Source organism: Cupressus sempervirens, chromosome 2, assembly GCF_028749045.1.
Source record: "Cupressus sempervirens isolate cs-2001-9-10 chromosome 2, ASM2874904v1, whole genome shotgun sequence".
In the NCBI taxonomy this organism is placed as follows: domain Eukaryota; kingdom Viridiplantae; phylum Streptophyta; class Pinopsida; order Cupressales; family Cupressaceae; genus Cupressus; species Cupressus sempervirens.
In genome coordinates, this window is record NC_143119.1 from 282,274,723 (window position 1) to 282,418,901 (window position 144,179).

The window sequence follows — 144,179 nt, forward strand, 5'->3', positions numbered from 1 at the left end:
GCTTGCACTAATGTCGAAAGGACACATCTTCATGTCTAGATCCAAAAACCACCCACCCAATGAGCAGCTTGTTGGTACTATATTCACAAATTAATTCTTGGTTTATAACTAATTCGTTTAGTGAAGTAAAAAATCAAAACATACAATATATGGAAGTATGTAATTGACCCACCACTACCTATTTCTTTATCTTCTTCTAATTCTATTTTTCAGCACACATCACAAAATAGGTAAATGGCTATCTAATTTTTTCAAAAAGACTAATTGCTTACAAGGAAGATTACTATAACTTGCCTCTGTTTTTGATAAAATTTAGTTAAAAATCTAAATCAATTTATATACTTTAAACTCTAACCTATTATTCAGATCTGTATGAGGAGGAACATACTTCGAAACTTTGGAACAAAATAATCAAATGACTATCATCTTTATTTTGGATTATTTGAACGATTTATAAAGAAGGAAAGATAAATTTCTAGTTTGAACTCTAAAATAAATAATAAATAAATAAATCCTGTGATCCAAACAAAAAACCAGTCCCCGATATTTTGCACTGCCTTACCAACACTGGTATTGTTGTTGCTACTACTTTGGTTGGATTGTATCTTTTTGTCTTCTTTTGATACCGATTGTTCCATTGGAAATTATGTGTAGAACTCTTATGGAGGAGTTGCCTGGTGGACTCCAAGCACTTCCCATGTTGGAAATACTCAAGTTGAGAATATGCAAAAATTTAATCAATCTTTCACTAGGATTTAGCAAGCTCAACTGTTTGGAACAACTGTACATCGACAGCTTGCCTTTGTTGATTCTCCCCAAAGGATTCGGTAATTTGAAAAGATTATGGAGCTTCTGGATATGGAATGGATTCAAATTAGAAACATTGTTGGATGACATAAAAAATTTGGTCACATTGAGAACACTGCATCTAGGCCTATCTCCCATTTTGGATGGGACAGCTATGGAGAGAATAGTGAAGTTGTGAAATTGTTCTTACATATCTATACATTTGAGTGCTAAATTGATTAAACGGTGGAAATAGATGCAAAACAAGGAAGAGTATCATATATTGGTTGAAACCACAAGAGACGATGATTCCTTTATGGTACAAATTACGTTCCTTGCTACTTCTCTATTTATCTCTTTCATGCAATGAATCATCGTGTAGAGGTTCAATTTTAGTGCTGAATTTTCCATTACTATCTACCCTATCAAGATGATCATGGTTTAATAATAGAGGGATAATGAATTGGCACTACAATAAATTTTTCACTCATCCATTATTATTTTTTATTTTTTATTTTTTATTAAATTCAAACTATCACATACTTGTTAAATTTATCGAAAAATGCTAATTGTTTACATTGATGAATGCTTCCACTATAGGAAGCCTCTCTGCTTAACTAGCTTATATATATATATATATATATATATATATATATATATATATATATATATATATATATATATATATATATATATATAAAGCTAGTAGCACTCACGATGCAAGAATGAAAGTCATTATTGTTATTAATCTATAAGAATAAATTATTATTATTAAATATATAATATTTTATGATACATTATAGATTTTATATGTTCACTTCGAAAATATGCTTAATGCAATAGGTTCACTTTGATTTTTATTTTCTTTAAATCACCACATATATAATAATTGATAGGATCAAAGTAGATATTTTTACTAAAGTAGTTAGAATTAATCTTTGGATGAAATTATACTTTTCATTTTCATTAGTGTTAACATAAGTTTTCTCCTTAAACCTAGATTATTATTTGCAATAGAGCAAAGGTTGTAGTGGGACTTCTTTAAGGAAATCAGGAGTTAGAGAGTTATTAAGGCTTCAACTTTCATAATAAATAGATTATTTATCAATCATTAAATTACAGTCTTAACAACTCTCTCATGTTTATTTATCTCTCATCCTTTGTACACACTATCTACCTCACGCCTAACCCCCCACCCTTCTCTCTCTCTCTCTCTCTCTCTCTCTCTCTCTCTCTCTCTCTCTCTCTCTCTCTCTCTCTCTCTCTCTCTCTCTCTCTCTCCTCCTCTATTTTGGGAATAAATTATCCTCTTTCTATATTTACCTCTATCTCTCCCCACTCCCCCTTCTACCTTTCTTCCATCTCCCTTCCCCTCTAACCATTTCTTCCCGCTAAATACTGCATATATCTTTACATCATGTCTCTTACTCTCTCTCTCTCACATCTCTCTTTCCCAAACATATACATACATATATTTACCCCCATAATTACTCTCTTACCCTCTCTCCCCACCCTCCTCTCAAAATATCTTCTCGTATTTAACTACCCTCCTCTCAAAATATCTTCTCCTATTTAACCCCCCTCCCCTCCCGACACGTATCACTATAATCCTCTCTTCCTTCCTTCATTACCATATCCATCTATCCTATGCCCTAATTATTATATGTATCCCATCTATCCCCTATTCCCTCTCCTATTCCCTCTTTCTCTTATATCCCTCCCCCTCTCAAAATTTATTCCTCCTGATTACCATATAGCCATAGCACATGTCTCACCCACCCTCTGCACCCTTTTCTCTCTCTTTCTCCCTCATATATCTCACATGAACTGATTACTCTATTATAAATTCTCTCTCTCTCTCTCTCTCTCTCTCTCTCTCTCTCTCTCTCTCTCTCTCTCTCTCTCTCTCTCTCTCTCTCTCTCACACACACACACACACACACACACACACACACCTGGCTCCCTATTTATTATCTATATCTACCTCCTGTGTCACAATATCTCTTGCTCAAATGTGTCATTATCTCTCACAATCTCTCTCTCTATGTTGACCTCATGTCTCCTATGGTATATCACCTCCCTCTCTCTCACTTATGTCCCATTGAGTTGCTATCGCCTACTCTCCTTATCTCATGTATCTTTATGTTTCACTTTCTTTCTCTCTACCTCATCTCTATCCTTCTCCCTTTCTCTCATATGCATCTAGCTCTCACTATATCCTCTCCCTAACTACTATATATATATATATATATATATATATATATAGCCCGTGTCTCAAAACCTCTTTCTCTTATCTCTCTTTATCTCTTCCTCCTAATCATAATTACATTCTTCCACTCTATCATCTCTCTCCTCTCACCAAGTGTTACCCTCTCTCTATGTCCCCCCCTCCCTCCCTCCCCACCCTCTCTCTTCCTCCCTCCCTTCGCCTAGACCCAAATACATCCATTTGATTCCCTAAGTACTCTCTTTCTCTCAAACTCATCTCTCTCTCCCACCATGTTGTCTCTTTCTACCTCATCTCTTCCCCTCTTTTATCTGTCTCTTTTATCCAATGCCTTCTTAACATTTCATCCCTTAATTACTATTTATCTCTACAATATCTCTTGCACATGTCTCTCACCATATTTCCCCCTATCTCACTCTCATGTCTACCTTGTGCCTCTCATGCCTTCACACCCCCTCTATCATGACCCCTCTTATTTTTACTATCTTCTAACTTTGTTTCATGCATATCTCTCTCTCTCTCTCTCTCTCTCTCTCACACACACACACACACACACACACACACACACACACACACACACACACACACACACACACACACACACACCTCTTTTGAAATTCATCTATATACTTATGTTTAAAATGAATGTATAAGATTGATTTTATTTGTATAGAACACTTTATCGTAACATTCTTTTAACTTTAATTGTATACATTTACCTTCATTAATTTAATATTTTCCCAAATTTATAAATTTTAATCTTATTTTAAAATTTGTTATAATATCTACATCTTGTTCAAAATTTTAAAATCTATTGTAATTTCATTATTTTTTCATAGTCTAAACTTTATTATTTAATTTGTTTATCAAAATTTAGTTATACTAACCATGTTTAAGTTTATACTATTAGAAATTAATTATTTATTTAATTACCTTGTTTTTACACCAACATTTTAGGTTATATAATCACAATATCTAATATTTGTCACTGTAAAATGTATATTAAATTATTTTTGTGTTTATTTAAAATGAATGTTTTTAAAATTGATATCAATTGAATTTGGTTTGATATCATATATCAAAGTTGTTTAATTTTTAAAGTAAAGATGTTGAACCAAAAGAAACCATACAATTTAGGAATTCTAATTCCTTTTAGATACTCCTATTAAGTACATAGAAAATCATATGCAACTTTTCTTCATATTTATACCGTAAACTTCTTTTTGTAGTTAGATACAAATTTTTGAGCATAAGAACAAATGAAGCCATGATCAAACAATGAAATAAGAATAAACCTAAAAACAAAGAAAGAAAATAAATTAATTTATTCAATCTTTGGGTTGGTGCCACTACAGGATTCAGTTACTTCATTTTTCAACATAGGTTCACTCACTCCTCCTTGATACATTTTGGTAATAATTGGACTGGAGAGGCTCTATGGTTCCTTTAATTTGTCTTCAAGTTCATCCATCTCTACAAGTTGGTTGCTGTCAAGTCACTTAGTCACATTTTCTTGAAATTCATCCATGTTCAATTCAAAAAAGCTTGCCCTGCTAATTGTAGAATAGAAATCAATGTCTTCAGAAAGTAAATTGATTCTAGTTGTCCTCTATGCAATTGGGGAAAGCATCTACTTCGCTCGATCACAAGCCATTTTCTCCTTTAAATAGGACTTCAATCATCGGCTTCTAGCTAGGGCCTGCACTAATGTCAAAAATGACACATCTTGATGCCTAGATCAAAAAACCACCCACCCAATGAGCAACTTGTTGGTACTGTATTCACAAATTAGTTCTTGGTTTATAACTGATTCGTTTAGTAAAGAAAAAAATCAAAACATACAATATATGGAAGTATGTAACTAATCCACCACTACCTATTTCTTTATCTTCTTTTAATTCTATTTTTCAGCACACATCACAAAATAGGTAAATGGCTATCTAGTTTTTTCAAAAAGACTAATTGTTTACAAGGAAGATTGCTATCACTTGCCTCTCTTTTTGGTAAAATTTAGTTAAAAATATAAATCAATTTATATACTTTAAACTCTAATATGTGATTCAAATCCATATGAGGAGGAACATACTTCGAAACTTTGGAACAAAATAATCAAATGACTATCATCTTTATTTTGGATTATTTCAACAATTTATAAAGAAGGAAAGATAAATTGCTAATTTGAACTCTAAAATAAATAATAAATAAATAAATCCTGTGATCCAAACAACAAACCAGTCCCCAATATTTTGCATTGGCTTACCAACACTAGAATTTTTGTTGCTACTACTTTGGTTGGATTGTATCTTTTTGTCTTCTTTTGATACCGATTGTTCCATTGGAAATTATGTCGAGAACTCTTATGGAGGAGTTTCCTGGTGGACTCCAAGCACTTCCCATGTTGGAAATACTCAAGTTGAGAATATGGAGAAATTTAATCAATCTTTCGCTAGGATTCAACAAGCTCAATTGTTTGGAACAACTGTACATCGACGGCTTGCCTTTGTTGAGTCTCCCCAAAGGATTCAACAATCTGAAAAGATTATGGAGCTTCTGGATATGGAATGGATTCAAATTGGAAACATTGTTGGATAATATAGAAAATTTGGTCACATTGAGAACACTGCATCTAGGCCTATCTCCCATTTTGGACAGGACAGCTATGGAGAGAATAGTGAAGTTGTGAAATTGTTCTTACATATCTATACATTTGAGTCCTAAAATGATTAAATGGTGGAAAGAGAGGCAAAACAAGGAATAGTATCCCATATTGGTTGAAACCACAAGATATGATGATTCCTTTATGGTACAAATTACGTTCATTGCTACTTCTCTATTTATCTCTTTCATGCAATGAATCATCGTGTAAAGGTTCAGTTTTAGTGCTGAATTTGCCATTACTATCTTCCCTATCAAGATGATCGTGGTTTAATATGAGAGAGATAATGAATTGGCACTATAATCAATTTGTCACTAATCCATTATTGTTTTTTATTTTTTAGTTTTAATTAAATTTAAATTGTCACATACTTGTTAAATTTATTGAAAAATGCTACTTGTTTACATTGATGAATGCTTCCACTATAGGAAGCCTCTCAGCTTAACTAGCTTATATATATAAGCCATGAGATATCCTTCTCGAGGTGCCTATTGCACTAGGGTAATTTATGAAAATAGGCATCTCGAGAAGGATATCTCTTGGATTATTTTGTATATATATATATATATATATATATATATATATATATATATATATGTATATATATATATATATATATATGTATATATATATATATATATATATATATGTGTATATATATATATATATATATACATATATATATATATATATATATATATATATATGTATGTATAGATATATATATATGTATGTATAGATATATATATATATACATATATATATACATATATATATACATATATACATATATACATATATATATATATATACATATATATATATACATATATACACATATACATATATACATATATATATATATATACATATATATACATATATACATACATATATACATATATATACATATATACATACATATATACATATATACACACATATATATACATATATACATACATATATACATATATATATATATATGTATATATGTATATATATATGTATATATGTATGTATATGTATATATATAGGTATATATGTATATGTAGATATATATGTATATATGTATATGTATATATATATATGTATATATGTATATGTATATATGTATATGTATATATATATAGGTATATATGTATATGTAGATATATATGTATATATGTATATGTATATATAAATGTATATATGTATATGCATATATATATATATAGACATATATATACATAACACACACACACACACACACACACACACACACACACACACACACACATATAGCTAGTAGCACTCACGATGGAAGAATGAAAGACATTATTGTTATTAATCTATAAGAATAAATTATTATTATTAAATATATTATATTTTATGATACATTATAGATTTTATATGTTCAGTTCGAAAATATGCTTAATGCAATAGGTTCACTTTGATTTTTATTTTCTTTAAATCACCACATATATAATAATTGATAGGATCAAAGTATACATTTTTACTAAAGTAGTTAGAATTAATCTTTGGATGAAATTATAATTTTCATTTTCATTAGTGTTAACATAAGTTTTATTCATAAACCTAGATTATTATTTGCAATAGAGCAAAGGTTGTGGTGGGACTTCTTTAAGGAAATCAGGAGTTAGAGAGTTATTAAGGCTTCAACTTTTATAATAAATAGATTTTTTTATTAATCATTAAATTATAGTGTTAACAACTCTCTCATGTTTATTTATCTCTCATCCTTTGTACACATTGTGTACCTCACGCCTAACCTCCAACCCTTCTCTCTCTCTCTCTCTCTCTCTCTCTCTCTCTCTCTCTCTCTCTCTCTCTCTCCTCTATTTTGGGAATACATTATCCTCTTTCTATATTTACCTCTATCTCTCCCCACTCCCACTTCTACATTTCTTCCATCTCCCTTCCCCTCTAGCCATTTCTTCCCGCTAAATACTTCATATATATTTACATAATGTCTCTTACTCTCTCTCTCTCTCACATCTCTCTTTCCCAAACATATACATACATATATTTACCCTCATAATTACTCTCTTACCCTCTATCCCCACCCTCCTCTCAACATATCTTCTCCTATTTAACCCCCCTCCCCTCCCAACACATATCACTATAATCCTCTCTTCCTTCCTTCATTACCATCTCCATCTATCCTATGCCCTAATTATTATATTTATCCCATCTATCCCCTATTCCCTCTCCTATTCCCTCTTTCTCTGATATCCCTCCCCCTCTCAACATTTATTCCTCCTGATTACCATATAGCCCTAACACATGTCTCATCCACACTCTGCTCCCTTTTCTCTCTCGTTCTCCCTCATATATCTCACATGAACTAATTACTCTATTATAAACTTTCTCTCTCTCTCTCTCTCTCTCTCTCTCTCTCTCTCTCTCACACACACACACACACACACACACACACACACACACACACACACACCTGGCTCCCTATTTACCATCTATATCTACCTCATGTGTCACAATATCTCTTGCTCAAATGTGTCATTATCTCTCACAATCTCTCTCTCTCTCTATGTTGACCTCATGTCTCCTATGGTATATCCCCTCCCTCTCTCTCACTTATGTCCCATTGAGTTGCTATCACCTACTCTCCTTGTCTCATGTATCTTTATGTTTCACTTTCTTTCTCTCTGCATCATCTCTCTCCTTCTTCCTTTCTCTCATATACACCCAGCTCTCACTATATCATCTCCCTAACTACTATATATATATATCTCAAAACCTCTTTCTCTTATCTCTCTTTATCTCTTCCTCCTAATCACTAATTACGTCCTTCCACTCTATCATCTCTCTCCTCTCACCAAGTGTTACCCTGTCTCTATGTCCCCCACTCCCTTTCTGCCCCCCCACCCTCCCTCTCTCTTCCTCCCTCCCTTCCCCTATACCCAAATACATCCATGTGATTCCCGAAGTACTCTCTTTCTCTCAAACTCATCTCTCTCTCCCACCATGTTGTCTCTTTCTACCTCATCTCTTCCCGTCTTTTATCTTTCTCTTTTTTCCCATGCCTTCTTAACATTTCATCCCCTAATTACTATTTATCTCTACATCATGTCTTTACCCTCTCCCTCTTATCTCCCTCTCTCTTTCTCTCTAATTGCACTCTTTAAGTCTCTCTCCCCTCGCTCCTCTCACAATATTATCCCCCTAACCTTTTCACCCTCTATATATACCTCATGTCTCTCACCATAGTTATCATCCATCCCTTATAGCCCATCCCTTTCTCCTATTTCAACCTCTGCTTACCATATCCTCTCCTTTATTACCATTTATCTTTACATCATCTCCCTCCCTTCTTGCCCCCTTAATCTCTTTAAGTCTCTCCTCTCCCTCCTCTCACAACCTATTCCCCCTATTTACCTTCTATATCTACCCCATATCTTTCACTCATGTATTTTTATCTCTCACAATATCTCTTGCACATGTCTCTCACCATATTTCCCCCTATCTCACTCTCATGTCTACCTTGTGCCTCTCATGCCTTCACACCCCCTCTATCATGACCCCTCTTATTTTTACTATCTTCTAACTTTGTTTCATGCATCTCTCTCTCTCTCTCTCTCTCTCTCTCACACACACACACACACACACACACACACACACACACACACACCTTTTGAAATTCATCTATATACTTATGTTTAAAATGAATGTATAAGATTGATTTTATTTGTATAGAACACTTTCTCGTAACATTCTTTTAACTTTAATTGTATACATTTACCTTCATTAATTTAATATTTTCCCAAATTTATAAATTTTAATCTTATTTTAAAATTTGTTATAATATCTACCATCTTGTTCAAAATTTTAAAATCTATTGTAATTTCATTTTTTTTTATAGTTTAAACTTTATTATTTAATTTCTTTATCAAAATTTAGTTATACTAACCATCTTTAAGTTTATACTATTAGAAATCAATTCTTTATTTAATTACCTTATTTTTACACCAACATTTTAGGTTATATAATCACAATATCTAATATTTGTCACTGTAAAATTTATATTAAATTATTTTTGTGTTTATTTAAAATGAATGTTTTTAAAATTGATATCAATTGAACTTGGTTTGATATTATATATCAAAGTTGTTTAATTTTTAAAGTAAAGATGTTGAACCCAAAGAAACCATACAATTTAGGAATTCTAATTCCTTTTAGATACTCCTATTAAGTGCATAGAAAATCATATGCAACTTTTCTTCATATTTATACTGTAAACTTCTTTTAGTTGTTGGATACAAAATTTTGAGCATAAGAACAAATGAAGCCATGAGCAGAAAATGAAATAAGAATAAACCTAAAATTAGAGAAAGAAAATAAATTGATTTATTCAATCTTTGGGCTGGTGCCACTGCAGGATTCAGTCAGTTCATTTTTTCAGCATAGGCTCACTCCCTCCTCCTTGATACATTTTAGTAATAATTGGACTGGAGAGTCTCTACAGTTCCTTTAGTTTGTCTTCAAATTCATCCAACTCTGCAAGTTGGTTGTTGTCGAGCCACTCAGTCACATTTTCTTGAAATTCATCCATGTTCAATTCAAAAAAGCATGCCTTTCTAATCGTAGAATAGAAATCAATGCCTTCATAAAGAAAATCAATTCTAGTTGTCCTCTGTATAGTTGAGGAATGCATCTACTTCGCTCAGTCACAAGCCATTTTCTCCTCTATAGCAAGCTACTTATTCTCTCCTTTAAACATGAATTGGATCATTGGCTTCTTGCCAGTGCCTGCATTGATGTCGAAAGGACACATCTTCATGTCTGGATCATGAGCAGCTTGTTGGTACTGTATTCACAAATTAATTCTTGGTTTATAACTGATTTGTTTGATGAAGAAAAAAATCAAAACATACAATATATAGAAGTATGTAACTGATCCACCACTGCCTATTTCTTTATCTTCTTTTAATTCTATTTTTCATTGGACATCACAAGATAGGTAAATGGCTATCTAACTTTTTCAAAAAGACTAATTGTTTACAAGGAAGATTTCTATCACTTGCCTCTCTTTTTGATAAAATTCAGTTAAAAATCTAAATCAATTTATATGCTTTAAACTCTAACCTATGATTTAGATCCGTATGAGGAGGAACATACTTCGAAAATAATCAAATGACTATCATCTTTATTTTGATTCATTTGAACGATTTATAAAGAAGGAAAGATAAATTGCTAGTTTGAACTCTAAAATAAATAATAAATAAATAAATCTTCTGACCCAAACAATAAACTAGGCCCCAATATTTTGCATTGCCTTACCAACATCAGAATTGTTGTTGCTACTACTTCAGTTGGATTGTATCTTTTTGTCTTCTTTTGATACCGATTGTTCTATTGGAAATTATGTCCAAAACTCTTCTGGAGGAGTTGCCTAGTGGACTCCAAGCACTTCCCATGTTTGAAATACTCAAGTTGAGAATATGCAGAAATTTAATCAATCTTTCACCGGGATTCAGCGAGCTCAACTGTCTAGAACAACTGTACATTGACGGCTTGCCTTTGCCGAGTCTCCCCAAAGGATTCAACAAGTTGAAAAGGTTATGGAGCTTGTGGATATGGAATGCATTCAAATTGGGAACATTGCCGGATGATATAGAAAATTTGGTCACATTGAGAACACTATGTTTGGGCCTATGTCCCATTTTGGATAGGACAACTATGGAGAGAATAGTAAAGTTGTGAAATTGTTCTTACATATCTATACATTTGAGTGCTAAATTGATTAAATGGTGGAAAGAGACGTAGAACAAGGAAGAGTATCCTATATTGGTTGAAACCACAAGAGATGATGCTTCCTTTATTGTACAAATTACATTCCTTGCTACTTCTCTATTTACCTCTTTCGTGCAATGAATCGTCATGTAAAGGTTCATTTTTAGAACTAAATTTGCTATTATTGTGTGCTGTATCAAGACGATCATGGTTTAATATGAAAGGGATAATGAGCTAGTACCGCAATCAATTTGGCACTCATCTATTATTATTTTTTATTATTTATTATTTATTAAATTCAATCTATCACATACCTGTCAAATTTATCAAAAAATGCTAATTGTTTACATTGATGAATGTTTCCAATGTAGGAAGCCTCTCAGCTTAAATTTTTTTTAAAATGAAATAAAAATAAAAAATTAGTGTTGAAAGTTGAAATGGATTGTAATGACATGAGGTAGATAATAAAATTCATTGGGGTCAATTTATAAAAATTATTTCGAGAGAACCTATATAACTTATTTAAGAATCAACATATAAATATAACTAGTAGTTACATGCTTTATGCTTGCAACAATAAACCAATAGGTGCTCAATAATAAAATTATTTTTTAAATATAATCTTAGGTGAACAAATTATATTATTAATAATTTTTAATGTAAATAACATAATATTTACTAATTTTAAATAGACTAATAAATATTATTAATTTAAATTCTATGTATCAAATATTAACAAAATTGATTTGAAAAAACCCATCAAAAAATCTATTATGAAAAATTAATAAGAGAAGTTTAAAAAATAATATGAAAAAATAACGATGTCTTTAACAAATATTTTATTAACTAAATGAATTATAGCAACTGAAAAACAATATTTAAAGAAAAAATAACTAATATAAAAATAAATTAAAATAATCTAAAAACTAAAATCTAAATCAATATAAAATTAATAGTATCTTTATAAAAAAAAAGGGGAATAGCTCTGCTCTGCTTATGAATTAAAATGTCGAACTTCCTCAAACTCGTGAAAAACTCAGGAAAGAATTTCTTGCAAAAGAGATGGAAAAAGAATTCAGGCGCTCAAGGGAATAACTGGAAGAGATCCCCTCTAGCTAATGGTAAAAAGTGGCACCATAAGAACCCCCAAAACATACAAGATGATAGATTTATAGTTGAAATGGAAAATAGGTTTGAGGTTTTTAATCATCTCACAGGAGGGCCTTGTAGTTGTCAACAGGAAAGAGGGCTTCAATGGAAAAAGAAAGAAAACATCTGCATGGATCCCATTTCAAAAATTCCTTCCGCATACACAGAGGTATCTAAAATCCCTAATCTTCATTCTTTTTTCACCATCAAACATTTAGATAATCAGCTTTGAGTCTTCAGCTTAACAAAATATGAGCACCCAAAGCTTCATAAATACCATTTAATTTCATTGGTTCAGTCACATCCGGCAACACCTCAGTTGGGAGGGTTTTCATCTAATTTAGACCTTCCATCATATTATATCCCTCCACATCACTGAAACACAAACAAGTCCCCTCCATCAAACCCTAATCCACCTGCTGGCGCGACCCTGCATAAAACTATGGATAAGCCATCCATTATTTTGATTAAAGAAGTTGAAGACACCTGGAATGAATGTCTTAAGGGAGGAATTTTTGCAATATGGAATGGCCTTCAGAGAGACTTCCCTCCATTATTCGATTGGTTGGAGGAAAACTTCAAGGACTAGGTAAGTATTTTCCACTTTTTGTATAGAACTCTATATTTACAATGTTTAGAAGAATCTGTTTAAAAAGAGTTTCTTTCATTCTCTGAATGTTCTTTGAATGGTCATTACATTGAATTCATAGAATGGTCACAAAATTTTAATATGGAAAAGGTAGAACGTATGATGCCTTCCTAGTTTATTTCGCCATCTCTCCCTCCAGAGCTATGTCAAGTAGATATTATTAAATCTATAGGATCTGCGGTCGATGAAGTCATAGGTATTGATGCATCCTTTTATTGTTGTAATAGTGTTAAGATGCTAATCATTGTCAATTTTAATCATCCATTAGAATTTAAGAAGGAATTTATCACTAATAAGGCTTCATATGATATCAACTTTCAAACATATAAAGGGAAGATAGTTGACATATTAAAATTTGATGAATTACATAAAATTAGACCCAAAATCCTCCCCATCACTTCTGATTTTAGAAGTAAGTTCCTTTGGACAAGAATAATGAAGAACAAAAGAATTTGGGACCACAAAGGAAAAAATTCTCCAACAAAATATCAGAGAGATCATGCAGTTCAAAATGAGCCATTGTATACTAAAGATACAGAAGAGTGCTTATCAGGAAAAAGAAGGCTTAAATCAGTAATAGTAACTAAATCCAAAGACAAAATAGAGATGGGTTTGGATGGAATGTTCCCAAAAAAATAGAAAGGAAAAAAGAAAAAGGAAGCAGAGAAAATTGGTAAGGACACAAGTAGAATTGAAAATGAAAAATTTGGCTGTTTACAGAAGCAACAAATAATCAGTGACCAAGTATTTGACATTTTAGAGAAGATTGATACACTAATTATAAAGGACACAAACAAGGATATAAAGCAAGAGGAATCTTTATATGTTGTCCAAATAGAACTCGAAGATGAAAGCAAAGGAACGGGTATTGAAAGAAAGGGGAACCATTCAGAAATAGATATCACAGAGGGTCCTTTAATACATGAGAATCTAAATGAGAGAGCAAGGAATGTCAAGGTTGTTTCCCCCCCTAATAAGGATCAAAAAAGGGATTTGAATCAAACCAATGAATTATTAAGCCAAATAAGAAAGGCAAATAAAGGAGTAGAGGAATCAGGAGAGTCACAAATCAGGGCTTCAACAATGTCAAAGATTCATGATATAGGTGAGGTAGAAAATGCTCTTCTTTTTTCCTCACCTAAGGCTAGGGTGGAGGAAACTGCTCCTAGGATAGAAAAATAGGTTTTTCAATAGCAGGCACTAGGTATAAATACTAAGGCAGAGTTATCTACTCCTAGAAAAAAAGGATCCAGAGGAGCCTCTAAATTTTGGTAGACACCTGATAAGCATATCTCTTCACCTTTTACTCTAGTGGTTAACCAGCCAGATATGCAGGATAAGGATAGAAATTTAGAAGGTTATATTGTTAAAGATGTTCAGAATTTTCTAAACAAGGAACTAAATTCCCCTCTAGAGGAGGGAGTGTTAGATGTAGATGATAAGGATCTAGATCAGCTACCTAAGGAACTAATCTAGGTCTTCAGTTTGAATAATATAAATAACAACACTGTCTCTCAGAAAGAGAAGTTGATACAAAGAATCATCAAATTGGAGGGGGAAGATTATATAGTTGAGGATCTCAAAAGGGATATATCAAAGATTGAGATGGAGGACATTTTAATGGATCGGTACGAGAAGGATGGGACCAACCCAAAAGAAAATTAGGAAAAGAACATGATAAGCAATGGTAATATGGTAGAACTCAACCATGAGGGTTTGGATAAAGATGACATTGGAAGTAAGATCTGCAATGAACTAGAAAATGAGGAGTTTGGAAAAATAGAGGATATTATGTCTCCTTCAGCATATAGCCTGATGGAATATCAACAAGAGCTCAATTTACATATGAACTAGGAAGGACTGAATTCTCCAATTTATGGCAAGTTAAAATGAAAAAGAGGTAGGAAATCATTAGAGGAGTTACAAGAGACTGAAGGACTTTGCAAGGAATAGAGAAAAATTGATGAGCTTCTTAATATGGGGATGGGCAAGTGCCTTCCCTAGGCACCATGAGGATTACTACATGGAATGCTAGGGGCCTAAATGCCCCTAGTAAAAAAAGGTTAATCAAACAATATCTAAAGAATTTTAACTCAGAAGTAATTTTAATACAAGAAACAAAATTAAACAAGTTAGAAGGTACCAAATTAAATAAGATGCTAGGTATATGGGATTCAATTTTTCTAGAGGCAATAGGTGCATTTGGTAGCTTAGGTATTATTTGGAATTCAAAGAAAGTAGATTTGCAGTACCTAGTGAATAGTAGTAATTGGATGAGTGTTAATAAATAGAGTTTAAAATCTAACATGAATTTTTTTCTAATTAATGTGTATGGTCTGAATAGTCTCATTGGGAAAAAAGGTGTGTGGGATGAATTAAGTTCAGTTTTACTTAATTATAAAGAAAGTCTTATTATTATGGGTGGTGATTTTAATACCATTTTAATCTTGGATGAAAAAGTAGGAGGTACACAACATCTTACAACCTCATCTCTAGAATTTAAAGCATGGAATGATAAACTTAGTTTGATAGATATCCCATTAAGTAATGGATCATATACCTGGAATACTAAAAGAAAGGATAATGCTTATATTGCGGAAAAGATAGATAGATTTTTTATAGTAGGTAACTCTACAGACTATAATAAAAACTTCCAGTCCTCCATCCTGCCTTATGCAGGATCAGATCATTTTCCGATGTGTGTTGAGCTCTATGAACCATCTAAACCTCCCAGAAACCCATTCAAATGTGAAAAGATGTGGTGTCAAGATCTAAAATTTCTTGAACTCATCAAGATGTGGTGGACTCAAGCAAGCTTTGAAGGATCTAAAATGTTTATTTTAATATCTAAGCTCAAATTGCTAAAAGAAAACATTCGAAGGTGGAATAGAGAGCACTTTAATAATATTTTCAAAGAAAAGATGGAGACTGAAGAAAAACTAAAGAATCTAAATCAGGATATTATAAGATATGGCATGAATTATGAGAGTTACCATTTAGAAAAAGATCTTCTTGTGAAACAATAAGATATCCTTTCAAAAGAGGAAACTTTTTGAGGAAAAATCTAGGGATAAATGGTTGGATGAGGGAGACCGTAACAAAAAAATATTTCATAACTCAACCATTTATAATAGATCCCTAAATAAAATTACTAGCATCACTAATCCTCTAGGTTTGCACACATAGAACCAGCAAGAATTAGCAAATACGTTAGTCTCCCATTTTAAAAGTTTACTTAACAATTACGAAGCATCAAATAGGGAGGCATGGTCTAGAATGCTTAAATTTATCCCAAAACTAATTACACCTGAAGATAACAAAAATCTAAATAATCCAGAAACTTTGGAGGAGGTTTGGACTGCAATTTTTAATATGAATCCTGTCAAATCACCAAGGCCTGATGGTTTTTAGGCCTTTTTGTTCCAAAAGTGTTGGGATATTTTGGGAGACGACCTATGGAAAGCTATTGAAGTGTCAACAAATGGAGGATCATTGTTGGTAGAAATCAACTACTCCTTTATTACCTTGATTCCTAGAAAGGATGGGCCAGAACACCCTGGTGATTTTTTCCCTATAGCCTTATGCAATACAATTTAAAAAATGTTCTCAAAAGTTTTGGCCAACAGGCTCAAGGGTCTTTTGCCAAAGTTGATTTTCGAAGAATAGACAAGTTTTGTTCTAGGGAGATCTATTTTGTATGGTATTCTTACAATTCAAGAAACCATCCATTCGGCATCTAAAGAAAAGCTACATGTATGTTTATGAAGTTAGATATACAGAAGGCTTACGACATGGTTGAGTGGCATTTTCTTTGCAAGGTCTTAGAAGCTCTCGATTTTTCTCATCAATGGATTAATCTAATCTTCAAGTTTATTTCCACTCCTAAGATTTATGTTCTTATCAATGGGACACCTGAAGGATTTTTCAAAATTTCTAGGGGCATCAGCAAGGAGATCCATTGTCTCCTTCTCTCTTCATTCTAATGACTGAAGCTTTTGGTAGAAAAATTTCAAATGCATATTTGAAATGAAAGATCTTGGGAATTACTATAACTAGAAATCTTCCTAACATAACCCACCAATAGTATGCAGATGGTACTATTTTACCTGTCAAGAGCTCTGTTCAAAAAACTTTGGGTTTTAAAAATATTTTTCAGTCCTAAATGGATGCTTCAGGACAGAAGGTGAACAAGGAAAAGTCTGAGATATTCTTCCTGAACACCAATTCGGATATGGAAAACCTGATTTGCAAGATTATGGGTTTTAAAAAGGGACTTTTACCATGAAAGTATTTGGGTATTTCCTTGGAAAAGGGCTAAAAATATAGCAAAGTTTGGTTGGACATGATTGAGAAGGTGGATAAGAAAATTGAAAGTTGGAAAGATAAATGGCTCTCTAAGGCTGGTAAAATTACTAAGATTAGATCGGTCCTTTCAGCCATTCCAATCTTTCCTATGGCTTGTCTACCCCTTTCTAATTGGATGTCCATGAAATTTGAATCCAAACTCAAAAATTTTTTATGGAAAGATAAAGAAGATGATAAAAATTAGCCCTTATTAAATGGGATAATTTATGCAAATCCAAAGAATTTGGGGGTTTAAAGATTAAGAAGCCACAATGGTAAAATGAGGCTTTGGGAGTAAAACTTATTTGGAGGTTATACAAGGAATATGATCACAAATGGGCCAAGATCATATATAATAAATATCTTGACTCAATAGATCCTGAGTCACTTTTCAGAATGAAAAGGCTACCTAAAGGATCAGAGTGCTAGAATTTTATGTCTAAGTGTCAAAAACTGATTAGTAAATTTTTGACATGGGATGTGGGTTCGGGTGATAAAGCCCTATTTTGGGAAGATTCCTGGGATGGGCACCCTTCGATCCCATCCTCCCCTAGTAATGAAAATCTTAAACTGAGATTGCCATCTTTATTGAGTAGTAAGGTAAGGGACTATAAAATCAAGGAGGTCTCAGATGGGATCCTACAATGGAGGTGGCATTCACTGGATGAGATAGGTTTAGATCTTGACTCAGTAAAGGCCTTTGAGAAGATTATTTCCAATAAAAATATCAAACAATTTGAAAGGCCAAACAATCTTATCTGGGCTGGATCTAAGGATGGTATATATAGTGTGAAACAAGGGTATTACGCTATTATCCATTCCCAGAGCTGGAATATTGTCAAGCTACCACTAAATTTATGTTGTGACGCAACCTATCTTCCAAAGGCTGGTTTCTTTTTGTGGCTAGCTTTATAAAATAGAGTCTTGACCATTGATAGATTAATGAAATTTGGCATTATAGGCCCTTTTTGGTGTGTTCTATGTAAACAAAGTAGTGAAGATGTTGATCACCTATTCCTCAATTGTCCATTTGCACTTAATTGCTGGGAATGACTTAGGTCTCAACTTGCTTGAGCCACCCCTTTTTAGAACTCCCTCAAGGGGCTTCTTCATTCATGGCCTACAAACTCAGTCTGAGGGGTCTATAACAAGCTTTGGAATATCTGCCCCTCCATAATGGTATGGGGGTTGTGGAAGGAGAGAAATTGTCATATTTTTTGGGAAAAGGAAATGAATGTGGATAGGTTTTTACTAAAACTAGAAGCTTCCATTGTGGAGGTGTTAAATGCCCATCCTAGGAAATCTATTAAAGAAGAAGGTTCATTCTCTATTTGGGATGGACTTATGAAAAAGAACTAGTCCAATCTTATCAATTCACCCCTGGTATACTTGTCAAGCAATAAGTAGGCAAGGGTTAATTGTAAGTGGGCCCCTCCTTCACAAGGATGGCATAAACTCAATTTTGATGGCGCGGCAAGAGGAAATCCAAGAGTGGCTAGAATTGGATGCATAGTAAACGATGAGTGTGACAAGTGGATATCAAATCTATCATTGCCCCTACCCCCTTCCTCTAATAACTTGACCGAATTAGAAGCATTAAGGAAAGGCTTACAAATTTTCTCTAAACTTGGTTTATCTAGGATAATCATCGAAGGCGATTCTCAAATTGTCTTTAATGCAATTAGGAATCAAAATACTCCTAATTGGGTCTTGAACTCAAAGCTTCAAGAAGTTCTCATGCTATTGGATAATTTTGAGGAAATACAAATTGGTCATATATTCTGAGAAGGTAATAAAAAAGCAGATGGGCTAGCAAACAAAGGGCTGATGGAGAATCAATATTGATTTATAATAATCAACAACCTATTTAGGTATATCTTTACAATTACCTAATATTACCAGAATTTGTTTTGGAAGATAAAATAGACATATAAGTATAAATAAGTGCAATAGGCCATATCTTTAGTCTTAAACTTATTTACATTACCATCGGATTTCTTTCTTCTTTTAATCGGGCTTACCTAGTTTATCTGGATGGTCTACAATTCATCATTATATTCTAGCTAAGATGATGTATACTTGTCCTCCTAGTTTTTTAGATTAACTTTCTATCATTTGAAGGTCTTGGCAGGATACCATTATCTAAGATAGCATTTAGAGTATTCCTAACATTATGAAGTTCCACTATGATGAGTAAGTGCAACTATGCATGTGAGGTGTCAACAATAGCTGTCATGATCGTCTGAGATCACTGCCAAGTTTAGGCATTCATTGCAACTTAAAGGCAACACTAACCAGGGTTGGAGTATGATGTGAAACAATTGGAGAATGGTTTTTGAAGTCTTTGCAAGGTCTTTTGTACAATAGCCTTTAGGATTTCCTTCCACTGTGTAGCCTATTTTCAGCATCGATGGAGACAAATATCCATGTTTATCATACGACTGAGAATAGAACCATGGCCTTTTTAGGGAAGGTCAAACTTGAGAGATGGAGTTGCCTCCTTAGATTTGTAGATGACATGACTCACTTTTCTATTAGTAGATCCATAGGTGAAGAATTTTTTGATTACAAGGTTACTTGGAGGACCAACAGCACCATAATTGGTTCATTCATAGGTGTTATGGTAAGGGCAAAAATTGGACGAGAAGATATAATAAGGCTGTGTTTCGACATATTCAACCCTATTTGGAGGAAAGGGCTTGAAAAGGTAGTTTATAGCATCGACGAAAAATTTAGAATCCCATTACCCAAGAAGTATATGGGCCTTCCTCTGGGTGTGGCTAATTTAGAGACGGCTCCCCATCAGCAATCCCTCATTGTCAAGGAAAGTCTGGCCTTTTATAAGGAATGGCCGAGCATTGGAAGCCAGTATCAACTTCCTCTTCCATTGGCGGAAGATCATTATGGATGATAATAAGGAGTGGGTCATTAATTATCTCAATATGTTCAATGCATATTTGCAATCGAGTGTGGCTTTTGATGACCTCAATGTCCTAGATTTCTGCACCCTCAATTTGGAAAAGATGAGTAGAGCCAAGGTAAATTCTGAATTACCTCCTAATTTCATCATGAATGATTCAAATGATGTCCCTGAGGTGACAATGGTAACCTAGAAAAAGTAGGATATGGTTCGGGTTGGCAATTTTTGTAACCAGTAATAGGGTTTGGACGATATGTATTTTGATGTATAGGACTGTAAGTAGTAGGATTCTAGGTTTTGCAATAGCCCCATGGAATAGCAAAGTATAGGGAGTTCTGAGGAAATTTTGAATACTATAATTTCAAGACTCCTATATACTCAATATTTTGTCCTTATTATATATGTACTATTTGGTGCTTTATGGGGTTTCTAATGTCAGGATATATGTTTATCTGGTAGAATATTTAGATTAATATGTTTTCAAAGAATGAGATTTTTATGAATAACAATGTCTTGCTTATGATTTGATGGGATATCTTGTGTATTAAAACATAAATTCTTGTGTTCTGATGGATTCTTATATGTACGACCTCCTAGCTTATTTTGCCACTATTTTACTAGTTTGTCAAGATTTGAACTCGGGATATTTATAGTTAACATGTTCTAGGGTTAGATACAGAGTGCCTTAATCTATTTTTATGAATTTGAACCACGAAATCAGGGGCTAAATGTAGTAGGAATTACTTTTCTCCAAAAGATGGCTGTTGGATATGATTTACTACAGAGGATTTTGTTATAATGGAATGGATTCATCCTCAGTAGTCAGAATTCGAACATGGACGAAATTATTTAGGACTTGATGTGATTCAGTTTATTATTGTATATTAATTTTGATGCTTTGTGTTAGAATAGATGTTCGGGTTTCATTTTTTCCCAGGCATATGGTTCTATCAGGGCTAAGTTTTCTCCTGGTTTAGTATCATGGTGATTTTAGGATGTTGCTTTTCTCATATAATTAGATTTATTTAGGTAGTACTACATGCTATGTGGCACTGAATTAGATATGACACCAAGTGGTATGATATATTGGTAAGATAAAATATGCCATAGGTTCTCTATTATGTTTAATTGTGGTTTGCTTCCTTATAGATGAGGCAATGAGATTGTCATATCAATTTAGTGATTTTTTTTTCATGTTTAAATTCTAACAAAGGATTATCTAACCTAGTTAATGATTTAAGATGTATTGGAGATAGTTTCTTTTAGACAGGTATATTTGTGCAAATCAGGAGTCGACATAAGCTTCCTAGACTAAAAGTTGGCGAGAGATTTGTATTAAGATAGATTTTTTACTCATGGGAATGCCCATGTACATTTTTGTAATTATTATAAGGATGGGGGTATGCCCCTTTGAATATGTTATAATATAGGATGAAGGTCTCGAGCAAGACTGGAGGTTTTCTTCTCCGTTCTTTCCTACCAGTGCCTGTTTGAACGGAGTAACGCTATGTAACTTTAATCTTTGATTTAATAAAATGATTCAAGGCCTTGGCCATTTATCGATATAAAAAAAAATCTAAATCAATTTGAAAAATCAAAAGTTAAATAAATAGAAATCACAACATGAGCTAATGTAGATCACAACTAAATATTTTTTAAATAAATAGGAAAAGAAAAACAATACTTAAGAATTGAGATTGAAAATATAATCTTAAGTGAACAAATTATATTATTAATAATTTTTTATTTAAATAACATAATATTTAGTAAAATATTTTAAATAGATTAATAAATATTATTTATTTAAATTCAATTTATCAAATATTAAAAAATAATCATTTAAAAAAATCTCATCAAAAAATCTATTATGAAAAATTAATAAGAGAAATACAAAAAAATTATATGAAAAATTAGCAATGCCTCTAACATGAGTAAATAAATTATAGAAACTAAAAAATAATATTTAAATAAAAAATTAAACTATTATAAAAAATAGTTTAAAAAGTAAATTCCAAATAAATTTTTAAAATCATAAGTTAAATCAATAGATATCACAACATGAGCTAATTAGAGATCACAAGTAATTATTATTTTTAAATAAATAGAAAGAGAAAAAATATAGTTAAAAGTGGAGATAACAAATAATAAATATCAAAACAAGAGTTAAAAGTGGAGTGAGATATAAAAAAAAAATATGGCCAATAAATAATTAATGGGAAGGATTTACAATTTTCTAGCCAAACTGACAAATTTTCTAGCCAACTCACAACTTTTTCAAGCAATTGACAACTTTTCTATCAAAAATTCAATTTCCGGGAACAAAGTTCCCACAAATAGTCTATTGGCTAAAAAATATGAAGTCTATGTGTAAATATAAGAAAAGAGTCAACAAAAAATTATTTATTTATTAAAAATCATTTTAAGATACTTATTTTTATAATGTTTTTATAGTACTACCTTGAGAAATATATCTTCATAGATGCATGTGCACATACACACACACACACACACACACACACACACACACACATACAAATGTGTGTCCATATATATGGTAGTAGCATGTACAATTGTAGCACTTAAGAGATTAATTGAGCTATATGGGCAAGAAAATTATCAAATACAACCCTAACTATAATGTCAATCCATATTATGAAATTCTAACCCTAACCTTGACCCAAGATATGTCATAAAAATTAAACCCCAACTGAACCCCAACTCCAATAAAATCTGAACCCCAATTGAATCACAACTCTAATCTAACCTAAATCTTAACCATTATTGAATCATAAGTCTAATCCTAGGCTTATTGAACCTTAACCCTAAATCCAAGTTTTATCTCAAAATTATAGCCCTACATAAACTATAACCCTACTTGATTTGTAGTTCCATATCCTCAGCTCTAATCAATGCCCTATCCCAACCTACAATTAACCATAACTTGACCCTATCCCAAATCCTAAATAAACATAAAGCTTTCTCTAACCCTACTTGAAACCTAATTATATTGTAACCCTAAAATTAAATGTACTTAAATTGTAGTAATATTAGAATTGATACCTTAGTTCATCTAATATACTAATTTAATGCTTCTTGAAGAGTCATCACATATATAAAATAATAAAAAAGTTTATATGTTAAAATTATTTAGGAATAAACATAAACCAGAAATATAAATATTAATGTGTATACTAAAACTAAATTAATGGATAGGCAATATCCTATAGCACAATGGTAAATTGTGAGCCTCTTATTTGGGAGGTCTTGGGTTTGGGTTTACTTGACCTTAATAAATTATAATAATAATTAATGGCAATGCATAATAATAATTAAAAATTGGCTTTGACTTCTAACACTATAAAGTAAGAGAATGTCTAATTAAATCTATGCATGAACATAGATTATCTAAATACAAAAGTAAACCTTCTTTTGATAAATTGTCCCTTCTCTATTAATTAAATATTAAAGTTACGTATTTACTAGAAAAAGGGTCAAAGGATACAAGATCACCCTATGAGAAAAATACAATAGAGCTAGAAAGCATACAACTATTCATAAAAAAGAACATATAAACTTCCCTTGGGTGGCTAAAGCAATGCCAACCAAGGGAGGTGAATCTTGATGGTCATGTAAACCCCATACATCAACAAGTTTGGAAGGTGGCTCAAGAGCAGCCCACCCATCATCAAAAGGAGAAATTTTTTATTTTTCTTCCTCTCCCTCCACCTAGGAGAAGAAATCACTAGATCTAGCTAGGGGAATGATCATTTAGGCTATTAGATTTAGTAATAGGCCAACTTGAGGCAACAAGAGCAGTAGGAGGAGCAACCAAAACCCCACCTACTAAGGCATAATGGTGGAAGTGGGCATCTCAACCACCACTAGGAGAGTGGGAGGGAGCTTAGGAATGTGACATCTACCAAGGGTTGGCTGAGGAACCATGACCCTAGTGGTGAGTGAGGTGGACTTCGATCTGCCAAAGTAGAATTTGACGACACCTAGGTGATCGTACAAGGCACATTACCCCAATGATTGATGAAATCCTACAGGTGGGCCACCTCAAGAGCTACATTGTTGGCTTGTATGTGAATATGAATCATCACATTATTACATATGCAAGATTTAGTGTACATAGAAACATTTATATCATGAAAGTTGTGATTAAATAAAACCACATTCTTATCCTTCCAAAGAGTGAAAAGAATCTCCATCCTGAAAGCATGCCAAATCTGTGTATACTTGAAAGTGATTCTAGGGGAATCACCCAATAGAGCCATATGCCAAGAAAAGGGTTCGGACCTAAAAGGCTTGAAAAAGTCATGTATCTAGAGTCAATATTGTTAAGCTCTACAACAAAACCAAAATATATCTTGGAAAGTTTTTCTTTGCCCATAAAAATGATAATGAGGGTCAGGAACACCCAAATGCTTCAGACAAGGACCCAAAGGCAATCCCTAGAAGAGGACACACTAGGAAAAGTGTGCAATATTCATCTCAATGATGGCATTCTAGATTGTATTAAACATGTATCTCCAATTTTCCTGAGAAGACTAGAGGTGTCAATGCTTGTTGAGTGTTGATATCTCTGAGTCTTGTTGTCTATTAGTGTCAAACACTTAGTCATATATAAGGCAGAGCTAGATGGTCATCACTGTGACTGAGCTACTCTACATAGGTTGAGTCATGTAAAGACTTGTAAATAATCTTGTATATGCCAAGCTCTATAGGAGTTGAGCAAGCCTTTGGTCATTGAGTATTTTTAGTACAAGCCAAGCCTAGTGAATATTGACTAGACATAGCACATAGATACCAAGTTATATAGAAGGTATCAAATATTGTTAAGGCCGAGCAATATAAAAAAGAATAGTTATGACCAAACCTCAAAATCAATGAGTGTCAAGTATCTTAGAGAGAGCATAATTTTCTGGAATAATGTAAACTTTGAGGTAAACCATTTTAAGTTGACATGGACACGATATTTAATGATCATAGAATTTATTATAAAGGTTGTTACGTGTTTTGGCATGGATCACCAATCCCTATGAGGAATGAATGAACAATTAGATAAAGAGGCAAAAAGGGAAGCATCTAGAAGAATCTATATATGTCTTTAAATAGGCAGATCCAAACCCTATTTTCATATGGTGAAGAGTGCTATCACAGAAGAAATTGTGAAGTGTATGAAGGAAGGGAAAAAGTTAAGTTTTGGATATTGCATGTGAAAATTGTGAAGAATAGAGGTTAGTGACCTAATGAAGCATTGAAGGACTGAGAAAAGCTATATAAAATTGGAGATGAGATTAGAGATTGAAAGGCAGGGATTCGTAATCATCAATTATAGTGTAATTGAAAGATCAGGTACTAAGACAATTCTAACAGATTGAATCAAGACAAATCTCTTAACATAGTGGTTTAATAGACCTTTATAAATCTCCTAATAGAGTCATTACTTCATTGTAAGTGTAAAATCCTTTGATAGGGTAAGACCTAATAGTCTTAAATGTCTTCAACAGGGCATACCCCTTATAGGGTATATCATCAGAAGTCATCAAAATTGTAACTCTAATAGGTTAACTTTGTTATTGCAGTAATGAAGATTTATGGGTGTCATCCCCACCCCAATTATACCTTCACCTTGTAGGGTTTCTAGGTAACCAAATATTTGTGTTATGTGTTTACATTTCATGGATGTGATTGATGATTATATCTACTTATCACAACAATTGATTTTAAAAGTTATATTATTCATAAACTAGATATGAGAACATCAATATAGTGAATGTAGTAAAGTTGTTTAGAAGGATAAAAGTTTTATAGATCCTAATTCACCCACCCCCCCTCAGTATCCTAGTTTCCTAATTAAACTTTGAATGGTTGAGAGACTCAACCATAGGTAGGTGAGGTACCAACCAAAAGTATCCCATCTTTGACTTGTAATTGACAAGAGGGACACACAGCTACCACTTCTAGTCCTTCCACCAAGGCTTGGGAGGCTGATACTTAGCTTGTGAAGCATATGAGAAGGTAAAGAAGAGACTAGTAAATCAAGAGTCTAATGATCTAGACGAGTTAGAAAAAATTGGACCTACATATCCTCCCATGATCTAAGAGTAATTATAACTTTGGAAAAGAGATCTTTGAGAGTCCTGGTGCCATGTTTGAAAAGACCCAACACACTCGCACCCCTTATCTTAGCAAGAGGAATGCCTTGAATGGAAAAAAATGGTGACCACCAAAGATTGTGTTGATTTATGGAAAGCGCATCTCTTTAGAACCATCCCCAACCCAACGAAGCCAAGGCTTGATAACCTCTCATGCTCTCCAGATGCTCTTGATAAGAAAAGAGCCCTAGATTTGCACAGGTTCTGAAGTGATAAGAAGGGTTTGAAATATAATCTCATTCCATGGAGGTTTGTTGATTGGGAAACTAGAGGAAATGCAATGTTTGAAAAGACACAACGCACTGGTACCACTTATCTTGGCAAGAGGAACACCTAACAAATAAAGATTGTGTTGATTTTTGAAAAGTCCATCTTTGTTCAACCATCTCCTACTCAACGAAGCCAAGGGTTGACAACTTCACATTCTCTCCAGATGCTCTTGATAAAAAAGAGCCTTGGATTGTACAGGTTCTAAAGTGATAAGAAGGGTTTGAAATCCAATCAATGATTTATTTTAGTGGCGAATCTTCACCAATTGGCTATTTTGTCTCTTTGTGAAATCAAAAATTGGTGAATAAAACCTACATATGGGGTCAACTATGTTGCTGAGATATTAAATAATTTGGTTCCAAATGCCAAGCTAATCGCTCATTAGTTTACACATAATTGGTCCCAAATCCTAGTGCAATTGCCAATGTAATCTACATTTAGAGCACAATTATTTTACAATTTTCACCAGACTTTCCCTAATGTATTCTTATTGGACTATGTTATTTCACCCTTAAAATAAAAAATATTTTCCCTCGCGTTGAGCATCACCAACCATTTTACTGACGTGTGTCTCCAACTTCCCCTATTTAGCCAACTAGTTTATGCTTTAGTCTTTAGGACACGTGTCCTAATTTCGAGAACATTTAGACTTTATGGTATGTCATTTAAAATTAGGCCCAAAATAGAGATGAAGCCATTGATCTATATTACATCGATGGTCCAAATTAATTCCTTTCACCATAAAAATGACATCATTTAAAGTGATGACAACCAAGTTGGCAACAAAAAAGGACACATTTTTAATTGAATCTTAATGGATTGGCATACTAAAAGTACACTATATAGTGTACACTTGGCATTTGGACCATGGACCACTTGTGACTCTATAAATTCACCAAAAAATTAAATAATATCGCTTTGGAAACTGACATATATTAGCCAACTATATTAATATTTTGTATTATATGAAATAATTAATTTACATCTTACATTACGAAAATGTTTATAACCAACAAAAAAATCCATCTACATTTATTTGCATAGCAAAAAAACTAAAATTAATTTTCCATAGTTATTATTAAATATTGATATGGAAAGGAAAATTTCTCCAATAGAAAATAATTTTCTCCCTTATCTCAAATGAAAAAATTGCCCTAAATTAGAAATTTTTCCTGCATATTTAATGTTAAATTTGCCATCATTTTACATATTTTTCTCGAGAGGGGTTTCTTATAGTTATCCCTAAATCTAATCCCCTTCCGTGCAAGTCTTTTGACTAAGAAACTAAAGGAAGTGCAATGTATGAGAAGAATTTTCTAGGCTTCATCTTTAGTGAGGGCTCGAATAACCCATTTATCACATAAAGTTATACCATGTTTGTGCATAGAAATGAGGCCAAGGCCTCCAGAATCCTTGGGTAACCAACAATACTCCAAAGAAAATTTATGAAATCCATGATGCTTAGAACTTGGAGCCTAGATGTAATCTCTAAGAAGCTTCTCAAGCTTTAAATAAGAGGCCTTGGAAGGGTCCCAATAGGAAGAACAGTAAACATGGGTAGTGTATGCAAGAAATGTGGGCCTTTGTATTCACACACACTTCAAGATGATCTTTATATGAAGAATCATTCTGGAATGAACATTGGATTGTTCATTAGAAACAACTCGACAAGTTGATCTATTGCCTCCTAACTAGAATGATTATGCTATTTCTCTCAGACCGAGAAGTTAGCAACTAGGCATCTAGAATGAAGGATTTGTAAAGCTAAATGATGTGCAAGATTAATCTAGATGAAATGCAATATTAATCTAGAAATAAAGGAAGCATTTTAATCTAAATGGATGCATTTAAACTAAAATGAGATCACTATGCAAGACTAAAAAATCTTATGGGTGTAAATGGTTGAGTGAGTATTCTAGCATAAGTTTGATGCAAATCAATTGTTAGCCTCTAAAATGAGGAATTGAGGGCTTCTTAAATAGAATCCAAGAACTTGATCAATGGTTGAGATCATATTGAATGAATGATTGAGATTTGAAGAAGATTCAGTTAGAATGAAAAGTTTCCTTATGAAAAGGAAGTTAACTAATTTGCTTTTGAGTGGAATGAGGAGTTAATTGATTTAATTCCTTTTCTAATTTTAGTCCACTCAGAGTTTCCATTTCTGAACTAAAGAGAAGATTTGGAGAATATATTTGATTTAAGAAAATAGACTATGAACTCATAAAAGGATATTCTTAATTAATTGAATAATTAAATTCAATAATTAAAATGAGGATATATCTTATTAAATCAAATACATTTAATTCCTTAATATTTATTTTAGGAAAAGGGGTAGATTTAATTTAACAAAAGTGCTAGGACTCATATCTAAATTAAATTGATTAATATGTTTACCTTTGCTAATTCAATTGGACTTAGGAATTAAATAGAGTATGTAATTAATGTAGGTTAGGGATTTTTTGCATTTGACACTTAGGTCAATTAGAGATTGTTGAAATTAGAATTGCCTAGTACAATAGGACTTTGAGTAAGATTGATAGACCGAAATTGGTTTAGCATGGAAATGTGCCAATTTTGGGGTATTACATTTTCCCCTCTTTGAATAAATGTGTGAGCAGTGCATTGATTCAAAGAAATTAGAAGTATGAAGTATAGATCAAGAAGAGAGATTGGCTCTAAAATTGATAATAAAGAGACCAATTGATAAGCTTTTTAAGGTTATCTCTAGAACAAATCTTAGCCTTAGAGAATCCAGATAGAACACCTAGATACCAAAATTGATAAGCTTTTTAAAGTTATCTCCAAAATGAAGCTTAACTTTAGGGAATCTAGATAGAACACCTAGATATAGAAATTGATAAAACAAAGATTGTCAAACTTCATAGAATTGTTCTCAAAATGAGACTCAATTCTCAAGAGTTAGGATTAGAATGTCCCAATACCTATCCATTAGAAGATGACAAGATTAATTATGATTCATAGAATTATCCCTAGAACAAGGCTTAATCCTTAGGAGCCAAGGTTGGAGTTTCCTGATACCTGTCCATTTAATAGTGATTGGAAGAAAGAGCTTATAATTTTCCTCAGAATGTGGCTTAATTCTCAAAAAAAGTTAGGATTATCTCTAGAAAAAAGCTTAATCCTTAGCAAGAATTTGAAATTATCTCCAGAATGTAGCTTTATCGCCCAGAGTCCAAATACAACACCTGTATACTAGTCCATGAAAGAGATAACAAGACCTATCATGAGTCATAGAATCATCCCTAGAATGAGGATTGATCCTTAGGAGTTGGGGTTAGAATGTCCCAATACCTATCCATCGAACTCTGACAAGATTGTTATAAGATTGATCAGTTGATCAAAAGATGAGATAGATGACATAGATGCTAGATAGGGGGGAAAAAAATGCCCCGAGTGATGAGATGCTATAAGTGATGAGGACATAAGATTTAGATTGAGTTGAAGCAAGTTTTGAAAGGTTCAATGATGTAATCATCCTGCCCCCTTTCAGAGTGAAATCGAAAGATGACACAAAAAGAGTGATGTAGAGCAATAGATCCCAAGATACTAAAGAAATATGAGATTTAGAAGAATGTAGAACAGAATAGAAGAGTTTGAAGAAAATTTGGAGTTAACTCGGAGTGATTTTGAGGTCCAAAGGACCAAGTTTGACCAAAGCTGACTTTTTCTTGAAATTTTGGAAAATTTGAAGAAAATGTGATTTTAAAAAGATTCCAAGATTCACATAGTATCAGAAAAAAATGGACTGTAGAAGCATTCGATCACGTCAATCCCAAAAAATTTAAATGTGATTTTGAGCTGTTAAAGTGTGTTAGATTTTGAAATTGTTCCCAAAGATGGATTCAAAGTAGCCAAATTAGCTATGGGGATGATTTTTACGCCAAATAGAGCACTTTGAAAAATTAGGTCAAAACCTATATAAGGGCCCAAAGGGTCATTTTCAAGTCATTTGTGCTTTTGTTTTTTGTGAAGAAGAGAGATCTAAGGAGAAAGATGGTGGTTCCCATGCGTATGCATCGATTTGAGCACTCTAGGTGACATAGCTGGCCGGTGGACTATGGACCTCTAGTGAGTCATCAATAAGGCCACTTTGCATTGAATTTTTTATGCATTTTGAGTCTATTTTAGCATGTTTTTAGGGTTTTTTAGAGGTCACAACATCGGTTCTTGCTAACGATTTAGTTCTCTACTCGGCTCCAAATCGCCTTTCGCACAAAGAAGTACCATCCTAGTACTTCTTCACCTCACATGCTGGGTTTCTTCATGTAGAAGAGACCCACTTCTCACACAAGAAACCCTAAACTAGGTTGTTTGTGCATTGAGTATTTTGGCCTTTATCGTGCGAGAAATTTTTTCCTCCCATGAAAAGTTTCAAGCTTGCACAAGAAGATGAAATATCACATGAAAATCTAGTGTAATTTGAAAAATTAAATGTTTGAAATTTGATTTGTCATTGATATTCTATACTTTCATTCATCGTTTTCGCTTGTTTGAGACTAATCATTTGCATGTTGTTTTCATGTATGCAGTTTAGCTTTCCTAATGTTGATTTTAGATCGCATTATCTACCTTATAGACCCTTGATTCAACAATTGGATGATGCTGACATGGCACACATTGATGCCCTCGGTTTGTCATATCTTTGTTTGATTCATGCATTGCTGATGAGTCACGACCTATTGACAACACTGTTTGAGCATTTCCATTCAAAGAGGAACACCTTCTATTTGCCCTAGGGAGAGATGCCTATCACCCCAAAGGACATCTACAAGGTACTACAAATCCCATTCCACAGGCTGTGAGTAGTATACGACAGTGCCATTGACAGGCATAGTAGCATTGCAGGCCATATTCCAAGAGGACCTCATCATGGGCAAAGCTATCACATGGGATGAGCTAGTGCATACATATGGTCCCACTCATAGATTGGCAGTAGTATTGGGTATATTAATTAGCTACTTTATGATGCCTAACAGAGGCCAACACGAAACTTGAGTGAGGATGGGGTAGAATGCTACAATAGATGTTGGATGAGCCAGTATGATATGGATGGGGTCAGTGCATGCGTGCCCATATGTTTCATGAGATTCACAAGATCATTTATCATGAGAGGAAGAGCATGACCACAAGGGTCTATGTTCTTTAGGTGTGGGCATGGGAGCATTTTCCCATCACAAGACCCATTTTTGTTGATGAGAGATAGTCTCTAGAGCCATACATATGTAGATATAGAGAACAATTGACCCAAATAGCTCTAGGAAAGACTAAGCAGTGGAGAAGTTGGATAGATGACCTAGTAGCAGTGGTGTGGAGACCATGGAGAGAGACAAAGGCATGGGATGATGCACCTGCAAAGCTAGGATATATGTTTACATCTCAACCATTGATCGGTTGCTCTATGTAGGTTATTGAGAGATTCCTACTAACTCATGTCTGGTTATAGTATGGTCAACCACAAGACATTTCATAAGAGTAATATTCATATGCATGATTTTCCATAAATCTAGATCATGGGTGGTTGGTCAGGTTAGACTAGGGTCACTCGATGATTGATGTGCATACCATAGTGGTGACATAGTGGGATTATATGCTAGTTGTAGTAGATGAAGGGATGATGCCAGCATATCAGGCACACTTTGTGAGTCATCCTTTCCCTCAATTCATAGACCCAGTAGGGATTATTGTATCCATATAGCCAATGTAAGCACCACAACCATCACTATAGCAGCCACAATAGGAGAGTGAGATAGAGGACACGACAGGTGCCTATTCCTCCTCACCAGATGGGGTTGGATCTGGATGCTGGTGGAAGTGGGATATGACATAGATGTCCTCATGGTGAGATGGGATCCTTAGGAGCGATCAAAGGAGACACACAAAGGCCTCGCACAGAGGAGAAGCTAGCCAAATAGGGAAAGTAGGAGATTAGCAATGAGGAGATGTAGGATCAACCTACTCCTGAGCCACGGGGCAAAGATATCCTGGCATAGACCTAGGATGCCCTTAGGAGATCCAAAGAGAAAGTTTGGACTATATAGTGATAGCTAGGAGAGATGACAATAAAACTTTCTATGAGGGATACCCAAATATCAGAGTGAGATCAAGAGATCTACAGATTATGAGAGTAGCTGGAGTGAGAGATTTGCATATCAAAGCAGAAGTGGGATGAGATTCAGTTGTAGTAAGCAAGGGTGGCATACTATTATGCTGTGTATGTTGCAGTGGTGTCATCTGAGGCAGAACAAGTGCCACGATTGTCATAGTATGCAAGAGAGTTGGGAGATGCATAGCCTCTGACTAGACTAGAGGTGCCTCCTCCTCCTCTACCTAGGGGTGAGGGAGAGGAACAGAGCTAGCTCACTTTTCTTCTAATTTTTTTCTAGCTATGTATCAATTGGTGTGCCAGCATCATTTTATATCATATTGAGATCAACAGTGCTCGAGTAGCATTCAGTTTTGCAATGATGTATAGAGTTGATTTCACACACACACACATATGAGATTTTTTATTTGAATATCTTCACATGTGTCATCTTTCTTTCTTTATAGTTTGTCATACATGAGATGTTAATGCTATGAATATGAATGCAAATTTGATATGATATATAAATGTAGTGTAGATGAGATGAATCATGAAAGTATGTATGTGAAACACAAAATGTGAATGAACTAGCATCTCATGTAGTGTCCCCTTTTGTTGATAGTGATATGTATCTCGTGAAGATTGATAAGATGAACCAAAGAACCAAATGCTTGTGCAATCATGAAGAAACGTGATACTTTAAAGAAACCAACAATCCCTTATCACAAAGGATGCAAGTAAATCAATGATCAAACCATGTGCTTATGCTAGATGCAACCCTAAGTCTGGTTACCAAGCTTAAAAAATTATCATCACTGAGTGTTTAGCCAATCCCAAATGTCGTACAATTCCTACTAATATTGCAATCATGGGAATACGAATAGGACATATGTTCTAGTTTTTTTGGGATTAAATGTAAGCATTCAAGGCACACGAAGCCAAAATGACCAGAACATTTGTCACTTTTAATGTAGCAAGCTAACATAAGCATCAAAGCATAAACGCTAGGATGACTAGAATATTTCTTGCATGCAAACACACTAGACACACGAGAGATCCTTCTTATGCTAAGTAATTAGTAAGTATTCTATCCATAATGACTTGCATTCGTAACCTGAGATAGAAGTGTGCTAAGTATACTCGCAGTGACCCATATGTTCACTTAGTAGGACAAGTATCAGTATTTACTATAGCATAGAGAATTCACTCAAACAAGAAAGGAAAAAGAACCAAACAAGTATCAATATTTACTATATCATAGAGAATTCACTCAAACAAGAAAGGAAAAAGAACCAACCTCAATGAAGAGTCCATATAAAATGAGTCGAGGTACACATGGCCATCCAACACGAGATAAAGGCTCTTATAGTGGACACCCATTTTATATGGACACTTTAGATCATTGGAACCAGATCAACAAACAGAAAGCAAAGAAAAGATCATGTCCCCAATTCTCACTACTCTAGTCAAAAGAGACATCATTGAGTGGCTCAAAGAGACATAATAAAGAGAAATAAATTTAACAAAAAATGAAAAGCTCAGCCTATCCCAAACAAGTTCAACATTTTTAGTTCAATTTTTTTGTTATAGGATTGATGTCAAGTGTTAATGTGTAGAACATATATGAAAGAAATCTCTTCAATAAGGTAACGACAATAGACAAACGCAATTAGAACAATTGGTGACTGAAGTCAAAGAGGAATCTTTAGTAAGAAGATCCTTAGTAGGAAAATGAGCGACATTAGACAGATGCAATTGGAATAATTGGTGACTGATGTGAGAGAGATTATCTATGAGAGGAATCTATGGAGTGACACTAGCAATAGTAGGAAGACGCAACTAGAAAAACTGGTGACTACTGTGAGAGAGATTGTCTATGAGATGAATCTCTAGAGTGACACTAGTGGTAGTAGGTAGATGTAGTTAGAAAAATTGGCGATTGACACGAGAGAGATTGTCTATGGAAGGAATATTTGGAGTGACACTAGGGACAGTAGGTAGACATAGTTAGAATAACTAGTGACTGACACGAGAGAGATCTTCTACAAGACCATAAGTTTTGCCCCTGATTTATGACAAGATTCAATCCATGGATGCATGAGCAAAAGTGACAGAGTAAAGTAGGAAAGCAATTGTACAATGAGCCAAAAGATGCATTGTGAGATGTGGCATTTGAAACAAGATGCACCTATTTACCAAGTTTTCACCTTTTTGGTGGAGATTCTTTTTTTTCTACCATGATGCTTGTTTGCCAGGTTTTCATCAATGGCACTTTTTTGTTTTTTGATTTTTAAATTTTGCAAATTTTTAAATTTTTTTTGAATTTTTGAATTTTTTTGGTATTACCAAGGATCCTATTGCTAGGTTTTCACCAAGGTAAGGAATTTTTTAGGGGATTTAAGTATATACAGAGAGCTTTTGGAATTAGATCAACTGTAGAATCGCTTCAGATGGAGAGTGTTGATGGGCTCCTTGAGTGCCTCTCCCTCAGCTATAGAAAGTTGGTAAGCACCAGATCCAAACACTGCAGTAACTATATATGGACCAAACCAGTTGGGTTTGAACTTCCTTTTTTGTACCTGTTCTTTCTGATTCTTAAGGTTTTCTCTCAAAATGAGATCACCTAGTTGGAAGTCGCATGGTTTAACTTTCTTATTGTAGCTTCTAGACATATGCTACTAATAGGCTCAAAGATGATCGCACGCCACTTGTCAAAATTCATCTAACAATTCCAGTTCTTGAACTTGAGATATTCTATAGTCATCATCAGTAATGAGGCCGCCCTTCATGGAGATTCTCAAAGTAGGAATCTCAACCTCAAATGGAATCATAGCATCAGCTCCATATACCAAAGCAAAGGGTGTTTTTCCCATTGGAGTTCTAATACTAGTTTTGTAAGCCCATAAGATTGAATTAATCTAAAGGTGCCAGTCCCTTCTAGATTTGTAAACTGTGTGATGCAAGATGTTAGGGATTGTCTTGTTGGATGCCTTTGCTTGACCATTACCCTGGGGGTAGTAAATAAATGACCAATGTTTTGTGATTCTAAACTTTTTGTACAACTCCTTGAGATCCTTGTTTTTAAACTATCCTGCATTGTCAGTAATGATAGAGGAAGGTACATCATACCTGCATATGATGTAATTCATAATAGAAAGAGCTATAGATTTTCCATTTGCTATAGAGAGAGGGACTACCTCTACCCACTTACTGAAGTAGTTTGTAGCTATAATGATGAAATTGTCCATTTGACGAAGATGGGTGAATCTGACCCACAAGATCAAAGGCCCATTATTGGAATGGCCACAACATGATAGATGGAATTAGCTCCTTGGCTGGAGCATAAATTAGATTTCCAGGGAGCTGGCATTGTTTGTAGGACTTGGTGCATTTTATTACCTCTTGCTCCATATTCAACCAATAGTAACTAACTCTAATAAGTTTATGAGCTAGTGTCAAGCTGTTAGAGTGAGATTCACAAATGCCCTCAGGTACATTGATTAATGTGTATTTGGACTCATCAAGTTCTAGAAACCTAAGGAGTATTCTACCAAGACCTCTCCTAAACAAGTTGTCAACAATAATAACATATTGTGAAGTATTAAGGATAAGGTGACATTTTTCATTCTGGGTTAGATTGTCCGAAATTGTTTAGTCATGTAAGTAAGAATATATATGATGGTAGTGGGATGAGTTGTGTCCTACAATAGAAAAGATCATTTGAGATTCAAGGGAACTATAGGCTGGATAGAGTAATGTTTCCATTAGGAACTCGTGTTGAAGATCATTCTCTACGAGTTGTAACATGGAAGCAAGAGTAGCCATGGCATCAGCCGCTTTGTTATCTGCCCGAGGGACTTGTTAAAAGGTGATATGAGAAAAGTATTTCTTCAGGTCATCCACCATCTGTTTATAAGGGATCAATTTATCATCCTTCATCTGATCCACATCATTGACCTGGTTGATTATGAGCTATGAATCACCAAAGATATTTAATTCATCCACTCTCCATTCAACTACAATCTTCATGCCATTAATTAGAGCTTCATATTCTGCAATGTTATTTGTACAAGGAAACAAAATCTTGTACGCCTTAGTCAATGAATACCTTTGTGGTGTTATGAACAAGAGTCGAACACCAAATCCCTGTTGTGTGAAGGAACCATCAAAGAACATCACCCAAGTTTGGTGTGTTAGCATGAGAATCGATTCATCGTAAACGTCAATGTTTAGCAAAAGAAGACTCTGCATTGGTGCTTTTGCTAATTGATTGGCAATTGCTTGTCCTTTGATAGCCTTTATCTCAACATATTGAATGTCAAATTCGCTTAGTATCATGACCCACTTAGCTAACCTTCGAGCTACCTTGTTGAGTAAGTATTTTCGTGGATCAATTTTAGCAACCAGTCGTGTAGTATGAGCGAGCATGTAGTGTCTCAACTTTTGTGAAGCAAAGACAACTACCAAGCGAGCCTTCTCAATGATACTACCATTCATTTAATAAGAAATCAGCATGTGACTCAAATAGTATAGATCTCTTTCCTTGTTATCATTGTCTTCTTGAGCTAGCAAGATACCAAGGGATGACTATGTTGTTGAGATGTACAAAATGAGAGGTTTCCTGTAGATAGGAGGCATTAGAGTTGATGGATTAGTAAGGTATTTCTTTATCTGTGTTGAACTTTGATCACAATCTTGGCTCCAATTATATTTCACACCTTTATGTAGTAAAAGGTTGTGACCTATCTGCCAATTGAGAAATGAATCTACGAATGGATTGAAGGCTTCCTTGTAAGCCCCTCATCTGATTGATATTATAGGGTGGAGGCATGCCCATGATTGCTTGAACTTTCTCTAGATCGATCTCAATTCCTTTTGCTGACACAATGTAACCAAGTAATTTCCTAGATGTTACAACAAATGCACATTTCTTGGGGTTGAGTCTCAGACTAAATTTCTCTATATGATCCAGGATAAGTCCCAAATCTTGAAGTTGAGTGTTGCATTTTGTGCTCTTAACCAAAGTATCATCGACATAGTCTTCCATTGTCTTATGCATCATATCATGGAAAATTGTAGTAACTTGCCTCTAGTAAGTGGTAGCAACATTTTTTCGACCAAATGACATCACATTCCAACAGAAGGTTCCCCATGCACAAGTAAAAGTAGTCTTTTCCTGATCTTCAGTGCAATTTTGATCTGATTATAACTAGAAAAATCATTTATAAGTGAGTACATTTCATATCTTGCTGTCATATCCACTATCATATCAATGTTGGGGAGTGGAAAATCATCCTTTGAACATGCTAAGTTAAGATCTCAAAAATATGTACAAACTTTGATAGATTTGTCATATTTAGAGACTGGAATGATGTTTGATATCCATTCAACGTAATCAATAGCACAGATGAAACCAACTTTCAGAAGCTTTTTTTAGTTCAACTTTAACAAGTAATGCAACATGAGGATGCATTTTCTAGAGTTTTTGTTTGATTCATTTAACTCTTTGTGTAATAGATAAATGATGCATTATGAGATCAGGATCTAAGCCTGGCATATCTGAGTATGTCCATGCAAAATTTGTTACTTAAGAAAAAACCAATTTATAAAGGAAAATGCATGCCTTCATTTTTTAATTACATATTCTAAAATTGCTTTTATATAGATTTATAAATTATTAATAAAAATTAAATTCTCAAAATCTCCATTTAACAATTCTAAAATTATATGTAATTTAAACTTTTCAAGATAAATAATAATTGTTAGATACATTATTAGGTCAATAAGATAAAATCTTATTTAAAGTTTTTCATAATTAGTCATCAACTATTATTTTACTTATTGTATAATTGCATTATTAAAGAAATTTTGAACTCAGAAACCATAAACAATATAAAAGATTTGAAAATTCAAATAATAACTTCTAAAAAAAGTTGACCTTCTAGTTCATTTCTACCAATGATTTATACCATCTTAAAATGATGTTTATTAATTATTCTATGTTCGCCTATTATCAAAGAGAATCTATATATATAGATCTGTATCTAATATGACTCAGATTCAATTAATCTTTAATGTAATACATTGCATAGATTAAAGAAATTCATATCAAATTCTTTATTTTACCATTACTTTAATATGATTGATATTTTCTCATATATACCATTATTACCCAAAAGATGATGTTTAGTCTCATATTCAATTCACTTAAAAAACCGGCCTTTTTTCCCGGTTTATCCGTACAACTTATACACAAAAGACAACAATGTTTAGTCAGATTCAGTTTATGATGTGAAAATACAATGTATGAATAGGTTAAATAAACATGGTGTTAATCAGAATCTAGATGACACTCGATTTTACTCAAGGGCTGAGGACTCCTCCCCAAGTCAAAATGAACGCCGACGACTAGCGAAATATATTACATCTTGACAGTTAAAAAGAGACTTGTACCTTTGACCAGCTGTACGTATCACTTATCATTCTTTTCATATTTGACGTCTCGAGTACGGCCTTTATCTCTCGTTTGATACATAGCTTTAACTCGTGACAATTTTAAGGCCGCGTTTTGTAGTAAGACTTTTATGTTGATACAAATTCTTTACATAATTAAATGTTTATTTTGGTTGAGTGTTTTCAATATAATATTATAATATATTGTCAAAGTCGTAAATTGATGTATTGTGTTGTTTTATAATTGACTTTTATTATTTATATTATTTCTATTTATAGTTGTTTTTAAATATTTATAATTTTTTAATATTATAATTGATTTAAATATTTATAATATATAAGGGTTGGGGTATGCATGGCAGTCACCAATTGAATAATATAACACATGCACCCAAGGTATACATGTTCTAGAACTTTATGAAAATATCTCACAAATAGAAGAAAAATAAAAAAGAATAAGAACAACCTCAACCTCTCTCATCACTTAGTAATATTTTTTATTAATATAAATGAACATGGAAAAGATAAATCAATGAGAGATAAGATTCATCAACCAATTGAGATAAAAACCATTTTGATCTCATTGTCAAATTTGATAATTTGATTAATGATGACAAAGTCTATTTTTATGAATGAAGCACCTTAGATAAGAAAATTATTTTCCAATTTTGAGTATATCATAACTAGTGTGGGGAAGTTGCACTCATCTTGGATGGAGTTGCTTCACTTTATGCCTCAATAGGAGGAGGAAGGAGAATGATAGAAGATAGAAGGAGGAAAAGGAAGTTCATGATAAGAAAAGTTAGGGAATGCAATGCAAGGGAAATTCCAAGGGAGGTGTCACCTCCAACTCTAGGTAGGAAAGAGAGTAAGGTGGTTATGATATAGGAAGTATCATGATTAAGGAGAACAAGGAGGAAATGATAGAATGGTGGGATCACCATGTGTAATCTCCTTCCTAGTAGTGTTTTAGCTACTCATTTTCGGTAATAGAGCATATGTCCTCTAGGTGCATCCTATGTATGTCTGTGTTTAATGTATGTGTCCATGTTAATGTATGAAGGGGTTGTATGTTGTGTTTCGGGCTACATTATATGGGTGGGCTATGAAAACCAAGGCATTTGGGCCTTCCCTTTTGTAAATATAACTTTTTCCTTAATCAATACAATATATCAATTAGCAAAATAGATAAAAATTACTATCACTATAATAATGATATTCTATTCCACACAAAGTCCTAAAATACAATGGGAAATTACGAGCCTCTCATATGGGGGGTTTTGTGTTTGAGTCTACTTGAGCTTAACACTTAATAATAATTAATTTCAACACATAATAATAATTAACTCAAGCCTTATTTGCTTATTGATAAAAAGTAAATAATGATATCATATTCCTTTATTCATTCACTTATAGATTTAACCTATTAGTCCCTACTATTAAGACATGAGAGTATAGTTTTCGATCTATAGCATTTTGAAGCATTAGTTTTTTGCTTGACAACTATGTTCCCTATAGTAATCTTATCTAAAACTATAGTGTTGGAAGAAATTAAGAATTAATCTGACATCATATTTGTAATTTTTTTATTGGATGGTATTATTTTCTTTGGTAGTCCTTTTCTATTTTTAGTGGATATATTAAAAAAAATGGGGCATGAGGATTATTTTCTATGGATGTATCCCTAAGTGTGGACATGTCTTCTATATGTAGAGAGAGGATTGTGTCATCATTTAGAGCAGCTACAACATGGTAACTGACATAGAGTTGAGTTATATAAAGGATTTAAAAATTGAGATTTTTTTTAATGCCCCGCCCAGAGATCCTTGGAACAAGGATTCAATCCAAGCCAAGATACTTGTTTTTACAAGTAGGAATGCACATAACAACATCATATAGGGATCACAAAGATTGCAAAGGAATACTTCACCACAATCTCGGCAACCAACGAAACTCCAAACACCACTAACAAACTAACGCATGCAAATAGAGACCAACAACAACCATGCACATGATAAGGGCTCAAAGAAATGGCCACTCGTCAACAAAACACCAAGCTAGGGTAAAATGTAGAATCTTGAAATTTGGCTAAGTCTAAAATCCTAAAGCCTTGAAATTTGGGTAAGTCTAAATTTTTGAAGCCCTAAAATTTCTTAGAATCTTTATCTTATCTCAGAGAGGTCTGAAACCTATCTCAAAATATTTGTCACATATATTACAATATATCTTAAGTATAAGGAAAATGATATATTATAAACCCCTTAGAAAGACTGTTTTGAACTGGAAAGGTGTGAAATCTAATAAGGTGTCCAAAACCAACTTTGAAAACTTCCTCGGCCAAGCCTAATTGCTCCTTGTTTCTCACGTGAGGAAGTGCACTGGTCTCTAATCTCATGCAAGGAAGTGTACAATCTCACACAAGGAAGCACCAAGAACTATGTGAACCTTCACATTCTCACATAAGGAAGTACTAAGAACCACATGAAGACATGCAAGGAGCCATGCAAACCTTCACATTCTCACACAAAAAGTACAATTTCACGTGAAGAAACACATCAACAAGCCAAAACACTTAAGGAAAATAACTTAGGAAATGAATTTTGTCCACACCAAGGAGTACCGGATCCACATAAATTGAGGAATGAACACTCAAGTGCATAAGCATCAAGAAAGAAGAACATTTATCCATCTAAACCATAGTAGTAAAGAACATACTGAAAGCAACATCATAGTGAACAGAAGTAACATTGCAATGTATAGAAATAACATCGCAATAACTGAACAACCAAACTAAGTATGCGGTTCCTCCCAACCATCAATAGCATTATAAGACCATCATGGATCTTAGTCGTCCCCCATGCACAACATCCCAAACTACCAATCAAATTGTCAGTACTACTGTAATAGGGACGTCACTACTAAAACATGCTACAATATAAGCATAAGAAAATCTAACATGCTAGTAGTAAAGCATAAGATAATCCTACAAGTAGACAACATCACCTATCCCTTGCTAATCATCATAATAAGGAAATGTGTCAAATAAACTAACATCATCTAAACATGATATACAAGCATTCCAATGAAAGCATAAATCACAAGGAAGCATACTCTAGAACCCAAAGTACCAAGTGAAAACATCTAGCAACGGTCACATTAGGATAATGACCATCTCTATACACCGGTCCCTAGCAGTGGTGTAGGTAGCTATTCCTCCCAACCACGTGGCACCCATAGGTCCACACCCATCATGCTAATGGAGATAATGATCCAATCACAAACACACAAAAATAACATCCATGGCTAACACTCATGCCAAACAGTATGATGGTTGTAACCAAGAACCTAAGGCAATGCAAGGAGTACAGGTCCTGGTTAGACACTCAGTAGGCTACTAAGTAGGGGCTGACATCATGGAGAGTCACTTGGCATCGACAAGCCCAAGCTAGCATTGGTAGCATCAACTTTCTAATGGAAGGCGCACAATTTTAGGCAACATCAACTTCCCAACGGAAGGTGCACAATTCCTCTTTTTAATTATCTTAAGTTTTATTACCAAACACACATTATATTTAGTTATCACTTATATAAAACTTCCTCTGCCAACCGAGAAATAGTCACTAGGTTGCGAGATAGAAGCCCCTCCATATGCTACCCTACCCCACCCATGCTCATCCTATGACAAGTGCTCGTGGACATGCATACTCCCATCCCAACCCTAATGATCATAACTTTTGAAAGTACCACAAAAGATTGAGCCTCGCAAGTCACTTGACAAATGTACGCGCACATACTCGTGTGTGGTGCACCACCATCACGAAGATCATAAGGATTGGATGAGAACAGAAAAAAAAATATCACTCAATTGAAAAACAACTCAGGATGATGGATTCTACATGAATTCCAAAGCCAATAAAACCATACATCATGAAATCACTCAACCGGCCTCAATTCGGGAGTACAGATTCTACACAAATCCCACAAATGCAACAAGACCAAACATCATGAACTCACTCAACCCACCTCAATCTGAGATCATGGATTTTACATGAATCCTATTGTCCACGAAACAATAACAAGGTCCAAAAGAAACCAAAACAATAGGTACAAAATCACTCAACCGAATACAAAGTTGGAAGTATGGATGCGACATGCATCCCAATGCAAACACAAAAGTGCAACAAAGGTCTAACTGACATCCAAACTGATAATCTCAATCCACGACCCAACTCATGCCAAGAAAACTCAAGAAAATAGGGTAGCACACAAAACGAGGTAAAAACCCCAAATTTTGAAAAATTTATGAAATTAAAATCCATTTGGCCTTTGGGTACAAAAACCCTAAAAATCCAAAAATAATTAAGTTTGAACACTGTATGCAAAAATGACTAGCATAATGATGCAAAAACCCAAACCCTCATCCCAAAAAATAGGGTCATGCTCATACCCGACCAACTGAGTAGAACCAGCAAATAAAAACGGAGGGGAACACTAGTTCTCAACCTCCAGCCAAACGGCTACCAAAAATAAAAGCATAAACGAAGCATAAATAATAAAATGGGAGAGCCCTACCTTGCAACCAAAAGGGCAAAATGGAAATCTGAGCCATAAAATAAAAGTCCCGCAGAAGTGGTCGAAAATCATGACAATCCAAGATCTCTCCGAGTTGGATCCAATGAGCCCAACCTCATGATGATCCCAAGCTTGTAGCTCCCACAATGAACAAAACAATAAATCCTCATGAAGAGGATTTTGGGTTTTACTCTCAAACTTTCTAATTCAAAAGTGAGAAGTGAAGAATTAAATTCCTTTTTGGATACTTATTCACTTTCTGAGTGAATAATCAATTAGGGCAATTAACCAACCAACCTAGTTAAACTCTGAATCGACCCAAATGAAAATAGGCTATTCTTAGTAATAGGAATTCATCTATGTCAAAGCTGCTAGAAAATAAAATAAATCAATTAAAAAGCCCGAAAACCCAAAAACACAAAAATTTCCTTAACAACTTTTGCGACAATGCGAAACTCTAATTGCACAGACACACTTACTAGTCTAATCACATAATGCAAATGAATTCAGATTTAATAATCACCGAAAGGATTAATTAAACAATTAAAAATAAGGATATGTCGACCATACAAGGGTGACATCGGTAAAATATGAATGGTTGAATCACTAACTCCATGTGCCACTGTCAGGGATATAAATCTTGCACACTAAACAACATGATCAAGTGCAATTGCATATAATAACATAGCAGAAGAAATAAATGCATTAAATGACTAATTTAACCATTTATATGATTATACTAAAATAATCTATTTACATCACATTCACATAAAGCATAACAATGTAGGAATGAAGTAAATACTCATAACATTAAATCCATTACATAACATAATCAAGGATATGTCCAAATACTAGATAACTAGATATCATTATAAAACACAATGTCATCTCAAATATAAAACATAACATAAGTAACAAATACCTCTCGGATCCAAAACATAACAAGGTAAATATCCTCAACACAAAAGTAGAGAATCCAACATGGACAATCCATTTCTAATTATTTAAGCATTTAATAAGGTAGTTTAAACAACATGAAATGGAACTTAAAACACATAACTAAACACAATCATAAACATGACTAACCACTGCTACAGGAGCCTAGTCCAATGTAGCACAATAATAGTACATAGTGCAATCTCTACACACATCTCAGGGTAATCACATAATAACACCATGGTACCACATCAATCTTGTTAACCACTGACACAAACATCAGTGAACCATAAATCACATCATAATCTCAGAAATCAGCCAAAGCATAATCAAAGCAACATATACATAACATAAATCTAATCACCTCAACAGTGTAGACCACTCATGGTCACAATCATGATCCCTTCTGAAGGAGAGATCAACAAGGTTGCATCAATCGAGATGACTTACAAAAGTCAAATGGGAGAGGCACTACATTTTTTTGTACTTATGCTGGGTGGCATGAACTAGGGTTTCCAAAAAGATATATTTTATGTGTAGCTACATTCAGCTCCATGTGATTATATCTGGTAAGAAATTCTATTTTCTATTCAAGTGTATACAATTTCTTTTTCTATGAGAGTTGTGATATTTATACATAGCATTAAATTGTATGGTCGAATTTGGAGCCTAGAATGGGACAAAATGAGAGAAAATAGGAACAATGTTTGTGAGATGTTTGGTAAGTTAAACAATCCTTAAAAATTAATGCTTAGTGCTGGGGTTAGTGGTCATATTTACTTTATATTTCATTTCCATTCCAAAGAATTCATGTTTTTGGGGTTTAAATGATGTCGTTGAAATCTTTTAATAATTTTTTCTATGGAAAGAATGAGGACAATGCGATGAAACTAGTTAATGGTATTAAAAATCAAATATTTTACTTTAAAAAATGTTCTCATCTATTTTGTCGTGATTTTCTTCCATCTATTGTAGTTGTGGTTGTGGAATGATGGAATATTGTTGGATTTTTTAGACTGTGGAAGCCTATTATAAGAGAAAAATGTAAAAATACTTTCAAGCTTCACATTTTCCACTGCCATTATACATGTTTGTCAAAAAGGGCTTGCCCCACTTGCCACTTTATGGTTCTATAATGAAAATTAGTGCAACATGATACAATTTCAATAGAACATACACACATACAAAAGATAAAGAACAATCAGTTATTGAGATGATCATCCATGATTTGGCTTGCAAATATTCTAGAATACAAATTTGAGGTAATTTTGTTGTTAGGTTGGTTGATTTCTCTTTTATTTTAGAGTTTTCTTTTATCTTTTGACATCTTTCTCTTATCCTTTTCTATAAATGGCCCCTACTACCACATGTTATTCCCCAACTTTACATAGTATGAAAACCACCTCTGCTATTACAACTTGATTCTTAGCAACTTCCTCTACCTCTTGCTTAGGCACCTTCCCTTATTCTGAATTATATTGTCCACTTTTAAACTCGGGAAGAAAAACCTTTCTAATCTTATTTTATTTAGAAACATCATAACATTATGTTATCATGTGACAAACTTTCCAAGTTATGATGTCATCTTGACCAAACTAGGGGTAGGGGTTTGAGATCACCAACTTGTAGCAAGAATGTTGGATAAGCATCATTTTCTTTTTTCCTTTTAAAATGGTCATTGATAACAATCCAAAAGAAAGAAGGGGTTATGATACAAGTCCTCTAAAGGTTCTAATAAATTCTCTAAGTTCAAAATACATGTTATTCTTAAAAGTTCCAATCAAATACTATTTTCCTTATGTACTGTTTCAATGAACATCACTTTCATTATTTCTACAAGATTGTTTCTTTTCTATTTTAATGTACATATGTATGTATTTTATGCTAACACGTTGACATAATATCACAATATTCAATATAGAGCGCATTATAACTCTAATTATTTTCCATTAATTTATAGTTGTTATCTTGTCCAATAGTTGCAAATAATGAGCTCATTGTTGAGGCTAAGCCTTCCAGGGGTACTAAAGTGTTTCTAGTAGATTACTTAAACCTTGATGCCAAAGTACCCTAACTAGACATCAAGCCTAGCATGTAGGTCAATATAATAAAAAATGAATTGCCTTTCTCATAGAAACAATCACTATGGTTTCGTACAACAACATTGATATGATGGAAGGTCAAGTTGGATTTTTTTTTAAAAGTATGAAAATGAAAAAAGTTTTCAACAACAATTGTGGTCATGGTTGTATGATTTTATTGATTTGAAAGCTAAATGATTTTTTTATTTCTTAAAACAAAAAGTAAATGGTAGAAGTTATTTAACTAAATTGATGGAATGTTATCAGATTTCTTTGAAAAAATTGAAAAAATTGAGGTTATTCTATATAGACTATGCATAACCCTGTTGCTGATTTGAAAAATGGAAAAGTATTTGTGGCCTTGTAACAATGATGTTACAATGAGGTGTGGGATTTTCTTTGACCCTGCTCATTTTGAAATTCAAAATATGAGATTTGTTTGAGGCCCTATTTCTAATTTTGAAAGCTAGAATACAAAATGTTGGTTGACATTGTTGATTTTCAAAGATTGAATGAGGGAATAAAATTACTAAGTAACATACATTTAGAAGTTGATTATTCATTCTTGAGGTGTTGTAAATAAATTCTTTTAACTAAAAATTCTAATTAAATGCCTAGTATCCTTTACTTGGCAGAGAAAATTGGCACTCGATTAAATAATTTCCCATTTATTTGGTATTCTCTTTTTCAATTAGAAACATAATATTTTTGCAACTCATTAAAGAGAATTAGAGAGGCTCTACTCTACAGTGCAATGTATGATACATATTTATATTTGCATCTTCTAAGAGCACAATCATTATGTAATAGATTATTTTTAGATGTTGAATCTTACATCAAAATTTAGTGATTCATAAATTTTGTAATGCATCTTATCTAAAAAATATAAGCTTCAAAATTCAAGGATATAAAGATGAGTACAAAAAAAATTCATTTCCCTCTAAAATCTTTGTCCCCAATTTTCTCTAGGAGTATATAGCAGAGATGAGTAACTTGGAGTGCCATGAAACCTATGTATGTATATATTTTATGCTTAAGTGCCAATAAAGTAGGACATTTTTTTTACTACAATGGTTTAAGTCATGTGGTTATTGTAAAAATACATTGAGGTCAGTATTGTCAATAGTTGATTAATAAGTATGCCTACTCATTCCTTTTGAAATCTTATGTTAAATAAAAATATATTTGAAATGGTTTTATATCATTGCATTTATCTAAAGGAAAGTTGAAATAGATATTTTTATAGATAAGTTGGTTACTGTAGAAAGCTATAGCTCACTTTTTCTTGAAAATATTAGAGAAGTACTAAGAAAAAGAGCCAAACTTTTTCTTCTTCAGATTAAAATACTATGACTTAAATATTTTTCTATGATTTTATCAGCCAAAGGTATAGGCTCCCTCATCATAATTTGATGTCATTATGTCATTCAATTGGGGTGCATATCGTTTAAGAATAGACCCCCTCATTTGGAGATTATGCTCATAAGCTCCAATGCCTTTCTTATTAATTCTCTACTACTCTCACATACTCCAATTAGTGAAACTTGATTATTTGAAATAATTTAATTGAGTCGAATTCAATTTACAAGTAATTTTATTTATTTAATCTATGCATGAGTATGGTGAAGTTCTCTGTAATTACTATTGAGGTTTCCTTTGTAATATTCATTAAACATCTCACAATTTATGGTTTATAATTGAAAATAAGTCGTTGCTCTATTTCTATTAAAAAAATAATAGTTCTTTTTATATGTGTGCCTGTACACACATATAGATATATATGTTTCCTTTGTAATATTAATTAAACATCTCATTGTTTATGTTTTAGAAATGACAATAAGATGTCATTGTATCTATATTAAAAAAAAAAAAACTCTTTATATGTGTGTGTCTATACAAACTCACACACACACACACACACACACACACACACACACACACACACACACACACACACACACACACAATTAACTAACATTCAACATTTTATATCATTTACATTTTGTTTATTTTATAACATTATAATATTGTACTCTAGGTTGTAGTTCATATTTTTTCATATCTTATTATTAAACAGATATATTAAGGTAGTGGTATTAAATATTACAATATATAATATTTTTTATTAAATTAGATTTTGGTAGACTTACTAGTTTATTTAATTTAAGTTTGACGAGCCTATTTGAAAAAAAAAATACTATCATGCAGACACAAACAACTATGGTGCACATTTACTACAAAAGATAATACATCTACAAGCTTGACATAACTTTGTTAAAATTATTTATTTCAGTTTCATAATATGAATGGTTTTAAAATATATGTTGACTCCCATTTTCATAGATACACCCCTTCAGTCATTAATTTGAAATTTCATTTCTATTCAAAAAGTGAAATACTTTATTCACCAACTCAATTCTATAACTGCTAACCTTTATACTATTTTCCTTATTGTTCCAATCTTGTCAATTATTTATATCCCATCTTTTCTTCTCTCCAGTGGGCATGGATATGAAATATAATTTATTAGATCTAGATATTGCTTATGTCTACTTTCTTTATTGCAGAAAACATTGATTCTGCATCATAACTGTTTTGCTAGATTATCATAGAATGTTTACTTTGCATGTAACACTTCATAAAATTTAGAGAAATTGTTAGCCATTTTTGCCCCCCCACCAAAATCTGAATTTTCAGGGTGACAAACATGACCAACGGACAAATTTGACTATTCAAATTTATTTGCCATGCAAATTTGAAAGGGATATGTCAAAACCTTGGTTATACCTTTTCTCTTATATCCCTTGATCTTAAATATTTTGATATTTGCATGCTATATCCTTGTGAAAATTCAAGTTATGGTGTTGCGCTCATTCCTCTTTTCACTCCATCACTCCAAGTTAGGGCTTAACTATCGATATGGCTACGAGCACATGAAATAGTTATCTCAATAGTTAGCCCAACTTTGCAAGTGGTTAAAGGCTTAAGGATACAAAGGTTGCAATCAAACCACATAAGTCAATTTCAATGTTTTTCATAAGATCACAAGGAGTTAAGCTTAACTTGGAGTCAAGGTGGCAATGTTGTGAATCACTTTTTGTGCATGGTTGCGAGTTTAAATGTTAAACTCTAGTCCTAGGTTGCAAGTTTGTAAAGTGGTCAAGAGCATCTGCAATTGATCTTCCCTAGTTATTAGATTTGGTTAGATGGAGGGATGGCATATGCATGCTTTCTAAAAATGCTCAAGCTTTAACTAAAGCAAGAATACGAATGTACAATGTGTGTCATGGTGGGCCAGGTTAAGGGTTTCCTTTTTGCATTGTCGCAAGGGTCAAGAAATTTTCATTGAGTGAGGAAAAATTATTGCAATTGATAATCTACATTGAAATGGGCCTCTAAGTTCAAGTGGATATATTGCCAAGGTCAAGGGCATCAGTGCAGTTTTCATGATTGATGTTAGATCTTATCAGTTCAATGACCATCATATTTGTGCTTTCTAAAGTTGTAGGATGTTTAGTCAATGTGGGAATACAAGCTCATGACATTTGTCCTAGTGGACCCCATGCATGAGCTTCCTTCATCACATCTTTGTTGGTGGTTAAGGACAACTTGAGGTTAGGGTGGCGATGGTGCAAATACCTTGTTCTCTCATTTATAGGGGGTAGTTGATCATGAGTTAATAAATATGTTGTGATGTTGTGGAATGGCCTCAAATAGTCAGGTATGATAGTCTTCCCAAAGTTGTAGGTGTCCAAGCTGCAGTTCATTTTTTAGTCACAATCATGCAAAGAAAGCATATGTAGTAAAGATAGCATTGATTGAAAGGTCACAAGAATTTCACGCCAACCAAAATGTAAGCTATAAAGGATGTGACATGGTTAAGGATGTAGGTTTTGCATCATTGTAGGGACAAGAAATGTTAGACCCATAATTGCGGCAATGTTGTGAGAGGGTAAATTTCATGTATGCACAAGGTCATAATAGTCAAAGGGTTGAAATGATAAAAGGTTGTGAAGTAGTGATTGACATAAAACATGAAGGTTTCATAGTTTTGCAAGGACAAGAAATTAATAGATAAGATGAGTCATGAAGCTGCGAACTAAGGTAGTTGGTAGGGTGCAAAACACTTCAAGGGAATTGGGCCATGTGGCAAGTTAAATGATTGACTTTAGTTGAAAAACCTAATTTGGCTGATCTGGCACATCAAAATACTATTTGATGCATTTCTTTAATGGAAAACTATTTCCATGATCATCTGCAACTACTTCTAATGATCTCCATGCCTATTTTATATAAAGGACATTCTATCACCACCTTGAGTTATCCTTTCACTCAACCATGCAGTTATGACCATTGTTTTCTATCATTCAGAACCAAATTTGTCCATAAAAAGATCAAATCTTCTAGTATGGGGATGTGCATCCAATCATGATCTCTTCTACTCAATAGTTATTTCTCCTCCATAATCTCAACTCTACCTAGTTAGAGTTTGAGCTCAATCTAGTTTCTCAGTTATGCTTGAACTATCAAAGAAAGTTTTATAAACCCTCCAAGGGTCAGTCTTTTCTCTAATTCTATAGCATTATATTCTATGCTCTACCACTTTAATTTCCTTTTTCCTATGAATGAATACCTTCTCTATTGTACCTCATTCTCCCTTTAATATAAGTGCAAAACCTTCTTGCCTTCATTAATGTGTTGCCTCTATTCTTCCACTGCATGACTATATCTATTTGGCTATGAATGATATAGAGTGAAGCTCCTTCATCATAGCATCTCATTTGGTTCATGATTTGCATGTGACTGTTGAATTAAAGAAAAGCCTAAATCAATATATTTTGAGATTGTATTGGTGAATAGTGCATTATTAGGTAGAGGTAAGGTTGAACAAACTATTTTGGCATATCACCACTCTTAGATTAGAATAGGTAGTTTTATTTCATGCACTCCTTCTCCCTTTTTCTCTCAAGAAATAGTTAGGTGCACCCTAATAGCAAGGAATTTGAACTTCTCTAGAGACTCCATCTCTACTTGCAAAGTCCCACACTTTCAAGATTGTTTCCATGTTACGTGAGGTTTCCTTTAGGTGAAAACTTTGGGTGCAGATTTTTGTGTCAACAATTTTTGACATGCCCGGTGGGACAAATATTAAAGCATTTCTTAAGTCTACTAGCTCACTAGTGTCAAAAAAAAGAACTTCAAATTCATGTTGGGAAGATAATGCTACTCTTAGCATTTTAGCCTTCAAGAGGCTCACATTCAAGCACTTGGAAACTCTACTCCATCTCTACATCTTGGTTTTTAGACCATAACTATTGTGATTCATGCCCAAAGCTCAAATAAGGGTAGCTTCTAGAGCTACTTTTCAATTTACTAAACTTTCATTTTCAAATCCTAGAAGAAGAAGATCATCTATTCATTTGAATGGATCACTTTTTTGCATGGCCCAACCTAGAACATATGCTTTTGCCACCTTTAATGGTGGAAGTCCCCTCATTCTAGCCCAAAGACCTTATATCCCAATACATACTCTTAAAAGTCTACCGGATTTTAAAAGTGAAACCTCCATTTCTCCCTTAGAACACATTTAAGAAATTTCAAATATCTATAATATCCATGGTATTATAGAAGATGATATTGTTGTTAGATTGTTAGCTTCATTTCTAAAGAGAAAATCCTTACAATGGTATAGGGGATTACCTCATAATTCAATCACTAATTGGTATGAGTTAGGTGAAAGGTTGTGTAAGCATTTTGAAGATAAAAGTGATCACCTATCACTCTTGGAGTAGCTAACTACCATTAAAAGGGAACCCCATGAATATATGACAGACATTAATTATAGATTTCAGAAGACATGGGATAGAATACCTACTATAGTGAAGCCTACTCTTGGAAATGTCTTCTTACATTACCTTAGGGATTTTAATAGTGATATTGCTACCACAGTGCAAACAATGGGAGGGGACACTTTGTCAGTTGCATATGAAATTTCTATAAGGGAAAATAATATCTTGATTCAAGGAGGGAAATTAGCTCAAAGGCCTCCAATGCCTTTCTTTTCTGATATTCCCAATCACCAACCTATAGAAACCCCTCTTCCTACCACATCTACATGCCAAGCTTTGGACATAACTCCAATAGCCTCTACATCCTCAAATGAGATGGGAGAATTGAAGAGCATGATGTTGATTTTAATGTAAAGTATGGATAGGAAGTTCCAAGATCAAAGCTTAAAAGAAAAGACTATTAAGCAAGCTATTGGTCAGTAGCAATTGTTAATCTAGACCCTAGGAAACGAGGTGACAACCCTCAAAGGAAAAAAATCCCAAATTGTTAGGTCACCTTAGCCTTGCAATCAAATAAGCCAACACATCAAGGGCAGGCTCCATGGACCCAAAACAAATCTTTCAATGGTGTGCCCTATGCAATCCCAAGTCAGTCACAGGTGATTGTTCATCAGAATAACCTCACTCAAGAACAACAAGGATGCACATATGCTATCAATCCAATGATCAAGGTATATTTTCTCATACCTCAACTGTACAAGAGGAACGAACAACTTTAGGACAACAGTATGATGCAAGTCATTCCAATGTTGGATACCAAGATCAAACTCAAGGAGGTTCTTCTTATGCCATCTTTGGTAGGGAGGATTTTGGTGGTAGAGGTAAGAAGAATAATAGTGATGCAAATATACATGTCATGGATTTAGGGGTACCAAATAGGGCAGCTACACCAGCTCAAAATCAGAGTAAAGGACATAGTTGCAAGAATGGGGAGGAGTCTAAGGCTACTCCTATATCAACAAAGGGTGGATCTTCAAATTCAGCCATCCATGGACAAACATAAAAGCAAGAATGTCAAAGTAAGAAAATGAAGCCTCCTCACTTTTATATCTCTTTAATCATAGGAAATAAAATATTTCATAATTGCATGATAGACTCCAGTGCCAGTACCTCAGTTATGCCTAAGAGGATTGTTGATCAACTAGGCATAAACTATGAGCCTATGACTAATGGGATTACTTAGTTGGATCAAAGTTCTTATAGAATAGTTGGATTATTTAAAGATTTAGAAGTGACCCTACATGCATGTCCTGGCTACACTATGTTGTAGGATATAACTAATATAGATCTCCCTACCCACTCTAAAATTTTCTTATTGTAGTGCCTACCCCTAGATCGCATTTCTGTTATCATTGTCAAATTCTTTTAGGTTGATTTTATTCATTGATTAGTTTAGAGATATTGGATTTACAATATTATGATATTATTTCATGTTTTGGATTACATATATACTTGTTGATTTCATTTCACATGACGTTAATGATGTCTTAATGATTCCTAGTTAGTAAATGTGGTTTCTTTCATAAAAATGTTAACATGATGTCTTTAATGATGATTATGTTGTATTGATAGAGATGCATTATTATATGTATGCATTTGATGTTAGACTTGTGATTTTTACGATACTTACCCCATACTTGCATGTGTATGGTGTGCGTGTTTATTTTATCTTTCTGTCTGACGTGTTTGATGTGGTTAGGGGAGGGAGTCGTAGTCACCTGCTAGTAGGGATCTACATGATGAACCACTCCCCGCCATTGTCTGTTTAGTTTAGATATATTATAGACATGTACATGCTCATCTTTTATGTAGGATGCAGGTACCGGGCATCGACTTCCCTGAATTGCCAGGATGACCGTGCCCTATTACAAATACTCAAATGGTGAGAATGGGAAGATAATGATCAGGTCCAATCCTAGCCATAGCCTAAAATACTTGTCCTTCAAGGAGGACTTGTAACAGATTGTCTACCCTTTTTAAACCCGTGAGTATTTTTGTGCGTATGTTGTTTTGTGAGTCTTTGATGAATTTTCTGTTAATTAAGCCTAATTAAAAGATTAAATTAATGATTTAATTTATTGGAAAATTATTATCACATTTTAATGTTTAATTAATTGAGAAATTAATTAAATATAAAGAATTGAATTTGAAGATAAAAGTTATCAGATTAAATTTAGAATGTGATGATATTTATTTAATTTAATAATAACATATTTAGAGTTCATTTTTAAATAAATGCTAAATATTGTTGTTATTTAAGTTAATAAATATTTATCAAATTAAACGTTCAAAAATGAATTAAGAAGTTAAAAGATATTTAATTATGAAAAAAGATTTAAGTTCGCATGAATGAGATTTAAATATAGAAAATTAATTAAAAGATAAAAAATGTGAACTTAATAAGGATATTTTATAGTGCGCATGAGATTTTAAAAGTTAATAAATTAATTTTAAGCAAAGTCAAGTGGAATTTAAATAAAGTAATTTAATAATTCACTTAAAGTGCATGAAAGGAATAATAAAAGAATATTTTAATTAAAAAGGAAATTAATTGTGCATGAAAGAATTAATTAAATAAAATTATTCTAATTTAGAAGTGGTGGTGATAGAAACCCTAAAAGGTAATTAGATTCTGTATTAGAGGGTTATCGGTCATTATTGGAGACACAAGTTTTCAGACACAGGTTTTAGGGAACACACTTTTGGAAAAAGAACAAAGAAGTCTTTGGAAGTTTTGAAGGGTTTGGGATTAGCAAGGGTTTCACTAGATTGTTAGTATCAGATCAAGGTAGGGTTTGTGAACCATTGTAGAAATACTTCTGGATCTCTGTCTTCTTCGTGCTTGTTGAAAATTGTTTCTCAAATTTTGTTGTCTGAATCTTGCCATCCTTCATTCTGGATCTTTTGCTATTCGATTTCATCTGTGAATCCTGGATTGAAACAATTATTTAGAAAACCTTGTTTCTACAATTGAAAGAAATTAGTATTAAATCAAGATTTGGGTTTGAATTAAAATTGGAAGCTAGAAATTTAATTTGGGGAGGAATTGAGATTTAAAAAGAAGGTTTTGGAATTAGAAAATTTGCATGATTAAACTTAGTTTCCATATCAGGTTAATAATGTAAAGACTCTATATATAAATTGTGAAATTTTTTGAAATGAATATAATGAATTTTAAATAAAAATTATTTAATTATAAAACAATTCTTATCTTTCATATATAATAATTTTAAATTTGTTTTAATAAAATTCGTATTAAATTTTAAATGAAATAAAAATTAAATTAAATTAACATTTAAACTTACCCCAACTTACATCTTACCTGGCAGTCTGTATGCTGTACTGCGTACTGTGATTTCGCAGTACTTGCGATTAGGCGGCGTACTTTAATACAACCGAATGGCTTGAAAAGCCTGCGGCAACCTTTTTAAGGTTCACCGCACGGCTAAATGAAGCCATCGACTTTATTGTATTAACTGCATGGTATTATAATTTTCAGTGTTATTAAATTTTATTTATATTAAATTGTTAAATTATTAAATTTATATTATATTAATCATAAATTATTAAATGTTAACTATATTAAGTTTAAATTATTAAATTTAAATCATATTAAAGATTGTGAGTTATTAAATTTAAATTATTAAGTTTGGATTATATTGAATTTAAATTATTATTGTTAATAAAATTATTGATAAATCTTATTAACATTAAAAAATTAAATAATTAATTAATGATAGTAATATAATTACTATTCTAACTGAATGCGAGTTTGTTAAATAATGGAAATTATTTAAGAAGATATGAATTGATTTTATTATTATTAATGACATTGATTTTAATAAGATCGCAATTATTTCTTGTATCGGTTATTTCTTTATGGTCTTGAGACATTGTACTTGTAATTCAAACTAATTAATTTAAAATTATTAAATGTGACTCAACGTAAAGGAACCTTTGAGGAATTGAAACTATATCTGTAATTGATTATGTGTGTATGTTCATATTGCTTCCGCATTATTGTTATCTTGATATTGTTTAAACTTAAAAAAAAAAAAATAGTTCAGTAAACATTGTAACATGTTAGGTTTATTTCTCTTGGGTTCTCGAGCAGGGTGTTACATATTGTATCAGAGCAGAGTTTCAACATTGGGAACTTTGGGCATTATGTGCGTCATCACTTGAGCAATTAGTAAACTTGCAACTTATTTAAATGTCAAACTTATATTGACATCAAACTTGAAACCAAACTATTGAACAACAAACTTTGAAATGAGACAGATTCTAAAACATGGAACTAGAAAACTTATAAAACTTTTCGAATTATTGCTTTATGTCAGTTAGTTATGACCCTATGGTTATGATGGATTCTTAGATTTCGTTGTTGTGTTTGGGTGTTGTAGGAGAGATGACTTTCGGTTGTAGATCCATTGCTAGGGGTCGTAACTCAGGACGTGGTAGAAGTCGTGGGAGAGTTAGTCACCATATTCCTTCCTTGGTCCATTCAGGGGACCCTATTCAGGAAGAGGCTAGAGAGGATGATAGTGTTAAGCAAGATGCTGAGACAGAAGGACCGGTTACTAGAGACTTGGTCAAGGAGATCCTAGCACGTCTACCATTGCAAGATAGAGCTCATAATTTAGAGCATGGAGATAGAGATAGGTCCATGAGTCCTAGAGGGAGGAGGCTAGAGAGAATAAGGCAGTCTAGCCAGTCCATCCAGATGAAGGACCTATTATGGGTCAAGATCAAACCTTTTAATGGAGAAGGTACTGGATATGATGCTGAGAATTGGTTGATTGCACTAGATAGATGTTTTTCCATGCAAGACTTTGACTCCAATGTCAAAGCAAGATATGCCATCACCCATTTAGAGCACTTTGCAGTGATTTGGTGGAATATGGAGGAGAAGAAAATTGGGATAAATATGCAAACTGTTACATGGGAGTTGTTCCTTGAACACTTCCATGAGCGATTTCTATCAGAGCAGTGGCAACTTCAGAGGGCAGATGAGTTTCATGACTTGAGACAGGGTACCAAGACTGTGGTGGAGTATGAGCGTAAGTTCTTTGAGCTTATGTCTTATGCAGGAGTTAGTGATAGCTCACCATTGATGGTCCAACATTTCATTAGAGGACTTAATGTTAACATCATTGGGGGTGTTAAGGTTTTTCAACCTAAAACCCTTAAGGATGCTATATTGCGAGCTACTTTGGTTGAGATGAGTGTGACTTTGGGTCAAGGTGGCCTACCAGGTGTTCAGGCTAGAGGGTCACTTTACTCAGGAGCATTGAGGGATAACTAGTCTCAAGGGGCTAGAAGTTCTAGAAATTCTCCTAACTTCTCTAAAGGTAATCAGCAGAAGTCGGGGAGGAAGTTCTTCCATGGTAACAGTGGTGGTTCACAGTCAGGGAACTATCGCAACTGGAAGCGTAGTATGTGCAACAGGTTGGATCAAGTTCCTCAGGCTCTCAGCAAGGATGCTAGTGTTGGTAGTTTTGATTAGTCGCGTGCACCTGGAGCTCAGGGAGGCTTTAGTGGAGATTGCTACTTTTGTGGACAATATGGTCATAGAGCGACCAATTGCCTCGATCATGGACCTTAGTTTTGTGTTGATTCATGTTTCTTTGTAATGGGCTTCCAGGAGAAAGCCTAATTCTAGGGGGGGTGGATGTAGTGCCTGCCCCTAGATCGCATTTCTGTTATCATTGTCAAATTCTTTTAGGTTGATTTTATGCATTGATTAGTTTAGAGATATTGGATTTACAATATTATGATATTATTTCATGTTTTGGATTACATATATACTTGTTGATTTCATGGTTAATGATGTCTTAATGATTCCTAATTAGTAAATGTGGTTTCTTTCATAAAAATGTTAACATGATGTCTTTAATGATGATTATGTTGTATTGATAGAGATGCATTATTATATGTCCGCATTTGATGTTAGACTTGTGATTTTTACGATACTTACCCCATACTTGCATGTGTATGGTGTGCGTGTTTATTTTATCTTTCTGTCTGACGTGTTTGATGTGGTTAGGGGAGGGAGTCATAGTCACCTGCTAGTCAGGATCTACACGATGAACCATTCCCCGCCATTGTCTGTTTAGTTTAGATATATTATATACATGTACATGCTCATCTTTTATGCAGGATGTAGGTACCGGGCATCGACTTCCCTGAATTGCCAGGATGAGCGTGCCCTATTACAAATACTCAAATGGTGAAAATGGGAAGATAATGATCAGGTCCAATCCTAGCCATAGCCTAAAATACTTGTCCTGCAAGGAGGACTTGTAACAGACTGTCTACCCTTTTTAAACCCGTGAGTATTTTTGTGCGTATGTTGTTTTGTGAGTCTTTGATGAATTTTCTATTAATTAAGTCTAATTAAAAGATTAAATTAATGATTTAATTTATTGGAAAATTATTATCACATTTTAATATTTAATTAATTGAGAAATTAATTAAATATAAAGAATTGACTTTGAAGATAAAAGTTATAAGATATTTTATAGTGCGCATGAGATTTTAAAAGTTAATAAATTAATTTTAAGCAAAGTCAAGTGGAATTTAAATGTGAACTTAATAAGGATATTTTATAGTGTGCATGAGATTTTAAAAGTTGATAAATTAATTTTAAGCAAAGTCAAGTGGAATTTAAATAAAGTAATTTAATAATTCACTTAAAGTGCATGAAAGGAATAATAAAAGAATATTTTAATTAAAAAGTAAATTAATTGTGCATGAAAGAATTAATTAAATAAAATTATTCTAATTTAGAAGTGGTGGTGATAGAAACCCTAAAAGGTAATTAGATTCTATATTAGAGGGTTATCGGTCATTATTGGAGACACAAGTTTTCAGACACAGGTTTCAGGGAACACACTTTTGGAAAAGGAACAAAGAAGTCTTTGAAAGTTTTTAAGGGTTTGGGATTAGCAAGGGTTTCACCAGATTGTTAGCATCAGATCAAGGTAGGGTTTGTGAACCATTGTAGAAATACTTCTAGATCCTTGTCTTCTTCGTGCTTGTTGAAAATTGTTTCTCAAATTTTGTTGTCTAAATCTTGCCATCATTCGTTCTGGATCTTTTGCTATTCGATTTCATCTGTGAATCCCAGATTGAAACGACTATTTAGAAAACCTTGTTTCTACAATTGAAAGAAATTAGTATTAAATCAAGATTTGGGTTTGAATTAAAATTGGAAGCTAGAAATTTAATCTAGGGAGGAATTGAGATTTAAAAAGAAGGTTTTGGAATTAGAAAATTTGCATGATTAAACTTAGTTTCCATATCAGGTTAATAATGTAAAGACTATATATATAAATTGTGAAATTTGTTGAAATGAATATAATGAATTTTAAATAAAAATTATATAATTATAAAACAATTCTTATCTTTCATATATAATAATTTTAAATTTGTTTTAATAAAATTCGTATTAAATTTTAAATGAAATAAAAATTAAATTAAATTAACATTTAAACTTACCCCAACTTACCTCTTACCTGGTAGTCTATACACTGTACTGTGTACTGCGATTTTGTAGTACTTGCGATTAGGCGGTGTAGTTTAATACAGCCGCATGGCTTGAAAAGCCAGTGGCAACCTTTTTAAGGTTCACCGCACGGCTAAATGAAGCCATCGACTTTATTGTATTAAGTGCATGGTATTATAATTTTCATTGTTATTAAATTTTATTTATATTAAATTGTTAAATTATTAAATTTATATTATATTAATCATAAATTATTAAATGTTAACTATATTAAGTTTAAATTATTAAATTTAAATCATATTAAAGATTGTGAGTTATTAAATTTAAATTATTAAGTTTGGATTATATTGAATTTAAATTATTATTGTTAATAAAATTATTGATAAATCTTATTAACATTAAATAATTAAATAATCAATTAATGATAGTAATATAATTACTATTCTAACTGAATGTGAGTTTGTTAAATAATGGAAATTATTTAAGAAGATATGAATTGATTTTATTATTATTAATGACATTGATTTTAATAAAATCGCAATTATTTTATTCAAATATCAATAGGTATTGCCTTAATAATGTTAAATTTTTTTATTGAGATTGATTTAAATCGATTAGGGGTAGTTCTATACTTTATAAATGATTGGGTTAAGTTATAAGGGCGATACTGAGAATCTCATAACTTGAAACATACGTTGAACTAAAACTATAACCTTACATTTAACTCAACTAAATGTTTCCAAATCAACCCAACTATGAAACTATGGTGTTGCTTGTACTATTTATGCCTTTGGATTTTGGAGTCGATTATGTGTTGACCAGTCTAGGATGTACACGGGAGGTCTTGTGAGATTTCTTTGATACTATTTTATGTGGCTGGAGGTTATGATGTGTTTTGTGATTCATATTGGAGATTAAATTTATGGGGTTTATCTTGTGGAGAAATTATGTGTGCTTGGATGGGAGAACCATCTTGTTGTCTGGTTGCCTGTTAAGGAACCGAGTTTGATCTTTATGAGTGTTGTGGTATGGGACACAACTATGGATTTTTGTGCTTAGGAGAGGTTGTCTAGGTACATGACTTTGGGAGTGGCTTGCATAGGGGTCCGGGACCCAAAGTGGTCAGTGCCAGGTTAACCTAATGCAAGTTATGTAATAAGTGATAATCTAGTAATTAAAACTTGTGGGGGGGGAAAACACACTAAAAAGATAAGTTAGATATTTTTGATCTACCCATGCCTTGAGTCCTTGTATAGACTAAGGATGGGAATGAGATGAGTGCCTTGTCTTCTTGAGAGGGCTTTCTAGTTTCCATATGTGTGATGTTGAGGGTCCAGGGTTCAGAGTAACTAGTCTAGGGTAACTAAATTCTTGGGGGTCCAGGGTCTATTAAGAGATCAGTCCAGGGTAACTCAAGCACCCATGTGATGACACTCCCTAGTACGTAGCCTGAGTCTCCTCTGTAGATTATGTGTACCTCTGGTGGTGTATCTATTATCGATGTGTTATGGTGGTTATTACTTTCATTGATGATGATTGGTGATTCTTGGATGATGTACTTTTGACATATGATTCTTGACTTGAGGTAGATATCTTTCGTTGACTTTATCTTATGATCTTGGTATTTATTTATACTTGGTTCGTGTATGATGTTTGGTTATGTGGTGTTGGTATTGGTTTGAGTGTTCTATTCTTTCTGGATTATTTTATCTTCTTGAGTAGCATGTGTTACCTTTGAGGTAGTTTTGGCTATTAGGGTTACCTTGCCTAGGAAAGTTTTATGTTTGATTAGCCGTATGTGGATCGTTCATTATCTTCCCTGCACGGTGGGAGTGGAAGCCTGACTAGGTAACCACGCGGTTGGGAGGTAGTGCCTTCTTACCATTTGGGTCCCCCTTTACATTGCTAGCTGTTGGATGTTTGTTGCAAAAGATGTACCTTTATCATTCTTATTTCTTATCTCAGAGACTTCTTTTCAGATGATGTATATATGTTATCATGTATTCTGATGTATTGTATCTATTTTCACATACCCTGCGACATGTGCAGTGGATTTTATTAATTGGATGTGCTTTCATTGTATTAGTTATACTTATGCATTTGCTTATGTGATCTTGTATCGGTTATTTCTTTATGGTCTTGAGACATTGTACTCGTAATTTAAACTAATTAATTTAAAATTATTAAATGTGACTCAACGTAAAGGAACCTTTGAGGAATTGAAACTATATCTGTAATTGATTATGTGTGTATGTTCATATTGCTTCCGCATTATTGTTATCTTGATGTTGTTTAAACTTAAAAAAAAAAAAATAGTTCAGTAAACATTGTAACATGTTAGGTTTATTTCTCTTGGGTTCTCGAGCGGGGTGTTACACTTATCTAGGGATTTCATTGCTAAGATTAATGGTGGGTGTATTTCTACTGATTGGTCCCAAAAAAATTTAGAGTTGGAAATGGCACAAAGACCTTCATCATGGTAGAGTCATTCAATACTAACCATGGTTAGCCTTACATGGTTGACCCTACAGACATGAATTATACTCTCTTTGATAGGGAGGAAGATCACTTGAATCCATCAAGGCACATGGATCAAACTAAGCCAAGGGTTTGTGTTATCCATGAACAAGATGGTGTCATTCCAAATCTGATCCAAGCTGAAAATGAAGAGGTCCTATCTAAGTCAACACCGGCTAAATTCTTTGAGCAACAAGAACAAAAAAAGTAATTGAAGGAAGTATGGTTCTCTCAAGGATTTGATGATGCTAGTTTTGTCTTCAAGGACATATAGGATAATTTAATTCATCATGGTAAAAGCTATGATCAAAAGGGTGAGCCGCCTTTTATATCAGGTCCCTATGGAGTGTGGTATTGCAACCAACTACATGATGATAAGGAGATGATGCTTGAACATGTCAAGCATTCAAAAGTAAAAAAGATACAAAGTTACTTCAAAAGGATAGTTAGTGGCTTTGTTTGACTTATTTTCTCTATAAATTTCTATATTGTTGAAAATATAAGAGTAACTCAGAGGGGAGAGGTGAATTAGTTACTACAAAAATAAATCCCAAATCCATTATAAGTCAATGTAAATCAAAACTGAACTCTATTGTAACTCAATAAACACATAAGAGAAATGTTGCAACTCAATAAATGCTAAACATGAAAGCCTTAAGATATTATTAGTGATTGATGTTACTTAGTTGCAAACACATAAATGAAATAGTATGAACACAAATGACACCAAGATTTTAATGTGGAAATCCAATTTGGGAAAAGCCACCAATTGAAACTAGTTACTAATTTTCACTCTTCTGAAGTGAGCCTTGCTAGGAGCCAATCCTGTTAAAGGTTAAAAAACATACTATTAGGTGTGACCCTATTAGAAGATTTAATCACCCTATTAGGAGTGGCCTTGTTAGAGGTCTTTAGATAGTTCAATAGAAATGTGACCTTGTTAGAGATTTAGAAATAGCTATTAAGTCAACTCTATTAAGAGATTTAGATCACTACTACAATGGTTAGAGAGTAACAATGAGATGACCTAATTTCTGATGTAGCTAAATTGCTAATTATAGATCTCAATTCTAGCTTGTGTACTTTATCCTTCTTGATCAAATGTATCTTTGCATCTCAAAAAGGATATTTTTCTTATCCTTCTAATTCACTTCCTCTAAGCCTCATCAAATCTTTAATTATGTTCCATACATTTAATCCTCAACTTGACCTTATATTTATATTTTACACATGGTCAAGTCACCTTGAATATAACTTAGAATAATTAATATTCATCTTCTCAGCTAGCTAGAACCAACAAACAAAACTATTTAACTTAATATGCCAAAGAAAGAAAATCCTTTGTTAGTCAACCCTACTCGATAGATACTAACTCAAAGTAATTTTTTTGTGTTAACAAAGTGAACTCAGTTAACATTACATATTCACAAAGTTCATTTGGTAATTGAGTGAGCTTGGTTAACACTGATTCCATCCACCATTTCCTTTCACACTCAACTTTTGTAAACTTTCATTTGATGACAAAGTGAACTCAGTAGACACTGTCTTCTGAACTAGGAAAACTTTGGAATGCTTGGAAGACATAGGAAACTATCTTCAATGCCTGAGTGAGCTCAAAAAACATTGACTAGCAATGATATGACATTTTGTGTAATATCAAAGACAATACACAATTAATCAATTGTTTCCAATGATCTCCCTCTTTGGCATTGATGGCAACACAACATGTCATAATGCAATGAAATTTTAGAGAAAGAATAAAGTAATGAACATATCCTTAGTTTCATTATGATTCTCATCCATGAGGACTCAACTCCCTCTATTAGTGTGAAATCTCTCTGCCTTCGTTATCTTTTTCTGATAGCAAGCCTCTACCTTTGATATTAGACCAAGTTCATTTTCCTTCTTTGACATTTCTTTCTCTTTATAAAATTTCTATGAGATATGACATTAAACTTCTCCCTCTTTGACATCTCATGCCAAATGCAACATTCAACGAAAATCAATGTACCTCATGTACTAATTCATTTGCAATATGCCCTTATGGATGCTACATCAACTAACTGATTTTCAACATGCTCTGGTTGATGGATCACTAAAATTTATTTAGTGAGCTTTAGAGAGGGGAATGACCCCTAACTTACCTCTTAGGTATAGAAATGAATCCTTAGGTAATGGCTTAGTAAATATGTCTACAATTTTTTCTTTTTCACATATTCTAGTTTTACCTCTTTATCTTGTACTAATTCTCTCAAAAAATGATATTTTATAGAAATGTGTTTTTTTTTGGTATTCATCATTGGATTCTTTGATATATTAATTACATTGGTGTTATCACAGTATATAATCACTGGATCCTTGATCTCTATCTTCATAATTGGCAACAATTGTTTGAACGAAAAAATATTAGAAAAATTAATTGTTGCTGCCACATATTCTACCTCTACTGTGGATAGAGAAATACAATTTTGTTTCTTTCTTGTCCAAGGCACTAGTCTTTTACCAAGAAAGAATTCTCCACTATTGGTGCTCTTTTTTTTATCAACACTTCCTACCCAATCAACATCTATGAATGCTTTCAAATCCAAATTGCCTCCTTTTTTGTACCATAAACCATAGTCTTCAATACCTTTAAGATATCTCATGATTCTTTTGATTTCCATCATGTGATTTTCTTTGAAATTTTTTGAGAATCTTGTCACATACCAACTGCTAATGCAATATTAGGCCTTGTATGTACTACATACTGCAAGTTTTCAATCATTGATCTGTATATGGTCTGATCTACCACCTTGGAATCATCATTTTTTGTAAGCTTATGTCTAGTAGACATAGGAGTTCCAACTAGTCTTGAGTCTTCTATTTCAAATTTTTTTAGTATCTCCTTGATATATTTAGATTGAGTAATGTAGATACCATCTTTCCTTTGTTGGATCTATATTCCAACAAAGAATTTTATGATCTCTCCAAACATAGACATCTCAAATTATTTACTCATTTTTTCCAAAAATGCCTTGCAAAAGTCAACATTTTTTATAAATAAAGTGTCATCCACGAATATTTTTGCCAGCACAATCTTCTTTTCTGGTCCTTCTTTGATATACAAACTGATGTTATTGTTTGTTCGTTGAAACCAAATCTTTATCAAATAGTTATGAAGTCTTTCATACCAAGCTCTGGGAACTTTCTTGAGACCATATAATACTTTGTGCAATTTTTAGACCATATCTCTTTTGTTGGGATCTACAAAACATTTAGGTTGTTCTATGTAGGGTTCCTCATCAAGAATTCCATTCAAGAATGCAAATTTCACATCCATTTTAATAAACCTTAAATCCTCTTTGAGTAGCATATGCTAGTAAAGTCATAACACCTCCTAATCTTGCAATAAGAGAAAAAGTTTCACCATAATCAATACCTTCTTGAGAATACCCTTTACATACTGGGTAAGTGCACCAAGTTGTGGTGCCAAAAAGATGACACCTTTTTTTCTCATTCTAGTTTTACAAAGTGTGCACGTGCTATAGTGCATATGCACTATAGTGCACACACACTATGGCTTGGGTGTGCCAAGCCATAGCGTGTACGTGCTATAGTGCATATGTATTAAAGAGCGTGCACACTTTTCAAAAAAAAATTTAGAAAGCGCGTACGTGCTATTTAAAAGTAAATTTAAAAGGCTTTAAATAGCACACATGCACTATAGGGCACACACGCTATTTAAAGTTTTACATTCTACCAAGCCTAATGTTTGGCTTTGCCTTGGGGATCCAACCCAAAGCTTTGGAGTCTATAAACTAGTCTGAGATGTGTTTTGCTGCAAACATACAAAAAATGATTGATTTTTCTTGTGTGCTCTCCTTCCAGTTTACTCATGGTTGAGCATCGATAAAATCAGGTTACATGACATTGTAGGTCTCTGTGTTAGCTACACAACTATATAATTTATTTTTTATTTGAACTATTTCAAGCCTTTCATCTATAATTTCTTTTGAATGTATGTCCATTTTTTGTCAAAAACCAACATGTACTAATTGGGCTATAGATTTTAGCTCATTCATCAAACTTTGCAAAAACTTAGTTTTTTAGAAACTAGATTCCATTCTACACACTTTGAAAAAATGAAGTTTTGATTTTAGATTAGTTTTCAATCATTTCTAGGGGGAGCACACAAATATTTCACATTTTTGGGATGTGTCTGATTCAAAAATTTATTAAAAAAAAGTACACATTATAAAATTACCCAAAAAATTTGGGATAAACTACATAGTGTTAGGTAACTTTTGACTGGAGTGATTAAATATTTTCAAAAAAAAAGTTAAAATTTTAGGGGGGCCACACTTTGTACTATGTTATGTTTTTCTAGAATAAATAGTACCACTTTTGTGGCCCCCTTTTTTGAGGACCTAAAACTAAACCATTTTGAAAAAAAATTAGTAGTTTAGAAACTAGATTCAGAGGACTATGACTTTTGTTTTTGTCATATCTTAAAATTTTGAGCATAACTATCTTCAAATTCTTGTTGAAGTCTAGAAATTGGTGATTTCAGGAAAAAGGTGTCCACTTATACCCCCCTTTTGGCACCACAACTTGGTGCACTTACCCTACTAACCTTTCTTTATCTCTAGAAACTTCTCCATCTCCATTTAGCTTATTTTCAAATACCTACTTTGTGCTAGTTACATTTTTATCCTTAGGTCTAGGAACAAGAGTCCAAGTTTTTTTCTTCTCTATTTTTTCTATTTCCTCATTCATTTCTTTGATCCAACTTTCATTATCCAAAGCATCTTTAACATTTTTAGGTTCAAATTCAGTAAGAAAATATGTACCTTTCAATTTGTTTCTTGTTATTGCTCCATTTGACTTGTCTTTAATGATCTAATTAGGTGCATGATGCCTTTTGACATATCTTGCTAACAAAGGTACTTTGGATTTGGAGTTTGTTTCACTAACTACTTCATGATCTTCTTTATTAAGCTTAGGTCCCACTGTCTATGACTCGGGCCTATCAAACTTGGTAGCTTTTGATTGCGACTTAGGTCCTTCAAACTATGACTTAGGTTGCACTGATTGGAACTCGGTAGCTTTTGGGAATTTTAGGGACTTCATAGGTGAGGCCTCTTGACTTCTAGATAGATTTGGCAAAGTATCAGATTCATAGTAATCAGATTCATAGTAAACAAATCTTGTGTAATTTACAAGTTCTTTGTTACTCTCTTCTTCACTCTTTTTTGCAAACTCATCAATTCTCACATGTGCACTTTCTATGATTTTATAAGTAGACATATTCAAACATTTGTATGCTTTACTTCTACAATAGTATTCTAGGAATATCCCTTCATCACCTTTTACATCAAATTTACCTTTCTTGGATTTTTTCAAGATATAACATTTGCTACCAAATACTTTCAAGTAACTTACACTAGGTTTGTAGCCATACCATAGTTGACAAGGAGTTTCATTTGAGTCTTTCTTCAAATGTACTCTATTCAAGGCATGCACTACAATACTGAATGCAATATTTGATTGCAACATTCTTTTCTATCATTAATGTTCTTGCACAATCCGTGATGGATCTGTTCCTTCTTTTAGCTATACCATTCTGCTGAGGGGTACCAGGGGTTAATACCTATCTCTTAATTCCTTTTTCAATGCATAGTTCATTGAACTCATTGGAAATGAATTCACCACCTCTGTCTGATCTTAAATATTTCAGCTTATTTCTAGTTTATTTTTCTACTCTTGCCAAATATCACTTAAATTTTTTAAAAGCTTCGGATATTTCTTTTAGATACATTATAGTCATCATTTTAGAATAATCATCAACAAAAAGAATGAAAAACTTATCACCATTGTAACTCTCTATTCCATTAGGTCCACATAAGTTTGTATGTATAAGCTCTAAGACTTCTTCAAAATGATAGGTTTTTCTTTTGAAACTAGTTTTTCTCATCTTACTAATTTGACAATTTTTGCATAGACCAATATCAGGTTTTCTCAAGCTAGGAATACCTCTTACTCTTCTATTTTTGCTTATCTTGACCATATTATCAAACTTTACATGACATAATCTTTTGTGCCATAACCATCTTTCTTCTACTTGAGCAATAAACATGAACTTTCACTGAGATCTAGATAGAATAGATTACCTTTTGTTTGTTTGCCAGATCCAACCAGATTTCCTTTACCATCCAATAGTTTGGCTTTCCCATTCATGAAATCTACATTTAATCCAATATTATTCAATTGTGCCACACTTAGTTCATTTGTTAATGAGATACACCCTTTTCCCTTTATGCAACAAGGTTCATTGTTTCCAAATCTAACATTACCGCCATCATAATGTTCTATGTGTTCAAACTTTGTTTTGTCTCTAGTCATATGATGTGAGCAACTACTATCAACAATCCATGTATCATTTTTTTAACATGAGAGATAAGTGTCATTTTATTTCCTTCATCATCAGATTCATCTTTTACAACAATATATACTATTTTATCTTCACTGTTATCAGAATCTTTAGCCATAAAACAAAATTTCTTACCTTTGCCCTTGTAGTCCTTATAGTTTTTTAATTCCTTCTTGCCTTTGAGCTTTTTTTGTTTTGTTTTTTCATACTTGTCTTCTCTTTTTGGGCACCTTGTAGCAATGTGACCAACTTCTTCACAAGAAAAATAGATTAGAGGAATTGTACCTTTGTACTTTCCTCTCCCTTTGGAATATTTCCTAGCAAGTAGGGCTTCAACAAATTCAAGATCACTGTGTGAAATTTCTTCTTCTTCTTCACTTTTTGATTGATTGGGTTTTGATTTCTTACCCTTTTTCTTGAGTAAAAGCTTAGCTTCAAATGTAGACTCAATACCTTTGTAACTAGGGACATAGTTATCATAGTTATCCAACTCAAAAGTTGTCAATCTTCCAACTAGAGCATCCAAAGTTATATTGTTATTTGGATCACATCTCATTTCTTGAATAGAAGACACCCTAATTGCATAGATAGGAAGAAGGGTTCTAAGTACCTTGCTTACAACTATTATTTCATCAATGTTTCCTTCAGATGCTTTGATTGTGCTCACACTTTCTTTAATTCACTCAACATATTTTACAATGTTTTCATTGTCTCTCATCTTCATGTGATCAAATTGTGCTCTAAGACTTTCTGTGTTAGCTCTTCTTACATTATCATCTCCTCCATAGATGGATTTTAGTTTGATCCACATATCATAAGTTGTAGTTGAACTTTTGACTTCATCAAATTCAACATAATTAAGAGTAGAAGCAATATCTATCATCATGATGTTATGATTTTTCTTTTCAGAAATATCTTCAACTGATAATATTCCAAGGTAAAAGCACAACCCCCTATCACCCTTTTACAAAGAAAATGACTAACAAAAGTATACTTGTTCACCTTCAATGACATAAAACTAGTATTATTATTTAGAATTTGAAAATGAAGTAAACTAATGAAATGTGTAGAAATGGATGAAGTTTATGATTATAATTTTTAATAATTATTTGGAATAAGAAATGATATATTTTCCTATTTTTTAATGATAACCTTTTAGTTATTGAAAAATGTTAGAAATCAGAGGTCTAGTTCCTACCACAAAACTACATGGAAATAAACTTATTTCCCTTTGATATCATATTATGTTATAGATAACATATGTAGCTAGAAAAATCAAAAATAAAAATTAGTTTTAGACCTATATTTTCTCTTTTATAATGATTCAAAATTCAACTTATTTAAATTGATAGTTTTCATCTCCCACCACATTTTCCAAAATAATTCTATTCCAACGAAAAGAAAACCTATAGCTTCTAAAAGAAGACTCTCTCCTCTAGAGTGTCATGTATAATTTTTAATTTTTATTGATTTGGTTTAATAATTTTTTCTTTCTCAAAATTGACATATTCTTGAGTGTTAAAATACGTACTTGTAAATTTTTTTAATTACAAAATACTATATCTAATTAAAACACTATGAGCTCTATATGCTAATATTCTTGATTTTGAGCTCTATAGAATGATGTTTAAATGTTATTAAAAAAAATCATAAAAAAAGTAAGAGTTCTTGAAATGTCAGTTTTCTGAAATAATTGTATTTCTTTAGTAATTAGATATTAACAAGTATAAAACATGCTAATAGACATTTCCAATTGGAAAAGTGTCAGACCATATATAACTTAGCTAGAATAAATTTATCAAGATCATATGTTTGAACAAATTGAATTTTATATAGAAATATATAAATTTAATTGTTCTGATAAGTAGCCTAAAAGGTGACACAACTTTGTACTTTCACCCTCCAATAGGAGTCTTGTATTCACTATGAAGATATTTACAACCTGAATTATTGATAGTTTCCAAATGTAACCTCATAAGTCCTTGCCATGGTGCAAAGTTGTCTTGGTTCAACTTGGGAATCTCTCTTCTGTAAGACATCCTGATCTTTTAGCTTGGGTCCTTAAAACATTCTCTACAAGCACCAAAAGCTTTGATACCAATTGTTGGGAATATAAGAAGAGTAAATGAGAGGGGAGGGGTGAATCAGTTACCAAAAAAATAAATCCTAGATCCCTTAGATGTCAATATAAATCAAAACTGAACTCTGTTGTAACTCAATAAACACACAGGAAAAATGATGTAATTTGGTAATCATTGAAATAGCTTAGTAAATGCTTAACATGAAAACCTTAAGATATTATCTGTATTTGATGTTACTTAGTTGCAAACACATAAAAGAAATATCATGAACACAATTGACACCAATATTTTAATGTGGAAACTCAATTTGAGAAAAACAACCAAACTAGTTATTAATTTTCACTCTTCTAAAGTGAGCCCTGTTAGGAGCCAACCCTATTAAAGGATACAAAATACACTGTTAGGTGTGACCCTATTAGAGGATTTAATCACCCTGTTAGGAGTGGCCTTGTTAGAGGTCTTTAGATAATTCAATACAAATGTGACCTTGTTAGAGGATTTAAAAATAACTATTAAGCCAACTCTATTAAGAGATTTAAATCACTACTACAATAGTTAGAGAGTACCAATGAGAAGACCTAATTTTTGTTATAACTAAATTGTTGATTATAGATCTCAATTCTAGCTTGTGTACTTGATCCTTCCTGATTGAATGTGTCTTTGCATCTTGACAAGGATATTCTACTTATTCTTCTAATTCACTTCCTCTAAGTATCATCAAATCTTCAATTATGTTCCATACATTCAATCCTCTACTTGTCATTATATTTATATTTTACACATTGTCAAGTCAGCTTGAATATAACTTAGAATAATTAATATTCATCTTCTTAGTTGGCTAGAACCAACAAAAAAACTATTTAACTCAATATGCCAAAGCAAGAAAATCCGTTATTAGCTTACCATGCTTAGTAGATACTAACTCAAAGTGATTTTCCTGTATTAACCAAGTGAACTCGGTTAACACTACATATTCACAAAGTTCCTTTGGAAATAAAGTGAACTTGGTTAACACTAGTTTCATCCAAAATTTCATTCATTAACTGAGTGAGCTTGGTTAACACTCAACTTCTATAGGGTAAAAACACAGATCCGTGTCACCGTTTGTGATACAAAAACTTGTTTTGGTCAAATCTCACTTCTCTATCAAAACTCAATTTTTTTCAAAAACTAAAAATATTCTTTTATAGATCTCAGATTCAATATCATCATTATATAAATTTTTGAGTGTTTTGATTAGTTATAATATGTTATAATCTCAAAATATTATAAGTCAATATTTTAACATTTTAGAAGATGCTCTCTCAAAAAATGAAAAAAATTAGTAAATCATATCAAAAAAATAAAAGAATTATATTTATCACTAGAGGAGAGAATCCTCTTCATGAATATGTAATTTTTTTTCAAGAAGGTATAGATTTGATAGAGAAGTTTTGACGGGAGGAAAAAACTGTTGGATCTTGACAAGGTCGAACTTGAGTACTTATAACAAAGAAAATATACATCAAAAATAATTATTTCTTTTTTTGTTCACTAGCTATACATGTCATCTATAAAATATTTTCAAATTAGAACAAAAAATGATGATTTGCACATACTTGTTTGATGGGAACTACATTCTATATTTTTTACAGTTAAAAAAGGGACTTCAAAATAAAATAAAATGAATAAATTCTCAGTCAAAAAAATTATAAAAATTATAGGCATAAAATTCATACAATTCTACACATTTCATCAGTTTACATCATCTTCATATTTTAAACACAAATACCATTTTTTTTGTCATTAATGTTGAACTGTCACATTCTGATATCACGTTTCTTTATATAAGGTGACACAAGTTTGTGCTTTTACCCTATAAAATTTCATTTGATGACTGAGTGAACTTAGTAGACATTGCCTTCTGAACTAGGCAAACTTTAGAATGCTCAACAGACATAGGAAACTATCTCTAATGCTTGAGTGAGCTCAACATACACTGACTAGGAATGATATGACATTTTGTGTAACATCAAAGATAATGCACAATTAATAAATTGTTTCCAACATGTACATATTAGAGTAGTTTTCCTATTTTTCAAGAAGTGCTCAAGCAAAGGCTATTTCTTGATGAAAGAGAAGGGTTTTTTGAAGTTTTGCTAGATACAAATGTTATAGTTTCTGGTTTTCACAGAGCAGTTCCATTTTTTTGTGACTCCATAGCCCAAAGGATTGCTCAAGGCCACTAATCTCATGCTTAGTAGGTAAGCATCCCCTTTGAGTTGTCAAAATTGTTAGCCATTTTTGGCCCCTGCCAAAATTTGAATTTTCAGGGTGATAGACATGGCCAATGATCAAATTTGACTATTCAAATTTATTTTCCATGCAAATTTGAAAGGGATATGTCAAAACTTTAGTTATACATTTTATGTAATATCCCTTGGTCTTAAATCTTTTCATATTTTCATACTATATCCTTGTGAAAATTCAAGTTGTGATGTTATGCTCATTCCTATTTTCACTCTATCACTCCAAGTTAGGCCTTAACTATCGAGATGGCTAAGAGCACATGAAAAAATTATCTCAATAGTTAGCACAACTTCATAGGTAGTTAAAGGCTTAAGGATATGAAGGTTGCGAGGTTTTGATCAAACCATAACAATCAATTTCAATGTTTTTCACAAGATCACAAGGAGTTAAGCTTAACTCTGAGTCGGGGTGGCGATGTCATGAATTGCTTTGTGCACATTGTCGTGGGGTTAAATGCTAAACTCTAGACCCAAGTTGTGAGGCTACAAAGTGGTGAAGAGCATATGTAATTAATCTTCTCTAGCTGTCAGATCTGGTTATATTGATGGCTGGCATATGCACACTTTCTAAAACTGCTCAAGCTTTAACTAAAGCGGGAATACGAGTGCGAGACACATGTCATGGTGGACTAGGTTATGAGGGTTTCCTTTTCACATCATTGCAAGGGTTAAGAATATTTCATCGAATGAGGAAAAATTATTTCAATCAATACTCTCCATCAAAATGGGCCTCTAAGTTCAAGTGGCAATGTTGTGAAGGTCAAGGGTATCAGTGTAGTTTTCATGATCGTCAGATCTTATCAAATCAACGATTTTCGTATTCATGCTTTCTAAAGTTGCAAGATATTTAGTCAATGCAAGAATAAGACCTCATGACATATGTCTTAGTGGACCCCATTCACAACCTTCCTTCATCACATCTCGCTGGTGGTTAAGGCTAACCAGAGGTTAGGGTGGCGATGGTGCGAATGCCTTGTTTGCTTGTTTATAGGGGGTAGTTGATGGGTTAAGAAATATGCTTTGATGTTGTGAAATGGCCTCAAACAGTTAGGTATGACAGTCTTCACTAGATTCTAGGTGTCCAAGATATGGTTCATTTTTTTGTCATGATCATGCAAAGGAAGCATACGTAGTAAAGATATCATCAATCACAAGGTCATAGGTATTTCATGCCAACTAGAATGTAAGCTAAGGATGTGATACAATTAAAGATGTAGGTTTCATATCATTACAAGGACAAGAAATGTTAGACCCATAATTGTGGCAATGGTACGAGGGTAAATTCCATGTATGTGCAAGGTCACAATAGTCAAAATTGTTGAAATGATAAAAGGTTGTGAAGTAGCAATTGTGTATAAAACATGAAGGTTTCATATTTTTGTGAGGACAAGTAGTTAATAGATAAAATGAGTCACGGAGCTACGAACTAAGGCAGTTGGCAGGGTGGAAAAACACTTCGAGGGCATTAGGCCACGTGGTAGGTTAGATGATTGACTTTAGTTGATAAATCTAATTTGGTTGATTTGGCACGTCAAGAATACTATATGATGTAGTTCTTTAATGGAAAACTAATTCCTTGATCATCTATAACTACTTTTGATGATCTCCATGCCTATTTGATGTAAATGACATTCTATCTCTATCTTGAGTTATCTTTTCACTCAACCATACAATTATGGTCATTGTTTTCTGTCATTTAGAACTAGATTTGTACGTAAAAGATCAAATATTCCAATATGGGGATGTGCATTTGATCATGATCTCTTCTTCTTAGTAGCTATTGGTCCTCTATAATCTCAACTCTACCTGGTTAGAGTTTGAACTCAATGTAGTTTATCAGTTATGCTTGAACTATAAAAGCAAGTTTTGTAAACCCTCCAAGGGTCAGTCTTTTCTCTGATTCTATAACATTGTATTCTATGCTCTGCTACTATAATTTCCTTTTGCCTGTGAATGAATACCTTCACTAATATACCTCATTCTCCCACTAATATATGTGCGAAACCTTCTTGCCTTCGTAAATGTACTGCCTCTATTCTTCCATTTGTATGACTCTATCTATTTGGCCTTGAATGATATAGAGTGAAGTTCCTTATTTGTAGCATCTCATTTGGTTCCTAAACTGCATGGGATTGTTAAATTAAAGAAAAGGTTGAATCAGTGAATTTTGAGATTGTATTGGTGAATAGTGCATTGTTAGGCAAAGATAAGGCTAAACAGACTATTTTGGTATATCACCCCTCTTAGATTAGAATAGATAGTTTTCTTTCATGCATTTCTTCTCCCTTTTCCTCTCAAGAAATAGTTAGGTGCACCATGATAGTAAGGAAGCCAATATTCTCCAAAGACTCAATCTCTAATTGCAAAGTCCCATAGTTTTGAGATTGTTTCCATGTTACACGAGGTTTCCTTTAAGTAAAAACTTTAGGCAAGAGTGCAGACTTTCATGTCAACAAGAACCTTTTTGTTCATAAGTTTTTTCAGAAAAACTACGAAGCCTTCTTATTTTTAGCTTATGTTGTTGACTTATTTACTCTCGAAAGAAGCATTATTTTAGATCAGACCTATCACACCACCCAAGAAAATTGAGACAAAGGAAAATTTGAGTCCAAAACTTGGAGTATGATGGTAAGATGTGAGGACAATAAATCTTATGGAACCAGTGGATAGAAAGGCAAGAACTACAAGTGCATTGGCTAAATGTATGGGGAAACTATTGGGATTACATTTTCTTGAAGATATTTCCATGAAGATTCATCTAAGTTTTCTAGTCAAACTCATTGATCCATGTTTCTTGGGTAGTGCTTCACAATAACCCATCTCTCATGAGAATGACTCATACACTCAATGCTCATTGCATCTAGTTGATGCTCATATAGGTGAATCTTTTTACATCCTTAAAAGGTTCCTTATTCTAATGCCACTACAAATCAAACACACTTAACTATGGAGGTTCTTTCAAATTTAAGCCTACTTAGATTGCTACCTAATTTACAAAGCCCTCAACAATTATTATACCTTATGATCTATTCATTGTGGATCTCCTTTACCTCATTTATTAAAAAGTTGGTTATATTTCTCCAACAAGTCATATTGTAATATTACTAATAAAATAAGATGGTATAGTTTTATAAATTAGACATACTGACCCATATTTCTCGATGACTTTTTTCAAAAAAGTTCTTCATAAAAATAACATATACCCTCACATTAATATTCCCACTAACTCCACTTTAATATTAAAATCACCTTTAAGCTAGTCATGCCCTGCTTCACCATGTGTCTTTTTGTGTGCGCAATGTACTTAGGCCCCGTTTGGTTACGGGAATACCGGGCGCAGAATAGGGTTTTCAGCGCCAAAATCGGGTTATGGAAGAAAATGGTGGCGTTTGGTTCATCAAACGCATAACCCGGTTTCGGGTTTCGTCTGCCAATTTCGCTCAAAAATTGGAAGAAATTTCTTCCAAGAAATAGGTGGAAGTTGAAATGAAAACCAGGTTTTGGGTTTTTATGAATGCGTTTGAATAAATCGTCGGGTCCGCCGAATCCGCCTTAGGTTTTTGGAAGAACAAATTGGGTTTTTTGGAAGACGACGGTTGTATTGTTTTCGTGCTCTGTTGTGCGAAGGCGAGGGTTTTTGGTTTGTTGCATTTGTTGGGCTTGTGGGTTTTCTGTGGTCGTGGTTTGCGAGGGTTTCTGGTTTGTGGGTTTTCTGTGGCCGTGGTTTCCTGTGGCCATGGCGTGTGGCTGTGGCATTTTCTGTGATTTCTCTTCTCCACTTTGAACAGCGGCGGCGGTAAACGGTTCTCCTCTCACACCCACCTTTGCATACTGGATTTTTTTAAGTTTTTTTGGTTCATTCAAATGTAACTGTTTGTTTCAAATCTGTTTTTAAAATAGTCAATATGTGCTCACTAATAAATTCGAGTATAGTGCTGTGAGAGATCAATACCAGTGAAATGAAAAATTAAACTTTGTAACAATTTCTGGGTGTTTGTTTTAAATCTGTTTAGCAAAATAGTCAATATATGTGGTAACTGTTTGTTTCAAATCTGTTTTTAAAATAGTCAATATGTGCTCACTAATAAATTCGAGTATAGTGCTGTGAGAGATCAATACCAGTGAAATGAAAAATTAAACTTTGTAACAATTTCTGGGTGTTTGTTTTAAATCTGTTTAGCAAAATAGTCAATATGTGCTCACTAATAAATTCCACTATAGTGCTGTGAGAGATCAATACCAGTGAAATGAACAACCAAACTTTGTAACAATTTCTTGCCAGTAATGAGTTCTAGTATGTTGTTGTGAGAGATGAATGAAATACCATTAAATAGAGCCAAGTCATAAACTTGTGCTCACTAATAAATTCCAGTATAGTGCTGTGAGAGATCAATACCAGTGAAATGAATAACTAAACTTTCTAACTGTTTCTTGCCAGTAATGAGTTCTAGTATACTGCTGTGAGAGATGAATGCAATACCATTAAATAGAGTCAAGTCATAAACTATGTATGAATCAACTATGTATAGATCAATGTCAATCATGGCTTTTATCTATACATAATCAATATGTGCTCAATATGTGCTTAATAATGAATTCTAGTGTGTGCTCATGTGATTACCTGTATATATCATAGTGCCAATCAAGCAAAACATGGCAATCATGGCTTTTATCTATACATAGTTGACCTATACGTAGTTTATCATGGTTCAAATCTGTTTAGCAAAACAGTCCAATATATGCTGTAACAGTTTGTTTAGAATCTATTTGACAAAATAGTCAATATATGCTCACTAATGACTTTCAGTATAGTGTTGTGAGAGATCAATACCAGTGAAATGAACAACTAAACTTTGTAACAGTTTCTTGCCAGTAATGAGTTCTAGTGTACTGCTGTGAGAGATGAATGCAATACCATTAAATAGAGCTAAATCATAAACTATGTATAGATCAATGGCAATCATGGCTTTTATCTATACATAATCAATATGTGCTCAATATGTGCTCAATAATGAATTCCAGTATGTGATCATGTGATTACCTGTATATATTATAGTGCCAATCATAATAGCAAAACATGGCAATCATGCTTTTATCTATACATAGTTGACCTATACATAGTTTATCATGGTTCAAATCTATTTAGCAAAATAGTCCAATGAGTTCCAGTATAGTGATGTGAGAGATCAATGCAATACCATTAATCAAAGTGAATCATGCCAATGAAATGAACAACTAAACTATGGATATATCAAGTATGTATTGATCCATGCAAAATCATTCAACATACTTATGACGTCATAAACTATGTATAGATAAAAGCCATGATTTCAAACTATGTATAGATCAATGCAGAAAGAAACTCTATTCCTATTGCCAACTATGTTACTTTTCATCTTCTAAAAGACAAGCCTTAATTTCAGCGGACCCGACGATTTATTAAAACACATTCATAAAAGCCCAAATTCAAGTTATAGTTTGTACATGTGTATGTGTACATACATACATGTGTGTGTATGTACGTACACACATACATACTTGTGTGTGTACGTACATGCATGCATACATACATGTGTGTGTCTACCTACATGCATGCATACATGTGTGTGTGTGTGTGTACGTACATACATGCATACATACATACATACATTCATGTGTGTGTGTGTACATACACACATACATACATGTGTGTGTACATACGTACATGCATACATACATGTGTGTGTGTGTACGTACATACATGCATACATACATGTGTGTGCACATACATATATACATACATGTGTGTATACATATAGACAAATGGAATCAATATTATGCTTTCATTGGTATAGATAGATTACATGGAGTATAATGACACATTGTAATTTGTTCTTTATGGGCTTATGATCCTCGGTAGTTGGTACTCCTTGTTGTATTTGAATAAATAATTGACTTCTTAATGCAATGAGGCTAGCAAATAATCATGTTGTATCTCGATAGGTGATAGTTGATATTTCATAACTGATAGTGTTTAAATTGTCCACATTTCAGGTCACTAATGGATCCTATGGAGAGTATAGAGGTCCAAGGAAGCATAGTTAGGAAGACCACATACACCCGCATTCTCACAATTCTTTTTGCTTTTGTTGGCATAGCCAAAGTACTGGTAGCCCGAGAAGGTAGTCAAATGGGTAAACGAATAAGAAAAGGAAATTTCTTTTGTAGAGACATTATTCATTCGAATGAGGTGGATTGTCATGATCAGATTCGGATGAGTAGGGCAGCCTTCTTTTCTCTAGCTCGTATTCTGAGGCTGAAAGGAAGCTTGAGAGATACGATCCACTTGAAGTTAGAGGAACAACTAGTGATGTTCCTCCACACCCTTGGGCACAATCTAAGGAACCGCAAGATTGCCCATAACTTTGGGCACTCAGGAGAGACAGTCAGTCGGTACTTCCACAAGGTTTTGATGGCTATCTTAGCCCTTCACAGAGATTACTTCATACCACCTAGTCCAGGCACTCCTCCTGAAATTAGTGGGAAGGATCATTTTGAACCATTCTTCAAGGTAAATCACACATTATTACAAGTTTATTGTCTAGAATGTTGTCCTTATCTTATTATTACTTGAGCATACATTTGATCAGTGTATCATATCCCACAGGATTGCATTGGAGCCATCGACGGTACCCATATTCCAGTGCGAGTTGATGTCGACATACAGGGTAAATATCGTGATAGAAAAGGGAACCTATCGCAAAATGTTATGGGTGTCTGCTCCTTTGATTGTAAGTTTCAGTATTGCCTTGCTGGTTGGGAAGGCTCTGCTGCAGATAGCCGTGTTCTAGCCTCAGCTCTATCCAGATCAGATCCACTTGTAGTTCCCCCTGGTAAGCCAAATCACATTTTAATATACTCAAGGTTATGCTAAATGGTTCAAGTATTGACAATATACTTTCTTTATATAGGAAAATATTATCTCGTGGATGTTGGATATCCAAATGCACCTGGATTTCTCGCTCCTTATCGGTGTACACGCTACCACTTGAAAGAGTGGTCAAGAGAAAACCCAATAAACTCTGCACATGAGTTGTTCAACCATCGACACTCCTCTCTTAGAAATGTAGTAGAACGTACATTTGGTATTCTAAAGCAGCATTTTCCAATCTTAAGACATGCAACATCTTATGATATCATGACACAATCCTATATTGTTTTAGCATGTTGCATACTTCACAATTTCATTACGATGGAGGATGGCCTTCCATCGGAAGAAGCTATTGAAGAGGAAGATGATCGTGATGATAGAGGTGCCACTACTTGAGACATATGGGTTGTCTCAGGAGGATAGAAATGAGTGGGCCCAATTTCGAGAAGATATAGCAAATAGGATGTGGGAAGATTATAGATCTCGAGAATAAATGATTTATTAGAAGGCAATGTGCTTTATATGATTAAATTGATGTATGCATATACAATGATGGTGTTTGATTTCGTTATTCTGATATCAGTCTTTGCTACATTCTAATTAAATAAAAAGAACATTAACTTTCAATTTCACACTTACATTATGTACAAAAATTGTTGATCATATCTGCAATACACAATTCAACTTGAAATATAGATTACATTGATTTAAATGCAAGAAAGCACAATTATTATACATCTTTAAATTGAGAAAGTACAATAACATGCTTCATAATGGGGCTCATGACTATTTACTTGCCATTGATATCACCATTTTGTCTTACTGGTAGTTTTTTTTATGTTGATGTGTTATCATCAATTATTGCTTAAAATGTGTATCATCTTCAGTTAAATTCTTTCAAGTTTATTAAATGTTAGCCTCATTGCATTAGGATGTATTAAAAAATGATATTTAAAGTTTATCATCTTCAATTTTAAATGAAATACAGCAAGGAGTACCATATGATGAAGATCATAAGCCCACTAGTAAGAAGAGAACAACGAATTCGTTGAAAATCCTATTTTTCTGATGTTACTGCTTGCTGCATTCTATTTAAATTTAAAGAGCAATAACTTTCAATTTCAGTCGTATGATTACTTTAAATCGTAATACGTTTACCTATTCAATATGTTAGCCTTGTTCCATTATGACGTATTACAAATTGATAGTTAAAGATTTTCTATGTCAAATTTAAATGAAATACAGGAAGGAGTACACAATGGCATATACCGAGCTCATGATGAGCATGGATGGATCTGATCATGTGAAACAGATGTGTTCTCCCATTACTTTGAGTGATATAGATGGATCCCTCGCTGTGAGCAAAAAATCTTCTTCTTCAAAGAAGAAAATGTGGACAAAATCGATGGAACGCAAGTTTTTAGACTTGCTCCTTGAACAAGTCCATCTCGGACGGAAAGGTGAAGGTGGGTTTAAAAAAGAGGCATGGACTGCGATAGAGAGGACATTCAATTCAGCGATGAACTCGAATCTGTCATGAGATCATTTTAAGAATAAGCTAAAAACATGGAAAGTAGGATATAAAGTAATGAAGGACTTGAAAAATACAAGTGGGTTAGCTTGGAATGAAGAAACTCAAACTGTGGATGCTGAGGATTCAGTGTGGGATGACCTTTTGAAGGTAGGATCATCTTTGTACTCTTTTCATTGAAGAAATTTTTCCTTCTTATTTTAATAATGAAAAACTTACAACCTAATCCATCTATTAATGCTTATATGTAGAGGAGAGAATTCAAAAATGCAAAAATGTATAAGAGGTCACCTTTCCAATATTTCAATGAGTTGGCTGTAATTGTTGGTAATGACATTGCTGAAGGGTTCGCATCTACAACACCCCTTGATGCTGAAGAAGGGCACCCTATGAACGATGCATTTAATGTGCTTGATGAGGATGATACCAATTGTGGTACACCTCTTGACAGCCAACCAGATATTGATGAAGAGTTATATCATTCCAATCAGTCGAGTGCAAGTGCTAGAGGGACTCCTCCACCATCATCATCAAGGAGGGGAAAGAGGAAGAAGACATCTTTGGCTGCATCATTGGATGTGATATGCGAAACTATGAAGGAACTGAAAGATGGCCTCATTAAGCCTCAGATTGTAAAAGTGGATAAATCTGAAGATGATAATATTTTGACTGCTGCATATATTGCTCTCAAAGCTGTCCCTGAACTGAGTCGACCAATTTTCGTGAAAGCACATGATACCTTCATGCTTCAACGTGAAAGAGCCAAAGGGTTCTTGATGATGGATGAGGTGGAGAGAGTGGAGTGGATTGCAATGACATTTGGTACCATTTAGCTATTTCAGCTACTGATTGGATTGCAATGACTTATGCTGCATGATTACTCTATTCAATGGTTTTGCATTAGTCTCTAATAGCACTAAACTAAAACTATATTAATCTCACATCACTGTATTGGAACTCATTATTGAGCACATTTTGACTATTTAATTAGTGATCTCTCACAGCACTATACTGGAAGTCATTAGTGAGCATATATTTACTATTTTGTTAAACAGATTCTAAACAAATTGTTACAGCATGTATTGGACTGTTTTGCTAAACAGATTTGAACCATGATAAATTATGTATAGATAAAACCCATGATTGTCATTGATCTTCCATGTATCCATACATAGTTTATGTGTTGGCTGTGTTTAATGGTATTGCATTGATTTGTACATAGTTTATGACGTCATAAGTATGTTGAATGATTTTGCATGGATCTATACATACTTGATATATCCATAGTTTAGTTGTTCATTTCATTGGCATGATTCACTTTGATTAATGGTATTGCATTGATCTCTCATAGCACTATACTGAAAGTCATTAGTGAGCATATATTTACTATTTTGTTAAACAAATTCTAAACAAACTGTTACAGCATGTATTGGACTGTTTTGCTAAATAGATTTGAACCATGATAAATTATGTATATGTCAACTATGTATAGATAAAAGCCATGATTGTCATTGATCTTCCATGTATCCATACATAGTTTATGAGTTGGCTGTGTTTAATGGTATTGCATTGATTTGTACATAGTTTATGACGTCATAAGTATGTTGAGTGATTTTGCATGGATCTATACATACTTGATATATCCATAGTTTAGTTGTTCATTTCATTGGCATGATTCACTTTGATTAATGGTATTGCATTGATCTCTCACAATACTATACTGGGAGTCATTAGTGAGCATATATTTACTATTTTGTTAAATAGATTCTAAACAAACTGTTACAACATGTATTGGATTGTTTTGCTAAACAAATTTGAACCATGATAAACTATGTATATGTCAACTATGTATAGATAAAAGCCATGATTGCCATTGATCTTCCATGTATCCATACATAGTTTATGAGTTGACTGCGTTTAATGGTATTGCATTGATCTGTACATAGTTTATGACATCATAAGTATGTTGAATGATTTTACATGGATCTATACATACTTGATATATCCATAGTTTAGTTGTTCATTTCATTGGCATGATTCACTTTGATTAATGGTATTGCATTGATCTCTCACAACACTATACTGGAAGTCATTAGTGAGCATATATTTACTATTTTGTTAAACAGATTCTAAACAAACTGTTACAGCATATATTGGACTATTTTGCTAAACAGATTTGAACCATGATAAACTATGTATAGGTCAACTATGTATAGATAAAAGCATAATTGCCATGTTTTGCTATTATGATTGGCATTATGATATATACAAGTAATCACGTGAGCACATACTGGAATTCATTATTGAGTACATATTGACTATTTTGCTAAACAGATTTGACACAAACAGCCAGACACTGTTACAAAGTTTAATTGTTCATTTCACTGGTATTGATCTCTCATAGCACCATACTAGAATTTATTAGTGAGCACATATTGACTATTTTGCTAAATAGATTTGAAACAAATAGTTACCACATCTATTGACTATGTTAAGCAAATAGCAGATAGAAATAGAACTATGATAAACTATGTATAGGTCAGCTATGTATAGATAAAAGCTAGTGATATACTTGTAAATTTCATTATTGAGCACATATTGAGCACATATTGATTATGTCTAGATAAAAGCCATGATTGCCATTGATCTATACATAGCTTATGAATTGGCTCTATTTATATGGTATTGCATTCATCTCTCACAGCACTATACTAGAACTCATTACTGGCAAGAAACTGTTACAAAGTTTAGTTGTCCATTTCAGTGGTATTGATCTGTCACAGCACTATATTGGAATTCATTAGTGAGCACATATTGACTATTTTGCTAAACAGATTTGAAACAAACAATATGTATGTACACACATGTATGTATGTACGTACATATGTATGTATTATGTGCATATGTATGTACACACATGTATGTATACATACTTGATCTATGCATTGCATTGATCTCTCACAGCACTATACTGGAACTCATTACTGAGCACATTTTTACTATTTTGCTAAGCATGTATGTATGTTTATGCGTATGTATGTATGTACACACATGTATGTACGTATGCATGTATGTATGTGCATATGTATGTACACACATGTATGTACGTATGTATACAAACTTGATCTATGCATAGTTTAGTCATCCATTTTATTGACATGATTGGCATTGGTCAATATGCAGGATAGTTGTTCATTTCATTGGCATTCGCACGATTGGCATGTGAAGTCATTCCAGATGGTTAATTGGCTTTGTGTAATGGTATTGCATTGATCTGTCACAACACTATATTGAAAATCATTACTGAGCACTTTTTTTCTATTTTGCTAAGCATGTATGTATGTATGTGCGTATGTATGTATGTAGGTGCGTATGTATGTACACATGTATGTACATGTGTATGTATGTATGTATGTATGTGCGTATATATGTATGTCTGTGCATATGTATGTTCACGCATGTATGTACGTATGTATACATACTTGATATATGCATAGTTTAGTCATTCATTTCATTGACATGATTGGCATTGGTCAGTACATAGTTTAGTTGTTCATTTCATTGGCATTCACACGATTGGCATGTGAAATAATTCCAGAGGGTTAGTTGGCTTTGTTTAATGGTATTGCATTGATCTCTCACAACACGTAGTTTATGATCTCGTAAACGTTTGGTATAGTTGTTCATTGCATTGTTAATTAGAGTTATATTTGAACCATACATACGTGGAATACACAAGGAGTGGCAAATGATGAATGCTCAATTGTAGAACTTGAAAGCATATAGAAATGTGATTTGCTAGATGATTGTATAGTTCATGATTCTGTCCTATGTTATATCTATAGTCCTAATTTTCTTGCATATGTTTTTATTTTTTTGTCTTTTTGTCCCTATTTGATTTCCTATGTATGTTTTCGTTGACAAGATTATCAAAAGTATTGAGGATTTTTGGTAGATGATTGTACAGTCATGATTATGTCCCATGTTATATGTATATTCTTAATTTGCTTGGATATTTTTTAAATTTCTTATTTTTTTTTCCACAGTTTGGTTTCCTATGTACGTGCTTCTTGACAAGATTGTCAACGGTATTGATAAAGTGTCTTTCTCTTGTATTTTTTTATTGCTCTTGATTTGCTAATATTGCAAGACCACACATGCTGATAAAAAATGAGCTATCGGATGATTGTTTACTGTGTTTGTAAACGATCAATATTTCTGATGCCACTCCTTGGTGTATTCCATTAAAAAAATAATCAAGTTTTAATTTTTCAATCATGTTTAGTTCATATATGTAGGATTGACCATCTAACAACACAAACAGTAATGGGAAGATTGAGCAGCATGAGAGGGTTGCCGTCAAATGTGGGGCATAAGGGCATACATCGTGGATTTCTCAGTGTTTTCGTATGTAATGGTGTGTCATTGAATGTGGGGCATAAAGGCATACATCATGGATTTCTCAATGTTTTCGTGTTTAACGGTGTATTTTCACACCACCATCAAATCATGGATATTGTTCTATCAAGTTAGCAAGTTTTCATATTGTAGTAATTATGTGAAATTCATTATTAGAATTTCATGATGTTAAAATATGATTTATATGATTAATGATTTTCATGATCTTTTTTTTTAAATTGCATGTAAAATCTATGTTGCCAAAATTCCACATTTTTTAAGAGCAATTTTTAACAAAGCATCATTTTTCTTGTTAAAGTTCTCATCAAATGTTTAATGTATGTGAATGTAAAATGGTATATTTTTTCCTATATAATATTTCACGTAAAATTTAGTTGCATATTTTGTTGAATAATTAACTAACTTAATAAATTTATTAAAAGGGAGAGATACATAGAGGGGCAGAGAGTGCGGGATAAGAAGGGGGGACGGAGGGACAGAGGGAGAGAGTGAGAGAGAGAGAGAGGAGCTTGTGTGTTCCTGCATCTGTAGAAAGGTGTCTGTTGATGTGTGTTTTATGACTCACCAAACAGTAGAATGAAATACTGAAATATCTTATCCTCTCTTGAATATATATCTGTCTATGACCTCATCAAGATCTTCAAATGTCTCCTCCCCAATTGAAAGTATTTTCCAAGTCGAAGATAGCTAGCAAAATCCTTTTGGTCTTTTCCTCCCTCCACAATATCCTTGTGTGCATAAACTCCATTGAAAATGTTCAGTGTTAGAATCAAGTGAGTAGGCCCTTTCAAGCATGGACGGATAATACTCTCCCCTGGCTCTTTATCTGTTAGGAACTTAATGGTTTCATTCTCTTGTTCACTTCGTGAAATGGAATCCTCTTCCGCAAAATATGGATCCTTAACCTCCTTATCCTTATCCTATGCACCCTGATAGTTATCATTCTTTAGTGAACTCTCTTTGCAAGTTAACTCAACTAGGTACTTCACTTTTGTCATAGTTTTCACCCAACAGGTAAGGATGCTGCCTTCTGCAATTTTTTCTAAAGGATCTATATCTAGATCATCAGAAAGCTCCTCTTTCAATATTATTCATGTCAAGCTTGATTCCAGATCACAAATTATACGATGATTTTGGACTCTGCGGGGACAATTTTTTCCATTAACAGGGTCTCTTCATTTTCTCCAGTCAGCAGATAAAATTCCTCATCCTGGGATGGCTCTTTATATGGCGATCTCAAATCCTGAAATCCATGTAACAATTCACTCTTTATGTCAGCAAGGGTTTCCTGCTTTTTATTGGATGTCCATTGCTCCACACTTCTAGCATATTCATCAATATCAAGGGCATTTAACAGATCAGGATATTTTTGACATGCTCAACAACCATTTCTTGTGTTTCCTCATCCATATCATCTATATCATGTCCAGCTTCTTCACAATATATGTCCTTAGCCATTTTCTTGGCAAATTCATATGACTTTGGATGAATTCTAGTATCATCCAATGGATCCATAACATGGTTTTCGAATGCTGCTTGTCCATTCCCTCTAACCCATAAAAAAACCAATAGCATTTATAAAGACAAGTGGCTTCATAGCCTCTACAGTTGGTTGTTGTAACTATTACCTGCTCAACAGCTTCATACTTTTCATCTGGAGTAAGGAAATGTTCCAGTGAATGAAGCTTCAATGATAATATTTCTTTGCCAAGACTATATAATGTTGCAACCATGGCCAATGGATTCTGAAGATACCGACCAAGAGCCACAACACGCCTCACAATCCCTCTCTGTGTCAGCAACTAGTCTTAAGAGATGCGAGAATTCTCATATAGTGTAGGCAATAATTCATCTGCATAAACAACATTTATTGTGTCCAATCGTTCTGCCAAATCACGTGGATGAACACAAACATAGGGAGGGATAGAGAGAGGACACAAACACACATATTTAGCGGCTAAGTCACAAGGTTCAAGTTTCAATTCGAGTTCGACAATTATGAAGTTCGGATGAACTTGACAATAAATTCAATTCGACGATAAATTTGTCTTACACAATTTTTCAAAAATATATAATATATATGATCACAATTTCCAACAATGGGACAAAAAATAACTTCGTACAAATGATTGCATGTATGATTATTTTTAACTTTTCTTTGCTAATAAATAGAATTAAAATAAAAAATAATAATCATTTTATTTATTATTGACTAACAAAATAAAACTGTGAATATTCAAGAATAAATAATAATAATAATGTAGTCTAATTATAAATAAATTAAATCATAAATATTAATACTTTACTCATTCTAATCCTTGTGTTTCACTAATTAAATAAGATTAAAAAAATTTACATCAAATTCCAATTCCAATTAGAAAATGAACAACCAAACGCAACAAAAAGATATTCCTAGTCATATTCTGTTCCAATTCCAATTTCTAAATTGGCAACCAAACGCAGAATATGGATTTGAAAATTCATCTTCCGTGTCAACCAAACGGTCCAACTATCTTCCTAAAATACATAACCAGGTTTTCGAAAACCTGGTTAATAACCTGGTTATGAGGAAAATTCATCTTCCCCAACCAAACGGAGCCTTATTGCTCATGTGTGTGCATTTTCCTGAATACTGCATTAAAAAGAAGGGTCCAAAGCCCACTGTATTCTTCAAAATTCAGTGTGGGCAATTATACAGGGCGTGTGTGAGAGAGATACAGAGTCAGAAGAACAAGTTCGCTAGGGATGGATTGAAAATATATAATGAACGAACTTTAACGAATTTGTGTCGGAGGCGGTGACTTTACTAAACATTTTAGCGCGAGAGGAATTAAGGAGTTGCAATGACAAGAGGAAACGCCTTTGAAAGGTGAGTCATGCGAGAGTGGAGAAGCAGGCCAAAGGCATTTGAAACGTGCATGTGTCTTAAACATCCGAATCTGAATGCAAATAAAATAATAGGTTAATATGTCATCATTTATTGTTTGAATTTAAAACCACGAACATTTCTGTAAAAAGCTATATACGTTATGTTTGTCCAAATCCAAATAACCAACCAATCCGTGTTTTGACACAACATACATAGTCAATAATGTGCAGAATTCTACTTATCCATGATTCATACATTTAATTGTTACCCAACAAAAATAAAATTCTATGAAACGAACCCAACTCAACCAACTCCTGCAATGTCCACAAAAATGAGTTGCCACCTCACGCGATGGACAAGTTCTGATTTTATAGTCAAAGAGATGAATAATGTACTACGTCTCCCTTATTTGAAATGAGCACTAAACAATATTTTAAAAGAACAATGTAATTTTCAAAATAGGTGATAACTTCTGGCCTTAGAGTGAGGAGAAAAAGAGAGCGTGCTAGCGACGGATTCAGAATTCAAGAGTAATATTTTGGAATGCTGTCATGTCTTAGAGCGTTGAAATTACATAACGTTGAAGCGAGCGAGGAATCACGGTAGACTGAGAAAGTGAGCTACAATCACACTGAGAAAAGCCTTTTAAATGTGAATCATGCTGGGATGAAGCAGGCCTACGGCATTTAAAATTTGAATGTGTTCAAGAAAACCTATTGTAACTAATAATATTTTAATTTTGATCGTTTATTGTTTGAATTCAAAATATTTTTAAAAACATCAAAGCTGGTAGAATGCATATCAAAAGTCACACCTCAATTAATCTAATTTACATTGGAGCATTTTTTTTATGAGTAAAAGGTAGTTGCCAAATTTTATTATTTTATAAAATATTTACATTGTTTTGTGCCGTTCAAATGGCGTGTATTAGGGGAAAATAATAGGAAGGAGCTAAAGTCCTCATACAAAGGGAAGAAGTGGTGGAGCCTCCTATACATGGTTGAAAGGGCCTACCATATGTTTACATTGGCCAATAAGATGGCAGGGGTGGCATTCCACCCTTTACATTTGTCTCTATGTGAGAGCTTTGGGTAGGCATACCTACCCTTACAACAAGGAGAGAAACAAGGAAGGGAGCTAAAAAAGCAATAACAAATGATGAATGAATGAGATATGAATATTTCAACAATGAGGCCATACTTCAAGAATCCACAGTCCTACATTTGCAAAAAAAATAGAGAATCCAGGCATGCTACAATGAGAGGTGGAGGGTTAAATAGTTCCACCTTGCTCACGCACAAAAAAATACACTCCTAGCAATAAAAACAATCCTTGAGAAAATGTTACTAATAACTTAGATCCAGAATAATTTAGCATTGAGAGGATATAGAGTTGGAGGATATCCATTTTGGCTTTGCAATTCTAACAATTCACATGAACTCTGCATTTGAGTGAAGGCTTACTTCCCAAGTTAGGAAAAAGAGGTTGACTCTATTGCTTCAAGATGAGTATTACCAACCAACAAGACTTCTACCCACACTTGATAAGAAACCATAACACTAAAATATGGAAACCCCAAAGTGGAGATTATAGATTGCCCAAGTTGCTAACTAGAATAACAAAACCACGAAGATCTAGGGCTAGAGAGTCTAGATCAAAACTATTAAAAACCTTGCTTGGGCTCCAACCCAAGATATTACAAGACAACATAGTGAAGGCAACTCTTTCCGGGCCTTCTACGTTAAAATGTCACTGCTGTCCTTTAAGATAGCACAATTTAATAATTTGACAGACCATATAGAATCGAATGTGAAATAAAATTTGCAGAAAAAGCCAAAGTGGGTCATCCCCATTTTCCCAACATATAATATGGCCAAAAACATGAGGAAACCCCAAACTGAGAGGCAAGATACAAGCCTCCCACATTACCATTTACAATAATGATGTTATGAACCACACTAATCATGATAACTTTTGATGGTCAAACATCATACCCAAAGAAGACTAACATATACATATAAAAATAAATGGAAGGGGAGGGAGAAGGGAATGTTGAGGAGAAGTAGGGGGATGGGGTCCACATTTTCTCAAAGATTACAATAGCTACAAAATCATAAAACTGAAATAATACACTAAAGGTGATGCCAAACACCCATAACATCATTCTACATAAGTTACATTCAAAGAAAATGCAAATAATAATATCATGGAGCTGATTATTTTATCCATAAGTTATAATTTCATAGAATACAAAGGTGCTTCCAAGCTAAATCAAAGTTGTAAACCACAGGAAATTTTAGGGTGGAGCAAGGTAGATGAGGTCAATCACACCACCCACATGGAGAAATAGATTAATAGAAAACCATTTTCTTGAAAATAACCAACAAGATGAAAAATATAACAATATTTATCTCCAAAACTCCTCCTTAAGACAATCAAGTAATTGTCGCCCATCAATATCATAAAGCCCAAAAACTGGTATAGAAACCCATAACCAGAAATCCATAACCATATATTAACATCATTCAGAGGTTAAAGTTCAAGTATTTTTAAAAAATTAAAGAAGTTAGGAATTATCCACAAATTTAAAATATTTTGAAAGTGAGCCTAGGGATAGTAAGCCATTACTCAAGTTATACTAACAAGTTCCTATTAATCCTCATCCAAGAAAGAGTTAACCTCATAGTCAATGTCATTGATACGACCAACTATGAGAAACTTGTCAAGGCCTAGCCACTCTAGAGTGTCATGGATATGCATGACGCTTAAAATAAACTACTGGTTTATCCTTATATACAAGACCAACATGATGAATTCTTCCATATCCTTAATGATGAGAACTAGCTAAACTTCAATAATCCTATTTCCCACACCAAAATCAGAACATCTTAGGACACATAGGTTTGCATCAATGTTGTTCAAGATATGATTGAGCTTCACAACTAGGTGTAGCTTGAATAGGTTGCGACAAAGGTCAAGCATAGATATTTTGTCTCCTTAACATGGAGAATGGTGACCACAAACATTAAAACTTTCTTGCAATCAACTTTGTCATGTCCTCCAATTGTGACAAGTCCCTTCCAACAATTTTCCTCACCGCTCAAATCATCAAATTGTGGGTTGAATTCATCATCAACCCTAATCTTCTATCCAAAATGTGACCCCAAAATTGTAGAACATGCTTGCCAGATTTCATCTTGATAATAGTATCCATGGTATAAAAAAATTTGGAAATGAACTATCCATCTATGGTTAAATAGAGAAAGTCACCCATAAAATGTGTAAATTTCAAATCAACTTGAAGAACAAAGTATAGAGGAGAGGTAGGTTTTACTAATAATGACAGTAATATGCACACTTTAGCTAACAAAATAATTGGAAAATTTAGTTTATCAATTCTCAAAATCTAACCAAGCAACTAAAATCAATAGGTCATGATTAGGGGGGAAAATTGTGGGTTATTGGTTAAAGTATTGATAAGAGGAAATAAGGAACTATGGCCAAAATGGAAAAGACCTAACCAAGGGGACTTAGCTAACTAAAAACTATCAATGTGAGGGAAGAAATAATTAAATACTATAAGGGATAAAGGGAATGTGGGATCCATCCACCCCTAGATTAACTAAGGAATCTACTAAATAATTTTCCTCCCTATATATGTGAGAAATTTTATAAAAGAAAATTGATCAAGGAGAGTGTTGGCTCTATGAAATTGGGAATTAAGTGACAAGTTGGGGGTAGATTTATTCTTAAGGATATTTAGATAATTTTGGAATCCACCTCAATAATGAGATTATGAATTTTTAATTGTTTGCATGTCTTTAGATTTTCAACCAAATCCTCTAAATCTACCACATTATTAGTAGTGAGATTAGTGGGCCTAGCAATACAACCACCTAGAAAAATTACCACAAACTTCATCACTCCAATAATGAGTGATAAAATATAAACCTTCTTGACCTAGGTTGCCTCTTGGAGCACCATTGAAAATTAGTTTATACCATTGCTGGGGAGAGAGGGACCATAGACACTCATTTTGATTCTTCCTAGAGGTGACTCTACCCAGTCCATAACAAATAGAGATAATCAATCCAAACTAATCTTTCTTCATTAGAGAATCACAATCAATGAAATAGATTTTATAATGAGTAGTTTCACTTAATCTATTGTTGATTTTTTTCTACTATATTGGCTTCAATTTTGTTGCAAAGGGAGGAAAGGTTCATTTCAGAATATTGAAATATTCTATGATTGTATTCCTTCCATACTTCCCACATAAGGATAGTTGGGGCTGATCTCTAGAGGGATTTATATGTGGTATTTCTATACTTTGAGGGCCAAAGTTTCAAATGGTCCATCGAGGTGTTGGGGAAAGTAGATAGTAAGTGTAGCTTGTTATTGAGCCATTTCTAAGGCTGATGTGAAAATGGGCACTGAAGAAGAAAATAATTCACCAATTTCTCTTGAATCATTCAAAAAACCCCATATGGATGGACCTGCAAAAACTAATATCCTAAACCAATCTATAGTTTAGATTCTACCCTGTGTAGCTACTTGTTAGAACATGTCAACTTTAGGAAGGCAAGATTTGTCCTAACACATGTATAGGAGAAGTTTAGTGGGGTTTGACTGCATTTGAGATGAAACAACCTTACAACTTTCTTTGACACTATATTTTCCATATTTTTCCCAAACCCACACTACGGATTTTTCTTTTATCTTATGAAAAATCTAGCACTCCTTCATGATTGATTCTAGGAGAACTTTATCTTCATTCGGAAGGGGGGGTTGGCTAAAGAGATTTCCAGTTCTAATCCATGACTTATTCACTATTAGGATAGGTGATGTAGTTTCTTAGGGAGGTTCCTTGAGTTGTTGATAGGAAAATTGATAATGTTGGCGGGAATAGTGATTTGAGAGGGAGATAAGCTCCCAAAGAATCCTCCCAAAAAGGGCACAATTGTCATTGCCAATATCCTAAAAGAGGTGTTTCCTAATAAGTTGTCTCTTGTCTAACATAAAATTTCATAATCTAGATACTTCGGAAGGGTACTTTGTTCTAAAAATACTTAAAGGGTCATCTAGATTTAGATATTTATGGTAAATTATCTTAACCCATTTCCTATTTTCTTCTTTGAAAAGCCTCCAAACCAACTTAGCACCAAAGGCCTTGCTTTGTCACAAAAGATTTTTAACTCCAAGTCCTCTAGATATTTGAAGGGTTTACAAATATTTCCCATTTTATAAGGTCAATATTTTTTTTTTGAGACAATCCTTAACAAAAGAAGGTTTTGAGTTTCCTTTCCAATTCATATTTTTCTTTAGATGTCATTGGGAGACATGACATCTTATATGAAGGAAAAGCATAAAGCACTAATTTAAGTATAGTTTGACACCCTACATTTGATAGCTATCTTGATTTTCAACTGTCCAATTTATTGTCAAGAATCAAGATGATTTGGGTCCAAGAGTTACTAGATCTAGTTACCTTATCTAGGAGCATGCCCAAATATTTACAAGGGAAGGTTCCTTTCTTGATACCTAGAATATTTCAAATCATGTGATCCATCCTTTGATCTGAATTGATAAAGATTTGTTAGCATTAATCAATTTCTCTAAAGCATGCATATATTGATCAAAAATCAATTTAATGGATCTTTCTTAGGTGACAGAGCATTATGTTGGCATAACAGTGTTATCAACAGACTACTGGTAGGTGAAATTTGAGACACCATCTAATACCTTGATACCTTGGATGCAACCTAGATCCTAAGAGGCTATGGTTAGTCTCCCAAAGTCTTCTGCCATAATTAAAAATGGAAAAGGGGAGATAGGGTTACTTATTCTATGGCCTCTAGATATATCAAAGAATCCTTTTAGAGCACCATTGATGAGGATAGACATTTTGGGAGAGGAGATACAATTGAAAATAAGATGGATCCATTGTTTGGAGAAAATAAAATCATTTATACTTTTTCAAAGAAATCTCCAATGAAATCTTTCATTAGCTTTCTAGATATCAATCTCGATAAACATACATGGCATTTTATCTTATTGGATTGAGTGGATGGGTTCCTTAATGATGATGATCCCATCCAAAATGGATCTTCTAGGAATGAAACAAGTTTTCTCTTTAGGGATGATGAGAGAGAGAGAGAAGAACCTTGAGTCCACTAGCTAAATATTTGATTAGTATCTTATAGATTACATATTAAATAATACAATTGGTCTAAACTCACCCAACTACATGGAATCACTCTTTTTTGGAATGGAGATAAGGTAGGTATGGTTAATTTCTCTAAGAATGTTACCTGAATTTCTAGACCCTTATATTTCTTTCCATAACTCATCTCTCATAAAATGCCAACATTTCCTCAAGAATTTATTCTGAAAGCCTTCAAAACCAAGGGACTTGTCTAGGTACATTTGAACAAGGGTTATTTTGATTTCATCTTTGGACCATTTTTTATCCTTGGTAATTAGCTTGTGAATGCTAGCTAGAAGAGATGGATTTTTGAAAACAATTGGTTAATTGTGTATAATTGTCTTTGATGTTACACAAAATGTCATATCTTTACCAATTAGTGTATGTCAAGCTCACTTGGGCAATGAAGACATTTTCATGTATTTTTTGAGCATTCTAGTGTTTGCCAAGTTTATAAGACATTGTCTACTGAGTTCACTCTAGTGTTGAAGAGAAGTTCATAGAAGTTGAGTGTTAATCGAGTTCACTTGGGTAACAAAGAAAAGTTGTATGGAACCAATGTTAATTGAGCTCACTTAGTTACCAAAGTAAGTTAGTGAAGATGTAGAATTAATTGAGTTCACCTGGTTAACACAAAAAAATCTTTTTAGTGTTAGCGTCTACCAAGTAGGGTTGACTAACAAAGGATTTTCTTATCTTGGTAATATTGAATTTAATCGATTTGGTCATTGGATTAAGCCAACTGAGGAGATGAATATTAATTATTCTAAGTTGTATTCAAGTTGACTTGGCAATGCATAAGGTATACATATAAGGTCAAGTTGAGGATTGAATGAGTTTAAAAAGTGTATGGAAGAATATAAGATACTTAGAGGAAGCGAATTAGAAGGATAAGAAGAATATCCTTGAGGAGCTACAAGATACATTTGATTAGGAAGGATCAAGTATTCAAGCTAGAATTGAGATCTAAAATGAGCAATATAGTTGCATTAGAAATCAGATCATCTCATTGTTACTCTCTAACCATTGTAGTAGTGATTTAAATCTTTTAATGGAGTTGTATTAACAACTATTTGTAAATCCTCTAACAAGGTGGGATTTCTTGACTGAAGTGTCTAAAGACCTCAAACAAGGCCATTCCTAACAAGTTGATTAAATCCTCTAATAGGGTCACACCTAATAGTGTGTTTTGTAACCTTTAGTAGGGTTTACTCCTAAAAGGGCTCACTTCAAAAGAGTGAAAAATAGTAACTAGTTGCAATTGGTGGCTTTTCCCAAATTGGGTTTCCACATTAAATTTTGGTGTCACTTGTGTTCATGCTATTTCTTTCATGTGTATGTAACTAAGTTAATTAAGGTTAATTAGAGATAATATCTTAAGATTTTCATGTTAATAATTTTCCAAGTTATAGTTGTTATTTCAGTGGCTACCGAGTTACAACATATTATTGGTATTAACTAAGTGCTTCTGTGTTTACCGAGCTACAATATTTTTGTAGAGTTTACAAAAATACTGTGTTTACATCTAAGAGATCTAGGATTTATTTTAGTGGTAATTGATTCATCCCTCCCCTCTTATTTATTTAGCTTATATTTCCAACAAATAGTATCAGAGCTTTTGGTGCTTGTAGAAAAGGTTTCAAGGACCTAAGCTAAAGATCAGGATGTCTTATAGAAGAGAGATTCCCAATTTGAATAGAGATAAATTTGAGGCATGTCAAGAATGTATGAAGTTGCACTTAGAAACCATAAATGATTCAAGTTATTTTGGAAATGCTTTCAAGGTTCCTACTGGAACATTGACTATGGAGGAGATAGTTGAAAATAAAAATCATAACATTATGATGATTTCCATTGTATTAGCTCTTGACTGTGTTGAATTTGATGAGGTTAAAGGATGTGCTACTGCTCATGACATGTGGATCAAACTGAAGGATATCTATGGAGGTGATTATAATGTGAAAAGAGCTAAAGAAGAAATCTTGAGAGGTTAGTTTGATTAGATGAAGATGAGACAAGATGAAAATATTACAAAACATGTTGAGAGAATCAAAGCTAGTGTTAGTGTAATCAAATCCTCTAGAGGGAAAATTGAAGATGTAATAGTGGTAAGCAAGGTAATTAGAACCCTTCTTCCTAGCTATGTAATTCAAGTGTCTTCTATTCAAGATATGAGATGTGATCCAAATAACAAGATAAGTTTGGATGCTCTAGTTGGAAGATTGATTACATTTGAGCTAGATAAATATGATAATTATACTCCTAGTTCTAGAAGTATTGAGTCAACATTTGAAGCAAAGTTGTCACTTAAGAAGGAAGCTAAAAATTCTAGAGGAAAATAATCTAAAAGTGAAGAGGAAGATAGTTCTGACAGTGATTTTGAAGCCGTTGAAGCATTGCTTGCAAGAAGGTATCGCAAAGGAAAAGGAAAGTATAAAGGTAAAATTCCTTTAATCTATTTTCCTTGTAAAGAAGTTGGGTACATTGTTGCAAGGTGTCCAAATCGACAAGACAAAGATAAAAAGAAGCACAACAAGTAAAAAGGCAAGAAGGATTTCAAGAACTTCAAGGACTACAAAGACAAAGGTAAGAAGTCTTGTTTTATGGCTAAGGATTCAGATAGTAGCAATGATGATGAAATGGTCTTATATTATTTTAGAAGATGAATCTAATGATGAAGAAGATAAAATGGCACTTATCTCTCATGTTCAAAAAAATGATACATGGATTATTGATATTGGTTGCTCACATTGTTAGTTTGTGGTGATTGATTAGGGAAGTATTGTACATACTTCATAATTCTTTGGGATGACATGTAATTATTAATTATAATCCTAAAGTGATAAAAATAATTCTATAAAAGGGCTTAGAGTTAGGGGTTTTTCATAAGGTGTGATGCAAAAATTGCTTCTTTTAGTAGTATTGAGTTGTGAAAGATTACAGATTGTAATCATTGTATCATAATTATATTGGACTTTCTGTTTAGTGGACATAGCCTAGAGTTTGGGTGAACCACGTTAAATCTTGGTGTCTTGTATTCTCTTCTATGTGATCTATTATTTTCTGATATTGTTTATATTTTCATGTAATTGTTATTTCTGTCTATGGTTAAATCCTAACAAGAGATATTAGAGCCGGGTTTTTTTTCCAGTTATCCTCTATAAGAAAGTCTCACGATTGAGCAAGAGTCTCACAATTGAGTGGGAGCAATGGAAGACAAGGGTAACCTAAGGGTTGATAAGTTTAATGGGTAGAACATTCAATTATGGAAGATGCAAATGGAAGACTATCTTTATCAAAAGGATTTATGGAAGCCGTTGGAAGGAAAAACCACGAATCAAGGATCAATGACAAATGACAACTGGGATCTTTTAGATAGAAAGGCACTTGGAAGCATTCAATTTTGTTTGGAACCATTGGTAGTATTTAATATTACAAAAGAGAAGATGACAAAAGAGTTGATGGAAACCCTAGTAAAATTGTATGAAAAACCTTCTGCTTCAAACGAGATATTTCTCATGAGGCATTTATTTAATATGAAGATGGCAAAAGATGGATCTATTGTAGATCATTTAAATGATTTTAATACTATTACTAGTCAATTATCTTCTATGGGTATTAATTTTGATGAAGAAATTAGGACTCTCTTGATTTTTTGTTATTTCCTTGAAAGTTGGAATGGCTTGGTAATGGTTGTGAGTAATTTTGTTTTTGGATCTAATAGCCTCAAATATTATGATGTGATTGGTGTTACTTTGAGTGTGGAAACTCATAGGAAAACTTCAAGTGGATCTACATTAGGAAGTTCTTTGAATGCATACATCAGAAGTAGAATGACTAAGAGAGGAAGTAATTCTAGAAATCACGGAAAATCAAGAGGAAAGTTAAAGGGGAAGAGGTCTCAATCCATAGGATCGAAAGATTGTTGGTATTATGGGAAACTAGGACATAAGAAGAAAGATTATTGGACTTGAAAGAATAATGAAGGAGATAAACTAGGAGGAAACAAGGAGGAAAATGTGGTAAGTAACAAATTTGAAGAGGATTCTTTGCTTCTATCTATAGAAAGTGTTGATGATTCATGGGTTTTAGATTCTGGTACTTCATTTCATGCTACATCTCATAGAGATTATTTCATTGATTATGTTCAAGGGGATTATGGGCATATTTATTTGGGGGATAATGAACCCTATTAGATTTTTGGAAAGAGAAAAGTTAAGATTAAGTTGCAGAATAGGAATCATTGGCTACTACATGAGGTAAGACATGTCCAAGGCTGAGTAGGAATTTAATTTTAGTAGGAAAACTTGGTTATGAGGGTTGTGTAGTTACTTTAAGTGATAAATATTGGAAGGTTTTAAAAGGTTCCCTTGTAGTAGCAGAAGGTGTGAAGGTAGGCACCTTATATCTTTGTAAAGTTTATTGTTCCTTCTACTTTGATTATTTTAGAGAAAAATGAGGGTTAAGGAATAGTTGCTACAATTGAGTGGGGAGAATAAATTATTGTTGTAGATTATGATACAACACTATGGCACATCAAACTTGGGTCCATGAGTATGAAAGGTATGAAAGTACTTAATTCAAAGAAAGTTTTATTAAGTCTGAAATATGTTAATGTGGACTTTTGTGAAAGTTGTGTTGTCACTTAGGTTTGCACCCTTGTCCAAGGCCTATGCGCGAGGACAACCTAGTGAAACATGGAAACAACCTCCAAGCTGTGGGACTTGAACTACGAGGTTGAGTCTTCGGAGAAGGCCGGCTTCCTCTTACTGTCAGGGCGCACCTATCTATTCTCAGAAGGGAAAGGGAGAAAGAGAGCGTCAAAGCAAATCTACCTAGTCTGATCTAAGGCAGTGATGCACCAAAACAGAGTGTTCAGACTCATTCCTGCCCATATATATGCTACAAAACCAGAATAACATACAAAATTCATACACATCTAGACTTATATCGATCAGTAATCACATACAGATCAGAAGAAACCAACCGAATGACACTAGGAAAAGGAGATTTCACTTATGTATTATTCGATAGACCAAAGATAGATACAGTATGCAGATCGTTGATCTCAACAATACACCAATGGGAGGCAAAGTGATTGCACATTCACACTAATGGCTGAAAGAGATGATACAGGCTATTACATGGCTCAGAGATAAAGGGGTTTTACACTGCAAGTCTGCAAGCAGTAACAGAGGAAATCAGGAAGAATCGACCTTCAGAACAGATCACAAAACTGCCTTTATAGATCAGGCACAACTGAAGATTTCTGCGTTACATTCACTTCTTACCTACTGGCATTAACTTCCTGTCTTGAGAATCCAATCGGGGATCTGGATTGAAATCTTGGTCTGCATACCGAGAAATCTCTTTTCTTCTGAGAAGAGCTTGGAGAAGATAGAAACGATGCCACAACATTCCCTGACATGGTAGATGGGCCGACCAGATGGGTGGAGTGTCCTTATGTCCTGCATTCATTCCTGGTAGGTTAGAAATGATTGCGAAGATCAGATCGCAAGATACGTCGATCGCCTCTGCATTTTGGTTCATGAATCATCCAAGCCTATTAGTCGACCCATTTCCTTATAAGCCGACTAGGCCACGCGGGCCAATTGTAATCCTTTGTCTTGCCACTTGGGGAGTCCTTCCACGGTTGACTGCCTTCATCGAACTAACCGCACCACCTTATCACCTAACCGCTGGCCATCAGCTAATTGCCACGTTGAAAACCAAAACACGAGGACACGTGCCTTCTGAGCGCTAACTCGCTATTGTAAAATCCACGCAGTTCCTCCATGGCGAGATAGCGCTGACCCTAGATTCCTGTAGATCTGATGGTGGAGAATCGACCCCTCAATGCGCTGATCGCATCAAGAAATTTGGCCCCTCGATGCATCTGTGTTCTGACTCGGCACACTTGGTTGTTTCTGATTCGCCATGGACTCTCTTTCCTGTGACTGGGCCCCATCCGAATCGGCGCCACCTCAATGATGCATCCGACGAGACCTAACCCCAACGATACATGTCAATCGGGCGCGGTGTCGCCATGGTAAAAATCTTGTAGTTTTGCTAAGGTGACATGGTGCCTACCGTTGATCTTTTCTCATATGACGGTGGAGAACCTAACCTTCTGGAACCCTCCATTCCTATTGATTTGTCGGGCCTGCTAACACGTCGCGTCCCCTTGTTGGTTCGTCAGTCACCCCACCCTATCTGCTTCTGATGGCATGAAGCACAGCCCCACCAGGACACATGGTGCACGAGCGCTATGTCGCTGATGCTAAAGTCTAGGCAGCTCCTGATGGCGAGATAGCGCCAACCGTAGATCTTTGCAGATCTAACGATCATAGCGACATCGTACTTCACTCGCCATCCCTCCTGAAAACTACTGGGCCCGTGGTTGTAGTGTCCTGACATATACACATGGCATCATCCGATTGGTGAACTCGAGACTTGATCCGTAGAATGGCCACGTGGCGGATGGGCGCTATGTCGCCATGATAATATCTGCGCATCTCCGCCATAGCGAGATGGCGCCATCCATTGATGCAATCAAATCTGATAGTGGAGATCACAAACCTTGACTGTGCCAACTGTACTGATAGATACTCCAGCTTGGTTACACGCGGCGGTTCCTAACTGGCCCAACGGAACACCACTAGGCAATCTTGCGGCTTGGCCTCACAGGGTGACCACATGTCGACCAGGCGCCATGTTGCTATGGGAAAATTGAGGTTAAATTTTCATAGTGCCATGGCGCCCAACCGATGACATGTCCTTTCTATGCATGGTTCCTTTTGATTCGCTGTCGTGACACGGGCTCCACCAACTAGGCAGATGAGGTACGTAATGGGGCTCAACATTTTGTCTGAAATTCTCGTCGTCTATTTTCTCCAGCCCGCCAAACTTTATCCGACTGTCGCAACATTTTTTCGGCAACGTGACCCGCCCGCCGTTGTGAGCATCTCCGCCGGGCGCTATGTTGCCATGGAGATTTTTCGGTTGGCGTGCGATAGTGCCATAGCGCCTGCGGTGCCAAAAAAATTTCTGACCGCCCTCCGTTGTGACCCACCTGTAGGGCCCACCAAACACGTGTCGTTCGGGCGCGATGTCGCCAATACTATCTCCCGTGCAACTTTCGATGATGAGATCGCGCCGACCGTCGATCCATCTAAAATCTGACGGAGAGAAACTTGGCGAGTCGGGGCATTAAAATAACAATTTTTTGGCTAACTGTTGAACAGGCCGTGGATTTGAATTTAAATCTTTTGGCGATAAAACCAGAGGTAACAAGTTGTGTGTATGGAAGACAAAAGAGAGTGAGTTTTGTGAAAACTGGGATAGAAAAGAAAACTAAGAGATTAGAGCTTGTGCATACAAATGTATGGGGACCAGCTCAGGTATCTTCCCTTGGTGTCTCTCATTATTATGTTACAGTTATTGATGATGCAACTAGAAAAGTATGGGTTTATTTCTTTAGATTGAAATCTGATGTATTTCAAACTTTTAGGAAATGAAAATGCTCAGTTGAAAATGAGACTGGTAAGAAATTAAAATGTCTTAGATTTGATAATGGTGGTGAGTATTGTAGTCATGAATTTGAAAACTATTTCTCCACTAATGGTATTCATACATATAAAACTATTATGAGGACTTGACAAGAAAATAGAGTGGCTAAACACATGAACATGACTATAATGGAGTGTGCAAGGAGCATGAGGTTACATGTTGGGTTGCCCTTAAACATGTGGGTGGAGGTTGTCAATATTGTTGTATATTTGATTAATAGAGGTCCCTCTACTCCTTTGGGTTGTGGTATTCTAGAGGAAGCATGGACTAGTAAGAAGGTGAGTTATTCTTTTCTCAAAACCTTTTTTTGTGAAGCATTTGCTCATATAAATTTTGAAAATAGAACCAAGATGGAAGCTAAGTCAAAAAAATCTATATTTGTTGGATATGGCATTGATGAATTTGGTTATAGGATTTGGGATTTTGAAATCATAAAATTGTAAGAAGCAGGGATGTCATATTCAATTAGTAAGTGTTGTACAATGATCTATTGCAACAACCATGTGAGAAGAAAGAAGATGATTATGTAGTGTTGGATGATACCCCAAAAGATGATGTTCTAGCAATTCCTCGTGATGTTCAACAAACGCAACAATAAATACCACACACACAAGTGAATTTTAGATGGTCAAAAAGGCTAAGTAGAACTTTGGAAAGATTTTCTCCCTCTTTGTATTTTATTTTACTAACCGATGTTGGTGAACCTGAATTTTATGATGAAGTTTTTCAAGTGGATACTAGGATTTAGTGAGAGTCTACAATGAATGATGAAATGGACTCTTTTCTAAAAAATAAGACATGGGATTTATGCAAGTTACTTGTAGATAAAAGGGCTTTATAAAATAAGTGAGTTTATAGGTTGACAGAAGAAGATGGAGCTAAGAAAAGATTTAAAGCAAGGTTAGTTGTAAAATGATTTGTACAAAAAAAGCATTGATTTTGATGAGATATTCTCTCCTGTTGTTAAAATGACATCTATTTATACTAATTTAAGTATTGTGGCTACTAAAGATTTACATTTAGAGAAGCTTGATGTTAAAATACTCTTCCTTCACATTGATTTGGATGAAGAGATATATATGGTATAGCCACAAGTATTTGTGGTCAAAGGTAAGGAGAACTTATTGTGCAGATTGAAGAAAAGTTTATATGGATTAAATAAAGCACCTCGACAATGGTATTTAAAATTTGATAGTTTTATGCATGAGCGTGGATATAGTAGGTGTCATCCAGATGATTGTGTTTACTTTAAGAGGTTGGATGATGATAGCTACATTATTTTATACATTTATATGTTGATAATATGCTTGTAGCTTGGTCTAACATGGATAACATTAAGGGGCCGAAATGCCAATTAGCATATGCATTTTCTATGAACGATTTGAGGGCAGCAAAAAAAATCTTTAGTATGAATATTTGTGGAGATAGGAAGAATAGGAAATTGATTTATCTCAGGCTGATTATATTGAGAAGGTGTTGCAATGTTTCTCTATGGAGAATGCTAAAGTTGTTAGCACACCTTTACCTGGTCATTTGAAGTTGACTAAGGAGATGTGTCCCAAGACACAAGAAGAGGAGGACAAGATGTCCAAGGTACCTTATCCTTCAGCTATAGGAAACTTGATGTATGCTATGGTATGTACAAGGCCAGATATTGCACATGCAGCGGGAGTCATTAGCAGGTATATAAGTCATCCAAGAATTGAGCTATGTTGACTTATATTTGGTAGGAGATATTAATACTAGGTGGAGTACTACAAGTTATGTATTTAGTGTTGGTGGGGCAATAGTAAGCTAGGTTTCTAGGTTACAGAAGGTTAATGATTTATCCACTATAGAGGCAAAGTATGGTGCTTCTATAGAGGTAGCCAAGGAGATGATATGGCTTCAATTCTTCTTGGAAGAATTGGGATGCCCTAAGAGGTATAATTATTTGTTTAAGATAGCTAGAATGTCATTCATCTTGCAAAGAATTGAGCTCTACATTCAAAGACAAAACACATGTAGTTGTGGTACCATTTCATTCAGTCACTTTTGGATGATGGACAATTAAAGCTAGACAAGATACATACAGGTGACTATCCAGTGGATATGTTTACAAAGGCAGTGATAAGGGAGAGGTTGAATTCCTCTTTAGCTTCGGTTAGTCTTCTAGACTGAACAAGAATAAAAGAACAATAGAGTCCAAGGTGTTTTGATCCAGTGGGGTCCCCAAATGGTTGTAGTATTGCTATAAGATCAGTCTCCAAGTGGTAGATTGTTGTCTAGTGTAGAGTCTGATAAGTCCCAAGGTGGGAAATTGTTAGTTTGTATAAAAAGGCTTAGAGTTAGAGATTTCATAATCTAATGGTGAGATTGTAGCTTCTTGCAGTGGTATTTAGCTGTAAGGGATTGTGGATTGTAATAACTAGATAATAGTAATATTGGACTTGTTGTTTGGTGGATGTAACCTAGGGTTTGGGTGAACAATGTTAAATCTTGGTGTCTTGTGTTCTCTTCTATTTGATCTATTATTTTTTGATATTGTTTATATTTGCATATAATTTTTATTTATATCCATGGTTAAATCGTAACACACATCATATGACTAGCGATTAAAAAAAGTTTGAACATTTGGAAGATTATAATGGTGGAAGTGTAAGATTTGGAAACAATGAACCATATTGCATAAAAGGAAAAGATTGTATCTCACTAACCATAAAATTTATATGTGATAATGTTTATTGGGTTGAAGGACTAAAGCATAATCTACTGAGTGTGGCACAGTTGAATAACATTGGATTCAAGGTAGAATTCATGATTGGGAAGGCCAAGCTACTAGATGGAAAAATAAATCTACTTGGGCTCGGTAATCAAACAAAAGGTAAACTATTCTACCTAGGTCCTAGTGAAATTTCATGTTTCATTGCTCAAGAAGAAGAAAGATGGTCATGGCCTAAAAGGTTATGTCATGTGAACTTTGATAATCTAATCAACATCAGAAAAAAAAGAGTGACTGGTATTCCTAGTTTGAGGAAACCTGATATGGGCCTATGCAAAAATTGTCAAATTGATAAGATGGGCAAGACAAGTTTCAAAAGAAACAACTATCATTCTTAAGAAGTCTTGGAGCTAGTTTATACTGACTTATGTGGACCTATACAAATTGATAACTACAGTGGAGATAAATATTTTTTTCTTTTTGTTGATGATTATTCTAGAATGATGATTGTAATGTATCTAAAAGATAAATTTGAAGCTTTTCAAAAGTTTAAGTGGTATTCGACAAGAGTGGAGAAGTACACAAGAAAGAAGCTAAGTGTTTGAGATTAGATAGTTGAATTTATTTCAAATAAATTATGCATTGAAAAAGGAATCAAAAGACAAGTACCAGCCCCTAGTACACCACAATAGAATGGTATAGCTAAAAGAAGGAATAGATCCATCATGAATTTTGCAAGAACTCCAATGATAGAAAAGAATGTTCCAATCAAATATTGGAAGGAAGCAATCAGTACTTTAGTGCATACCTTGAACATAGTACAATTTTAAAGAAAGACTCAACTCAAACTCCTTATGAACTATGGTATGGCTACAAACCTATTGTAGGTTACTTGAAAGTATTTAGTAGAAAATTTTATAATTTGAAAGAGACTAGGAAAGGTAAATTTGATGTCAAAGATGATGAAGGCATATTCCTAGGATACTCTAGTAGAGATAAAGCATATGAATTTTTGAGTTTGTAAACTCATAAGATCATAAAAAGTGCATATGTGAGGATTGATGAGTTTGTAGAAAAGAGTGAAAAAGAGAGCAACAAAGAACATGAAGATTACAAAAAAAAATAAAAATTCTTTGAACCTAATACATTGCCAAATCCAATTGGAAGTCAACAGACTTCACCTCCTGAGTCCCCAAAACCTCTAGAAGCACCTAAGTTCCATTTAGTACAACCCAAGTCATAGTCTAGAGGACCTGAGTCATAAGTAGAAGGTACCAAGTTACAACCAAAGCAAACCAAGTCTGAAGGACCCAAGTCACAAATAGTGGAACCCAAGCTTGATATAGAAGATCATGGCGAGGCTAGTGGAACAAGTTCTAGATCTAAAGTACCTATGTTGGCAAGACATGTAAGAAGGCATCATGCACTTGATCAAACCATTGGAGACAATTCAGATGGTACAATGAAAAGAAACAAATTGAAAGGTGCATGTTTGCTTACTGAATTTGAACCTAGATCAGTTAAATATGCTTTGGATAGTGAATGCTAGATTGAAGCAATGAATGAAGAGATAGAACATATAGAAAGGAATAAGACCTAAATTTTTGTTTCTAGATGCAAGGATAAAAATGTAATTGGCACAAAGTGGGTTTTCATAAATAAGCTAAATGAAGATTGAGAAGCTTCTAGAAATAAAGCAAGGTTAGTATGCAAAGGTTATTGTCAAGAAGAAGGCATTTATGGTGAAACTTTTTTCTCCTAGTGCAAGATTAGAAGGCATTAAGACTTTCCTTTCTTATGTTGCATATAAAGTATTCAAAGTTAATCAAATAGATGTGAAATTTGCATTCTTCAATGGAATTCATGAAGATCAAGTTTGCATAGAAAAACCTAATTTTTTTGTAGATCCTAGCAAAAGGGATATGGTTTGTAAACTACACAAAGCATTGCATGGTCTCAAGAAAGCAGTGAGAACTTTGTATGAAAGAGTTCATAACTAGTTGATGAATATTGGTTTATAAAGGATGAACGATAACAATAGCATATATATCAAAGAAGGACCAAACAAGAAGATTGTGTTGGTAGAAATCTTTGTGGATGACACATTGTTTACTATAAATGATGACTTATACAAAGCTTTTTCATAGGAAATGAGAAAGCAACTTGAGATGACCAGGTTTGGAGAGATAAAAAAATTTGTTGGATGTAGATTCAACTAAAGAAAGATGGTATCTACATTACTCAATCCAAATATATCAAGGAGATACTAAAGAAGTTTGGAATGGAAGATTCAAGACTAGTTGGAACACCTATATCTACTAGACATGAGCTTTCTAAGAATTATGATTCTAAGGAGGTAGATTAGACCACATACAGATCAATGATAAAAAAATTTCAATATCTAGTGCATACAAGGCTTGCTATTGCATTAGGAGTTGGTATGGTGGCAAGATTTTCAGAAAATCCTAAAGAAAATCATATAATGGAAATAAATAGAATCATGAGGTATCCGAAGGGTACTAAAAATTATGGTACAAGAAAGGGGGAACTTTAGATTTGAAAGCCTTTACTAATGATGATTGGGTCAAGAGTACCAGTGGTGGAGCATTATTTCTTGGTAAAAGATTGGTGTCTTGGACAAGTAATAAGCATAATTATATTTCTCAGTCTACACCAAAAGTAGAGTATGTTGTAGTAGGAGTTAATTGTTCTAATGTTGTTTGGTTCAAGCAGTTGTTGTTAGGTATGAAGCTAGAAGTCAAGGATCTAGTAGTTATCTTATGTGATAACACTAGTGCAATAAATATATCAAAGTATCCTATGATGCATACCAAGACCAAGAACATTGCAATAAAATATCATTTTCTACGAGAATTGGTGCAACATAAAGAGACCGATTGAAATATGCGAATACCAAAGAATAAATTATAGACATATTCACCAAGCCATTACCTAAGGATGAATTTTTGTATCTAAGAGGTAAGTTAGGGGTCATTCCCCTATCTAAATCTCACTAAATGAAGTTGATTGATTCATCAATAGATGCATGTTGAAGATCAGTCAAGTTGGTGTAGTATTGAAAGGGTAGATTGTGTATGAATCTATACATGTGGTACATTGATATTCATTGAATATAGTCTTTGGCATAATATGTCGAAGAGGGAGATTTTTCTATTATATTCATATAAATTTTATAAAGAGATAAATTTATGTGATGAGGGAGAGTTTGTAGAGATTTCATTCATATATCAATAAGAGATATTAAAGAGGAAGAACTTGATCTAAAATATTTAGAGTTGATATCAAAGAGGGAGAGCTTGTTATCAGAAGAGGATGTTGAAGACAAAGTAAATAGGGAGTGTTTACTAACAAAGGGAGAAATTGAGGTCAAAGGGAGTTCACACTAATAGAGGGAGTTCTCATGGATGAGAACTGAAATAAAACTAAGGATATTTTCCTTACAATTTATTTTTCTCTAAAATTTCATTATATTATGAAATGTTGTGTTGCTAGTAATGCTAAAGAGGGAGATTAGTGAAAATAATTGGTTAATTGTGTATTGTATTTTATGTTACACAAAATATCATATCTTTACTAGTCAGTGTATGCCAAGCTCACTCAAGAAATGAAGATTGTTTCTTGTGTATGCTGAGCATTCCAGTGTTTGCTAAGTTTAAAAGACAATGTCTACGGAGTTCACTTGGGCATCAAAGAGAAGTTTGCAGAAGTTGAGTGTGAACCAAGTTCACTTCTAGGTAAAAAAGGAAAGATGGATGGAACCAATGTTAACCACACTCACTCAGTTACCAAAGTGTTAGTGAACAGATTGTCCTCCAAGAAAATATATGCAAATCTAACCCTGAATGCCCAAATGAAAGGACAAACTAGCACCAACAGTTGCATAGGTTATTATTAGATTAATAACCTTCCTCTGAATTTTATCGGGTACAGCTCCCCGTGTGAAATATTCAATGAATCAAATGTGAATGCTTTTACCAAAAAGCATAAAAGGATATCAAACATCTACCCATAAGTACAGCGTAGATGCAAAAATCTATACTACAGCATGAAAAGAAAGCAAAGAACAACAGATGACGCAAAGTTCATTTGCTGGTCATTGCATTATGTGATAAAGATGAAACAATGTCATTTATCTCCTTGAGAGAATTAAAATTAGAACCTTGTAGAATATTTGGGATATCAAGGTAATAAAGAAACAATGACAACATACTGCAATTTCAGAGAAAATTGGAATTGACTCAAAGTCCAAATTCAGTGGAAGGAAAAATACATTATCACCAAAGTATAATATGTTTAACATTCAACCTCCCTTCCCTGACTGTAAAAGATTACAAAGCCTCCTTCACGCATTACAATCTGGTCATTATTCAAAGAAAACAGAAACTTTCTTCACAATATTACATCAAACACCAAAATTTAATCTTAATCTCAGACATACAGTTCTGAAAAGAAAGAAAATTTGCCCATGCTCTACCTCTCACTGTCTCTCAAGAAAATGAAAAGATTTTACAAAATCCCATCCCTACCTAGAGCCCAAAGTCTACAGTCTGGAAGAAGGAATAATTGGAACCCTCTATTCGCAGCTTCTGTTCTACTGTAGCCCAAAGTCTCTCAACCAAAACTCAGAAAACTAGAACCCCTTGCTTTGTCTGCCACTGGCTTATTTAAACTTTCTCCTTCCCATGACTTTTCAGTTTCATAACTGATTCTTGAAAAAAACCTTTATGATTTCCCTTTTCTGTTTTATATTCCTAAAAACATCCTCTCATATTCCTACGAATACGAGGCCTTTATAATATATGCATGGACAAGTGGCATCTTCAAATTTTGAAAAGAGAAGCATGACATCTTTAAGCTCAGATAATAACCTCCATGCATTATTATTTACTAACACCACATTTCTCATGATAGATGTCCAAGGTAGATATAAAAGTTGGCAATGTTTAAACATTGTCCATTTCTCTTAACTTATCTGTCAAAACCACCTATGATGTCAATAAAATATCAGAGTATCAAAACTGGTTATTAATGTATCTGTCGCCATTCTTTGACTATTGCTCGTGTTTTATTAGACTCACTACCTTTTTCAATTCAACTCATCAAACACTTTTGATTCCTCTAATTTGATCCTGATTTCAATGAAGAGGGCATAGATTAGAATATCTATCATGCCTATGTGAGGCTTAGCTTGTGATATGTTTACATTGGTTGGCACAAAGATAGATGTCATCACGAGGCTCCACCACTAGCTAAGCTCCCACCAGATTCATCATGCAGATATTTGACTCTATATTATGGCTTAGAAGAAACTATCATGTTGCATCCACATTCTTTTAAGATTGTGAAAAAATAGAGTGCACATCACATACAAATACTTCTTCCTCTGTTTGGGAAAGACAGTCAAGTTAGCCTCTGTGGTTACGTTGTTCTATCAGATTGAAGTTCAAAGAAAATCCCACTAATTTCCAAATAAAATGGGTTCACATTAGGATTGCTATCATGGGGGTCGATAGAAAGTTTCCACAAGCCCGCTCGATCGATGAGAAAAATCATCATTTTGCCAAATGAATCCCATGCATTCCTTGCATTTGGAGGATAACAAAGCTCAGGCTGACACCCTTGACATTAGTGTTAAGATACTTTTATCAACACATTGCCAATGCTTAGAATATCGAATCAAATTATCATGTCACATCACTATAATTCTTTGTGGGTTCTTTTGCTCCTTTCACCTTCTCCTTTGGCTGATGATGATAACAATAGAGAGCCATCCCTTTCTTATGAGCATGCGTTAACGGTCGCAAGAGACAACCTCTACTGATATAAGATGAGGAATGGGCTGAGAATAGCTAGCAGACTTATATACATCTTTCCATATGTTGAGACTCGATGAGGATGCAAATATCCTCGTGGCTTCTAAGCTTCTCTCCGTTACTTTGATGCTTCACTCGATCAATTATGGTACGGAAGAGAGTCTTCAAACTTTTGGTGCACAAGAATAGAAAGGCCTTTGCTATGTTCATCAACAAATTTGATCATTTCCATATGGTTCTAAGTGCTCATTTTGATCCTTCATCGCGGCCTCTTTCCATTTGACCGGTGTTCAACAGAATATGAAATCATGAATGTTTGGGCATAGATCATGATGAAGATTTTATCCCCACTTTAACATAATGTGCTGCCTCTCATTGAGTTGATTCCCCAAATAGCCACGGGCCCACATATATATATATATTTGAATATATGACTTCATCATGCTAATCTTTATACTCACACCCTATGTTTTTTCTTCCTTGAGAATTTGAATTATGAGCATAAGATGTGGATAATCGAGTTCATTCAGGCTTCACAACATCTCTGTTCCATTGTCAAATATAAATGATTAAGGTTCATTCATTCATTAGATGCATTCAGATTTGAGCTTCGTAGAGAAATGCTTTCATGAATTGAAGCTCATTATGCATTGGGATTGTCGGCTTACAGCTGTCATGCTTGAATGAGACTAGGCTTTAATACATACACTAGCCACCACAATTAAAGTATGAATGTTCGATGTGTAGGTATTGTACTGGAATATGTATTTAAGAATTTTGCATTCTAGGCCTTAAACTTTGTGAGCTGACCAACTTCAATTCTGAACTAGGAAATGAATCCTTGAAACCAAGCCATTAAATCATACATGTGAACTTCTCAGAACAGACCATGAACCTGCAAGACAATCCACTCCAAGCCATTTTGACTATTGAACTATTAAACTAATTTGGACTGCTTTGAACCTGAGTCTAAACTTCATCTTAATCTACACCCTTGCACTTTATTGAAGTCACAGGACCAACAAACTGAACCTGGCAAATGCATTGAGACAAATTTTTGAACTTTTCTAACCATTTCGCATTTTTGAACTGAACTGCTTTGAACTGTCAAACTACTTTGAACTACTTCGAACTTTAGTTTGAAGTGGTTTAAAGAGGTTCAACCACTGAAACTGAAAGTTTAAAAACTGAGACCACCTTGGGTACTAACACAAAGGAAGTTAGTGAAGATGCAATGTTAACCAAGTTCACTTGGTTAACATAGGAAAATATTTTCAGTGTTAGCATCTACCAAGTAGGGTCAACTAATGAAGGATTTTCTTGTCTTGGCATATTTAATTTAATTGAGTTTTTTCTTGATTTTGGTCAACTGAGGAGATGAATTTTAATTATTATAAGTTGTATTCAAGCTGACTTGACAATGCATAAGGTATAAATATAAGGTCAAGTTGAGGATTGAATGAGTGTGCAAAGTCTATGGAAGAATAGAAGATGCTTATAGGAAGTTAATTAGAAGGATAAGTAGAATATCCTTGAGGAGCTACAAAGATACATTTGTTCAAGAAGGAGCAAGTATTTGAGCCAAAATTGAGATCTAAAATCAGCAATATAGTTGCATTAGAAATCAAGTCATCTCATTGTTACTCTCTAACCATTGTAGTAGTGATCTAAATCTCTTAATAGAGTTCGCTTAACAACTATTTGTAAATCCTCTAACAAGGTGGAATTTCAAGATTTAAGTGTCTAAATACTTTTAACAAGGCCACTCCTAATAGGGTGATTAAATACTCTAATAGGGTTACACCTAACAGTGTGTTTTGTAACCTTTAACAAGGTTGGCTCCTAACAGGGCTCACTTCAAAAGAGTGAAAAATAGTAACTAGTTGCAATTGGTGGTTTTTCTAAAATTGGGTTTCCACATTAAATCTTGGTGTCACTTGTGTTTGAATGCTATTTATTTCATGTGTATGCATCTAAGTTAATTAAGGTTAATCACAAATAATATCCCAATAATTTCATGTTAAGCATTTGTCGAGTTATAGTTGTTATTTTAGTCGTTACTGAGTTACAAGATATTATTAGTATTAACTGAGTGCCTGTGTGTTTACTGATCTATAGTATTTTTGTAGAGTTTATGCTCTGCGTTGACATCTAAGGGATCTAGGATTTATTTTAGTGGTAACTGATTCACCCCTCCCCTCTTAGTTAGTCCTCTTATATTTCCAACATGTTTGAGTAGCTAGATCTTATAAGTTCCAATTATTGTAAAATTCCTTCAAACATGAGACTACTTAATTAGCTATGGCTTTGAGATCTTATAAGATGGCACCCTAGGGGTCCCTAATATTAGAGATTCTATTAATGTAGCTTCTCATCTTAGAGCTATTGTAGAAGAATCTGGTGTTTTGATCCCCCTCTAAGAGAAAAGTTTCCCTAGATTTCTACTTCCAAAATAATTCTTGCTTGCTTAGAAGGCCAAATTTCTTATTAAGGAGATATTTTTCAAAGAAATATACATCAGTGTCCATACCTTTGGATAGAACCTCCTCATTAAGCACTTCAATGTTGAGTTTCTCTTGATCAAGCTCCTCAAATATATATTTTAAAGGTGTTTTTATTCCATCCTTTGATTTTGAGCATGAGGCTCTTCAGTTTGGAGACAAAAAAATATTATAGAGCTTTGAAGTGACTCTTCATTCCACTGAGATTCAAGAAGGGAGAATAAATTTTTATCTTGGAACATGTTTTCACATTTGGATGGATTTCTTCTAGATCTAGAAATAATAGTCCACCAAGATAACTAAGCTGAGGTGGGGGTTAATCAGTTATCCAATTAAAAGATTTATCAACCTTAATTAATTTTAACCATCTAATCAAAGTAAATAGCAACCACAACAAGATGCACATACAAAATTACACCACATATGTTAACTAGGGAAACTCCTGATCAGAGGGAAAACCCTAGTGAGAATGATGCCCTCAAAGATATACTAATATATATATATATATATATATATATATATATATATATATATATATATAGAGAGAGAGAGAGAGAGAGAGGATGGACCTTGCTAGGAGTCTATAAACACATTCAATACATAAGAGTCCCTGTTAGGAGACTCTGAATCCCTATTAGGAGATTCCAACCTTGTTAGGAATTGTGCCAATCCTGTGAGGAGTTATGGAAGGCAAAAGGACCCACTGTCCAAATAGCTTATGGGGAAAGAACATTGAACTTCAATGTCCAACTAATCTCTCAATTGTTCCTTGCTGAATGATTATTTGTATTGTGCTTTAACCTCTTTCCTCTATCTTGTCAATTAGACCAATCACTGTCAAACCTTGTAGACCAGGTCATGAACCTCGGATCCAATTATCAAACCTTGGATCTCAAAATAAAATCTCGATGATGAATTTCTCTCCAACTTTGCTCTACTCTTCTTATACTCCCATATCAACTTATTCTCTTCTATTTTTCTCTTTGTACTTCTTACAATCATCCATACATTCCTACATGGAAAAGGAAAATGAAAATGTCCTTCCTTTATACTGAATCCATAAAAAAATTCCCTAAGTTAGTTATTACACCTTCTTAATTAATCTATCGCCTTGCCACTTGATAACTTTTTGTACATGTAATATTATGATGAGAAATATTAACCACATCATCTCTAAGATGTCTTCTACATGCCTTTAACCTTTCTTATTAGAATAAAAAAGCATGCTAAGAGATATTACAAATTTACCAAAGCATGCTTTTGTAAACTCTATCTCATAATAGTCTTCACCAAAACTTGCATAACTTCTTCTAGACTCAATATCTTATGATTTTGAGGTTAGCTACATATACTAGACACTTATTAGTATCTCCCTTTAACCTCTCTAGTGAAAATACTCAATGATCTATTTGTATCAACTTGATCTTTACTATTGTTCTTCTATCAAATACCACAAAAAACTACTATGTTGACATCAATGACAAACATAGTCATGAATGTAACATATTATCATGATAATGATCTAATCATGTTTCTACAATACTCCCCTATACAAGTATCATCAATATTCATGCTTCCAACAATATCATCCTTTGCTATTGATGGAACATAGATGAAAAACATGTAGGTCCAAGAATACCAACTGTTAAATATTGTTATCCTTTCATTTTAGATCTTCTTCATCAATCATTCTTCCCCATTGATATACCTAAATGTACTCTATAAAAAGCCAATTTTCATGTTGTAATCTCTTCCCCATTAAAATCAATGTCAAAGATTTCAGCAACCATCTATCTCTACAACAACTATCTCTAACTTGCTCAAGTGTACAAAGTTACTATTCAAAACAACATCTATCAAGAGTCCTAGATGACTCTATCCATCACAGATACTCCCCCATATAGGAAGCATCAACATCCAATCTAAACAAACAATAGTGCTCTGTATCATTGGATTGATGCACTCTTGCATCATCTACTCTAATGTAGTTAGGGGCATAACCCCTAGCATACCTCACAAATACTCTAAAATCTCTTTGGGAAAAGGCTTGGTGAAAATATCTACAATCTTCTCTTTGGTGCTTACATGCCCCAATCTAATTCCCTTTTCTACAACTTTCTCTCTCAACATGTGATATTTTATAGAAATGTGTTTAGTCTTAGAATGTAACATTGCATTCTTAGACATATTTACTATGCTTGTGTCACCAAAATGTATGACAATAGGTTCACTAGATTCTATCCTTATATCCTTCAGCATCTACTTCATCTAAACAACTTGATTACAATTTTTTTCCACTGCAACATATTCTACCTCTATTGTACTCTGTGAGATATAGTTGCACTTCTTGCTTAACCAAAAAACCAATCTTCCTCCAAGAAAAAATGTTCCACCATTGGTGCTCTTTATGTCATCCATACTGCCTGCCCAATCAACATTAGTATAAGCATATAAAATGAAATCATTAGATCTATCATACCAAAATCTAAACTTAGAGCTCCCTATAGGTATCTAAATATCATTTTAACTATTACACAATGTGCTTATTTGGGATCAGCTTGAAATCTTGCAACAATTTCAACTACATTTTCAATATCTAGCTTTGTGTGACTCAAATATTGCAATCCTCTAATCATAGATTTGTACTTCTTTTACTCAATAGTAGGTGTCTCATCCTTTCTAGATAACTTGTGTCCAATTATCATAGGTGTTCCAACTAGTTTACATATTTCCAAACTAAACCTTTTTAGTAGATCTTTCAAATAGTTAGTCTGAGAAATAAAGATTCCTTCTTTATCCTACACAATTTGTAATCGTAGGAAGTATTTCATCTCTTCTATCCTACTCATTTCAAATTCCTTCTTCATTTCTTCTACAAACTTGTCATTTTCATTATCATCTTCTCCAAATATGATATCAACAACAAATATTACCAAAATGATCAGTCCATCATCTATTTATTTCCAATATAGATTATTGTCTACCATACCTTTGCTAAATCCAAGTTTTGTCAAATGCTTGTCCAACCTTGCATACCAAGAACTAGGTGTCTATTTGAAGCCATACAATTATTTCTTCAATTTTTATACCATGTCCTTGTCATTTATTAAAGGAAAATCTCAAGGTTGTTCTATGTATACCTCTTCTTCAAGTTCTCCATTCAGAAATCCTGACTTGACATTCATCTGATACACTTTGAATTTCTTAGGTGTTGCATAGGCTATGAATAACCTTACTCCTTCAATAATTTTCATAGGGGTATAGGTTTCATCATAGTCTATTCCTTCTCACTACAAGTAACATTTACATACCAATCTTTCTTTGCTTCTTACAACTATAACTTATTCATTTATCTTGTTCTTGAATACCCATTTTGTTCCTATCACATTCTTGTCTACTAGTCTAGGGACCAATTCTCATGTCTCATTCTTTACTATCTGATCCAATTCTTTATTCATAGCTTGATTCCAATAGTCATCTTTACATACCTCATCTGTATTCTTTGGTTCTACTTGAGATATCAAGCATAGTTCTTCATTGATTCTACTTCTTTTCATCACACCTTTATCTTTGTTGTTGATGATTTGCTTAGGTGGATTATTCTTTTTCATATTCTTACCAGAAGTAGGAGTTGTTATTCAAATCCTAGCTCTGTTCTAGGTTCTAAACTTTGTTCCTTCCTTAGCTCTCCTTCATTCTACAAATTATTGTTAGTCTCAAAGAATACTTCTTCATTCCTTGATTTAGTAACAACAACATTCTCATCATCAGAATTATAGTCAAATATTCTTTCTTGTATCCTAAATTTCTCATTAACTCTTACATTTGCACTTTCAACAATAGTCTTAGTTCTCATATTATAACATCTATAATCTTTTCTTTTCAATGAATAACCAAGAAACATACCTTCATCACTTCTAGCATCAAACAAACCAACATCATCATCTCTTTTGATATAACATTTGCTGCCAAAAATTCTAAAATACTTAATTGTAGGTGAGTGACCAAACCATAGTTCATAAGGGGTCTTGTTTGTGTCTTCCCCGACTTGCACTCTATTCATAGTATGACTAATAGGGTATGTACAGGATCATGTTATGCCAAAAAGTGGCAATATGAAAAATATGTAGTTCTGAAATGCCTCAAACCATTTCAAAATCTATTCCAAGTTTTTTCCCACCCACCTTGATAGTAAATGAAAATAATAATATCTTTATAAGGTCTACTATATGTTTTGATACCAATCCTATATGGTCAACTTTAAAAACATCCTTAAAATGTGTCTTTGGCCTTTTTTTATGTGATTTTTACTTTAAACATGTAGCTGACGACCTTTTTTTGCCAAAATTTGATGAAATGAAAAGGGTTTATTAAGAATGTTCTTATCTTTCCATAAATGTAAGGTTTGAAAATTATGAGTTTAGCAAGTAATCATTACTTATTTTCTAATGGAGTTTCATATAAATTGCTGACTGACACACTATTTGAAAAACAACTATAACTTTCAAATGATAAAACATTTTTTAAATCCAAAAGATGCATCACATTCTATGTTTCTTCCATTATAAGGGAAAAAAATAAAAATAAAAAAATTGTAGAGTTTTGAATTAGTTAAGGTTGTCAAACACGAGAGTTTTTTATTCCAAAAATACTAAAGTAAAAAAATTTTTATTAATTATTTATTTAGAATAAAAATACCCAAAAATACATGTCACATCTAGGCATGAGTCTACTACTTATATCTAGAATATTATTAAAGAAATATTATAATTTGATTTTGATTAAGGTGGTCAGACATACATTTACTTCTTATTTTTGTTCTAACTTTTTTGTAATATTGCATTAAAATTCAAAATTTTGACCAATCAATTTTTATTTTTTCTGAGATAAGTCTTAGTAGTTTAAAAACTAGATTCAATTTTCTAGAGATTCTTTTCTTTCAAAATTTTGATATAAAGCTAATAACAAGTAGAAAAGTGCCCGTCAAATTGACATAACCCTTATTTTCTAATTTTTTATTGCCACTTAAGAGCATAGTTTGGTTGACTATGATCCTGCACATACCCAATATATTCACAACTTCTATCCAAAACTTCTTAGATACATAATTCTTAGCTAACATAGCTCTTGTTTCTTCTATTACTAACCTATTTCTTCTTTCTACAATGACATTTTGTTCGGAGGTCTTCAACTCAACTCTTTCATCTTCTCTAAGATTGGATCTTTTTGTTGGAATGTCTTAATGGAAAGAATGCTTCTGAGAGTGGGAGGGCGAGGGGTGGGGGTGGGGGTGAATCAGAAGTATTAGCTTCTGTCCTTTTTTTAAACCCTTTAATAACATATTATTGAAATGAACATGCATGCATATCAACATTAATCAATTATGAGAAATACATATGCATCATCACATAACACTTGAGATTTTGGTAACCCAAAAACCCTCTAGGAATAAGAAGGCAAAATTGGGGTGTGGATGATACCCACAAAATCACTGCAGCAATAATGTTTGACCACTTCTGATGGTTTGCCCTGTTAAAGGCCTGCCTTGTTAAAGGCTTTACACTTTATCAATAGTGACCTGGTTAAAAGATTTACAAACACTTTACATGAAATGTTACCCTGTTAAAGGATTTAATCACCTATTTAAAGGATCAACAAAATAGCTGTTAAGCTAACTTGTCTCCATAGGGTTTCCTTTCTAATACAATTGCTAGAGAGTATTAGGTATAATAAACCTGATGGCTTACAATCTTTGATTGCTGAATTCAAGAACTTGATCTTCTTTCTTTGATTTTGATTCTATGAAATCTGATGTCTATTTGTATTCCTTACTTAGTTCTAATCAAGTGAATATTTAAATGCTGCTCTCTTCCTCTAAGTCTTTTACTCTTCACTCTAAACTCCACTAGAGTTTTCTATTCACTTCTTTTTTTTCCCTCTTTTACAATGAAATTTTTTCTTCCTTATAAAGACATTCGAAGGCTTAGGGTTAGATATGGATCTACGATCCATATTGAATCTTTTTTTCCCGCTCCTTCCTTGCACTTTTATTATTGGTTGCATGCCTTCTCCATTTTTCTTATTGGCTGCATGTAGATTGCATAGAAGATACAAAAGATTCGATCTTATCACTTAAATATTTCGAGATTCATCATATGTCAGCCATGAAAATGATTTACGTATGAATTAGTGAAGTTACAAACTCATATGTGCATTCTGTGTTACTCAGCACTTACTGATTCCTGATGCTTAGCATTGTCTATGACTCGACACCTAAATGTTACTGGGCACTTGTATCATGCTCATAACTTGAAGTCACTTGGCACTTGATCTTCACTCGGCACCTGATGGGTTTCCTGACTCGGCACAAGTTTTGGCTTGGCATACATAGTGTGCTCGGTTCCAATGTAGAAAATGGTCAAGTGTGTTGGTACTCAAATGTCAAAACCATTCTGACACTAACACTTTTCTCTTCAATCTGAATCCAATTCTGCAAATCATTGGTAATAATGACTTCCACATTTTCATGGTTAGCCTTTGGATCAATAATAATTACCAAAGTTATCTCTTCTACTTTCTTTTCCTTAACCAATTCAAGCTCACCATCTTTATCACAATCATTCAAGAATCTTTTCGTACTAGCTTTGAATTCTTCATTTTCATTAGAAAGTGAACTCTTTCTAGTTTTCCTTAATCTCTTAGGGCATGTAGATGAAAAATAACCAAACTCTTTATATGTCCAACAAGAAAAAATTTCATACTTTCTTTCTCTCTTTTCATACGTAGATCAATACCTTCCTTGATCTTCATGTCTTCTTCAGATTTTGATCTATCTTTTCTTGTGCTTCTATCTAGAAACTCAATGTTTAATTCTATACACAATTCTAATCTCTCAACGAGAAACTTCATCTTCTAGGTTTCAAAATTTCCTCCATTAGATTCAGTACTATATTTTCTAAAATAACTTGCCACTGATCTCCCAAAGTTGTTAAGCTTATCCTTGAAGGACCTAATGCTCTAATACCAAATGTTAGAAATAATAGTCCACTAAGATAACTGAGAGGTGGGGAGGTGAATCAATTATCCAATTAAAACATTTGTCAACCTTAATTAATCTTAACTATCCAATCAAAGTAGACAACAACCATAACAAGATGCACATACACAATTACACCACATTTGTTAACTAGGCAAACCCTTGATCAGAGGGAAATCACTGGTGGGAATGATGCCCACAAAGATATATATATATATATATATATATATATATATATATATATATATATATATATATATATATATATATATATATATATATATATATATATATATATATATATATATAAATGTATGTATGTATATATATATGTATGTATGTATATATATATGTATATGTATGTATGTATATATATATGTATATATATATATATATGTATATATGTATGTATATATGTATATATGTATATCTGTATATGTATATATGTATATATATATGTATATGTATATATATATATGTATATCTGTATATGTATATATGTATATATATATGTATATGTATATATACATATATACATATATGTATATATATATATATCTGTATATATACATATATGTATATATATATACATATATGTATATATACAGATATATATATATACATATATGTATATATGTATATATGTATATGTATATATGTATATATGTATATATGTATATATATATATATATATATATATATATATATATATATATATATATATATATATATATATATATATATATAAAACTTGTTAGAGGATGGACCATGTTAGGAGTCTATAAATATATTAAGTACATAAGAGTCCCTGTTAGGAGATTCCAACCCTATTAGTAGTTGTAGAAGGTAGAAGGACCCACTACCCAAATGACTTCTCAAGACCACTAAACTTTAATATCCAACTGATCTCTTAACTATTCCTTGTAGAATAATTGTTTGTATTGTGCATTTAGCTCTTTCCTCTATCTTGTCAATTAGATGAATCACTGTTAGATCTGGTAGACCAATTCATGAACCTTGGATCCAAATATCAATCCTTGGATCTCAGAATAAAACATTGGCAACAAATTTCTCTCCAAATTCACTCTTCTCCACTTAGCCTTATATATCAACTTCTTTCTCTTCTGTCCTACTCTTCATACCTCTTGCAATCATTCATACATTCCTATGTATCAAAGGAAAATGTCCTTACTTTATACCGAATCCATAAAACAATTCCCTAAGTTAGCTATTACACCTTCTCAATTAATTATTATAGGACCTTATTAAGAACATGTTATACTTAGCAATAACATCAATCTATCTCCTTCTAACTTCAATAACTTTTTTCATGTGTAATATTATGATGAGCGAGCTTAACCATGTCATCTCCAACATGTCTTCTACATGCCTTTAACCTTGCTTCTTAGAATAACAAGTTTACTAGAATATGTTTGTGTAAAATCTATCTTAGAATAGTCTTCACCAAAACTTGCATAACTTCTTCTAGACTTATATCTTATGCTTCCCAGGTTAGCTACATATACTAGACACTTATTAGTGTTTCCCTTTAACCTTGCTAGTGAAAATACTCAACTATCTGTCTATACCAACTTGATCTTTATTGTTCTTTTGTTATTTACCACAAAAAACTACTATGTTGACATCAATGACAAACACAGTCATAATGATCTAATCATTTTTCTGCAATACTCTCCCATAGATGTATCATCATCATTCATGCTTCCAACAATGTTTTGATCCTCCTCTAAGAGAAAAGTTTCCCTAGATTTCTAGTTCAAAAATATTTCTTCCTTGGTTAGAAGGCCAACATTCTTATTAAGGAGATATTTTTCATAGAAATATACTCTAGTGTCCATACCTTTAGATAGATCCTCCTCATTCAACACTTCAGTGTCAAGTTTCTCTTGATCAAGCTCCTCAAATATATTGTCAAGTGTGTTTTTATTCCACTCTTTGATTTTGAGCATGAGATTCTTCATTTTGGAGACAAAACATAATATCTTAGAGCTTTGAAGTGACTCTTCATTCCACCAAGATTCAAGAAGGGAGAAGAATTTTTTATCTTCGAACAACATGTTTTCACATTTGGATGGATTTCTTCTAATCCAGGCTCGTCAAATATGTCAAGACTTCTTAGAAAATTAACAAACCCTAATGGAGCAATGATTTTAGTAGATAGATGAAGATCACCATAAAATAATAATTTATCTATTTTTTTTTATATATTAAATCATTTCTAGATCTTTTTTTATGCTATGTGCATGAGCCATTTTTTGTTTTAATATTTGGTATATTAGTTAGATGATCCATTGGTTGAAATCTTCGGAGGGGTGATTTAAATTCCTAATTCATCCATCTTTCTAGTCTAGATTGATCATGGCATCAAAGTCTCCAACAAGGATAATGTTTCAATTCTGATGATCTGCCAAGAAGTTGAAGATTTCTCTCCAAAAGTCCAATTTCTAGGTTAATGAAATCAAGCCATAGACATTGATTATGGATTAGGAGATATCTAAGGAATAACTTTTCACGCTTCCACTCAACTAGTGAGGGTGGTTCAAACTAGGAGAGAAGACAAAAAATTTAGGATTTCAAATGTAGATGAGGCCATCAAATGCTAAAATTAAAAGGTACCCCCATACATTCCAAAGGAAAATGTATTCCTGTCTATTCTAGATATCTCCCCATAATCAAGTTTTGTCTCTTGGAAGAGGATTATGTTAATGTTAAGAGTTTTAAGGTGGTTCTTCAATAAGAACTTCTTCACTAGGGATTTACAACCCTTAATGTTCCAAGATGTCACTTTAATTCAGTAGGTGGAAGGCCCTTCCCCTTCCCATTCAGAAATAGAAAGGTTATCTTAGCTTCATTTTCTACCTCACCATCCAATCTTCTAAGATCTAACCTAGATCTCCTACCTCTATTCCTAGATGTGTCACCATAGTTAAGAGATTTCTCTCCTTGAATACTATTTTCTAATCCATAAATGGGTTATGAGTTAGCTATCCCAACCATTTGAACCTTTATGCAGGGATCAGAGTCTGGGGAATGATTAAACATTTGATTACATATATCTAGATTTTGACCTAGGGGTGAATTTCCAATTACGACATTTTCCATATTAGACATGTTGTCCTAAACCTCTTCTAGCTCAATAGGATTTTTTTTTTTAAAAAGAGACAATGACATCCAAGTTGCATGGAGGGGGAGATGTTAAGGAATCAAGCTTGGAATACCTATCATCTAAGTAATTATTTTTGCACTTCCTAATGGTTGTAGGTTAATTGTCCCATTAGGTCACCAAGTTGGTGCATTCTAGGTTTAAGAGTGTTTATAACAGTCATAACTTCTTCCTTGCTTGCATGCTCTAATCTATTGAGGGGAGGGGTTGAGCGAGAGGGTGGGTTAGCCAAGGGAAGAGGGGATATGAGGTTCATATCTAAGAGAGACGAACCACAAGGGAGAACCTAAGGTTAGATATTATATTAAGCAATAATGCCACTTATGTCCAGATCTATGGGGCGGGGGGATAATTGGAGTTGAGAGAATAAAGGCAAAAGAGTCCATATTCAAAGACTAAAGTATTGTGTGAGGGGAAGAAAATTATTCCAAAATCCAAAACTTATTGATTTCTGCATGATATATGATTGGGGAAAATTGAAACAAGTATTATCATTATGAATTGCCATTTTAATATGTTTGATCTAGGGGTTGTACAAAAGAATAATCTTTCATCCTTTAGTTGAAGATGAGGGGTATTCATAACCCAAGAATGAACCAATAAAATTCCCAATACTTTGGATGATTTCCTTTTTGTGGAGTAAACTTTGTAAGGTTCCTAGCTAGTTGAATCAGTTTGTAGTTCTAAGTAATTTAAAAGAATGATGGTTCAAATTGGTGGGGAGATCCATAAAGAGGAGCATATAGTCTTCAAAGAAAATGTTTTCTTATTCAATAAGATTATTCTTGAGCAATAGTGAATAGATTTGGATAAAAAAATTCATGAAAGGGTTAATACTTACTTGGCCCATGAACATATAATTCCACCATTCTACTAATCTTGAGGGATCAAAACCACCCCAAAATAGCAATGACTTAAAGGAGCTTGAAGACACACTTAAATTTGGTTATGACAATGTTTAAGAATCCTTTACTCTATGAATGGTGGTATTTTTGGGAGGATCTTTATTTATTAAATAAGAGAATTACCACTAGATTTCTAGACATCCACCTAGAGGAATCTTGTGAGCCCTAGATGTGAATAGGGGAATGGAGGAAGACAATAGGATTGCCCAAATCTGTTCAACATTTCTTGGAAGATACTAGTTAGGGGGAATGGAGGGAGCTTGGGGGAGCTTCCTTCTCCTCTTAGACTTTTCTCACCTCTCTTTCCTTGACATAATTTGAGGGTTGTGCTTCATCTTGGAACATGTCAATTGTAGGATGGTACTCATTACATTGTAGAAGAGGCTTTTATTACACCTTTTGTTGATAACTTGGAGCTAGGGAATTTTTTTCAGGGAGGGTTGTGGTGGGTGTTATGGGAGAAAAATAGAGATCATCATCCTCCATATAGAGGATGAATGCTTGGACAAAGGATGAAGAAGTGACGCAAGACTCCAATTGATGTAAGACCGGGAAGAAAATTGTAGAAAAAGTTTGCATAAAGATTCTGAAAATCTTATTTTTAATGTCTAATAATAGTTTAATAATTATTGGTGAATACATTTTTGACTTACTCTTTTTATAATAATAAATCTTATTTTTTCTATTTTCAAAATTTACTATCATGAAAAGGCTCTTTCTACAATCTTAGAGTTTGTTTCACAAACTATAATAGATTCCATACCTACAAAATTTCACAACTAATATTATTTAGACATGAGTCTCAAGTAAGGAAAAATAAACTTTCAACAAATTTTTCAATCTTATTTAGTATTAGTGACTCTTCAAAAAAATCAAGACAACACCTATAAATCACACTTACCTCAAAACATAACCAAATTTGTGGTAGGAAAAACATTTCATGACATCAAAGAGCTATCATTTTTTAGGTGTTTTATCTATGTTTTTATTTTTTCTTTAGTGTCATGATTCATATGTTTTCAAGGATTTGTATGACTAGAAAAGCTATGTTTGTTGAGGATATATGATCTTTGACTAGATGAGTTATTATGGGTCCTCGTTACTTGATTATTTGTGGATTTTTTTTTAGTGATAGAATGACTTGTCTTAGGACATGATTGTTAGAGATTGGTTTCATGTGAATAAAAAAATTCCTTAGCATATACATGAAATTCTTACATGAAACCAATCTTTAACAATTTTATTTTCATGATAGATTCTCAAATTATTTATTTCTTACACATCTATCATTCATTATACCCAATTTCCATAATAATCTTAGTGATGACATAAGACTTTGAAAATAATAATTTTATTATCATTTATTAACATCTATGCATTCCTTCTCTCATTACATTGTCATTACCTATCAATAAATTCCTAAGCATAATGAAATGCTAAAATATTAGAAGCATTCTAGCACTATTCTAGATTATATTATCCACAACCATAATGTATTCATCATTAATGCACATTTACACACAAAACATAGTCAAATAATCTCATACAAAAGGTATCATACAACACCATCTGGAGTATACCATCTAGGTTATACATATATTATGCAAAATTATCATAAGTATCTCATATGCATCCACACTAATCAATATAAGAATATGACATAAAAAATAAACAAAAATACACATCCATACATATAGATACCATCAAAACAATATCATTTATAATAAAAATATAAGTTTCATAATAACCATGACTATATAGAAAATGGCAACTAGAAAGCCCTAATCATGTATTTCATATTTTCCCAAGTCATGCATGTCACTATATAAATATCAACATCACTATGTCTAGCTTCAAATAGTCAAATTTTACATCATCTTATCATTTATTAGATTCATAATCAACATAATTTTCTCATAAACTTGCTAAATTGAGCATTTCAATATATTATTTAGATACACTTACTAATTATATATTTCTAAATTTGTACCTTCATCAAATTCTCATAATCTGTGTCGATTCATCAATTGTGCAACATTATCATGAAATCTTACCAATAATTTTTGAAGATATTGTACATGATATTCTATCAAACTTTATTATCTCAACCTCTTAAGGGGTCATACAATCTTCCATACCAACAAGTGAACACTTAATTTCAACAAGAATACACTTAATTTTTTATCAAATTTTATTATTATTGGAATCATTAAATACCAAAATAGGGACTTGGCTAAGGAAAGTTCCTTTATAGAAACATCCACTTGTCATCTCTTTGTGTTTTTTCAAATACAAATGTAAAACTTTATGAATATCTTAAGGTACATGAAAATTGAGTTCATAAAAAGAGATATTGTGGTTGCAATATTGGGAAAATATCTTGTACATGAGCACTTGACATGCTAATACAACCTTCTTTGGCTAAAATTTCTAAGAAAAAGAGTTTCCTATTTTCCATTCTCAAATTTAGACAATTTCTAGATTTTTAATAACCTATAGAGTACAACTTTGAATCAAACAATCTTGCATGGGAACTTCATTCTAGTCATACGTTCACCTCTATATTATTTTACCTTGAAATGGCCTCATGACTATATATAGTAATATTATATCAATTTATATGGTCATTTATTCATTCTTAATAAGTGTAGCTAGGTAACATTAAAATCCATCAATAGATCTTCTATACAAAAAATAAACAAAGCTTGGTTTGTTTGGCTATCATTGATTAGGGTTAGTCAAATTAAACACCTTTGGTCCAATTTTTTTTCTAATATTTAGGAGAAGATATATTGTTTATTTGGAAATTATTATCTACATTTTTAGACCATGTCTTTTACATATCAAACAGATATGAGATGCATTAGGTGTATTATGCACACGTACCATATTTCTGAGTCACATCTTTTTGTAGAAATCCTATATGATTATGGTGTAAGCCAAATCATATTTTTTTAATTTCCCAACAACTCATCTACATAGATTCTTACTAAGAATATTTTGTTCTAAATTAAAAGAAATCATAAAAGACAATGTCTTTAATAACATTTCAACTTGATATATTAAAAATATTAAAGTTCAATACAATTGAATTTCCACAATCCATTAGTGATACAGGAGGATCGTGATGGGATTTTAATGGAGATATGATTTTCATGGTTAGGGATGTGTTGTAGATACATTGGAGACCCTTTCATCATGATTGCATAGAGATTGGATGGATTGAGTTGAAGTTTGAGTCGTTTTACTTTGCTTCTGGAGATGTGTTTTTAGGTTCTTGTCGTAGGCTATGTAACTAATTTTGTACAATGAGTTAGAGGATGAAAATTTAATGGATTTAAGAGGGCCTAGATTACTACCTATGGTTTGAAGTGCAAGTTCTAATTCATTTGGAGATAGGAGACATCGCAATTTTACTTGGATATTAATTTTGGGCATTTAATTGGTATTGCAGGCCAACTTGTGGCATTTAATTTATGTATTTGTATTTAATTTTTATTCTTGCCAAATTGTGGCTTAGATTGGTATAAGTAGGGGTTGTGGGTAAATCTTTGGTAATTATTCATCCATCTTAGAGAAGTGGAGGTAGCTGAAGAGTGAGTTTTTCCTAAGTTAGTGGACAGAGCACCAAATGTGAGGCAATTTATAGTAGGATTTGATGGAATTGTGAATGTGTAGACAAAGCACCAAATGTGAGGTAGTTTACACTTGGATCTTGGATGAAGTTAGAGCAGAGCTATTAGTTGTAGCTTGGAAAACAAGGAGATTGCTTGGTGGGCTTGTGAGCACAAGTTGAGATCTTCCTTGGAGGTTTCTACCAGAGTGTGGACCTGGACTTTTAGCTAAGGTTTGGATTGGATCTTGAGGGATCTTGAAAAACTATTATTGTAATTGCTATTGTATTTGGCCATAACTGAGAATGCCTTACAACTCAACACATTGCATGTAATAGTTATTTTATAACTAAAGAGTTGTGATTTGGTATCAAATCTTGTGTTATTACTTCTTGTTATTGTGTTTCTGCTATGTGGTTATTTTTTGGGGGCTAGGACATCTCCTTTGGGGATTCTCCTACCTTGCACTATGTAAGATGGTATCAAAGTACAGTTGTTTGTGAGTGTGTAGATAGATTGCTGAAGTTGTGGTAGTTTGCACTATGACTTCGGTTGGAGATGTTGATCTAAGTAGATCTTGATCTGGTGCTATATTATTCTTTTTGGAGTCCTAGATCTCTTGGTTGTGAGGTGGTAGATCATGGTTCTAACTTGCAATTACAGAGTGCTTGCCAATGGATCAATGGATGAAAAGATGGAATATTGATCTTGTTGTGGCATGATCGTAGAGAATTTGTGGATTGCAGATCCATGTTCCTAGACTTGTGATGTGGTTATTGATTGTTCATGCAAGGTGGCAAGTTGCAATTTGACTTGCAAACAATTCAAGGTTTTCACAAGGAGCGTGGGAAGGATTTTTTGTAGAGGGTTTACAAAGATCTTGGAAGATGGCTCTAAGAGGATTGGACCCTAAGATGATTGAGAATCTCTGTGATGTGGTGGAGAGGAGGTTTTATAAGATGTATACTCAGTTTGAAGCTAGCTTAGTTGATCAAGTTAAGGATGGGGTGAGGAAACAATTTCATAGTTTTTTTTGGAGCTAGAGTCTACTGATTCGGAAGAGAGTTGTTTGGCCAGATAAGAGACTTTTTTCTAAAAGAAGATGGCATACCAAGGTCGAGGTGGAAGAGGTTGGTTTTGTTGATAAGGTTGTGGAGTATGATATAAATTTTTTAGAATAGCTAGAGGTTGTCACTGAAGATATTTCTAACCTTGTTGATGTTGAGATAGACATTGGTTTTCATGATTAGTTGGCCGAAACTGACATGCAAATTACAGAGCACTTGGTCATGGATGATATGATTGTTGTTGGTGGTGAGTTGTGTGTTGTAGAGCATCTTGTTGTGAGCAATGAGATGGTTGGTAGTGAGAGTTTGGAATATGTTTTTGAGGAGTTATATATTTCTACTAATGTGGAGTTTATTTTTGGTGTGGATTCACTAGTTGTTGATGTGAATGAGAGTTTGTTGATGAAGCATTATCTTCAATTTGTTCTTGGAAGTGAGCATGCTGATTGGATGGTTGAGATTCTGGTTTTTTATAGAATGATATAGGTTTGGATTATGTGCAAGTTGGTTTTCTTGTCCCTGTTGGAGTGGAAGCCTTTGGTGAAGACGAAGATGGTTGTTGCTCTTTCTTTTGGAATCAAAGTATGGGACACACATTTATATTTACCTAGGGAGTTTGATGTAAGAGCATTGAGATGGGATTTTTGTGGAGATATATTTTTCATGGTTAGGGATGTGTTGGAGAGACATTGGAGAACCTTTCCTCATGATTGCAAAGAGATTGGATGGATTGAGGTGAAGTTTGAGTTGTTTTACCTTGCTTCTAGAGATGTGTTTTTAGGTTCTATTTTAGGTTATGTAACTAATTTTGCACAATGAGTTAGAAGATGAAAATTTCAAATATTGAAGAGGGCCTAGAGTACTACCTATAGTTTTAATAACAAGTTCTAATTCATTTGGAGCTAGGAGATATCATGATTTTACTTGGATATCAATTGTGGGCATTTAATTGCTATTGCAAGCCAACTTGTGGCATTTAATTTATGTATTTGTATTTAATTTGTGTTTTGGACAACTTGTGGCTTAGATTGGTATAAATATGGGTTGTGGTGAATTCTTTAGTCATTATTCATCCATCTTGGAGAAGAGGAGGTAGCCGAAGAGCAAGTTTTTCCTGAGTCTATGGATAGAGCCCTAAATGTGAAGCAGTTTACACTTGGATCTTGGATGAAGTTGGAGTAGAGGTAGTAGTTGCATCTTGGAAAACAAGGAGATTTCTTGGTGGGCTTTCAAGCACAAGTTGAGATCTTCCTCAAAGGTTTCTACTAGAGTGTGGACCTAGACTAGCTAGGGTTTGAATTGGATCTTGAGGGATCTTGTAGAACTATTATTGTAATTACTATTGTATTTGGCCAGAACTAGGAAGGCCTTACAGCCTGACACATTGCATGTAATAGTTATTTTGTAAATAAAGAGTTGTGATTTGGTATCATATCTTGTGTTATTGCTTCTTGTTGTTGTGTTTCTATTGCATGGTTATTTTTTGGGGGCTAGGACATCTCCTTTGGGGATTCTCCTGCCTTGCACTATGTTAATTAGACCATAAATATAAGATTTTGGTTTTGATTATGTGAGCATTTTTAGCATCAGAATGTGATATTTATGGATGTTGAAAACACTCAAACAATAAAAACCATAAGCTTATATTAATTATGGTAAACACCCAATAGTGGGTTACACTTTTATGCTAGAAGGAATTCCAACAAAAATCTAAATGCTGAAAATGTTTCTCAGGTAGTTTTGATAGAAGCCCCTTGGGACTTTCTATCGAAAGTACCCTTTTAAGATACTTTTGATAGAAAGTATTTTTATTTCTATTGAAAGTACCTTTCTTAGGTATGTTTGATAGAAAGTAAGTAAAATATTTTTGATAGCAACTCTGTAAGTACGCATATCTTCCAAATGACAAATAACTTCTCAAGAAGTCTTGGCTTGGGGACTCCATTATAGGGCACATATTGAAAAATTAAGTCATGCCCATTTGCATGGAACAAGTACTCAGAGAAATCTTTGTAATGATTATAGATTTGATATATTTTGATTTCATTAAGCACATTTTTTTGAGGTGAATCAAATGTGATTTTAATTCCCAAAATAAACCTTTGTATTGGACACTCATAGAAAAATAGGAAAAAAGAGATTAATTTTTTTTTAAAATATCCAAAAGCTTTGTATTCAAGTCCTCTTGCTATTAGAAAAAATAAATTTGAAATCAAAAAAATACAAGATAAGATAATTGCATAAAAAATAGCGTATGTCAAAATTAGAGTTAGGATAACTTTAAATGTTAATAAAATATGTAATACTAGAGACAATGATATAAAACCACCTACATGGGCTCTGTATGGATGTTAGAAAACTAAATTTGAAAGAATAATATTATTATCTATTACATAAAAACTGGTATGTGTGTCATATTAATAGAGTCACTCTTTAAAAATAAGGTTTTTGACAACATACTAATTTTTGTGGGAGAAAAAATAATTGAATCAAATCAATTCAAGAAATAAAAAAAAAATTATATTTAGAGTCTATAAAGAAAATCCTAAAAGACTCTAATTTACCTCAGCAAATTTGTAATCGTTAAACAACAATTTGCATTCAAAAGTGATTAGCTTATAAAAAATTGACAGTTTAGTATTCATTTAGACAAAAATGTATAACCCACTAAAACAACTAAGTTATCATTTTAACATGATCATAAGAACATAAAAGTATACAATAAAGAACCTTGATCTAATTTAAATGATATCATATGCTATCATTCTTTTGGAGTTCATGTTGACTCATAATCCTAAGAAACAAATAGATGCTCTTGGTTATCATCATTGATATCCTAATGGACAATATTTTATGCAATTTTGTACAATAATGAGTTATAGAAATACCTTAAATAATAAGATCACTCTCCTTTGGGAAAACCATTTCTTTATGGTTTACAAATATTTGTATTTCCTTTTGTACAAGGTTTATTCTTAGTCTTTCTATTATGATCAAATTATATTTGATCATGATGAAATTTCTTAATAAATATATTGCTAATTTTGACTACATCACTACAATATCATTCATATTTTAAATTGTTCTCATTTATTCTTTAAAGAAGTTAAATGGGAAAATATTTTTTAGTTATCAAGGGGTAAAAGAAAAAATTATTCCTTTGTTGAAAGCTAAGATTGTGTATTTTATGTTAGAGAGACAATGACCTACTTTATAAATTGATGCAACTTTGAGACTATGGGATTAGTGTATGATCCATATAATGAATTCAATGTTCTTTGCCAAGTATGATGATTTTGATTAGTTTATATCTAAGATAGAACTTTAGCAATCTTATAAAATGAAGTGTATAACTCTTTCTAATAAAAAAAAATTCAAATATTTATTGTAATGCATACTTTTGTTCTCCATACCCTTTGATTTGTCTGTTCTCTATTTTTTAGCTTCAGTTCTAGCGTACTCGTCACATTTTTGGTTCAAAGATTTTTATTTTCTTATTTTTCAAAATCATCCACCTTAGTTTTTGACATAATTTCAAATTTTCCTTAACATTTATATGTCTTAATCTTTATTTTGTTCTTTGTTGAAACTAGAGATATGGTCCTCTAATGTGATGTATGTGTTGATATTAAGGTCAATTTGTCTATGACTCACACTTAGTCAAGAATCAATATATAGTTGCTACTAAGATTCATAACTTATGTATAGTTTATACCTAGTGTAGAAATGTTTACCAAGTTCTTTAGTGCAAGTAATGGAAACTCCAATGTTAATTGAGTTCTATAGTGTTAATTGAGTTCCATAGTGTTAACCGAATTCCATAGTGTTAACCTAGTTTCACAGTGTCAACCATGTTTTGTAGTATCTATCGAGCCAACATTATTAGTGATGTAAATCTAGTGTTTACAGAGCCATGGATTGTCAACCAAGTGATTCAGTAAATGCCAAGTTTTGTAGTATTCACCAAGCCACACAATGCTGACCGAGTTCAAGCTACTTGGAAGTGATTAGTATGAACTGAGCCTCTTTTTCAACTGAATTTCAAATGATGTTGACTATTGATAGTAGTTACCAAGCATTAGAACATCACCAAGTTTGTCTTTAGAACCCAAGTTACAGCAGTTGGGTTGACTTTGTGTATTTTGGTAAAACTTGTATTGTAGCTGACTCCAGTAAGTTATGATTTGAATTGGTAAATATGTAATGTATTGTATCAAATCCAAATGAGGAATGTAAGCATATGATGAGCATAATTGTAAATTAAAGAAGGCTACAAGAAATATAAGGGACAACAAAGTATTATCTGTCACAACAAGGTGATTAGTACAATTCAAGGAATCTCAACAAAAAAATTAGAGTTGCATATCAGAGATCAACCACTAGTTCATCCTAATAGATGCATCAATCAAATCCCTTAATAGGGTAGATTAATTAGTCTTTGATAAATCCTTTGACAAGGTGGATATCATAGTCCTTATTGATCCTAATAGAGAAGATTAGTAGAAGTGATAAATTGTAAGCCTTAACAGGCCAACTTTATACTCTTGTACTAAAGCCTATGGGTATCATCCCTAACCTAGTTTTACTTTCTATTTGGAAGGTTTTTGGGTCACCATATCTTATGTCAAATTGTTATGAATGTTTATTTTCTTTCATGCATGCAATTAGATCAAAATATTATATGAAGGATTAATTGCTGAAATAAAATAAGTTTTATTGGTTCCTAATTAACCCCTCCTCTCTCAGTAACCTTGCCTACCTTATATTTCCAACAATTGGTATTAGATCTTTGTGGTTCTCATAGAACAAGTTTAGCAACCTGAGCAAAGATCAAAGGAAATGGAGGTATACAGGCTAGAAAAAGGTTATTGACAATGAAAATTTGGATCTTGAATTGAATATTAGGAAACTAAAGAAAGCAAAGGAGAAACTCTCTCAATCATTAAAAAGAAGGAAAGATCTTGTAGTGCAAATGAATGACAATGTCTAGACTGGAGAAATAATTGAAGATGTATGTCCAGAAAGAAACTTAGATGAAGTTGGTGAAGCAATCAAAGACCTATTAGAAAAGAAATCCAATTTCCAAGAAGAAGTTAGAAAGTTGAAAAGAGAACCAACAATCTATTCATCAAGATTATGTGAAGTCATGGAAGCAAAAGAGAAAGCCAAAGAAGAGATAGAAGAAAAGAACAATAAAATTCAACATCTAGCCCTTCAGCAAGAAAACTTCATTGATCAACTCACTAATGCAAATGAAAAAATTGTGAATCTAAGGTTAGAAAATGAAAGACTACAGAATGATCTAAACACTAAAAATTGAACCAATGAAATGATGATGAAATCTCAAGAAAGCTTGAGTCAACTGAATGAACAAAGTTAGTACAAACATAAAGGCAAAGCTAGAATAGGATATATAGAATAAGATGAATCATACAAGCAAGGAGCTCAAAAAATTTAAAATCCTACTTGCAATCATTTTGGTAAGATAGGTCATACATAAAACAAATGTTGGAGTGATGGTAAAGAAAAATTCAATGGAAAGTGTTACAGCTACAATAACCATTGTCACAGAGCAAGTCAACACAATGAAAAACCCAAGTTTGAAGGTACATGTCACAATTGCAAGAAATAAGGACACAACTATTTTGAATGTGAAACCTCGATATCAAATCAAACATAACAAATTGTGAAAGCAATATTTGGATGGGACAACAACACATGGTGTAGATGCCACTAGTATGGTGAATTTGGGCACATTGGAGAAAATTGTGTAAAACATCATATGAGAAAAAGAGACACAACTAAAAGATTCTTTATTTCTATATAACTTGGACATCTTGCCAAAAACTATATGAACAAAGGAAGAATTGAAGATGAAAAGAAAGCCAAAGTTGACAATATTAGAAAGTAGATGAAGCAGAAATGGATACCAAAATCTACTCAGAATCCAAGTTCGAGTCATGAAGAAAATGTCAATCAAGAGTTAGGGGACCCAAACATCTCAACTTGAACCCTTATGGGAATAACTTTAATTAAGACTCTAAAGAAGACATCTATTATCAGTTCCAGGCAGCAAGAAGAAGAGATCCATATCAACATTTAAGAAGAACAAGGATGATTGAGTGGTCACAGAAATCATAGACCTTACCAAGCTAAGTTGGGTCACAAGATCCTACTGAGCAAGGTCAGGAGACACTAAAGTATTGCATATGAATATTGAGCAATAACGATTCTACAAAGCTATGAATTTCTACCGAGCATTAAAAGATGAACCAAGTTGAAGATAGTCTGTCACCGAGTGAACAATCATACCAAACATTAATGGTGATTGTAAAGAGGAAATTTGTTAAAAGGAAGAAAATGAATGCATTGTTTCACCATGAATTTCTATAGCTAGTTGACAAGATAAATTTCAAAGCTTAAGAACAATTTGAGTGTTTACTATTGAATACATTTTGAGTTTTCTAAAATCCTACCAAGCATGGCATCTTCTAGCAAAAAAACCAAAAAGGGGTCTGAAATGTTGGTTCAAGGAGTCGAATACAAGGCACCAAACTTCAAACTAAGTTTGACAATTGTAGAAGTGTTGGACCCAACTAGTGCACAATCACAAATTTTTCCTAAGATAATTCTCATACACGATATTCGTTCATATTATCATTGTTCTATTCAAGAGCTAGGCACTCATGAGATGAATAAAGCATTGAATGAGTTATGTGTGAATGGAATTCTAAAACTTGAGCATCAACATCTAGAAGCTAAAGGCTTGACACATATTTCACATATGCCAGGGAACTTTCAATGAAAGTGGATAAGATTTATCTTGAGCTGAGTTCACAATCAAAAGTTATGTGTCATGTGAAGTAGTTGATCTTACTCTCAAAGTAGTAAAGAATAACATGTCATTTGACCTTTCTGATTGTTATTGAATCAATTCAATGAGAACATGGAGAGCATCAGAAGTTCCAAGAACAATCCATGTAATTTTGGTTCACTCTTGACTTGTTTTTTTTTCTTTGTGCAAAAATTCTTCCCTTCTAAAGGATCAATAGTATGGAGAAAATATGTCCCTATTTTATATAAAATAAATGAGTATATAGCATAAATGGGTGAAAATTTTGATAACATCATGGACAACTACAAGGATGATATCTATTTTATGGTAGATTGTGACAAGGTATATATTCAGGTAGCTAAGCCTAGAATAGCATGGGTTAAGCCTCTGGAGTATGAGCTTAACATAGATGAGACTAGAGATATCACTGAGGCTTTGTTCAATGAGTCTATGGATCCTAAGGCACCATATTTTGGGACTTATGAAGAAGTCAAGGCAAGAATAGAACTAGAAATTAAGCTTCCCCAAGTAGTTGTCAAAGGGAGAAAGAGGATAGCAAAACTAAAACAAGCAAGTTCTACTCACCTCCTAATAGAAGAAAAGGTAACAATGTGGAAGAAGAAAATGCAGAGGATGAAGATGAGGAATCCAAATCTGAGGAAAAATAACTTATAAGAAAGAAAGTTAAGGTTATAATAACCAAACCTACTAAGTCATCCACTATTGTATTCATAAGAAGGGCACCACAATCTAGGAAGAAATCTAAGTTAGGTAAGGAGCATGTTGTGCAAATTATTTTCAAAATGCTTGCAGCTAATTTTCAAGAAAATTTAAAGGAATTGGAGGAAGGAGATGGCATGAAAAATTCCAAATCTCGTAGATATGAGACTAGGAATGCAAATGAGAAAAAGTAAATTGTAGACATGCTTATGTCAAAACTGGGAAAATGGAAGTACTCTCTAGATCATCTTGTACAAAAAATTCCTAGTGAGCTTATGCAAGAAATCAAGCCTAGATGGGAGCATGCAAAGAAGATTGTAAAACACATCTTTGAATAGACTCTAAGGCAACTCATGCCAAGTCTCAGTAAAAAGGAGGTGAAAGAATCTTTGAAGAAAAATGAAGAAAAGTTCACTCTTAAATTCAACACATGCATGATATTGATAAAATACATTGAATATGTAGCAAAGGAAACCAAAACTATAGGAAAACATTTACAGCCTGCATCAACCTAGTGATTTTTTTGTTCATGTTAATTACAAAGATGATGACAATGATAAGGAAGAGGATGTGGAAACAAAAGATGATGAAATAGATGATGTAAATTTGGATGATGAGGAGGAAGAACAAGAAGATACTACAGGAAGTCTTCCAGAGATTCAAAGCATTGACGAAATAGATGCAAATAATATTGCAGCAATAGTAATGGCCTCATTTCCTCATTCTTTGAGCAAAGCCTTAGTGCAATCGGGCTCCAAGAAAGATTCTATCAAGTTGTTTGTGACTAGCATTACAACACCAAGCATCCAACCAAGCTCTCGACATATTCATTTGGATATTACATCAATTGAAGTGGCAAACACTTCATTTACCAAGAAACAAGCCCCTCCATCATCAAGTTTTATCATGCAATAACAAGGTATTTCTACTATTAGTTCCATATCTACATTTTTTGCTAGCTCCTCTATTTCTACTATTGTTTTTATTCCACATATAGTTAGTACAATGATAGTTGAGAACAAGTCTCAATCGAGTACTAAAGTTTCAAATAAGGATAAGGGAAAAGAAGAAGATATTGGTCTTAATGAGGATATAGTTATACCAAATTGGGATATATATACTCTCAATCCTAATCAAATGAACATCATGGGTGAATTAATTCAAAACAGAGCTAAGAAAAAAAATCTTAGAGAAGAGAAGAGAAAGAAAACCCAAGTGCTTGAAGATGTAAAGGACATATGTGTAAGTGCACTAAGTATTGAGGTTGATAGTAGACAACCTATTTTGGATCAGTTAGTAGAAGTTGTCCATAAATTAAATGAAGACTTGAATGGACAAAATAAGTTGCTACAAAGAGCAAAAAGAAAATTTTAAACAAGGTATTATAACAAATGGCATAAAAATTGCAATAAACCAAGTAGAATTGTCTAGTACTCTTGTTTCATTAAAGACATATGTAAATAATGTCATTTCATTATTTTTAAAGTTGTGTGATACATTTATCTTCACACAAAACATTAAAAATAAACTATCAAAGATAGATGAAGATATGGAGGCAAGTGCACACCAACTGTCACTTGACCTAAGCTATAGTATTGTTCACTATTCAAAGATCAAATTTCCAACAAAATTGCAAGATGAATTATTAAAGGAAGAAACCAAGAGCAAGGCCACACTTGCAAAAAACCAAGGCATGATTCTACCAAACATGGATGCATTGCAGATGCATATTGCACATGTTAAGACACTAATCCATGAAAATAACTTCAACATAGCTGATCACGTGATGGAGCTATCAACAAAAGTTTAGTTTGCATTGCATTCAAGCAAGGTGTGTTGGAAATGATTGAAAAGATCATGAGGGAGATTGTTGGAAATGGTCATATATAAAAAGTAATGGAAGTAATGGAACTGGTAAAGAATGTTCTCAATCATTGTTTTGTCATTGATATCAAACTTGCTACTTGCAGGAATGACAATTGCTTTAGTGATCCAAACACTATCAAATGGTTGATTGACAAGGAGGAGGCAATCAATAAGATGTAACCAGAACACCTAGAGAAAGGTTGAAGTTATGATGTTGTAATGAAGTATAAGGATCAGCTAAGCCATTGATGAAAGAGTGTATTGATGACATACTCTAAGACAAAAAATGGGCACATTGAAACATATCAAAGATGCAAGGTTTTAGCTAAGTCATTTTTAAAGCCTAACTAAGTTCATTAGAGAGAGAGAGAGAGCTGAGCAAGCTAGTAAGTGTTGAACAGATTCCTAGTTGAAGCCAAGAAAGTTCAACTTCAGTAAGTGCCAAGTGAACTTCAGATGTCGAGCAGATACAAGTGGCGAGCAAAAACAAGTACCGAGTAGATACAAGTGTCGAGTAGAAATAAGTGCCAAGCAGATACAAGTGCCAAGCAAATACAAGTGCCAAGAAAATACAAGTGCCAAGTAACACAGAGATGTTGAGCATCAGTAAACCAATAGTGCCAAGTTGTTGCATTATTTCAAATATCGAAGAATCGTCAGATTTGAGCCAACAAGGTTGTTATCTTGAATTCTATGAATTAAATAGAAGATAAGAGTGATGAGCTGGTGGCACAGAACACCATGTAGAACATTTTTGGAGAATACAACTGGACTCTAGATGAAGTTTCTAGATAAGAGCAAGATATGGGGTAGATACATTGTATCCTACCTAATCCATTTGAAATCCTAAAGTTGGAGAGGGAGAATTGAGCGGCAAAGGCAATCTAGATTTCTATTTAAGGAATAACAAGGTCATGAAGCAAAGAGAGATGAGAGGTCAAGCATGAAAGTATAAAGTGTTGAAGGAGGTGCTAAGGAGTAAAAAAAAGCACAGTTACTCTGCTTCAACAGATGACCATAGATATGATTGCATTGGTATGATGAGTAAGAAGACTCAAGGAGATGAAGCTTGAGATGACAAGATGTCAGAGCTGAAGTGATTAAAGCCAAGAAAAGGGTTGAGCTAAAGTGTGATATGAAATCTGCAAGATATGTTGTAAGTTGTATCAGATCAGAAAACCATTATTGTTACTTTCTAGCAATTATGACAGTTAGTTTAAATCCTATGGACTTAGGTTGGTTTAATAGCCATGTTGTAAATCCTTTAACAGGGTGACATTCCAAGTGAATGTTCTAAAGTCCTTGGATCAGGCCCATTCCTAACAGTATGGAAAAATCCTCTAACAAGGTCACATTTAACAGTGTGTTGTAAGCCTTTGACAGGGCAGGATTTTAATAGGGCATCACTTTAGAAGAGTGAAAATCAAGTAGCATGTTACTGGTGGTTTTTCCCAAATTGGGTTTCCACGTAAATCATTGTGTCATGTGTTGATCTTGCATGTTTTATCCCTGCATATTGATTTACTATAATTTGCTAGGATGATTGATGAAAAGTTTATGGATTCACTATAATTTGAGAAAAAGTATTATTAGGGCATTTAGACCTTGGATAACTGATTCACCCCCCCTCCCCCACTCGTAGTTATTCTAAAGAATTCTAACAAGGTGGTACAAGAAAATTCAAACAAGACAATAGAATTAATCCTAAAGGTACACTTTGAATTCTTGTCACAACTTGGTATTAACATATAATATACACCTTTGGCATTTATGTCAAAAAATGGGAGAAGTATAGGATAATGTATATATGTATAAAGAGAGAGAAGTATATGTAAAGATATGTAAAGAATACGTGTACGGGGGAGCATTACTCTATGTATATGTGTGGGAGAACAATATTTTATAGATAAGTAGATGACATCTTTTACAAAAACAATTTTGAAAAATCTAAAAAATAGATATGTTACTAAGTTGTAGACATATAATGGAGATAAAAGAATGTTTTGATTTATAATTTTGAGTATTAAGTTTTTGGATGATAACTATTTTTGTCACTAATGCAAAAAGGGGATATTGTTGACATTATGGTTAATTTTTCTATTAGTGACTCACACTTAGTCAATATGCAGTTGATACTGAGCTTCAGAACCTATATATAGTTTATGTCAAGTGTAGCAGTGTTTACCGAGTTGTTTAGTGCAAGTGATGGAAACTCCAATGTTGATCGAGTTCCATAGTGTTAACTGAGTTTTAAAGTTTTAACCATGTTCTCTAGTACCAACTAAGCCAATACTATTAGCAATGTGAATCTAGTATTTACCAAGCCATGGAATGTTAACTGAGTGATTCAATATATTTTGAGTTTTGCAGTATTCCCGAGTCACATAGTGTTAACTGAGTTCAAGCTACTTGGAAGTGATTAGTATGAACCAAGCCTCTACGTAAACCTAGTGCTAGAGGATGATGAGTGTTTATAGTGGTTGTCAAGTATCTAAACATCACCAAGTTTGTCTTTAGAACCTTAGTTACAACAATTAGGCTGCCTTTGTGGATTTTGGTGAAACTTTTATCGTAGCTAACTCTAGTAAGTTGTGATTTGGAATGGTATATATGTAATGCATTATATCATATCCAAATGAAGAACATAAGAATATGATGAGAAGAATTACGAATTAAAGAAGGCTACAAGTGGTATAATGGACAATAAAATACTATGTATCATAGCAAGGTGATCATTAAAATTCAAGGAATCTCAACCAATGAATTGGACTTGCAGATTATAGATTAGCCACTTGTTCATTCTAATAGGTTCATTAGTCAAATCCCTTAATAGGGTAGACTTAATAGTCTTTGATAAATCTCTTTACTGAGTGCATACTTCATTGTATGTTTGTAAATCCTTTAACAAAGTGGACCTCACAGTCCTTATTGCTCCTAGGGCAGATCATCAGAAGTGATCAATTGTAAGTCTTAATAAGCCAACTTTATACTGCAGTTTTAAAGCTTGTTGGTATCATCCCCACTCCAATTTTACTTTTTGTTTGGAAGGTTTATGGGTCACCATATCTTATGTCAAATTGCTATTAATGTTTATTTTCTTTTATTCTTTCATGCATGCAATTAGATCAGATTATTAAATGAAGGATTAATTAGTGAAATAAGATTATATGATAGATTTGTATATGTGTGTGTGTGTGTGTGTGTGTGTGTGTGTGTGTGTGTGTGTGTGTGTGTGTATCTATGTATATGTATATGTAGATACATACACACACACACATATGTTAGAAAGTGAAGTCCACCAAGATAACTTAGAGGGTGGGGGGTGAATCAATTATCAGATCAATAAAACTTTTATCAATCTTATTAAACCTTAAACATGTGATCAATATAAACATCAACCATAAGAAGATACACATATACAATAACACTAGATATGTTAACTATGAAAACCCTTGATTAGAGGGGAAACCTTGGTGGGGATAGTGCTCACAAAATGATGTACTAATATAAATGTACCTTGTAAGAAGATGGACTCTACTAGGAGCCAATGAAGTACATTTAGTGCATATCAGCCCTTGTTAGGAGAATTTGATCCCCTATTAGGAGATTGCAACCCTATTAGGAGTTGTGCTGACCTTGTTAGGATTTTTGGAAGGTAGATGGACCCATTGCCCAAATGGCTTTGGGAGCAAGACCACTGAACTCACTTTCCAACTGGCCTCTGTATTATTCCTTTCAAAATAATAGAAATACAACTAATCTCAGCAACTCAAATTCTTTCTCTATCCTCTTATTGTGCAAATACCACACCAAATACTTCTCAAAATTCAATACCAAATCTCCAAATTCACATCATAATGATGCCTTTGATCACTTTCTCACATTTACCAATCTTCTTCTCTCATTGTATTCACAATACAATACATATTTCATCATAAGGAAAATAAATTTCATTTATACCATATCCTCAAAATAATTCATTGAGTCGGCCTTGAGGCTTTCCCAATTATTAATAATAGGACCTCATTAAGATAATACAACTCATTACATCTTTTAACAATTACAAAATTTTATTGGCTCACAGTCTTCACAAGTTCTCACATGTGTGACCTCAGACTTTGTGCACTCACTAACATCATCATCTAGTTTTCTACATTACTATCTAACTATGCTCATTGAGATTCTCTCCCTATTAGGAGATACAATCCAAACACTAGAAAACACTTCTCAGGTACTCTATCTGTGCACTATCTTTTCTAAATCACAAATGACTTCCACATGTCTTTGACTTTCTACATGCACACTTATCCACATCGTCAAGGGACATTATTTAATATGTCCTCAATGATGCTTGACCTTATTATCAATACAAAATCTGTATGACCTCATTTTATTTTTTCTATTTTTTTAGTCTTTATAGTATGTTGACATCAATTAGAAACATAGTCATGAATGCAACACACAATTATGGTTATTGTCTCTCCACTACTCCAACAATGTTATAATGCTCCCCCATAGGAATATCATCAACATTCATGCTAATAATATCCCCCTTTATCATTGATGGAAACATAGATGAAAAACATCTAAGTTTCGAGAATACCAAATCCAACTCTATTGTTGTTGCCACTCTCATCCTTTGAAAACCTCTTCATCAATCAAATCTGAAATACTCAAAAATAACCATCACCCCCATTTCAA